This window comes from Serinus canaria, chromosome 13 (assembly GCF_022539315.1).
Source record: "Serinus canaria isolate serCan28SL12 chromosome 13, serCan2020, whole genome shotgun sequence".
NCBI classification, from domain to species: domain Eukaryota; kingdom Metazoa; phylum Chordata; class Aves; order Passeriformes; family Fringillidae; genus Serinus; species Serinus canaria.
In genome coordinates this window covers 16690131-16806461 of record NC_066327.1, presented here as the reverse complement: position 1 = coordinate 16806461, position 116331 = coordinate 16690131, and the positions used below count along the sequence as shown (strand labels likewise).

The 116331-nt window shown below is 54.3% G+C and overlaps 4 protein-coding genes across 9 annotated transcripts; all 4 read right to left on the bottom strand.

Annotated features, from left to right (window-relative positions):
• Positions 1 to 28879: 28879 nt before the first annotated feature.
• Positions 28880 to 37156, bottom strand: LOC103817534 (sulfate transporter-like). 2 transcript variants are annotated; one of them, XM_018915587.3, is made up of 4 exons: positions 34186 to 37156; positions 32846 to 33043; positions 31474 to 32092; positions 28880 to 30744 (listed from the first exon to the last, which is right to left on the bottom strand). In XM_018915587.3, exons 2-4 carry the CDS (start codon positions 32989 to 32991, stop codon positions 29167 to 29169), a joined length of 2343 nt encoding a protein of 780 aa, XP_018771132.3. In that variant the 5' UTR covers positions 32992 to 33043; positions 34186 to 37156; the 3' UTR covers positions 28880 to 29166. The 2 variants fall into 2 exon arrangements, with proteins under 2 accessions (XP_018771132.3, XP_030084953.2); XM_030229093.2 differs by having other exon boundaries at positions 34230 to 37156.
• A 140-nt stretch (positions 37157 to 37296) lies between these two features.
• Positions 37297 to 52960, bottom strand: SLC26A2 (solute carrier family 26 member 2). 2 transcript variants are annotated; one of them, XM_009091704.4, is made up of 3 exons: positions 52793 to 52960; positions 47153 to 47791; positions 37297 to 44943 (listed from the first exon to the last, which is right to left on the bottom strand). In XM_009091704.4, the coding sequence occupies exons 2-3, from the start codon at positions 47777 to 47779 to the stop codon at positions 43447 to 43449; spliced, it is 2124 nt and encodes a 707-aa protein (XP_009089952.2). In that variant the 5' UTR covers positions 47780 to 47791; positions 52793 to 52960; the 3' UTR covers positions 37297 to 43446. The 2 variants fall into 2 exon arrangements, with proteins under 2 accessions (XP_009089952.2, XP_050835776.1); XM_050979819.1 differs by lacking the exon at positions 52793 to 52960 and adding an exon at positions 52496 to 52783.
• A 6855-nt stretch (positions 52961 to 59815) lies between these two features.
• Positions 59816 to 64687, bottom strand: LOC103817379 (E3 ubiquitin/ISG15 ligase TRIM25-like). 4 transcript variants are annotated; one of them, XM_018915595.3, is made up of 6 exons: positions 63973 to 64687; positions 63292 to 63387; positions 62685 to 62918; positions 62568 to 62590; positions 61479 to 61548; positions 59816 to 60902 (listed from the first exon to the last, which is right to left on the bottom strand). In XM_018915595.3, the coding sequence occupies exons 1-6, from the start codon at positions 64579 to 64581 to the stop codon at positions 60702 to 60704; spliced, it is 1233 nt and encodes a 410-aa protein (XP_018771140.3). In that variant the 5' UTR covers positions 64582 to 64687; the 3' UTR covers positions 59816 to 60701. The 4 variants fall into 4 exon arrangements, with proteins under 4 accessions (XP_018771140.3, XP_018771142.3, XP_018771144.3 ...); XM_018915597.3 differs by having other exon boundaries at positions 59816 to 60241; positions 61479 to 61642; positions 63973 to 64685; XM_018915599.3 differs by having other exon boundaries at positions 59816 to 60241; positions 63973 to 64685.
• Positions 64688 to 67400: 2713 nt separating this feature from the next.
• PPARGC1B (PPARG coactivator 1 beta) lies at positions 67401 to 112828 on the bottom strand. The gene is made up of 12 exons (XM_050979818.1): positions 112682 to 112828; positions 83706 to 83879; positions 81222 to 81434; positions 79335 to 79445; positions 77595 to 78654; positions 77062 to 77098; positions 76643 to 76707; positions 75491 to 76241; positions 74898 to 74973; positions 74025 to 74146; positions 73597 to 73751; positions 67401 to 72093 (listed from the first exon to the last, which is right to left on the bottom strand). The coding sequence occupies exons 1-12, from the start codon at positions 112763 to 112765 to the stop codon at positions 71990 to 71992; spliced, it is 2952 nt and encodes a 983-aa protein (XP_050835775.1). The 5' UTR covers positions 112766 to 112828; the 3' UTR covers positions 67401 to 71989.
• Between the last annotated feature and the right edge of the window lie 3503 nt (positions 112829 to 116331).

The following is a 116331-nucleotide window of genomic DNA, read 5'->3' as shown; positions in this document are numbered from 1 at the left end:
ATGTCCGATTCCCCTCCTCAGTTTCCCCCATTGGTTCTTGTACCTATGTTCCACCCCCTTTATATACTGCTGTTACCCTTTGTTCTCTGCCTTTTCCCGCCTGGATCCCCTAGAGATATTAAATCTCTAGACTGCACCAGGCGAGTTAAGACCCTCTTTTCTCTCAAGCTTCTCCGCTTTTGCCGCTCCTCTCGATATTGCTGCCCTGTCGAAGGTGCTGCCTGACGCCCCGGCGCATTAAGGCAGTGCCCCCGCTGCTAGCTGCTGCTGTGCTCCCAGCTAGCCAGGCCGCCTCCTCCCCGCTCTCAGGGGAGTAAAGTGCACTCGACGCAGCAGCGCAGCAATCTGCAGAGGGCCCTGACTGCTGGAACAGCCACTCCTGGCAAAGAGGGCAAGGCAAACATGGGGACAAGTGGAATTTTGCCAGCCTAGTGCTGAGGCTGAGCCCTGGAAATCGAGGGAGGTGTTGTGGAAATCCCCTGGCACTGCAGCTGCCCTGGGCAGAGGCTGGCAATGAGCTCCAGCCCGTTTCAAGCCCTGGAGGCCAGGCTGCCCTGGGATATCCCAGTTTTTAGGATGGTTCTCACATCCTTCCACAGCCTTTTCCAGATCTCCATCACTGCCCCTCTGTGCACAGACACTGATGCTAAAAACGTGATGCCAGACACGAAAAAGTTCATGTTTGTGGGCCAGCTCTTCGTGCAGGGAATTTCCACGTGCACAGGCTGCTCTGATAAAAGCAGAGGAAGCCTCAGAGGTGTGGGGTGGCCTGAGCTCCCCGTGGGGCTTGGCACAAACACCAACAGGAGCTGCCCCTCTGCTCCCCAGCTCTGTTTCCAGAGCCTGTGGGTCTCCCTTGCACAGCTGCCATCAGAGCACACCAGTAATTGCAGGAGCTGGAGCCAGGCTTAAAAACTCCATTAATTAAGTGTTGGCGGAGGTGTTTGGAAAGATGTTCCCATAAATACAGTGCTCTAAAGTGTTTCCCTAGAAACTGAGAAAAGAGTTGAACAATATGAAAAATACCCAGGCTGTGACTCCCCCATGGAGCAGGGCCTGGGCTGGAGGGAGAATTTAGCAAGGAGAACATTTCCCCCCAAGGCTTTTTTTGGCTACTGGAAATGCTTGGCTGGTAGCACAAAATGCAAAACTGAGCCTCTTCACCATTCCCTGCTCCCTGTGCCCTCCTGCCTTGCCCTGGTGCTGTGGGCAGGTGGGGGATGCTCTGGGGCTGCAGGTTCAGGAATGCCCCAGGGTGTTTGAGTGCTCCCCAAGTGTCCCTCCTGTGCCCATCCAGCCCAGCACCTCCAGGCACAGGGAGGATAAACCTGGCAAACCCCACAGCCCCTTTCAGCTGGCTGCTTACAGCATTTCATGGAATCACTGAGGTGGGAAAAGCCCTCCCAGAGCACTGGGTCCCAGCTGTGCCCTGTCCTAACCTTGTCCCCAGCCCAGAGCCCTGAGTGCCACCTCCAGGGATGGGGATCCAACCCTCCCTGGGCAGTTCCAGTACCTGAGCACCCTTTCCATGGGGAAATTCCTGCTGTGCCCACCCTGAGCCTGCCCTGGCCCAGCCTGAGGCCGTTCCCTCTCCTCCTGTCCCTGTCCCTGGGAGCAGATGCCAAATCCCACCTGGCTGTCCCCTCCTGGCAGGAGCTGTGCAGAGCCACAAGGGTCCCCTGAGCCTCCTTTTCTCCAGGCTGAGCCCCTTCCCAGCTCCCTCAGGGATTCTCCAACCCCTTCTCAGCTCCCTCAGCCCCTCCACGTGCTCCAGACCCTTTCCCAGCCCGGGGGACCAGGTGGAGGAGACAGGGTTTGGCAGCAAATCTTCCCCATCAGTTCATTTACCTCTGCAGAAATGCAAGAGCAAATCCCTCCCTGGCTGGGTGCTGCTGATCCCACAGAAGGATTGGAGTTGATCTTCCCTTGGAAAGAGAAGGAGGAAGAGAGCTCCAGGCTGATTGTGGCCTGTTAAATGACATTTTATAGCCTGCTATTTCTCACCTAAACACAAGTGTGATCAAAGGACTTGAGATAAACGAGGATTTAATGACCCCAGGTGTAGGAGCTGGAGAGGTTTTGAAAGGAGCTTGTGTACACAGGAATAAACACTTTATTGCACCCTCAGCTGTTTGCTTTCCATGAATCCCCAGTGCCAGGGCACTCTGAGCACTCCAACACTTCCCTCAGCTCCTTCCATTCCCCACACTTTGGGCCATTCTGGTGCCTCTTTGGTTGCCACCCCTCAGCCCAGCTCTTGTCCCCCTCAGGAGGGGCTGGCACTGTGCTGAGCAGGGAGTGAGGCACCCCCAGCTCCTCCTGGAGCTCCAGGGATGGGACTTTGGGTCCCTGTCTCTCTCTCCACGACTCCTTCTCCTGTTTCTCCCAGGTTTGGATGGGCAGAGGGGATTGGGGACCTTCCCTGCCTCCTCCTGCCCGTGCACAGCACAGGAGCCAAACCCATCCCAGCAGAGCTCCACAGGGAGAAGGAGCCAGCACAGCAAACTCCAGGGTTTGGGGCTCCCCAGACACACAATTCCCTGCCAAGGGCGTGGATGGAGGTCAGCTGGCAGCACCAGTGCTCCCCGTGCTCTGTACCAGGGCTTTGGGTTAAAAAAATGGGATTTTGCCTTTGCTTCCAGACAAACTCAGCCAACCCCAGCGCTGTGATTCCTTGTTCCCTCACCTTGCTGCTCATTCCTCAAAGTCAGGAGAAGATTAATGAGCTGCACACAGAACTGCTGGAGGGCTCTGCACTTTTCCAGCCACAAAAACACCTTCAGCAGCAAAGTGAGAAAACTAAAGCTGATCAAGCCAAGTCTGGAGGCAATTAACATCAATCTAAAATTCAGCGGGTTTGGGGGCTCAGCTTAAAAATAAAAAGCAATTACTGCTGTGGCAAACTGGAATAATCCCTTGTTTTTGCAAAGGGAGTCTGCCTTCACCAGCAGCTGGAATTAAATGGTTTTGTAAAAGCTGTTTACCAGCATTAAAGGTGCTGGTGATTTTTTTCCCACCTGTTTACCCAGGCTGAGACAACCCGAGGAAGGAAGAACCCTTTACTGAGTGTGAGGCACTCAGGACAACATCCCAAAATCTGCCTTGAACACCACTGTGGGATCAACATTCCCCTCGGTGGGAAAAGGCAGCACCCCTAAAGGAGACAGAGGAGCCCTGCAGCTTGATCAGAATAAAAGGAGATATTCCACTGGGGAGCCTCCAAATTCCTTTCATCCCAAACTCCTGGCTGCCTCTCTTCCTTTCCCCACAGGTTCTGCCACAGGTTTTGTGCTGACCCTAAAATTCAGGAGTCAGACTCGGCTGGGGTCTGTCACAGCCTTGCCCTCGAGGCTGCTGGAGACACCAGGAGCCATTTCAAAGGCATGAATTAACAGCCCTGGGATTGTTTGTAAAGACATTAGCACACACCTTAATGTCAGCATTGAGGAGATTTTCCAAGGGAAGCTTCAGCCAGCCCGGGAAAATCAGGTGCCAGCTTTGAGCAAAGCTCAGATTCTCACTTAAATGCCATTTCCCAAATTGTTGCAATGGGTAAAGAGGAAAGAAATGGGAAGAAAGGTGAGGGGGGAAAACAGGGTGGGAAAGAAAACCAAAAAGGCAGGGGGGGAAAGGATGGGGAAGAGGAGGGGGGAAAGTCAGGAAAAAAAGCAGACTAAAGAAAAAAAAGGTGGGGAAAAAGGAAGGAAAAATCAGGCAGGAAAAACCAGGTGGGGGAAAAATGGCAGAAAAAAAGTTGGGAAAAAGGGAGTGGAAAAAAAAGGTGGGTGGGGGTGAAGGGAGGAGAAGGAGCAGAGGGAAAAGGGCAGGGAAAAAAGGTAAAAAATGCAGGGCAAAACTGCCATGCAGAGCTGGTGCAGACAAGGGTCACCTGTGCTCCAAAATACAGGAGAATGAGATTTGGCTCCCTGCTCCACTGCTGGCAGCTGGGAGAGCTGTGCAGGGAGATGATGGAGCCTTACCCAAGGTCTGGGGAGGTTTTCTCACTCCCAGCCATGGCACAGTTGTGGTTTACACTGCTCAGAGCCCAAGCCAGGCAGAGCTTGGCCTCTCTGGATTGCTGTAAGCAAATGGAGGGTTTCATTTCAACCCCCTTGACAGGATCTCATTAACCTACTGCCTGTGATAAATGTGCCCAATAACAATCTCTGAGCCACGTGGGATTAAAAAATCCAATAAAATATAAATAGGAAACACTCGTGGGTCATTTATTTTTCTGCTCTGGAATTAGAGAAAATGAGGTCTGCCACCTCCCTCGAGCTGTGAGGAATGCAAGTTCCAGACTGAACTGTCAAAAATTTCCAGGAATGTCTCTCCAACATCACACTGCAACCTTTTCAAAATTCATAACGTTTTCCACTGAAAAGAAATCCTTGACTTGTCTGGGCCACGTTTGACACCTCCCCAAACAGCAGGGTGATGTCACGTCCTCAGAGGAGCTCCAGGGAACCCCAACCAGGCCCTGCTGCACCAGCAGAGAGCTCTGTCTGCAGGCAGGGAGGAAATGCTCCCTGCAGCCCTGCAGATGCAGCCCAGGGGCTGCAGCAGCTGAGTCCCTGCTCCTACCTCACATTCACATCCAGCTCTTCCATCACAGGCAGCAGGCACAGGTAGCTGGGAGTTCAATGTCCATAGGAGAGACCTCATCCTGCAGGGGAGAGAGGAACACAGGGGTTGGCTCCAGGGTCTCCCATAAATGCAGATTTCCCCCTTGGAGACACCCAGGGCAGGACCCAGGCCAGGTGCCCTCGGTGTTTTGGCCCCCTGGGCACCCCCAGCCCATGTTCAGCTGCCCCAGGCCAGCCCTTGCAGCTCTTTTTCCACCAGGCAGCTCCCCAGCTCTCCCCCAGCCTGCCTCTGCCCATTCCAAATCACCTGCACACCTGCAAGACTTCCCCAGCACCTCCCCAACTTCCAGAGGTACAAAAAGTAGCTTGAACAGAGCCAAGCTGGAGAAAGTTTGCAAAGCCCAGGTGGGAAAACACAAGCAAGAAGGCTTGGTAAATTAGTTTCTGTTTTTACACAAACCTAAAACATTGACTTACCACTAAATTAAACCAGGTTTCCTGTGACACTCTATTGTGCAGCCTTATGAATACTTAATAGCAGTGCTGTAATTACAAAGAGCTAAATGCTCTGCAGCTTGAGTTAAAATAAATGTACTTACTTCCAGCACCACTAAGTGATGTAAATATTAATGGGGTTTTTAACTCTATCAAAATTCCATCCTGACTCCAAAGAAATGAATGCACCATCTTAATAATGTGCTTGTGCACTTGCTGCTGCTAATCCAGTGGAAAAAATAGGCTCAGTTTGGGAGCTCTTGAGGCTGTTGATTAGCCCTTGTGCTGTCTCCAGGGAGCCAGGGATAAAGGCACCACCACAGCCTGCCAGGGCCAGCCCAGATGCAAACGATGCCACTGTGGTTCCTTGGCTTCAAAGGAAAATCAGAAGAAAAGTGCCTCAGCCTTCCCAGACACTGATGGCAGCTCTGCAATGCAAATGAGCCCCCCACCTCTGCAGACCTGGCTCGGGATGGGTGGAATTCAGGCTGTGGGTATCAGACAGCATTCTGCAAGGGAAATTTGCTGCAGTCAAAAGGATATTTTTAGCAAAAAGAAAGGCAGAGTTGGGCTGGCCCCTGTTTGCAGCTTAAAGCTTCACCTGGTGGTTCTGTGGGCACTCTGCTGAGTCCAAAACTGCTGCTGTGTTCTGCAAAGAAAAGGGGAGAGGTCCAGGGATTCACCTCTGTCCCTAAGGCCTGACCTCCAACCTGCATTTGGAGGAAAAAGCCAAAATCCACTCTCCTGTGCTCCTGCTCTGGAGCTCTTCCCGAGGACAAAATACCTGGTATGGTTTCACTCTTTGGATATCAGCATAAAATTAATTCTGATTTCTCCTGCAGAATGGATTAAAAACTTTTCTGTGATTTTGCATGTCAAAATTCCAGTTAAGGGGCATCTTCCTTCCTTTGTTCTTCCGGGAAAATTGCAATTTTAGTGTGCACTGGTGTTACACAATATCTGTACCATCCTGCCATCATGGAGACTTCTACAAGAACTGAAACTTTCTATATAAGAGTGAAATAAAAACCCCAAACTAACCCCCCAAAAATTTCTAAAATGGAAAAATAAATCTTCACAAACAGAAAAAAAACCCAAAAAACAAAGGCACTCCAGGAGCCAGCATGGGAAGGCTGCACTGGTGGCACTGGGGAATGCAGGGGTGCTCCAGGGGTGCCTCAGCTCAGTGCCTCAGCTGGCACACCACTGTCCCCTTGGCCTGCCTCTGCCCCTCCTCCTCCTCCTCTTCTCAGGGAAGTGGGAAAACCCAGTAAATGGATAAAAGCATAAAAGGATAAACACTAAATAATAAAAAACTAAAAATACTAAAAGTAAATTACATTTAGTTTCTGCACGTCTCATGCTCTCAGTGTAGAACTGGACTTATCACTGAGTGGCTTTGTTCTTCTCTTTGTAACTGTAAGGTTAAAAATCCTCTTTTTCATAGTGCTTTGCCAGCTTTCTGGAGCACAGTGTGGTGTGCAGGGATGGCTGAGCCCAGGGCAGTTCTCTGGCAGACACAGGATTTTTATGGGGTAACACAGAGCAGAAGATGTTTAGAGACTCCTCAGCCTCCCCCTGGAAATTGCTGTCCCCCAGAGCTCACACAGGAGTTCTTGGAAGTGCAGGGAGTGATTTAGCTCCCATCCAGTGTGGGATTCCTGAGTGAGGCCAGCAGAGCCGCCCTAACATAAATAAAAACTGCATTTACCATTAAATCCAGGATTTCAAGAGGCTCCTCACTTTCTGTGGTGAGCAGCTGCTGAATTGGACTGGGATGGAATAAAAACAGAGCTGTTGCTCGATTCCCTACATTTCACTTTTGGGGCAGTGATTTTCCTCATAGCTCCATCATTACCAGAGAAAAAGGAGCTGTTAGCAGAGGTGAACTGGACCAGATCTCCCCAGCCCACACTAAATGCTATTTTTGAAGTGAGAGTCACCTCAATCCAAAGACAATTTCTTGCTCATCACTGCAGAGAAGTCCAAAACCCTCCAAGTGCTGTAAGAGAATATCCTGCTCATGACAACACTTGAGGAGCAGGAAATATCAAAGTGATTCACCTTGCTCTCTCCCAGATAAAAATGGCTTTACTTGCCCCCCATTTCTGCCAAAAGAGGGGTCACTGCCCCCTCCCACTGCACCTCTTGCCTCCCTGGCTCTGGTGTCTCTTCCCTCTCTCCCCAGGAAGGACAGAGCTGATAAGGAGAGACAGATTGCTGGGCAAGTTGAACCCAGCCTGACTCAGCAGGGCAGAATGGAGAATTGAACCCAGCCTGACTCCAGCAGGGCAGAATGGAGAATTGAACCCAGCCTGACTCAGCAGGGCAGAATGGAGAATTGAGCCCAGCCTGACTCCAGCAGGGCAGAATGGAGAATTGAGCCCATCCTCACTCCAGAAGGGCAGAATGGAGAATTGAACCCAGCCTGACTCAGCAGGGCAGAATGGAGAATTGAACCCAGCCTGACTCCAGTGGGGCAGAATGGAGAATTGAGCCCAGCCTGACTCCAGTGGGGCAGAATGGAGAATTGAGCCCATCCTCACTCCAGCAGGGCAGAATGGAGAATTGAACCCAGCCTGACTCAGCAGGGCAGAATGGAGAATTGAGCCCAGCCTGACTCCAGTGGGGCAGAATGGAGAATTGAGCCCATCCTCACTCCAGCAGGGCAGAATGGAGCCCTTTGCTCAAAGACAGAAATCACCAGAGAGATGTGACACATCCCCAAAAAGGAGATGGACTCCAGCTTGACATTCAGAGCACAGAAGAAATGTCTTTATATATTTCAGAAGCTCTTTAAGGAAAGTCTCTGGCTTGCCCACCCAAACCTGGCTGAGTTAGGGGCTCCCAAGGGATGCCAGTCCCAGGTGGCACTGGGGTGACAGTGGCAGACACACCTGGTGTGCAAGCAGCATTTCTGGGTGCCCCCTGAACCTCCTCAGCCTCACCTCAGATGACTCTGTCAATGGCAAAGTTTAAATTTCATCCCTGAGTACCAAAATAGCCCCAGCAGGCAGCAGAGCCCAAGGGCTGCTCCCCAGGGAAGGGCACAGCCAGGCAGTTGTGTCAAACACTGCCAGCAGTAAACTTCTCAGGGGTGACTTTGTTCCAAAGCAGAGACACCTGCAGCAGCTCCCTGCCTCTGCCAGGCTCTGTGTGTGTGAGGGGAGAGGAGCAGCAGTAAAACCTGCAGGTTATTGCCTGTGACAGGGGCATGATGAGCTCTGCCAGCTCGCTGCTCTCACCTCAGCAATTACTGTCAGCTCTGCTATCCACACCCAGCCTTCAGCTGCACTCCAACTCAGCCCAGAGACATCCCACGGGACAGCCTGGCTCTCTCAGAAGACCAACACCACAGTAAGAGATGTCAGTGAGGAGCTGAGGGCAGGAGGGAGGGGTGGATCCCTTCTCACCACCCGACTCTGATCCCTGCAGGGCTGCCACGCTCCCTCTTTGCTCACAAATCACCAAACTCCCTCAGAACCTTCATTTTCTCTCCTAAAATCTCTTTCCAGCTTTTCTCCTCCTCACACCAGCACCAGGGGGTGGGAACTGCTGCCCCAGAAAGGCTCCAGCTGTGCTTTCTGTGTCAAATACCTGCTTTGTTTCCTGGGAGTGCAGGTAAATGTGGGCATCCCTCAGCTCTGCCATGGGGCTGCTCCTGCTGCTCCCTCCCAGCCTGGGCAGGAGATGATGCCTCCAGTTGGAGCTTTGCTATTTCCCAGACTCTGCCTTGGTGAATAACTCTGAACTCCCTAGAAAGTGTCAGCAAGGTCTCCTCCCAGCTCAGTCCCACAGAACAATCCTTGTCCAGCCCCAGCACCAAGGACACCGCTGCAGCTTCAGCCCAAAGAGTGCAAACAGCAGGGAATGGAGGAGAGCAACCTGGGAGGGTGGGACTGCATCCCCTGGAGCTTGGACTGGACACTGAACCCCAGCATGGAAATGGAGCCAAACCTATCCAAGGGGGAGAACTCATGGCCAGGAGTCCATCTGGGGTGGAGCCAGGGCCGGGCTCTGGCACTGCCCAAGGTGTGCCCTGTGAAGGGATTTCCATAAAAACCTATTTCTTGCTGTAACTCTGCCCAGCCTCTGCTCCAGGCAGCCTCTGAAGGCACCAGCAGAGCACAGTTTGTCCTTCCCATGCCCCAGCTCCTGCTCCTGCCCCTCTCCTGCCCCGGGTGCTGGGCTGGTGTCGCTCCCCATCTGGGGCTCAGGCACAAGCACGGCTTTGTTGGGTCAGAGTTAAAAGGCTCTGGTTGGTTTTTATTGCTGCCATAAGCTGGGTTTGTAGGCTGTGAAACACCAGCAGGAAATCAGCTTTGAGGCCAGTGCCAAGGCCCCGTTTGTGGATCTGCAGCTGGAGCAGGAGCCTCTCCTGGCCTGGGTGTCCTTCCCTGCCCCAATTCTCCTCTGGAGCTCCAAAAAATCCCCTGGGCTGTGCTGAATTACAGCACCTGAGATTTCAGCTCCACACAGGGGCTTGGTGGGCAAACCCCCCTGGTTTTACAGAGCTGGAAACAGGAGTTAAGCACAAGGATGGAAGGGAAGAGGGTGAGAAGCACCAGGTCACAAACCTGCAGCACATCAAAGCCCATGGGCAGGCTCGGGGCAGAGCTCCTAGCTGTGCAGAAATAGAGAAGAAAAATGCTTCCAAACATACAGAAAAAGGGGAAGCTGGCAGGTGTGGAATCGTGGTAAAAGTTTAGGGATTGTCAGAAAGCAGTAAGAGTTGCAGGCAAATCTGCAGGCTGCAGAAGAGCTTGGTTTTGAGCATATTGGTTAAAAAAAATAAATTAAAATGAGCCTTAGCAGGTGGAAAAGATTTAAATTGATGATGATGAAGTTGATTTAAGAAAAGGCACTCAGCCAATAAATACTTCAAAAGTTGGGCTCAGTGATCTTGAAGGTCTTTTCCAACCTGAAGGACTCTGTGATTTTATTTTGGGGACCCTGTTAAGTGGTGACGTTTTCCATCCCCACAGATTAAACAGCAGTTACTAATGCTGGTCACTTAGCAAGCCCACTCCACTCCCTTCTGAAATGATCAAAAAGAATCTTCTAAAACTCCTCTGGAAGCATCCTGCAGTTCCCATGCTGCTCGTGAGAAGAATTTTCTACTTTTTATTCCCATGCACAAAGAGTCTCTGACTTTCTGCCACTGACAGCCACCAGGAACATTCCAGCAAACCAATTGATCAGAAATCCCCTGGGAACAGCAGGTTTTTAACTGAATATTGGGCATTGGTGATTAAATAGTTCTGAATTTACAGTGGCAAGGATCAGCAATGAAAACCTGAGCTGGTGCCTAAGATAATTCAACAGGACAAAGGAACCAACAGCCTGGGACTTTTATGTGCCTTGGAACTGAACAAAAACAGCTGCAGCATCAGCAACCAAAGAATTGCAATGAAAGCCCCACAAAGTGGCAGAGAGAAGAACCTGAATGTTGGCAGAGTTTGTGATTTGTAGCTCTTCATGCAGAATTCATCCACCCCTGAGATCTCCAGTGTGAAGGTCAGCACTGAGCCACCTGCAGAGCTCTCAGGAGTGAGATTTTCCTTCTCCTGGAGCTCCCCTGGACTCAGGGTGGGTTCCTCCTGTGCTGGATTACTCTGGGGGCTGCAGCACGCTCAGACTGCAGGGATTTATGGATGGGCTGGGTGCAGAGGGCACAGGCAGCATCCCTGAGGGTCTCTAGTTTGAAATTCTGTGCTTTTCAACAAGAAAAAGCTTTGGTCACAACCAGGGAAAGCAGCTTAAGAAAGACCTGAAATCTCTGTGAAAAATACAACATCCAAGGTTGTCCTTGGTGGATTCATTTGGGGCAGGGCAGGAGCTTCTGCTGGCCAGGAAGGTTGGAAATCCTCTTAATTCAAGGTGCTTTGGGGCATTTTCCAGCAGAATTCCTTGGCTTTCACCTGCTGAAGCTCCTTTCTGTCCTGGTCTCAGTGCTTGTGCCAAACCCTGACTGTGAACCAGCCCCAAACAACTGCAGGGACCCCAAACTGGGCCACAGAAAACCCAAACCTGGCAAGTTTTCCACACAGGAGCTGCAGAAGGGAATTGCCACCTGACCTCTGGAATTCCCTCCTGGTTTCCAGGCTCCCACCTGGCAGCACAGGGAGGCCTGGGGACAGCCCAGCACCACTGCAAATTTTAACAAAAACCCCAAAAAGTGGTGAATTCCAATTTTGCACAGGGACACACAGGGCTGGAGGAGGAGCTGCAGCCTACAGATGCAGTTTGAGGCTGCTTTTAAAAACTTCCATGTGGGTGTTTGCCAAAGGAGCTTTTTTTTTTTTTTTAAATTCTATTTTATTTTCTTCCCTGCTCGTGAAACAGCTGACTTTTATTCATGTTTACACAGCCCCTCAGAAAGCAAACGAAAAACTCTTCCTGAGGAGTTGCAAAGTATTAAATTAGCCAAAAGTAAATGTTATTTTTGGAAAACAAGTTCCAGGTGTGGCTGCCAGACTCCTTCCACCCAAAGCTGCAGCACTGAAGGGAACAAAAGAGCCTGGCTATGACAAAAGGAATGTCACTGCTACTGAAATAAAAACAGATTCTGCTCTCAAGCAAAAGCTGTTTGAGAGCCATTTCTTTTACCTGGATGCTTTTCCCAGGGCTGGCAAGGAATTCAGGGGGCTCTCAATCCCCAGAATGGTCTGGCAGCCTCCCAAGCCACTTCCCAGTCACTCACCAGGAATAATTTGTCATTTTGGATTTTTTCTAATTTCTATTTTTCATTCTTGCTCTCCCTGGTCCTTTAAGAACCCCCCACACACATTTATCACCACACATTTTCCTGCTTTGAGATTGTTTTTCCCTGAAATCCCCTGACTCCAGCAGTGCTGCACTTTTTACTGGGTCCTAACTTGCCCTTTAATGAAATTATTCCTTGGAGGAATAAAACACCCACCCCAACTAGAGAGCTGATTCTCCCACTGCATTAATTAATTCTCTCAATTAATTCTATTTCCTTCAATTAAATATAATTTCTACCAGCACAAGAGACCCAGCCCAGTGTGGCCAGACCCTCTCTGTCAACCCCTTAGGAGTTAACAGCAGCTCAGATTTTGGGGTGCTGGTACCAATTTATTGATTTTTATCCCAAGAGGAGGAGCTGCCTGCCTTGAAAAAACCCCACCAGCCCCAGCTGCCTCTGGAAGCTCCTCCAGACAGAATACAATCTGAAGGAGCAGTGGTGAAGGGTAAATAATCATTTTTAAAGGCTGCTGAGCACAAGGTTTGCAGCAGAGGCTGGAAGGGCACAGTGGCTGTTGAAGTTAAATGTGGATTTATCAGGGTTGGATCCCCTGGAACAAACCTGCCTGCACCCCTGGCCTCCCTGAGGTCTTTCCTAACATCCCAGAGGATGCACAGAAGCGTTTTTGCAGGATTTGGCACAGCCCAGGGCTCCTCCAGGTCACTGCACAGCCTGCTGTGGGTGACACTTCTCCCTGGGATCAAGGATGAGGGTGGAGAATTCCGAGTTCCTTGAGCTGTGCCCGTGTCCCACTGGGATTTTGGAGCTTGCTCTGCATCCCTCCCACCCCTGGCCTTGGAAATCCCAGCTGTGATGGCACCATTTGAGCTGACCTCCCCAAACCTGTCTCATTTCTGCACTACCTGCTGCAGCCCTTCTGCTCCTGCTCCTCTTCTTCCTCTTCCTCCTTTTCCTCCTCCTGCTCCTTCTCTTGTTCCTCCCCCTCCTTCTTCTTCTCCTGCTCCTCTTCTTCTTCTTCCTCCTTCTCCTTTTTCTCCTCCTCCTTTTCCTTTTCCTTCTCCTCATCTTCCTTCTCCTCTTCCTCCTGCCCATCTTCTTCCTCCACCTTCTCCTTTTCCTTCTTCTTTTCTTCTTCCTCTTCCTCCTTCTCTTTCTTCTCCTTTTCCTCCTCCTTCTTCTTCTCTTCCCCCTCCTGAGGGGAAGAGGTCAGGCTGAATTCCTGGGAGAGCCCCCTGAGCCCTTCCCTAGCCCAGAGGTTCCTCCCAGCCCTCCAGCAGCTCTGAGATCTGCCTTTGTTTGGGAGCAGGGCCAGGTGCCCCGGGTGTTCTCAGGCCTGTGAAGGTTTGTTGGGCTGTGGGAGCAGCACAAGGAGAGGTCAGAGGGATCTCAGATGTCAGGGGTCTGTGTGCTCCCAGCAGTGATTTATCCCTGGAGCATTGCCAGGGCTCTGCTTGGGGAGGAAGGCACAGCCTGGACAGTGTTCCCTTCCTGCTCCCCATCTCCCCCTGCACAAACCTCCCTCACTCACAGCTGCACCCTCTGAATTCTCCCTTTGCCTGCCAGGAGATGCCACAGGCCCTGCTCTGGAGGCTGCAGGAGTGGAGTTTGAGCTGCTGGGCACAAATCAGTGTCAGGGCAGGCAGGGACACCCAGCTGTGGTCACACCAATCCCTGGCAGCTGCTCCCTGCAGGAACTGATGGGCAGCACTCAGGGGTTCCCCTGCCCTGCTCTCCATCCCAGCTCAGAGACTGGGATGGGGAGAGGGCAGGGAGGGGCTGGGGTGGGAGGAGGAGCAGACCCAGCCTCAGGAGAGGAACTGACGTTGCAGTTTTTGCCCCGCTCATTTTGCAGTAAATAAAGAATTAGGGAAGATTGCTGGAAATGTGTCCATTCAGGCAGCAGCTGGAGTTCCTGCTCATTGCTTTGGGAGTGAGGGAGGAGGGGAGGTGTGGAGAGATCCCAGTGAGCAGCCAGTGCCTGGTGAGTGCTCAGTGAGTTCCCAGCCCCTGGCTCTGCACTTGTGCTGCTGCTGATGGGAATGGAGATGTGCTCTGACAAACCCCTGCTGAGTGACACAAAAATAAACCACCAAGCCATCCCTCAGGGAGACAGAGTGCAAAGGGATTTATCCTGGCCCTTCTTTTGGAGGAAGGAGTGGCACCAGTGCCTTGAGCAGGGCAGCCCCAGTTCCCCCAGTGGCTCCCACTGGCCTGGACTGGAGCCAGCTGAGCACAGGGTGAGGAGGGGCCTGGCGTGGGAAGGACCAGCTCAAATCACAGAAATGTGGGATGGTTTGGGTTGGGAGGACCTCAGAACTCATCTGTTCCACCCCTTGCCATGGCAGGGACACCTCCCACTGCCCCAGGCTGCTCCAAACCCACCTTGGGCACTGCCAGGGATCCAGGGGCAGCCCCAGCTGCTCTGGACACCCTGTGCCAGGGAGGAATTCCCTCCCTGCATCCCATCTGAACCCACTCTCTGCCAGCTGAAGCCATTCCCTGTGTCCTGGCACTCCGGGCTCCTGTAGAAGTCCCTCCCCACCATTCCTGGCTCCCTCCAGCTGAACCCTGTCCTGTGCCAAGCCTGGCCTTGTCCCTGCACCTCCCTGGGCTCACAGGGATGGAAGCTGCTGGAAAACCTGGGAATCCTGGGGTGTTCATCCTGGTGCCCTCAGGAAGGGGGAGGGAGAGCCTCTGCTAAGGTCACACCTTCCAAAGCCAGCCAGGGCAACCAGCAAGAAGGGGCTGGGAACAGGGAAGCAGGAAGCCCTGAGCTGACACAGCCTCCTGCCCTGTTATCTGCACCTTTGGTTTATTATATTTAGTCAGGCTTTTGATCTGGAGGAAGAACATCCCAAGGGAAAACAGCACCAAATCCTTTTGTCAGCACCAACTCTGCAGATCCAATAGAAGCTCAGAGCAGCATCAAGGCAGCAGATCCAGCAAACAGCTTTCCTTTGTGGTCCTGGCTTTTCCACAGACAATCACACTACACTGCTCTCCCAGGCAGGCTTTTCCAACAGGAAACTCCCCTTTGTCACTTAAAAAACCAGCTCACCACCAAGGAAATCTGTCCTGCAGTTGTTTCAGCTCTGTGTTTGTTTCCAGGCTGTAAAGCAGATTCTGAGGAGAGAGGAATCAGAGGGAGGAGGAGGAGGCCTGGAAGAGACCCTGGGGAGCAGTTTCAGCAGACCCAGCTATACTTTACCCTGACATTGGGAGATGGAGATTCCACATTCTCCCTATGCAGCCTGCCAGGGGAAGCACATGGAGGGATTTTTAAGGCTCTCTCCTAAATCTTCCTCGCTGCATTTTATTGCTGTGGCTTCTTTTCCTGCCCTAGACAGAGTTTGTTTATTCCTCCTGCTGCAGCAGCCCCAGGGACAGCCCTGGCTGTGCTGGCACTGCCCCAGAGCCCCCTGCCCCAGCTCTGCCCATTCCTGAGGGCTCCCAGACCTTTCCCAAGGTGCACACCTGAGCAGGGCAATGGGGGAAGGGATTCCTTCCCTGCCTCCCACATCCCACCCCCCTCTGGATGAGCTCTGCTGCAGGGTTGGCCTTTTCCAGCATTGGCTGAGGGGTTTGGCGTTCCCTGCTCCCTGATGCCACAGCTCCAGCCACAGCCACCTCCTGCAGCTCTCCTGGCTGATGGGGAATCCCAGGGGAATCCCAGGGGAATCCCAGGGGAATCCCAGGGCAGTGAGTCCTGCTCCCCCCACAGCACCTCTCTCCAGGCTGCTCTTCCTGCTGGTGCTCCTTTCAGCTGGGCTTTGTGAAGTGCTCATCGCCTAAAAGTGTTCCCATGAGCCAAGACTGGAGCTTTCAGTCTCTCCTGGGTTGCCTATTTTTGGATCCTTGATCTGGGCTCTCGTTGCCAATTCTTTTTTTGTTTGTGTTTGTTTTTAAATAAACAAAGGCTGGAACAATAAATGTCTGGGCAGCCAGAGAGCAGTGGGGGATCAGATGTTTGCTGCAGGGAGGGATGTGGAGAAGAAAGGAATTGCCTGGGAAGCACTGCAGAGCCAGAAGAGCTCTCAGCTCCTGTGTCAGGGAGGGCAGGGATGCAAACAAACAGGGATGAGATGGGGAGAAACGTAAATCCAGAATTATTCTGCTGCCACCACTGGCACCACTGCCAATAACAAGCAGTGGGGTGTGCTCACAGCCCTTCCTCATTGCCACAATTCCATGCAGCAGGAGTTCCTGGCTACTGGAAACCCTTCCTCTGCTCCAAGCTTTTCTTCTCTGAGCTCACAATTTCCCATCTTCCAGATATTCGTGCTCCCACTGCCCTGACCTCACCCAGACTGTGCCCCACAGGTGACCAACCCAGACTTCTCCTCCCTTTTGGCATTTACATGGTGAATGGCTCTTCCATGGAGCAGGGAAATCCTGAGCTGAATGGGCAGGAGGAAATCCCTTCTTCCTCCAGCTCCCAATTCCCTGGCTGTGTTTTAATCATCCCCCAGCAAGTTCTGCTCGCTGTATTTTATTAAAAGCAAACACAAGTGCAGAAGGGCAGCTTGTTTTCCTCCCTGAGCTGTAATAGAAGGGTTCTGATCAATAAAACAACTCAGCCAAGCAGAGCCCATGGAAAAGCAGGCACTCATAAAAGGCATCTTTGCAATTAGTTTTTATCAGCTCCATGATTTTCTGCTGACCAGGGAGGCTCCTAAACTCAGACCAGCAAGGAGATGCTTGCTCTGCACTTCCCTGCTGCCCCTGGCAGGCTGGGCCATCCAGGCTGGCTCCCACTGGGGCATTTTGGAGGCTGCAGAGCTGAATCTCCTGTGCCGGTGGGTCCATGAGCAGCACAGCCTGGAAGTCAGAGCCAAGGGCAGGGAGGGGATGGAGGAGGGAAAGGGAACTTCATTTTCCACAGCAGGAGGGAGAGGGAACCCATTCCCTTCCTTTTCCACAGCAGGAGGGAGAGGGAACCCATTCCCTTCCTTTTCCACAGCAGCCCAGGCTCCTGTTCCAGTGTCACATTCCCATTTCTGCCCCTGCCTGCCCAGTGCCTCCTCTCTCCTGGAGGTTGGTGACAGCCCAGCAGGTTTTGTTCCTGGTGGAACTCTGTCCTCCCCTGTTTTGGCTCTGCCATTTGAACCCAGCAGAGCAGCTCCTGAACACAACATCCTGGTGGTTCTCACTGCTCTTGGGAGAGGCTTTCCCTTCATCCTTGCCCCCTGCTCATGACTGTTTCACAGATTCCTTTAGCCTGCCTTATCAGACACCTACATGTTCTAATTCCCCATTTATATTCATTGCTGCAACTTTCCCTTATTTTTCTGGGGACGGTGTTGACTGGGTTTGGGTTTCTATTTTATTTCCCTTTTCCCTTCTCTGCTGAATGATAAAAATTCTGCTTGGCAGTTTTTCCTGTTAGGGAAAACATGTTTTTGTCACAATCCCAGGGGGGGCCCATGAAGAAGAAACAGGTTCCACTGCCTTGGCTCATCTGAAATCAGCTGCAGCCTCAAGTTCAGTCAGACAGAGATCAGAGAGGGGCTTTAAAGGGGGCAGCCTTGGCTCCAGGGATGTCACAGCAGCCATGAAGAGCCAGATCACCCCAAACATCCTCCTCAAGCCTTTCTGGTCCATGTGGAACCAGCCTGGCTCTCACCTCCCCAGTCATTGCCCTGCCAGGGCCCAGCCCCTGGTTGAGCTGAGGAGCCCCAGGAGAGCCAGGACACCCCAGAACAGCTTCTGGGAGATGAGCAGGGAGGAGCTCCTCTGCTAGATCCAGAGCTCTGGCTGCATCCCTCGAGTCCTGTCAGGGAGACCTCTGAGAAGGATTTGGTTGTGACCTCCCAGATGGTGCAGCAGCCCTGGTGCACCCAGAATGGGATTCAGGAGGTCAGATTAACCCTCCTGCCCCTGGGGAAGGTGGTGTGGGCTTTCCATGGCTGCTCTGAGAGCCCCTCAGCTGCTGGCAGGGCTAATGTGGAATTTAGAGCTGTTGAGGACTCCCAAGACCAAAGGTGAAGACACTACAGGCACAAAGAGAAGAGGGGAGAGGTGGTTTGGGGGGTGAGAACCTTGGGGGATGAGGGATGAGGGCAGGGGAGAACTGGGGATGAGATTTACTGAAGGCAGGGCTCTGAACTGCTGCCTGAGCTCGGGGAAACAGCCCCAGAACCCAGAGCAGGAGAATGATCTCCCTGCTCAGCTTGGTGCAGGAACAGCTCCAGCCCTGCAGCATCAGCCAAACCCAGGCACTGCTCTGCAAACCCTCCTGGGAGTGACCCAAACCCTCCTGGGAGTGACCCAAACCCTCCTGGGAGTGACCAAACCCCCCTGGGAGTGACCCAAACCCTCCTGGGAGTGACCCAAACCCTCCTGGGAGTGACCCAAACCCCCCCTGGGAGTGACCAAAACCCTCCTGGGAGTGACCCAACCCTCCTGGGAGTGACCAAAACCCCCCTGGGAGTGACCCAAACCCTCCTGGGAGTGACCCAAACCCTCCTGGGAGTGACCCAAACCCTCCTGGCTGCACCAGGGCAGGGCAGAAACACCCCACACCACCCCCAGGGAGGGGCTGAGAGTGGCTTTTCACCCTCATCTCCCCATGCCAGGCTGGGGACAGGACCCTGTGCCCAGGGTGACTCTCCAGAGCAGCTGCCTCCCTCAGGGCCACTGCCCCTCCAGCGATTTTCTCTAATTGTTTCCCTAATCACATCAAACTGCCCAAGCTCCATTCGTGTTCCTGCAGGGTAATTTGCTTCCCCTCAGGCCCTGCAGCCCCACACTGCAGCTACTCCTCAGGGCTGAGGGGGGCCTGAATCACATCATGGGCTCTCATAAAAATAATTCTAATGGAATTACACAACAAGACCAGATTAAAGCAGCTGCTTTGCAAATCCTGGGGTTGGATTGGTGTTAGCTGAGGCAACAAGCACATGGATCATCCCTCTCCCACCCTCTGCCCCAGCTGAGGCAAAGGTAACATCTCCCTGACAAATCAGAATGGAATAAAGGTAGTGCCACCAAAAGTGCACCAGGGAAGGGCAGCAAACAGAGGTGCAAGGGGTTAGATGCAAAAGCCATGAAGCACTTTCCCCCTTTCCCATAAACTGCACCGCGAGGAGGTTCTTCCCACTCTGCTTCCTCAGGGATCCACCAGGTTTGAGCATTTAATTGGGTGTGTTGGTCTTTTTAGAAAGAGGTTTTTTGAGAGACTCCCTAAGGATTGAGGGACAGGAATGACAAGGTCAGAACAGGGGACAGTCTCTAACCTGACACTCATCAGTGTCTTGCTCTGCAAATGGCAGGGAAGCCACAAGTGGATGTTAATTAGTAGTGTTCCCATGAGAGATTTCCTTTAGCCCCCAGAACTTGGCATTGTCACCCCAGATTTTAGCCACGGGGTTCCCGGGGTTTACACAACATTCACTGCAGTCACAACATCCCAGAATCGTTTGGAAAAGCCTTCCAAGCCCATCCAGCCCAGGCTCTGCCCCATCCCCACCTTGTCCCCAGGCCTGAGTGCCATTACAGGTGACACCTCCAGGGATGGGCTCTCCAACCCTCCCTGGGCAGCTCCAGTGCCTGACACCCTTTCCATGGGGAATTCCTGCTGATCCACCCTGATCCAGCCTGAGTCCTTTGGATCCCCAGGCTGCTGAAGCCAGAGGGGCTCCCCAGTGGAATGACAGATTATTTCCATTTTGCCTCTGTGAACAAACCCACCCAGGGGCAATCCTGCAGCAGGAGGGGGGGGATGGCTCCCTCCTGCTTTTCCCTCAAACAGCAGCTCTGCTTTCAAACACACTCAGGGAGTATCTGCAGTGTGCAGTGGGATGGGCAGGGCAGGCTGCTGCCTCCTCACACCCTCCTGGCACTCCTTCCACCCCTCCTGTGCTCCTGCAGCCAGCACAGCCAGTCCCCACAGAGGACACTGGGGTCCTCACCTTGTCCCCCCCTGCTGCTGTCTGCAGGAGCAGAGGAGAGTGGAAAGCAGGACAGAGCTGGGCAATCCCCAGCTCCTCCTCAGCCCCACTCCAACACAGGCTCCTGCATCCTCCATCCCACAGCCAGCTGCATCTCCCCTGAATTCACCTGGGAACTCCTTCCACAGGTTCCAGGTGTTTCCACCCAAAGGGCTCAGCCTGTTCTGTCCCTTGCTCTTTGTCCTGCCTTGGACTTCCTGGAATACCTGGAAAAGGTGGGAAACTCGAGGCATGCCAGCTGGCTCCAGAGGATGGGGATCAGGGGGAGAGGGGGAAGCACTGCTGGCACTTGCAGGAGCACAGTTGGCACAGAGGAGCTGAATGTACAATTTGGAGACTTCCTAGAAGGAGCCAACAGGCTCAGGCAGAGCACTCTTACTTTTAAATCAGTGTTTACAAAGTCCTGGGCAAACTCAACCATTTCTGTCTGTCAGGTCAGAGCTGGCTTGAGGAAATGAGACAAACACACCTCGGTGCAGAAGGAGTTATTATTTAAGCAAACTCAGCCTGACTCATGTTTGTTTTTTAACGGTGTTATTGGACAGCACAGGCAGAGCCAAGGTCAGGCTGCAGGGGAAGAGGCAGAGGGAAGATCTCAGAGGAGAGAAGGTGCTGCTGCTCCCTGCCCATCACAGCAGTCCCCGTTCCTGCTGGGAATGCCCCCATCCCTGGCTCCCTGTTTCCTGGGCACACCTGTGGCTCTTCCCCCAGGGAGTGGCACTGCACACCTGCTGCACATCCCTGGAGAGTGACCTCAGCCAGGCCATCCACCGCCCTCTGCTACACTGACAAAATCCAAACAATCTCCTAAAAAGCTCCACCCCACCTTTGCCAAGCAAAGCCAGCCAACTGCAGTAACAGGGGACAGAGAAAAGTCATCCTCCTTCAAGAAACACTGGGCAATATTCCCACTCAAAGGAAAGTATTTTGGGTTTAAGAAGAAATAAAGTCATAATGACACCACACATCTCAAAGCACACTCCAGGCTCTGAAGATGGCACACCAGGACTTGGCTCCTTCCTCACACCCTCGAGCAGCACAAACTTGCAGCAGGGGAATGTTTTAATTACCCTTCTATCAAGTTTCGAGGGTGAAGTTTGTTTTGGAGCAAGGGGAGATGCCCCAGGGCTGGAGGGAGTGACACTGCTCTGTCACTTGCAGGCACAGCTCTGTCTGTCCCCGAGCGGGAGCCACAAACTGGCTGCACTCCCAGCACCCGAACCAAAGCACGGGGGCTTGGGCAGGACTCCTCACCCTGGAGTCATTCTGAGCAAGCTTCAGCAGCCCTGAAATGCTTCAACCTCAGTGACACGAGCTTGGAACAGACCCAGGGCTTGGGGAGCCCCAGTGTGAGCAGAGCCTTTGCACTCTGGACCCTGGCACACAACTGGCACAGCACAGAGATACCCAGTCCTAGAAAACACCTTCTTCATCACAGAACCGCACAATATTTAAGGCTGGAAAACCCCTCTGAGCTCCTCGAGTGCAGCCGTTCCCCCAGCACCGCCAAGGCCACCACCGAGCCGGGTCCCCAAGCGCCACAACCTGCCCGTCCTCTGAACTCCTGCAGGGACAGCCGTTCATCCTCACTTCAGCCAAGTTTCCCACTAGTGCAGAGCCCGCCGAGCCTCTCCTCCCGGTGGCTTCCCCCGTGCCAGGGGCTCCTGCTCTCTGCCAGCCTCGTCCCGCTGCTCCTGCGGCTCAGCGCTGCCCATCCCAGCTCTCTGCTGGCCACGGGAGCCGCTCACCCCAGCGGAGCCGGCGGCTGCCGCTCGCTGCCACCTTCACCTGTGCGAGCGGGCACGGAGCAGCCTGCCTGCCTTCCCTCCGCTCCCTCCGAGCGCCCGGGGCTCTGCCGCCAACCCGCGGGACACCGGGCACCGCACCCGGTGGGGGACACCGGGCACCGCACCCGGTGGGGGACACCGGGCACCGCACCCGGTGGGGGACACCGGGCACCGCACCCGGTGGAATACCGGGCACCGCACCCGCATCCCCACCCGCATCACCCCCGCCGCTGCCGAGGGGCGCTCCCCGGGCGATGCCGGCCAGCAGCCGCCTCCGGAGCGGGTTTGCCCCCATTCCCAGCGGAGCCCCGTCCGCCCGCTCCCTCCGCCGGCCCCTGCTCACCGTGGCCGGGGCAGAGCCCCGCGGCGCCCGGCGCGGCTCCCCCGGCGCGGCCGCTCATGCTGGCGGGATGGGGCTGGGCGGCTGCCGACGCTGCCCAGGTGCGGATGCAGTCTGTCCGTCCTGCCCGCCCAGGTGCGGATGCGGTCTGTCCGTCCTGCCCGCCCAGGTGCGGATGCGGGGCTGCGCTCCCGCCGAGGCTCCGCGGGCAGCGCCCGCCCCCGGCCCGCCCCGCACGGAGAGCGGGGGTGCCCGGACCTGTCCCCGCCCCGCCCGGGGAAAGCTGGGGCCGCCCCCCCGGGAGACCAGCCCCGAGCACCCCCGGGTGCCCCGGGAGCCGTGCGGGCGCTGTGGGAAGGGCAGTTCTCCCTTTACCCAGTGAATTCTCGCCGATGCTTCTCCCTCCGATGCTTTCGGAGCGAGTTCAGGGATCGGTGGTTTGGTTTGGTTGCTCTTGTGCAGAAGGGAAGTGGAGCAGACCCATCTTACTATAACTTGCTGGATCGGAACCGCTTTTTAAAGATCTGAGGGGTTTTGGCAAAGATCTTTCAATGGATTTCTCAAAACAAACAAAAAGTTGGCGGTATTTCCAAGCACGCTGCAAAGGCTTTTTCAGTTGCAGCATCAGTCCAGCTTTTTGACATTCCTGGAGCTTTGGCAGCTGAAATCTGGCCCTGACACCCTTAACAAAGCTCAGTCTTGGCAGAGCAGGACACCACAACCAGCTCATCAGCTGAGCTTTTGAAATATCCCTTGAAACAAGCCCTGCATAAAGCCAGGACCCGAGCAGCTCCTTCTCCAGGTGTGGTCACCTTCACCTTTCATTCTGGAGCTGCAGTTTGGGGTTTGGGGCTTTCAAGCTGCAGTGCCTTTGTACAGTCCCTGCAGGGCTGGGATCTCTCAGAGATCACTGGATGCCCAGGGAGATCCAGAGCACACTCAGGGTCAGAGGTCTAATTTGGTTTGGAGCATTTCCGTGCCCTTTAACCATAGCTGAAGTCCTTGCCCTCGAAAAGGGACAGCTCCAGTTGTGTGTGGATCCAGGAGAAACCAGAGCACCCACAGAAGTGCAATCCCTGCTGCTAGCTGACAAAATACATCCAAAAAGTAAATGTACATTAAACACATTATCAACTTGTTTGATAGGACTCGGTTTTTTAAGATCTGGGGGGTTTTGGCAAAGATTTTTCACAGTATTTCTCGAAAATTTGGTGGTGTTTTCAGGCAGTGCAGGCAAACAGCACCCAGGCATGTGTGCTGCATGTGTTTGTCCATCACTATAGAAACTGAAAGGCAGAGAAAGAATAACATTAACAAAAGTAAATCCCATCCAATCCATGAAGAAACACTCTGTCACAGTGTGGATTTTCTCAGACTCAAAGGACCCAAACCAAAGTGAATGGAGCTGGTCTGGGTGGAGCTTTATGTTCAAGAGCTCCTGAAACAATTTTGGTTTGCCTGCATTTTCCTCTCCATGGTACTGATGTGAGTATTCTGGACATTATTGGTATTTACTAAGAGAAGACACTAGTGGTAGCTACTCACTAGTGTAGCCTCTAGCTCTAATGCTGAATTTATGAATAAATTCTTCATGGAGCAAACAATTGGAGTTCTTCCTGGCAAGACCTGAGTGCTCAGAGCAGCTCCTCACCTGCCTTCCAAGGTGTCCCAGCCAGGATCTCCAGCAGCACCTCCTAAAGGGAAAAAATGGCACAAAAGGGAAAAAATGGCACTAAAGGGAAAAATCAGACTGTGGAGCCCTGAGAAAAGCCCATCCTGAGCCTGCAGGAGGGCGAGAATGAGCTTGAGTGGGTTTCTGTGCTCTCCTCTCAATGCAGTGCTCTGGGCAGGGTTAAAGCTGCTCAGGGGGAGGGTTTGGTGCCTGGAGAAGGCAGAGCCCCAGCCCCTTCCAGCCCTGGCCTCTCTGAACCTGTCCCCAGCTGTGGCCAGGGTCCATCCCAGCTCCTCTCAGTGCAGCTTTCTCTCCAGGACTGGCAAAAGTTTATTCCAGCTGAATGGGTTGCCTGAAAAAAATGGATTTAAAAATTTAAACAGGAAAATTAAAAATTATTTGAGAGGGAGATAAAGCACTGGAGTTTGGGGTATTTTTTTCCTGTTTTTCCTCTCCTCCTCCTTTTCCTCCTGCTCTAACAGTGATGAATCCCAAGATCTGGTTGGGAAGGAGAGTGGCTGGGTGATTCATCGGGACTGAATCACAGTCACTCTGCAGAGGAATTCGCTGCTGCCGCTGCAGGTGCGGCTCCATCCCTGCCCTGGGTCCCTCCCTGCTGCCCCTCCAGGAACCCAGCAGAGCCCAGAGAGCAGCGCTGGGCGAGCTCCCTCTGAGCAGCCCTGCTGTGCTTTGCCCACGTGGGAGGGATTTCATCCGAAGGGAGCCGGAATACGCTGATTTTCTGAGGGTTTTACCCGCGGCTGGATCACGCAGCCTCCCACTCCCCCGGAGGAGAACTTTCCTTCTGTTCCTTTTGGAATGCAAGCTTTCCCCCTCCCTCTCAGAGAACCCCCCACTAATGCTGGGATGCAGCAGCAGTTGGTACCCAGAGCTGGGCTGGAAATTCGGGATGCAGCAGCTGAATCCCTGGGATTTCCCAGGCTTGGATTTTCTGAGGGACATCAGAGGAGAGGCAGGAGAAAAAATCTGCTCTGCAGCTGATTTACAGCATCAGCTGGGCTGATGCTTGTCCTTACACAGAATTTTGTCTCTCTGTTGTCACCACCTCCTCTCCTCACATCATTCACTCCCAGAACTCCGGGGATTGCCAGGAATCCACATTCCCAGGCTCCTGCTGAAAGGGCTCAGCCAAGCCCAGGTGGGGACCAGCTCAAAAAGGAAAGGTCAGGAAGAAGAAGGTCACCCTGGTGGTTCCCAAACTGTCAGGACTTTAAATAATGCAACTCTGCCATCTGTGGCAGGAGCTCTCCCTGCCTGCAGAGCACTCTGCTCCACTCCCCACGGGTCATTTACAGCTCTGCCTGCAGACACAAACCTCAATCCCAGCTTAAGGCAGGTCTGACCTGACTTGGAGCTTTAAAGCACAACTTCTGGGTCATTTTTACCAGTGTAACTCCCACTGTTCATGGCACAGACATTGTTGGCTCAGCTCTCGTTGGAGGGGCACAGAATTATTTGGCAGGCACTGAGAGCCCCTCTCAGAGTGACCCCTGGAGAAATTTGTTACCTCAGGGCCAAAGGTGGAACCCAAGCAAGGTTGGTGCTTCATGTCAGCATCATCTGGAGAATCAGAGCTGGAGCAAATCACATTTACAATCTGTGGGCTGGAAACCACTGAGCCATCCCTCAGAAGTGCAAGGCTGAGACTCCTCCTGGCAGAGCCCTCTGAGTCCTGGCCCATCTCAGTCTCTCTCTCTAGGCCACACAGGTGGGACAGAACTTTCCATAACCTCAACTGGTTTTTCCTAAAATCCTACTTGGAATGAACAATTTGCACTTGGTCCTCTGCTCCAGCCAGGAAGTTTTGGAGGAAAAAGAAGAGGGAAGCAGAAATCCATCTCCTGCCTCCTGCCATCCCCCCAGGGCTGAGGGGTGCTCAGGTGTTTGTCCTTCTGCCCCAGAGCTCCTTCCCTTCCCTGCCAAGCACGGGGATGAGTTCTGGGACGTGGAGCCCTCCCGGGCTGCTCATTTCCATGCAGATGAGGCTGTGTGTAATTCCATGTGAGTGTAATTCCCTGTGAATGCAGATAACTGATGGGGCTGTGAATAAGAGAGCTGAGTGAATCATTCATCATGGATTATTGATAGGATTAATTTTACTTCTTTTTCTGCTCTCAGGATGCCCACGAGCTCCCCCCCCAAGATTTATTTTCCCCCTCTTTTATGGAGTATTTCTGGACACACAGTAGATTAGAGCCGAGTCATTTTCCTGCTCTTTGCTGGGCTGGATGAGATGTTTGCTGTCAGTTAACCCTTGCAGACTCCCCCAGAGTGTCTTCCCAGCTGGCACCACACCCTGGGGCTCTCACTGGGGTTTCCAACACCAGCTCTGCTCCGGACAGTCCCCAGCTCCGTGTGTGACATTGCTGTGTCCCCTCACTGCTGTGACAGTCCTGCCCTGTCTGAGCGTGGCTCCCCCGGCCCCAGGGGATGGTTTGGGGGGATTTTCCCCAGGGATTGCTCCCTGGAGATGGCTGCAAACCCTGCTGGAGCCCTGCTGCTGTTTCCATGGCAGCATGAGCCAATTCCACTGGGATTGAGCACAAACCAAAATAAACCTGCAGAGAGATTTCCCCCTGGCCCTGGGGACCCTCTGCCCCCCTGGCAGCCTCAGGCTGCTGCTGTGGCTCTGTCCTCTGAGCTCCCTGGGCTGCTGTGAGCAGTGCCTGGGCTGTCTGGGGCTTCTGTGAGATGCAAAACCAATTTCCCAAGTCCTTTACCTGCTTGGTGGGGCAGCATCATTTCTGATTATTAATTCCCTACCAAAAACAAAAGGAAAAAGAAGGAGAATTCTTTATTCAGAGCGGTTCAAAGAGATGAGAAGAGCCTGCAGGGGGTTTGCAAACCCTTCCTGCCAGCCCCCAGAGGAGCAGGGGAGCTTGATCTGCCTCCTCTCCCTGGCTGAAGGGCAGCAAAGTGACACAAAGTGGGAGAAATTGGCTCCATGCAGGAGGAAAGAGGGGCAAGGGGCAGAGCCAGCTCAGGGGCAGAGCAGCAGCCACAGGAAGATTTCCCAGCCCCTGTGGGAGATCACAGGCACCTCAGCCACTGCTGCCACTCCTGTGAGGATCCTGGCCACTGCCAGAATTCCACCTGGAGTCATTCTCCTCCTCAGATCACCTCATCCTGTCCTTGCCCTTCTTCTGTCCCTCTGCTAGAGCTGACAGCTCTCCCAGGCCCCTCTCTGTGGCTCCTGTGTCACCAGGGGTGCACTGACTGTCCCCAGGCTTGGCTCTTACCCCAAAAACCCAGAGCCATCCTCACCTGCAGCTCCCTGCTCGCCCTCTCCAGCTCGGTTTTCTCTGCTGGGGAAGTGCACAGGGCAGGTAAGCACAGGCTGGCAGCACATTAATTGCTTCAGAGCAGTTAGAGAGCTGCAGAAGCAGCTCCTGGCCATTCCAGGGGCTGTTTTTCCAGGAACAGGCTCTGGGAGAGAAGAGAGCAGCCCTTGGTGCAGCCATCAGCCTCTCCAGAGGGGAAGCAATCAGCACCAGCCAAACCTTTACTCCTCAAAGCTGCCCAGAGGGAGCATTTCAAAGCATCAGAAGGATTTGAACCTGTCCAGCTGCTGCTGAGCCATAATTACCAGTGGCACAGTCAGCTCCCACTGTGGCTGACAAAGGCTCAGCAGCAAATCCTCTCCCCGAGCCACTGCTGGAGTATTTATAGAGCCCAGGCAGGCAGGGGGCAGAGGCAGCAGCAGCAGGAGAAGGGAGCTGCCTGCCAGGGGGGAAACGTTTGCTCTCAGCTGCCTGGCCTTTCCTCAGCCCCTGGGAAGCTCCAGCAGGGACCCTTGGCTCTGGGACACAGTGGCAGGTCCTGGGGCCAGTCCCCTGTGGGACATTGGGGACTTGGGCTGGTGGCCTCAAGCAGGAGCCCCTCCACCCCCAGGAGCTGCCCCTCCCTGCCCTCACCCAAGGGATGGATGGAGGATGAGCCAAGCACTGAGCTCCCACAGCTCTGCCCACAAACTGACCTTGGGCTGTGCCACCTGTCCCTCCTGTGTCACAGCTCCCTGGGCCTCCCACAGAAATTGAGAAGTGATAGAAAAGCAGCAATTCCTGAGTGCCTGGGCACTGTGGGGACAGCAGGGCTGGAGCTGGGCAAGCAGGCAGGGCAGGGGCTGCCAGCAAGGTGCCAGGGCTGGAGAGGACAGGGGGGAGAGGTCATCACCCCTGAGAAGTGCTGGGTGTCCCTGGGGCACTGTCCCAGCTGCCATCTGTGTCCCACTGCAGGATCTCTGCTCTGGATTGCACCAGGCTGTGCCAGCACTGCCTTCATTTCCTGCTGGGCCTTTCTGACCCCGCTGAGACCATGAATGCCTCTGAGGCCTGACTAAAACAGGGTCATTTTCTCCATAAACAGCTTGCAAAGGAGATGATGGCAATGCTGCTCAAAAGGGGAAGGGGGGCAGGTAACAGGAGGTTTTTACTGCCTTGCTGGTTTTACTCCCCCCCTGAAGTGCCCCATTCCTCTGTTCTGGGGCTGAGGTAACTCCCTGGGGAGTTTCCTCACACTGGGATAGCCTGAGAGGATCCTTGGACAGAGCTGCTGGGAGCTGCACCCCACCCACACCTGGAGCACAAACATCCATCCCTCCCTGCAAGGAGATCTTTGGTCACTTCAGTCCCCCTGGCACAGCCCTGCCCCCAGGACTGCAAGCAGCTGGGCACACCATTTAAAACAATTTTAAAATCCATTTAAAATTAATTTTTAAGCACAAAAAGGCATTTTCCTGAGCACAGCCTCAGGATTTCTTTTCCACACACTTTATTTTCAGCAGTCTCCCATCCCTGGGCTGCCAAGCCACAGATCCCTCCAGCAAGATTTCTTTTGGGGGTGGGAATGGGATGATGCTCATGGTCCCTGGCATAGCAAGGATGGATCAGGATGAGTTTTTGGGGTCCCTGTCACAGCAGGGGTGGGCTGGGATCAGGGGATGAATTTTTGGGGTCCCTGCCATGGTGGGAGATGGATTGGGATGAGTTTTTGGGGTCCCTGCCATGGTGGGGGATGGATTGGGATCAGGGGATGAGTTTTTGGGGTCCCTGCCATGGTGGGGGATGGATTGGGATGAGTTTTTGTGGTCCCTTCCCGAATTCCCGGCAGGTCCCGGCCACGCTCGCGGCTCACCCGCGCCCTCCAGCGGCCACGCGGGGCAGGCGCAGCTCCGGCCCCCCCATCCCGAGCTCAGCCCTCCCCAAACCCTTCCCACCTCTGCCCCATCCTGAGCATCCTCCGGGCTCAGGCCTCCCCAAACCCTTCCCACCTCTGCCCCATCCTGAGCATCCTCCGGGCTCAGGCCTCCCCAAACCCTTCCCACCTCTGCCCCATCCTGAGCATCCTCCGGGCTCAGCCCTCCCCAAACCCTTCCCACCTCTGCCCCATCCTGAGCATCCTCCGGGCTCAGCCCTCCCCAAACCCTTCCCACCTCTGCCCCATCCTGAGCATCCTCCGGGCTCAGCCCTCCCCAAACCCTTCCCACCCTTCTGTCCCTCTGGCAGAGCATCCCAGCCCCTCCTGCTCGCTCTGACAGCCCAAACACCGAACCTGCTCCCTTAAAGAAACCTCTCCTCGCCCCCAGGGCTACAGAGACACCTGGAAGTTCTGTTCCTCGGGCTCCGGGAGAGCAGCCTGCTTGTCCTTGCTATCCCCCCGGTGCCAGCGCTCAGCGAACTGCACGGCATCGTGGATGCTGTGGAAGGCCAGCTGGCCCCCAGCGCCGCCAGCCTGGCCGGCCCAGCCTCCCTCCCGCAGCCGCTGGCGGATGGAGGGGTTGCAGTTGGCCAGGAGCACCTGGACCCCGACCTCCTTGTAGTCGTGGTGCGTCTCCTTGAGCGCAGAGAGCCCCACGGTGTCTATGAACTGCATGGCCCCGCAGTCCAGGATCAGGGTGTGCATGTCTGTGGAGGGGGGACAGGCATCTCCTGGAGGGCTCTCTGCCCTGCTCCTGCCTTGCTTCAGGCAGCCACACCCGGGGCTCCAGCAGCCCCTGCCTGGCTCTGGCCGTGCCCGGGCCGCCAGGCTGGCAGCCAGCAGCACGGGGTTGAGCCCGGTTTTCTGGTAGAGCACAGCCTTGAAGTAATCCTTGTTGGCGTAGTAGAGGGAGCACTCGAAGCGGAAGATTTTGACGTGGGCGATGCTGCTGAGCCGTTTGTAGGCAGCCTGGTCCTCGTAGACCTCCCTGTCGCCGACCTTGCCCAGCAGCGTGGCCCGCGGCCGCTGCGTGCGGAAGATGATGCAGAGCAGGGCGAAGCAAACGCCCACCAGGAGCCCGATCTCCGTGGTGACCAGCGTGGAGCACAGCATGGTGGTCCACCACACCACTGTGTCCAGCTTGCTGAGCTGCCACATGCTGGGGGTGTCACGGAACCTCCTGAGGCCGCCCCGCAGGTTGACGATGGTGACCACGCCAAGGATGGAGATCTGCAGCGAGTAGAAGAGCGGGGAGATCCACAGCAGCACCAGCAGCAGCACCAGGGAGGTGACCAGCCCGGACACCTGGGTCTGGCTACCCGTGGACTCCTTCAGCAGAGTCTTGGTGAGGGCGGCAGAGCTGGCAAAGCAGTAGAAGAAGGAGGGGATGAGGTTGCACATGCCGATGGCGATCATCTCCTGGTTGGCGCTGACAGCATAGCCGTGCTTTTTGCCAAAGATTTCCGCCAGGGACACGGTCATGGCAAAGCCGATGACAGCGATGGGCAGGGCATCCAGTGCCAGGCTGGGAAACAGGCTGATGTCGGGGACAGTGGGCTTCCTGAAGCCCGTGGGGATGTCCCCACACACGGCAGCCTTGTAGCGCCGCTCGAAGTCGAAGTAGTGAGAGATGAGGGTGGCAGCGATGACCACCAGCAGCTCGATGGGGAACGGGGCCTTCAGCCTCTCCTTGTAGCGCTCGTTGAGCTCCTTGACGGGCACTATGATGGCCAAGGCCGCCAGGCTGGTCAGCAGGTCACAGATGTTGGTGTTGTGGATGTGCCTGAAAAGGTCCACCCAGGTGAGGACGAAGGAGCCCACCCCCTCGTGCCGGGGGATCTTCAGGCCCAGCAGGTATTTCATCTGGGAGGTGATGATGGTGAGGCTGGAGCCTGTCACGAAGCCACCCAGCAGAGGCTCTGACAGGTAGACAGCCACAAAGCCCATCTGTAAAACCCCCAGCAGGATCTGGAAAGCAAAGCAGCCACAGCTTCAGCAGAGTGAGAAGGGCTGGAAGGGGTGGCTGGTAATTTATGTCACTTTGCCCCTTTAGCAGCTCTGGCTACTCTGTCTGGGGATGTGCTGAGCATTCCATGTTTGAAGATAAATTCCATGAATTTGTCTTCAGGAGTTAATCTGGGGGATGGAAAACTAGAGTGACCTACCTTGAACACTTCTCTGTGGCTGGGGATGCCACACAGAAAATCCTGGGAGGTCCCTGCTGCTGCCTCCTCACAAGGAGCCCCATCAGAGCAGCTCTGGGTAGCACTCACTTGGGATGCCCTGAATTTTAGCTGTTGCAGTGGAAAAGCCTGGAATTGCTCAGTGACAGCTCAGCCTAGGCAGTGGGGACAGTGCCAGGGAGCTTGGCAGGGTCCTTGAGGGTGGTCCTTGCCAGCCCCAAACCTGCTCTGAGCTGCCCAGCTGCAGGATTGGGGTGGTGGTAAGGTGCTTCACAGATCCTTCTCTTCTCTTGCTGAGGATGTTTCAGACACATCCAAGGACCTGGCTGTCCCATGGAGGAAAACAGCCCCCATTCAGCTGTGTTTGCACTTTAAAAATCACTGCATTCACAAATATTCAGGGGTGTCAGGGTCTAGAAATGTTTCTCAGGACTCTTAAGTCTGACCCAACACTTGGAGATCTCAAACTCAGCGACATTCCTAGGAGGAAACAGCACCAGGGTGAACGTTTTACCTGGTAAAGGCCCACCAGGAAGCTCAAGGAAAGGGCCACGGTGATGGCGTAGCAGCTGCGGTCACAGAGCTCTGTCCCGTTCCTGGGGGAGCTGGAGTTGCCCCCGAGGGTGGCACTGCTGTCCCCATAGCCTGCCAGCTGCAGGTGGCGCGTCACCGACTGTCCCACCATGAGGCACAGCACCCCGAAGGAGCCCACGCTGGCGTGGCGCGACGTGGCCATGGCCGCGTAGATGATGTTGCAGAAGAAGTTGGTGTAGATGCCGTAGATGGGATCCTGGTTGGCCAGCAGGGAGTAGGAGATGGACTGAGGGATGGCCACCACGCCCACCAGGAGCCCCGAGACCACGTCCCCGAGCAGCTGGGTGCGGGGGCTGTACCGGGGCAGCCACTCCAGCACCGGCAGCAGCCGGAGCAGGGACCTGCCCAGGCCCCCGGGGCTGCACCTGCAGGCAGCTCTGGCCTTCTCCAGGATCAGCTCCCTGCTGCTGGGAGCTGGGGGCTCCTGCTCCTCCAGGCTGATGAAGGTGGTGGGAGCCTCGTGCGGCCCGAGGGAGCCCAGGGTGGCTTTGCTGGGTGCTGGCTCCTGGCTGGACGTGTCCTCCATGGGCACAGGGGAGCTAAGTGGGAGAGCAGAGAGCAGGCAGGTGTGAGGGGCTGCAGGCATGAGCACGGGGGCTTTGCTTAGCTCCAGGGCTCGGGGCATGGGCAGATAAACAAACAAACAAACAAAGAAACAAAGGGAAATTATCTCAGACAAATCTATCAAAAGCGTTTTCCCAAGGTTGATTCATCCGTTGTCACTTCTGGAGCTGATTAACCACAACCCCCAAATCTGGGGCACAGCTACAGAGCCCCCTGTGCTCCTTCCCCATCCCTCTTGTTTTGAAACAGGAACTTCACTGAATTTCACTGAAATTTCACTGAATTGCATTCAAACTGAAACTCCTTCTGCCATCAAGACACTGGGACTTAGGCAAAACCTTCTTTTGGAAATGTTAAGATATTCCAAGGGATACTTTAGAAACCAAGATGTGGGTAAGGGAGATAATTTGCAAATTAATTTTTCCTTCCAGATTACATAGTTTTACATTGCATTAGTGGCTTCCATCTAACAGGGGCTCCCATCTGCAGAATGAAACCAGCCTGCTTTTTCAGGCTGGTTAAGTTACAGAGACACCTTCAGAGCTACTCCAAGTTTTTTCAGTCAAAATGCAGCTGCACCAAAACTCCTTTTTGTGACAACTGAACAACAGACAGAGAGAAAAACACTCCTGAAGGGAGACCCAGAGTGGCTGTGGTTTGGAACTGAACTGGGATGAGGAAAAATCCCATCCAAATCTTCCCACATCCCACACATCACCAAATCTTACCTCTGGCTGCAAACTTGGTGTTTCCTCGGCACCTGGAGCTTCTCCCCTGGGCACGGAGCTGTCTCCACCTGGCAGCACCTCTGGGCAGAGGAGAAGCTGGCCCAGGTGCCACTTCCCTTGGGGTCTGAGCTCCTGAGCCAAGCCATGTCTCTTTTATCTCTGTGCGGGAGCTGGAAACGCTGCAGCCACCAAGCAGAGCTGTGTTTGGAAAACAAACACCATTCTCAGAGAGTATTTTGGCTGACAACTTGTTCTGGACACCAAGAATGATTGAGGGGGCTTAGAGAAGTGCTCCTGCCAGATAAGAGGATTGCTTGGATCTGGAGAAGTGTTTGCTAAACAAGGGCAACAATGGAAAGAAACCTCCCTGCTCTGCCCCTCTCTGAACTGAGCGAGTTCAGGTCCCACTGGGCTCCTCTGCTCAGGTTTTCAGCTATTCTGGACAAGCCTTTGTGCCAAAAACCAAGCAGCAAAGCTCATTCCAGAATGACTTTCCTTCCCTGGTAGTTTTTCCTCCACAGAGGCTGTGCAAAGCAGAGGGCAAAGCTGTGGTGACTCAGGTTACTTCAGGGAGACGGCAGAACTTTGGATGTGTTCAATCTGCACAATTCACATTTTGCAGAGCCTTTTGGCACACCTAACAAGGGGCTTTGCTGGGCAGAAACACGACTGGGAAAAGAGCAGGGTTGTATTATTGGGTAGGTAAAGGTGAGCAATTGCAGCAGCAGCCAGGAAAAGAGGATTGTTCATCACCCTGAATGGAAAGAGCAGCCTCATAAATGCCAGCTGGAACTGCTCTGCCCTTGTCAGCTGTGCCAACAACCTCCAGCAGCCCTCTGAGCACACATTCCCCCGTTCTGCCCCCTTCTTTTCCATCTCTTTCCCACTGACCCAGTCCAGATTTTGCTGGGTGTGCCGTGCCCTGTGCAGCTGGATGAATTCCTGCCTGAGAGGCACCTTGGAGAGGGGGCTGGGAGCTGGGCTGGGGATGGAGAGGTGGAATTCCACAGGGTTTGGATGCAGGTGCTGGGGAGAGAAGGGGAAAACCAGCATCCTGAGCTGCATTTATCTCATCAGGGGAAGTCTGGATCTCAGTAATTAGGAGTAAATAAATAAGGAACATCCGTGTTCTCTGGCAGCAGGAGAAAATGAGAGCACATGGGAGGGAGGCAGCTGCTCAATCTTTTTATCTATTTATATCAATTCTTTTTTTTCTCTGCCATTCCTCCACAGCTCATGTATTTTCAGGTGCAACACTGAGAGTTCCCCCTTCCCTTCCCCTGCTCTCAGTAACAAACTCTATCTTTCCTTTCAGGCACTTTGTAATTGTTCCTACTTACAGCTCACTTTCTGCCTTGGCCTGGGTGATGTGGTCTCTACTCACTCATTTTCTTTTTCCATCCTCTTCCCCAGAAAATGACCCAAATTTCTATTTTCTCCACAAATCCTTCATCTTGAAATTCACTGAAGAAGTGATGAGTCAGCCATTGAAGAGCTGGCCAGGCCGGACTTTAAAGTCTGATTGTTCCTTGGGATGAAACACAGCTGAGCACAATCCATCTTTGGGTTTGATCTCATTTAGGAAGTTCCAGCTCTGGATCTCTGCCCTGAGCACCACAAAAATGGGGTGAAGCACTTTTTCAAAGTGTGACAGGATTTAGGTCACCTTCAGTCTGCTGCCTGCTGCTGCTTTTCCTTCCCAATTCCATCTTCATTTCTATACTCTGGAGCTCTTTTATCTGTTGAGATTTCCTTTATGCCCTGATAAATCTTGGGAAGCCCTGACAGAGCCCTGCTCTTCCCCCTCCCCAAGATTTCTGCCTCTCAGCCTTCCCTGCCATCCTCCCCTAGAACTTTTTTCTCTCCCCTTTCTTGTGTTCAAATTCCCAGTTGCTTTTGCACACTCCAATAATAAATATCTATTTAAATACAACCCACACTTTACTTTAAGATATTCCACACTTTTTGCAGTTCTCAAGCTCCTCATCCCTGCTGGTTCTCTGTGCTGGAAATTCCAGCTGTGGGCACTGAGGAGAGGCCACTCCATGCCATCCATCCCAGCAGAGGGGCTGTGAGGACACCCTTGGTGACACCATGCACATCTCTGGAATTCCTTTCTCTGCATGATGTGAGGCAAGGGCAGAAAATACAGAAGTTTCACGTTTACTGTGGGAAAAGCATCACAAAAAAAAAAGGAAACCCACCAGGGAACTCCAGGTGACCTTGAGGCACCCAAGGCTGTGCTGCCCTCACCGTGCAAGGCCAGCACAGCTGAAACAGTTTGTTTCCAAAAGCATCTTCAGGGCTTGCTCTCTATTGCCACTATAAACTGAGCCCATGCTCAGCTCCATCCTGGGCATGGCTGGGGTGCACGGATGGTTTTGGGCAATGCAGGTGGGGACAGGACCCTGCCTGCACTGACACAGCCCCCTCTGCTTCCCAGAGCATGAAATCCAAAGTTTTTATTGCTGGCATGGTGTGTGAGCAATTAAACATCCATCTATAGCACACTGCAGGCAGGTGAGAAACAGAGCAGTGCCAACAAGCTCCAGGCACAGGAAATGCAGGAGGGGCAGTTGCTGTTTTCTAGACTCAAGTGAGCAAAACCCATGGAATTTCCTGTGTCTGTGATGGTTATCCAGGCATCTTCAACAGGCAAATGCAGCAAATTGAGGTTTGTGCTGCTGTGTCAATGCATCCCTTCTGTTTTACATCTCCAGTTTTCCTGGGAACAGATTTAACTGCACTGCACAAAGGGGCTTGGTTTGCTTCAAGGTTTGTAAAGATATTTGTAATTATTTGGCTTCTGGAAGCCTCTCAGGTCATGGCCAGCCTGGCTTAGCCATGGCTGCACTCACTGCTCCCCACAACTCAGATCACAATTTTTATTTCAGAAAAGGGAAGTGAGGCAGGTAAAGGTGCCAGGTGAAGAGAGATGCTTTTCCTTACCTTCACGTGGGGGGTCTGGCAGCATTTTTGGATGGCTGCTGGTTCAGCTTCACTTGAAATGTATTTACTGCAAAACATCATCTTTTTTAAGGGGAAAACAAGGAAAAGGAGACAAGCCCAGAAGTGGTGCCACTGCTGAGAAGGCAAAACACAACAGAAGCACCCAAGGACACAAAAGCTGAAGAGAGCCTCTGCAGTTGTTTCTTGGAAAGGGATTATTTACATTTCTGCAGGAGATAACTCATGCCAGGAAACAGCCTCTGCTCCCTGGCAGGGCAGTTTAATGTTCAGGGGCCCCAGCAGGACAAGGATTACACAAATACTGAGAGGCCAAAAGTGTCCCTGCTGTCACAGGGTGTGGTGGCAGCTTTGGGACAAGGGGTGACGGAGCCTCTCCATGAGGAGGTGCTGCAGAGGCTGTACCAAAGCTCTCACAGGTTTGTGTGGGAGGGCTCAGAGCAGGCTGGAGCCCTGGGACACCCTTCCCAAGCAGCCCCAGAGGCAGGAGATGGGGCTGGGGGTCCCACAGGAGAGTGGATGGCAGGGATGAGTTAATCCCAGGTAAGGCAGAGCCTAAAGCTGCCCAGGTAAATAAATAAATAACTAAATAAATAAATAAATGTGCTGCGGGCTGAGCCTGGTTCCCTCAGCTGGGAACCAGACTGGTTTGGCTGGAGGCAAGGGCTGTTCTCTGCTTTTCAGGAGGAAGCTGCTGCAGGCCTTGCCATACCCCAGTGCTCCTTCTACTCTGCTGGCACCAGCACAGGAGCTGCAGCCTGTGCACAGAGGTCCCCTGAGGTAAAAGGCATCCTCAGGTAAAAGCTGAGCCACGAGAGCCTTTTCCATAACTCAAGGACACCTCTGCAGACACAATGTCACAGGAACTGCCCAGAACTGCCCTCACAGCTGCTCACAGGTTTTTCTGGCTTGTTCTGGCCATGACCTGAGCAAGGAACAGAACCTGGGACAGAATCACAGAATCAAAGGGAAGGGACCCACAGGGACCATCACACCCCAGCCCCTGGCTCTGCACAGCCCCAAAATCCCACCCTGGGCATCCCTGGGAGGGTTTTCCAACCCTCCTGGAGCTCTGGCAGCCTCAGGGCTGTGCCCATCCCTGGGGAGCCCTGAGCAGTGCCCAGCACCCTCTGGGGGAAGAACCTTTCCCAAAATCCACCCTAAAGCTCCCTGGCACAGCTTGGTTTATCTCAAGGAGCACTGAAATCCAGAGCAGCAGTTTTGCAAGGCTGAGTGTGCAGCGCCAGCTGCTGTAACTGCCCCTGGTGTAAAGTGCAAGCAGCACCAAATACCAAACAAAATGTGGCCACTTCCACAGCTCAGGAATTCAGCCCTGGCTCAGGAGGTGCTGCTCCCTGGCACAGGGCACACCACTGTCCCCACAGGCTGATTTTGGTTATTAATGCCACCACAAACCCATCCTGGCTGCACAGAGCAGCTGGGGCAGAGCAAGGTGAAGGTGCCATCAGTCAGTGACAAGAAAAAACCCCACAAACGTCATTTTTTAATTGTGCAGAAGAAATCCCAGTGATTTTCCCAGATTTGACAGAAAATTCTCATGCTGACAAATTAACAATGAAGAATAACAATGGGTACAGCCCAGACAGGACAGGGCAAGGAGAGAGAGCCACCACCAGGCAGGGCATGGGCACAGAACTGGTGGCAGGACATGGACAAAATCCAGTTTTCTCCACAAACCTGTGGCTGGTGGCAGCAGCTCTGTCCCCACCCTGGGCACAGGGTGACACAGCTCCCCCAGCACCCTGAGCTCCACCACCCACCTGGGGCCTTTTACACCTTCTTTTTACAGACACATCACAGCAAAAATAAAGTGATCTTTTCCACACACTCCATAATTTCCCCACCTTTTACTCCAGGAACACATAAATTATTTTGTAAACAAGTCAGATCTGCTGACCAGTGGGATCTAGTCCAGGCCTAAGGTCCTGTTTGCTTAAACTGGGTCTCCAACCAGCTCAAGGCACAGTTTGCCATTTTCTGTGTTCTGCAGAACAGTATTCTCAGTTATCTAAAATTATTCTAAATTTTCAATTATTAAAAAAAATCACACCCCAGACCATACCAAGGACATACTAGAGATATTCAGAAACACAAAACTAAAGACTCAAAGAATCATGTGCTTGTCATAAAAAATGAGATTTTTACCTCTCCTTAACCTTGTTTCAATTGAATTTCATATATGCATAAAATTTACTTCTTTAAGTTAAAAAAAATCAGATATAAAAAATTGGACCCAAGTTCAACAAATGTTTCCCACCTACATCTTTAGATCATTTGGGAGCTGGACTAAGTGCTGACAGAGCTGGGATTCAAATGTTGAAGCAGTAATTTTACCTCAATGGAAATTTGGTTCTCCATCCAATGCTGAAATATTTGGAGAATTTGCACATCAAAGAATACCATTATGCCTTAGCTTATAGAATCTCTAGAGAATAAAATAGACAGGTACTAATTATGCTATGAACTAAATCTAAATATTAAATATTTGCCATTTTACCTACCCAGAGGCCTTGCTTTTAGCACTGCAATGATCTCCAAGGAAAAAGCAAGGCTCAGAATGATTTCCACTTCAGAAAGAATCTGACTGAAATTATAAAAATCAGGTTAATTTTCACACGAGCAGCTGACCCTCCAAAGGCTCATTAGGATGATGACCCAGTGTAATTAATTCTTGGGATTTAACGAGGTCATTCCCAGTGCCAAGGCTGCACTAAAGCCAGGATTGCTCTTGTCTGTGCCAGCAGAGAAGGGCAAACCTTGTGGTGTGGAGAAACACACCAAGGCTGGAGTCCCAGAGCATCATCCTACACCCAGCAGAACAAAGCCAGTGGCACAGACACAGAGCCCAGCATGGCCAGAGCAGCACAGGAATATTTGCATCTCAGCTTCACAATGTCCACTAAAAAAAAATTTAAATGTCAGTTAACTGTAGTGTTTAATCCCTTCTCCAAAGCAGGTGGAAGAAACCCAAGCCACAAGAGAAGATAATGCCCTGAAGCAGATTTCTGCCTGAAGAGTTTCACCCTCAGCTGGACCTGGGACAGAGCCCAGGCAGAGCTCACCAACCTGAGCCCAAGGCTCTGGGCACGGCTCAAAGCCCGGATTTAACTGTTTCCTGCAGTTCTCACCTCTGCTCCTCAGCCCCACCAGCAGTGGATTCCAACCCCTCGGCAAAAGGCAGGAGAGATAAAAGGGTGGCTGAGATTCCTCCCAGGAGGGAGCACCTTCCATGGCTGCAGCTCTGCTGGCCTGGCTGGTGTGGACTGAGATTACAGTGAGACAAAAATAAATAACCACAAACCCTGAAATCTCTGGTTTCTACTCGTGCCACACTCACTGTGGACAAAGGGACAACAAACCACAGTGATCCCAGAATAAAAACACCTCCAGGTTCAGCTGGGCACCACAAACAGCCCCACCATCCCTCTGCCAGCCCCACAAACACCCTGGCAGCCCCCACCAGCCACAAACCAGGCTGAGGCTCCAGTCTGGGACCCCTCAGCCAGCAGAGCCCCCAGCCCTGGTTCTCCCAGAGGACTGGGGGGCTTTGGGGCTGTTTTACACTCACTTTACTGCTCAGGAGCTTGGGCTTTATCAGAAGATCATGAGAAGGGAGCAGCAGGTCACATGGCAGTGATCACACACAGCTCCTTGTGTTTACAGTCAATATTTGAGTGACTGGCAGCACAGCACAGGAGGAAGCAGCAGCAGCAGGAGGGGCTGGTCCTGCAGTGCTGGGAGCAGCTGGAGCTGCAGAGCCTCACAGGACATCGGCATCACTCAATCCCAGCTTGGCAGGGGCAGAAGGAAACCCAGAACGAGCTCCCCGTGCCCACCGCAGTGCCTGAAGTTTGTAAAGTGGACTGAAAATGGGTTTTGTGTCAGAACACTCAGACAAGTGAAATCGAAAAAAACAGAGCCTGGCATTCAGCAGGAGAGTGCTAAAGAGATTTCCAGTACAGCTGAGACTGAGAGCTCATTTCCATAATGCTCTGTTGTTGTCATTAATGAACGTGCTAATGATCTCTTAATTCTTCATTTAGACTGATAATTGCTGATTGGGACATTTGGGAATAGAGCTGAGCTGATTTACACCAGCCTCTAGTCTGGTCTGGGGTTCTGGAGGTTGCACCTGGGAGGAAGATCCCTGCTCCAGACTGATGGATAAGCCAAACCCAATCGTTCTGAGGGGCCCTCTTCCCAAATTCAGGGGATGGGGGAGGCACAGGAAGCAGTGAGTATGGCAGATTTCCCCTTAAAAACCTGGCACATGCCCAGCACTGTCCATCTCAAACAGCAGAAGGCAGGAGAGCCCTTTCCAGGACAGGAGTATCACAAAAGCATAAATGGAGATATCCAGCTGCTGCATCCATCACAGAGCAGCAAAACACAAATATATAAATACATGGATTCCTTTATAAAACAAATGCTTTGGAGGAAAAGTTTCCAATCAGTGATCCCCAATTCCTAAAGATAAAACTAGATTGCTTTAAAGGGTTCATACACAAAAAATGTGCTGCTTGCCAGCAGGCTCAAATCAGATCCATGTCATTGCTAAAAAACAATTCCAGGCCTAAGAGGGACAGGGCTGGAACCCACTGTTCTAAGAAATTCCAGCCATAACAAGCTTTAATCTCCAGTTAATTCCCAAGAACGCCCTATTGCACTGAACTCTGGCAAATGGCATTTATTTCAGTTCCCATTTAGCCAGGGCAGCATGCATTAATAGATACTTATGAATTTTAAATAACATTAAAAGTATTTATTTTGGCTGCTTTTATTGTTGCATTTTAATAGTTTGTGTTTTGCTGGAAATGAAAATTGGAGGCTGCACAAACAGCACTGAGGCCAAATGCAACGTGCTCCAGGTAATGTTCAGCACATCTTTTAGATATAATCTAATTTAATTACCTGAAAAATTATTTTATGGCTGTTTTATTGTGCTTTTATGTAAATAAATACCTAGAAGCCACAAATACACATCCCACTAGTTGCAGGAAGTGGGTCCTTTTTAAAGTTAACACTGATATTCCTCTCTTCCTGGCACAGGTAGGAATGGATTTGCAAAACCATCTTTTAATAAATAAAGGTTTGGAACTTGGTTACACAAACCTGTGCACGGTCACAGGTGAAAAAATCTCCACCTGGGCAGCATGGAAAGAACGTGGGAGAGAGGGGAAGAGGGAAGAATCACCCAGAGCAGCTGTTATTTGACTTTTGTCCCATCCCGGCTGCCCTGCAGTGTCCTGGGCAGCAGCTCCTTCCTCCCGTGCCTCAGGGCAGAGGGGTGAGAACAAGCAGCTGCAGGAAGGCAGGAACATTTGCAGCAACATTTGAAACATTTGCAACCACCTGTGCTGTCCTTTATCATCAGCACTTTCAGTGCTGCTCTGCCCTCTGGCAAAACAGGAGTTAAAACTCAGCATTTCAAAGCTGCATCGAGGCTTTAGTTCAGAGTTCCAGAGATTCTTTCTGACCAGGTGAACAAACTGAGCTGCAAAGGGACTCCCCCAGGCCATGGCACTGTCACCCCTGTGGGGACAAACCTGCCCTCCCAGGGGCTCTGCACACAAACCAGGTTTGGTTAAAAACCGAAATACAGCCTAAAAATGTAACCCTGCTCACTGCTGCTCCACAGCTCAGCCCAATCCTCCCTGGCAATGCCAGTTCAGTGAGCACAACTCCCCAGGCTGCACAAAGCATCCTCAGCCCAGCAGGAAAACCTTCCTGCAGGAGGTTATGGCAGCAAAGGAAAAATTCAGCAGAATTTGGGATTCATCTCCTTCACAAAGAAGCCTCAGGGCTGAGGCAGAACAGCGTTTGTGGGGTTTGAACACTGCAGACTTTTCCCAGTGACACACAGAGGCTTTCTCCTCAGCAGGGCCAGCTCTAGGACATGCCATGGGTGGGTATCAGTGAGGTTCTCCCTTTGCAAGCTGTGCTGCAGCCACCCCTCACCTCCCCAGCACTTCTGTGCTGCTCTGTGCCCTCAAAAATGCACTAAGTTCAGTTAACACAAAAAGGACTCATCTTCCTGCTGCCTCATTCTTCTCTGAGGCCCCCAGAGTGAAGTGATCCATGACATTCAGCTTTCACAGAAAGAAGAGAATAGTTACTGGTCCTTGCTCAGAAAAAAACCCAAACAACAAAACAGTTTAAACTCAAAATCTCTTTCTATTAAGTAAACATTTCACAACTCACACTGCATTTTACTTTACCTTTTTTTACTTCTGACTCATTATTTTTGAATTATTAAGGATGAGAATATTGCCTGTTCACAGCACCATTCCCTTTTAAAAGCTGTGAAGCACCTGAAATCCAGACTGTAAACTCCTATGGGAGGAAAGCACCCTCTTCCAGGGATGTGTGCTGTGTATAGCTGGTATTCAGGAAAAACTGTGAATCTCTCAATCCTGTCTTCACCATTTTATTCTACTGCTGGGAGGAAAAGCAGTCAAAAATCCTATCCTTGTATTTTAGCATGAAGAACAGGCACTCTTCCACAGAATTTAAAAATCAAAGTAAAAAGCTCTATTTATACAGACTTGGTAAAAAAAAAGGTCCAGGAAAGAATTTTCCTGGCTCTTTTTCCAATGGTCTGTGCACTCCCAGGACAGAGCAAAGGGTTTAGAGCCAATAAGTGCTGCATCCATGTACAGTCTGTGTGACATGGACACATTTGGGCACATGCTGGTTAATTTATTTGTCCCTTTTCACTTTGGTGCCTGTGATTCTCTCTACCTGGCATAAAAAACTGCCTAGAAGGGACTTTTTTTGGTTAAAATTAAAGAGCTAGATATTTTCCATATCTAATGCTCATAATTCTAAAGAGCTCCTAAATATTAGGAAAACAATTGACTGACCATAAGAATTAATCAGACTTCTAAAGAGTCATCTGTGGAAAAAAAAAAAATTAAATCAAGCTGGAAGGGCAGCATTTCCATGGGCACAGGCAGGTAAAGGCCTGTGCAGAAATGAGATAACCATGTCCTTGTGGCCTGGCTGAATTAGGAGGCAGTGCCAAAACCTCGGGAGGTGAGAGGTGCTTGCTTAGAAGATATTCATCAAGATATTTTCCTGCATGTTTAGATTTGATTTCTCTATCTGAAATTCAGGGAGATTGCAAATTCAAGCACTGCCCAGTAAAGACCAGAGCAAACAGTCCCTAGCAGCCCTTCCTGGGCAAACACAAGGGTGTGGTGATGGAAAGCAAGGCCAGAATGAGGGATGAGAAATGAGTTGCCTCATTCTTCAGCTGCACAGGATGTCCAGACTACTCCAAAATCTCACCCCATCCACAAGGACAGGGTGGCAAAAAAGACTTGATCACAACTTCAGGGTGGAACTGAGACACACAAAGCTCTGGAGAGAGGACATGAGCTGAACAACCCTGTGCAAACTTAAGATCTGCAGGTTTGCCACAAACAAGTTAAAAACTGCCTTCATTCAGCACCTCCCATGGAATCACCACCTCAGGCAGGTAAATCCAGAGAGATTGCAGAGTACCAGAGTGCTGGCACCACGCTGCCTTGCTCCCTGAGCACACACACATCGATTGCACAGACACACAGACACGTTTGCCCAGCCCTTGTTCCAATCCCTCTCTTCCCAATCTAGTTCTTGGGAGCACCATGCCCCTGCGTGCCCAGGGCAAAGTCCACGGCCTGGTGCACGCTGTGGAAGAGCAGCTGGTCCTCCCCCTGCTTGAAGAACTCCCCCCGGAGCAGGGAGCTCCTGACAGAAGGGTTGCACTGGGCCAGCAGCACGTGGATGTCGATGTCCTTGTAGTCCTTGCAGACCTCCTTGAGCGTGCGGATGCCGGCCGTGTCCAGGAACTGCACGGCGCAGCAGTCGATCACGATGGTGTGGAACCCCACGGGCTCCGACCCCAAATCCACGGGGATGCTGCTCCGCTTGTCCCCAGACCCCTCCTCCTTCTCCTTGAGCTTTCTTTTCTCTGCTTTCTTCTTGGCTGCCTTCACCCACACGGGGTTGACCCCAGTTTGCTTGTAGAGGGTGGATTTGAAGCACTCCTTGTTGATGTAGTAGATGGGGGCCTCGAAGCGGAACACCACCACGCCAGGCTTGGTTTGCAGGTTCTTGTAGGCAGAGAGGGACTCGTAGGTCTCCGACTCGGCCACCCAGCCCAGCAGCGGCGCCTCGGGCCGCTGGGTGCGGAAGATGACGCAGAGCATGGAGAAGCAAACCCCCACCAGGAGCCCGATCTCGGTGCTGATGAGCGCCGTGGCCGCCATGGTGACCACCCAGATCACCGTGTCCACCCTGCTCAGGTGCCACAACTTGGGCAGGTCCCTGAACTTGCGCAGGGCCCCGCGGAGGTTGACGATGGTTATGACGGCGAGGACGCATTTCTGCAGGGAGTAGAACAAAGGGGCGATCACGAGGAGGACCAGGAGGATCACCAGGCTGGTCACCATGCCAGACATTTGGGTCCTGCAGCCCGTGGACTCCTTGACCAGGGTCTTGGCCAAAGCAGCGCTGGTGGTGAAGCAGTGGAAGAAGGAGGGGATGATGTTGCAGAAGCCGATGGCGTACATCTCCTGGTTGGCCCTCACGGAGTAGCCGTGCTTCTTGGCAAACATCTCCGAGAGGGACACGGTGATGGCAAAGCCAATGATGGCAATGGGGATGGCATCCAACGCCACGTTGGGAATCAGGGTCCAGACTGGAGGGCGCGGAGGCAGAAACCCCGTGGGGATGTGCCCAGAAATGCTGGAGCCGTAAGTCTCCCTCAGCTGCCCAAAGTGAGATGCCAGAGTGGCTGCCACAACCACGAAGAGCTCCACCGGAACCGGAGCCTTGAGCTTGGATTTGAAGCGCTCGTTAAGCTCTTTGGCTGGGATGAGCACCAGGAAGCACAAGAAGCTGGTGATGAGGTCACAGATGTTGGTGCTGTGGATGTTCCTGAAGATGTTTATCCAGGTGGTGAAGAGGGAGCCCACGCCCCCGCTCCGAGGAATGTCCAGGCCCAGAAGGTACTTGACTTGTGAGGTCAGGACAGTGATGGAGGCCCCTGTGACAAACCCACTCAGCAGCGAATCCGACAGGTACACGGAGACAAAGCCCACCTGGAAGAAACCCATGGCCACCTGAAAGGAACCAATCACACACAACATGTCAGGACACAAATCCCACAGATTTTGTCAGCTGGGATAAAAACACCCAACATCGTGCACGGCGCTGGAGGATGAGGCATGGTCTGAGCAGGGAGAAAAGTCTCCAGTATTCAAACCAGGCTTTCTGGGGGATCTTCATCCCCTGAACAAATATTTATTGTCTGCTCTGCTAACTACCCTGGTGGAGAAAAAAGAAAAGAAACCCTAGGGGAAAAATCCAAACCCCACATTTGAAATACTGCCTGTTCTTGCCATTTCTCTTTACGTTCCTCTAAACTCTGTGAACTTTGCAAGGATCTAAAACTTTCCTGGTGGCCTTTGTCAGCCTTGCACTGGAGTTCAGAGCCTGCAATAAAACCACAGCTTGTGGGATGACATGTCCTTTGCACAGCAGAAAGTTTGGTGCCTCTGACTCAGAAAGTCTATGAGCTGCAAACTCCTCTGCTGCAGATCATAAAAATAGAGATAACTGGGAACTCCATAAGAATTTCAAATAATTACTGAAGATAAGGCAGGTTTGGAACCTGGACTGGCTGAAATCAGCTCACAGCTCTCAAAGGCTCCCTTATAGCCTGGTGAATTAATTCAATATTGTTCTAAGTGTAAAACATCAATAATAATTAGCTGACCTAGTTAGTATTCGTATTAACTGGTGTGAGAAGATTTTCTTTTTATGATTTGATTGTAAAGTTTCTGATACAAAGAATGTGTGGTTTTGGTTGGAAAAAAATAAATTTGAGAGTGTTGGCCTGTAGAGAATATGCCTAATATTCAGAGGGAATGAAGATAAACTGATCTGATTTCTCCAGATAAAGAAACTTAATTGTATTTGTACTTGCAAATTGCAATTCACAAACTGCACCCATCCCACAGGGATGAAAGATGAAACCCAAAATCCAGTGTACCCTGAGAGAACCAGAATATTTCTGAAATAACAGGAACTTGCAGTACAAAAAGTTCCAGGTTGTGTCCAAAACCCATGTTTTAAAGTGTCACAAACATGTTTTGCTCACCTCCTATATACTTTGATTGGCTGTCACCCTGGACAGATGGGAACAAATGAATGTGAACTCACAAACTCAAATACCACAGCTCTTCAGTACTGCTAAAAATAATCCCATTCTGGTTAATGTGTAAGACTCTAAAAACAAGGATACCTGCTTTAATTTAGGCAAGCAGTGAGTTCTAGGAAATAAATAGAGATATGTAAATATAAAATATATTGTATCCTCTCAGTGGAATCCTTTCCATGCAGTAGCATTGTTTTGGCTTCAAATGGGCAAACAGCAAATTTTTAAAAGCTCATTTACAAATAAAAGGAAACTGGAGATACTTTTACTGTCCAAATTTTTCTTTGTTAAAGGCTGGAATGATTAAAGACTGGAGTTAGGAGCTGATGCAGCACATTTTGGCCCAATGAAATGGGGTCTAATGCCAAAAAAATAAACAGAGCTTCAGGCCACAGCGAGGAAGGTGGTGAGCAGACCCTGAGAGCTGAAGGTGCAGGTAAAACTTTACAAAAGAAAGGCCTTGTAAAATCAGGACTTATTACTATTTTAACTAAATTAACAGTTAGTCTGTTGAGTTTCTAGGAGAAACAAATTCTAAGAGTGAAAATCAATTTGCATAACAATCTATTCTTATGAAAAAAATGAGATGCACTTCCAAAAACAAGAATTGTCTCACTAGAATATTAATATAGAAGAAAATATGTAAACTATCTAAAACTAGAAAAGTTTGATAGACATGTACAATCACCCTTACCAACCAATGAACTGAGTTTCACTAGATTACTAACCAATTACATTCAAACACAGTACCTTCTAATGCCATATAAAAATGAACTCTCCATAATAAAAAACATAATATTCTGCACAAAAAAATCAGATGTCCAGTCTTGTTCCTATGTCTAACACAAGGCCAACAACAGCTCCAGCAGAAGTGTACTACCTACCTATCATTAATATGTTTTCCACTTCTGTACATTATTTTGATCAGGTGCAATGTCCTTGTAAAACCAGTTTTGCCAAAGGGTGAAGTGTTTTTTTTGCACGTGTCATTGGCTGTGAAAAGCCACTTCTTAGGTAACAAACCTTTGTTTGCCAGGTGAAATCCCTGCATTAAAAAAAGAAAACCCCAAAAGAACCCACAGGAGGTGTGGAGCAGCTCCAGCCCCCCTTACCTGGTACACCCCAGAGATGAAGGTGAGGGTGGCAGCCACGGCTATGGCATAGCAGCCACTGTCACAGAGTGGCTCTGTCCCGTTCCCAGTGCCATTCCCGTGCCCTCCTGGGCCTGGCAGGGCATTGGGCACAGCTGGCTCCAGCTGGTAGCCAGCCCTCCCCACCTCCCTGTCCACCACCTGGCCCAGCATCAGGCACACCACGCCGAAGATGCTGACGGAGATGTGGCGGGAGGTGCCGAAGATGCAGTAAATGATGCAGGAGAAAAAGGAGGTGTAAAGGCCATAAATGGGCTCCAGCCCTGCCAAGAGGGAGTAGGCAATGGACTGAGGGACCAGCAGGACCCCCACGATCACACCAGACATGACATCCCCCAGGAGGTACTCCCTGAGGTTGTATTTAGGGAGCCACTGCAAGATGGGGAAAAACCCCAAAACGCAATCTTTAATTTTGGCTGGGGTACAGCTGCAAGTTTCCTTTGCTTGCTTAACCAGCAGAGCCCTCATGTTCCTCTTCTTCTCTTGGGGTTCCAGGAACATCGTGTGATGGAAACTGCACTTGGCATCATCTCCTTCTGGCCCTTCCATCACTTCATGGATATGGTTGGTCTCTGTCATCGCTGCCATCACCAGGACTCACTGAAAATACAAAGAAAGACAATTAAACCAAAAATAAATGTACAATGTGAGACTTGAACACAGCATTTACAAAAATCAAGGGCTGAAACCCTCAGTTCAGCAGAGAGAAAGCAATTTCCAAGCAAAATGGGAACCTCTCAGCTTGCCTGGAAATCGAGAAAATGAGATTTTCTCAAGGGAGCCTCCCCACTGTATCCCTGTGAAGCAAGGAATGACCTTTCCCAGGAGGGAAGCTGACATCCTGTGGGATACACCTGCTGCTGGCAGGGCTGGGAAATGGACAGGAATGCAGCAGCACTGCCTTTCTGGCAGGCTTCCTTGAAAAAACCTCTGCCTGCAGCCTGTTCCACCTTGCAAAGCCAGACAGAGGGTTTATTGTAGTGCCACAGCCACTCCAGCTCAGCTGCTAAAAATTAACTGCAAGTGGGACATTTACAGCACAGCACAGCTCAGTCTACCTCTCTTGTGGGTTGTTTGTTTCCTTTTTTTGATGCAGGGATTTAATCTGCCAAATACTGTAAAGGTTTGTTACCTAAGAAGTGGCTTTTTACAGCCAATGACCCGCTGCAAAAAAAAGCACGTCACACTTTTGCAAAACTGGTTTTACAAGGAAATTGCACCTGATCAAAATAATGTACAGAAGTAGAAAACATATTAATGGGCACAATGGTAGGTGGGACACTTCTGCTGGAACTAGTGCTCTAGACCAAGCTGCCCACAGACAGTAAAACAGGGCAATTATATCAGTAATTTAATCCTGGGAACATATTGCCTGACTGGGAAAGAGCAAGGTCTTGATGAGACAAACCCTAATGGAACTTGAGCATACCAAGTGACTGCCAGCACTTAGGCAGCTCTCCCACCTGCAGAAAACACCCAGAATTCTCCAGAAAACTCCTTAAGCCCCAATACCTGGTAGCACCAGTACAGTAAGGCCATGTCAGCCAGAAACTCAGTGGTCTGGGGTGAGACCCAGCAAGAGAACCCTGAGAAGTGTAACTGCCAGGCTTCCCTTTCTGGAACTGCATTCCCAGAGTGCCAATGACAACATGGATTTGATGTGCTGCTCACGTCCTCTCCCTGCAGTGCAAACATCAGCCAGACTCCTGCCCATGGAACTCTCACTGCTAAATTAATTGCCCAATTAATTGTCCAATTGTCCTGAATTAATTGTACCAATTAATAAATTGCTATTGGAACTGGCAGTGCTAAGGATGCCACTTGAGTCTGCCCCAGAATGTGCTGTTAATCACCATTTCTCAAGCAGCTAGAGCATCACAGAACTGTGGAGTCATTCAGGTTGGAAAATCCCTCTGAGATCTCCGAGTCCAACCACTCCCAGCAGAGCCAAGGCCTCCACTAACCCATGTGCCCACGTGCCACATCACCAAGTCTTAAATCCCAGCAGGGATGGGGACTCCAGCACTTGCCTGGGCAGCTGTGCCAGGGCTGGACAGCCCTATTGGTACAGAAATATTTCCTAATGAAAACATTCCCTGCTACCATCCCTGCAGTGTGAGTTTCCCAAAGGTTTGGAGGGAGAAGTGTTTGGAGGAGTGACTTTGTGTGGTGCCTTCTGCCTTAGGACAGCCTGAGCAGAAGGAACCCACAGGAGCAGAACCAGCTACAGAATTTATTACTTACAATGGCTTCTTCAGAGACTTCTAGAACCAATTAGAAAGTAATTCCACCCAACTAATCCAACTGTCCCTGTCCCTGGAGCTGCAGACACGTCTCAAGCCAACACACAGAAAACACCAGGGAGGAGTTTCTGTTTCATCTGCTGCTCCATGCTGGGACTCCTTTCCAAAGGAGTTTCCATTCAGCACAGACCCAGATAGGGAGCATCTCTTCAGTGGGTGAGCTCCTGTACCCTCCCAAATAACCCAACTCTGCCACTCTTTGCTGGCTGTGCCTGAACTGGTACTGAAAGGAGGGTTTCAAACACAGACCCCAAAGCATGGCACCAGCAGGGATGGATTTTCTGTGTCACAGGGGCTGTCTCCCTCCCTGCTGTAATACCCCAGGATCACTGAGGTGGGAAAAGCCCTCCCAGCCCCAGCTATGCCCAATGCCCACCTTCTCCCCAGCCCAGGGCACTCAGTGCCACGTGAAGAGTCAGGATCTTCAAATGAACAACCTGCACTGCCAGAAGGGACATGCTCACAGTGATCACACCTGGAGGAGACCCCCAGCCCTACCTTGCAGGTTTCCAATCCCACCCACCTGTACAGGACTGCAAATTGTGCTCAGGGATGATTTACAGCCCTCACAACCCCCCTTAAATACACAGCGAGAATCAAGGGAGTATTACAAAAGCCTGTGTCAGCTCTACTTTGCAAAAGTACATTTTGGAGCTGTATTTGCCTAAGAAGTTTTATTTGTTTTACCATCACAGAGTTACAAATCAAAGGGCTTCTCATGCACCCAAAGCTCAGCAAATCAACACTGTAAAAGCTGAAGGGGAAAAAAAATCAAGCCAGGCTACTTTTTATGTGTAGCAATGAGTTTGTTTTCTGAGATTTTAGTAAAGATTTCAGAAGTGAAAATTCTTTTGAGTCCTGTCCCTCCTCCAGGACTTACAGGCAGCTCAGTCAAACCTGGGAACTTTCTGAAATGTGCCAAGACAAACCCCAGACAGCTCAGTTTGGTGCTGCTGTAAAACATCTGCATGGGAGGGGGTGCCTGGGTTTCAGTGGTGTCCAGACAGTAGGGAAATGTTCTAAGTAAAACCTTTCTGGCTCCAGAGATCTGTGCACATACTGGCTCTTTGTGCTGACTTGCATGACAGCTTTCTCTCCGTGGCATGAAAAGGACCTTTCAGGACCCAGTCCCTGCCCCTTGCCATGTCAGGACAGTAGGAAATGACACAATTTCCAACACTCATTTCACCCTTTTCTGCCTCAAAGTACTGCCCTGTATCAATTTTGTAACCGTTAGCCCAGGCTTGTCTAATAAAACTGGATTTTATTCTTACACATTAAAAACCAATCCTGAGAAAACACCTTTGGTTCATGGTTTGGACACTGAAGGACATTCTGTACACAGAACTTGAAAAAGGAGCTGCTGTAGTTTTTATTCTGAAAGCTGCTATTATACACAACCCTGCATTCACTTTTATCACTCCTTTTGGCCTTTCAGGGAGTGTCTCGTTGTGACAAACTTCGCTTAAGATAAAAAAAAACAAGACAGAACTGAGGAAATTTCCAGTGTCTGTTATCAACTGACTGCCATAAAATGAAGATACAGGGAGGTCCTGCAGTCTCTAGAAGTCATCAGACCTCCAGACTACCTCTGGAGCCCATCTGGGCCCTCCTTTCTGATCCCACAATGTGGCAGCATCTGCCTGGCTTCTGTTTTTGGGGGAGCACTACCTGCAGCCCAGGGCTGGCTTGGACTTCATTCATCTGTGGCACATCAGAGTCTCCTTGAGAGTAAGAGAAAACTGGATTGTGAAGCTCACTCACCTGCTGAAATAACTACTACGAGGTGGAACTTCAGATGTGAGCATTTTAGAGTAGAAACTGAATCAAAAGTATTCCTGCTGCAACATTCATCTCAGCTTTCCTTATTTTTCTACATTTAAATTATCACTTTATGTGATCACTCCCCAACCTCATGTAACCCTTGCTAGACAGCAGAATTCATGCACTGAAAAGTCATGCTTAAATCCATTATCTAAAAAGACATGAACAACTTCTGGAGAACTGCAAAGGTGAATCAGAAATCCAAGCTCCACACAAACTGACCAGAGCTGGGCCCTTAGAAAATGTACCTCCTCCTAAGAATACAACAGGAAAGTATATCACATCATTTTGACAACTAAATCTTTGACCTTCCTCTTGTTGGACAACAACCTTTTTCAAATAATGTCTTTACTGTTGTGGAGCAACAAGGAAATTCAATATTACCATGATAACACCCAGATAAGCACGGGAACAACAGTGCCTGCACCTTGGAATTTGACAGAATTCTTCATATCCTCCAGCAAAACATTCAAGCCACAAACATTTACTTCCACAAAGGACTGAAAATAACTTGAATAATGAGAACCACGTTTAAGGAACACATGTGGAAACAGAGCTGCCTCGCTTTTGGCACAATAACCAGCAGCCATCCACTCATGTGAGAAAACCTGCAAAGCCGGACAATAAAACCTCGCTTTTGTGAAATGTGGAACCTGCTCCCACTCCAAATACGGGATCTCCTCACTTTTCCCGAGCAGCAGCAGCCTCCTGCATTTTTGGGGAAGATCCCACGGAATCCCTGCAGGCAGCCAGCAATTCCAGAGAAGTTGTGTCACCTCCCAGGGCAGCTGAGCGTGCTGGCTGCCCTGCCCTGTGGCTGAAGCAGATCCCTCCAGCAGCTTCCATCCCACCCGGATTCCTCAGGGAGAGTTTGCCAAGGCTTTCAGCAAGTTATTCCTGCCTTAGGACCCTTCTCCCACCCTTTCTGTGAGCAGGGGAAGGTGGCACACTGAGCAGCCTGGCAGCACGGAGGATGGGCTGGGGAAGAGCTGCCCAAAGGGATTTCCTCAGGCAGCAGCTGCCAGCTCAGCCCAGGGCATCCCACACCGCCCATCCCAGCCCGGGCTGCATCCACAGGGCTGGGACTGTCCCATGCCAATGGAAACACACCGGGACTGCGCTGCATAATGCAATTGTTGTGTTTTAATTAACAAAAATTAATAAAATTAATAAAAACCTGCAAGAAGAAGCCCGCACGCTGCGTGCCCCTGACACTGCGCGTTTGCTGAGCGTTGTGGAAGCCAAGCCAGCACTGAGGGTCCGGGCAGGGCGGAAGGGAAGTGAGAGAACAGCTCAGCTCTTAACGCCACATGCACTCTCAGCTTCTCGGGGTTCCGCTGCTTTCCTACCCAGCTTCCTCATGGCTTCCATGGGCATTCTCCTCTCCTCCTGCTCGTTCCACGGCTGCGGGCAGAAGGTGAGGAGGGTCCGAGCCGGACCCCGCTGTCCCCCGGCCCCTTCCCTCGGTACTCACCACCCGCGGCTCCCCGGGGACCTGGGGCGCCTGGGACCGACGGACGGACAGAGTTACAGACAGACGGACGGCCGGACAGACGGAGTCACAGACAGACGGAGGGCCCGCCCGCCGGCCCGCGGCGAGCCCCGGCAGCACCGCCCCGCTCCGGGCAGGCAGGGCCGGGCAGGGCCGCGCCCCTTCCACCACCCGGCCCGGGGCACCGCCGAGGGGATTCCGGTGTGCCGAGCCACAGGAAAGGCTGGTCATGGCCCTTTGCTTTGCACGCAGCCCTTTTAAATTGAAAGGATAGGGGTGATAATGTGAGGTGAAGTGAGATTAAACTTTGTGCAGCTGGGGAGCCGTGGCGCTCTCTGGGCCCTTTCTGCTCTGAGGTACCGCTGGGAAGATTCAATGAAACCTGGATTCATTGAAATGAATGGGATTCACTGAAACCTGGATTCATTGAAATGAATGGGATTCATTGAAACCTGGGAAGGATGAAGGATCCTTGGCTATGTGGGTATTAGAAATCCCAGGTTTCTGTTAAGTGCTTGGCTCTTGTCTCTGGGCTGGAGGTTCAAGGTCGGAGGGGCCGTGCCCAGCCCTGTCTGCCTTCCCTTCCCTTTGCACAGAAAAGCAGATGTTTCATCTGAAGTCAAACATTGCCCAATATTTGCATTCCAGATGGAACCTTGATTGCAACCTGTCAAAAAGCCCCATCAATACACAGTTGGAGCAAAGGAGGCCAACTTCAAGCCTGCAGAATTCATGCTCTTGTCTTTCAGTGTTTAGCAAATGCTGTAAATCTTCCTGTAGAAATACTGAATATTTCCACAGAAAACATTTCCTTTCTCCACCAGGGTTTATTAGATGTCATGGTAACCAGAACAGGCAATTGCAATGGAAATAGAAGAGCTCCCTCCCTCTCCCCTGACTGTCCATCGTCAAAACCATCAGTGACTGCCTTCCCAATCCCTTTAGGGACTTCCACAGGAGTTTTAATTGAGTTTGAAGTATATGGTGACTTCAAGACAACCAGAGCAAATCCTTGGCAGGAGTGACATCTATGACAAAAGCCTTCAAAGCCTATTGTGCAGGGACTCTGCAGAATCCTAATAAGAAGTCACAAACCCGAGCTGCGGGTGTTCCAGCATTTTCATTCTTGTTCTAGAAGCACAGGCTGTGGAAAACTTGGATCATCCAATACATCATGTCTTTATGGAAGAAACAGGGAAATAATAACTTCTTGGAACATGATAGTAAAAGAAAAAGATCCCAAGCATTATTATTTTTCTGGACCTAAAAAAAAGTAGGTCTTTTTCCTTCTTTCTTTTAGACTGATTTTCTTAAAAATGGGTGGAAAAAATCCAAGCAACTATTTAAGGTAATTAAATAATTTCACTTCCAAGTGCTTTCCTCTTCTCGAGGTATATTAAGCTTTATGGTTAATATATTTCTGCGCTGAGGGAACCTTTGGCCTCGGAGAGATGTGTCTCTGGGCTCCTCACGCTCCAGAATCTCCTGCCAAGAGACAGCACGTGCCATCTGCCCATCCCACTCAGCCTGCCTGGCAAACCTGCTGCTTCTCCAGATCACCACATCATCTTTGCAATATCAAATCTCCACACACCGGTTGGTCAGACTGCAAAGTAATCCTGAAAATTGCTCTTTTTCCACAGAGCAGGTACTCCTGGGCAGCCCTGGCAGCCCTCCCTCCTTGCCTTTTGCCCACCAGCTCCTGTCCAGCCTTGCCATGCCCTGGTGCCACCTGGCACATTGCTCTGCCTGTGATGGTGTTATCAGCCCTCTGTCCATACACCCAGCAGGCAGTGGCTCTCCCTGGCTCTTCCCAGCTTTTCCCAGGCTCCCAGCTCAGCGTTATCACCCAGCAGATAAAGGCAGCTCTCAGCTGCTTTGTGCCACCTGGCTCCCAGCCTTGAGTAAGGAGCCTCCTGCCTTCCTTCAGTCCTGTCCTCCTGGCACCTGCCTGCCCAGTGCCCTGGTCCTGCTGCTACAGCTCCATGGGAGGATGGCTGGGTTCTGCTGACAGTGGTTAAAAATCAGTTATTAACTCTCCTTGCCCTTCCCTCCCTCTACAGCTCGCAGTGCACTGAGATTGGGGCCTGAATTTGCACATTCTTGCCTTAAGTTTGGAGACAGAGAAGATGGAACTGCCTGGTTGCCATCTGTGAGTTCTGTCAGAGCTGGGACAAACCTTCCTCCCCACCCTGACCTGCTGGGCTTGGGAGGCCCTAATTAATGTCACACACACAGGTCTACGTTTGGCAGGTCTGACTTCCTTAGAAAACCCATCAGACTAAGTAACAGGAAGAGGCCCATCCTAATGCTTGAAATGCATTTAATTTAATTCAGTCACATCATTCAGTGCTTGGCAAAATCAAAAAAGAAGAGCTAAAATGAGCTGCTTTTAAAGGCTTCCATCAAGGATGAGACAAATGCCAAGTAAAAATTGAGTAGTTGGAGGTGAGAGGGCGTAATACAAAAGGAAAGATGCAATGAATCAGAGTTCTTAGGCAATCAAGATACTTAAGCCATAAAGATATCAAAAAGAAATAGGTTCTGTCCTTACCTCAGGACCATGCATGTCACAATTATACTGCAATCAAGAAAAAGTGTTCTGCACAAACTTCTGTGCAGAACTGCTGCACTTTCAGTGTGTGCCACGGTCCAATGTTGTCACCTAGAGTCAAGAAGTAATTAGGTGATAAAATTTTCAGTGTTAATGTGTTAGAAGGCTTAGTTAAATAATTGCTGGATCCTGTGTGTTTTCTTACCCTGCTTTCATCCAGTCTTTTAGCCCTTTGCTTCCTCAAGGCTAAAGCACGGAACATGAAAAAAAGTCACAAATTCCACTGAGTCCCTTTGCAAACAAGCAAATGTATGGGGGAATTAAACTGCACCATCAACTTAGCATCTAACTCAGGAACTCCACCTTCCCAGATTCTCATTTCCAACCAAAAGCTTTGTGAGCCTGCAGCAGGATTACAAATCCCAGGTTTGAGGGAGGGTTGCTGTCTCAGGGGTTTGCAGCACTGCAGGAACTCTGTCTGCAGCAGCAGCGCTGACCTGCCCTGGCTGCTCCCAGCTCCTTCAGCTGGCAGCCAGGGAGAAGTCAGGAAAGTGCTGAAGGACAGGCTCAATTCTTTTGCCTCATCCAAGTGGCTGGGAGCAGCTGCCCTTTGTGCCTTGCTGCCTTAGAGCAGGAAGGAATATTTGCAAAGTCACCTTGAGCAACTGCTGAGCTCCCAAAATTTGGCCACACACTTTCTGTTATGCTGACAATTGATGGGTGCAGCAGAGGCAGGGCTGAGCACACAGCACAGCCTGGAGAGTCCATTTAAAGCAGGAACAGAGGTGTTACCCTAAATCTGAGGTGGACTGCTGTGCTCATTTTTAATCCCTGAAATCAGGTATGTGTTGATTATCACAAGTGACAGAACAGAGTTGTAGCCACAAGTCCTGTAAAAGCACAGAGAACTCCAGCCTTGATTTCTTGGGAGTCTACCCACAAAAAAATCCTCTCAACATCTAATTCCTGGTGATGGTATGAAACCCTCCAGCCTTGCTTACATGTGTCTAGAGCCATTTATTTGGTTATTCAGCCACACAGTGACAACAGAGTCACCACAAATCATGGTACAAAAGTATAATTAGACCTATGAGATAATACAGTCCACAGTTTCCAATGCAGCAGCAGTTGGAAATTTTATTATGTTCATGTTAATTCTTTGTACTTATTAAAAAAAAAATTCATGTGTTACAGAATTGAGGAGGGGAGGAGAATTTAGGTAGGAGGGGAGATCAAAACATGTGGCAGGTTCTCATTACTAGAGGTAATTTTGGATAATATTCAAGTTTTTCTTTCCATCTCAGTTCTGACATCTGTTTTTCACATCTCCCTTACATTTGGGCCTAAGAGAATCAAAATTCTCAAACAAGTATTTATGTTGTTCCTTCTCAATGCTTCCCTGAAGTAGGAATGAACAAGATGAACAAGTTTCACCTACTGTAAAATAAAGTAGTATTTTATAACATATTTGACAAGTTGCTTCCAAGTAGAGCATTGTCTTGTCTCCGAAAAAAATATTTCTTTTTCCCCGGCCTGTTTTGAGTAACTGTCTCATTCTCACAGCCACTGACTGAGCTCACAAGAGAAATAAATGGACATATTCACTGATTAAAAAATATACCTCTAGATTTGCTCCAAAAGTTGAAAAGTGATGAAGAAAGTAAGATTTATTTTTTGAATTTACGAATTAAGAAGATAATCATTTGCAAACTGAAATTCAGTTGCAGCAATTAAAAGAATAATTTAAAAAATATTTTGTATAACTTCTAAATAACATTTATTTTAAAAAGCTTGGAGAAAAGATGCTTTGAGACTCTGCTTGGGTCTCCTTAAAACTGAAGCAGGAAAGTGCAGGGCATACAGTCCTTAAATTAACAACTGGAGAAATCTGCAGGGAACATTTTATAAGTAAAGAAAAGGCTTTACCTCCTCCTCTTAATTTACCTGACAATTTTGATGTAAAAGAAAAAAATAGAGAAGAATGGTTAACAAAGCTGGCAATGAACTCAAGTGTAGGTCTGGGTATTGTCCCCCTGGATCTCATGGTCAGAGATGAACCAGGAGGGAATGGGGCTGGGCAAACACAGAGGATGGGGCAGGGCAAAACACCATTTCTTGACGGTGGGACTGAACACCCAGAACTTGGGAAGTTGATGGGAGCAGGAAACCACATCAGAGAGAGGAGAAATTGGTCTTGCACTACTCAGGAGCAGACCTTTTCCTTGTTATCCACAGAAACCTGCCCCCTGCCCCCTCTGCACAGCTCTCAGCAGCCCACACCAGCCCCTCACACCCCGGTGGAAGGAGCTGCCAAGGATTGGGGTCCCTGTTTGCCATGGTGTCAGCAGGGCTGGGTCGGGGCACTCACCATGCACGTCATCCCACAGATAGTCCAGCTGCAACAAAAACTTCTCTTTCTGGGTTTCATCCTGGGTCATCAGTGTGTCATTCAGCTGCACTGCCTCCACCTTCACATCCTCCACCTTCACACCCTCAGTGCCCAGATCCAGACTTGCAATCCTCGGGCACACAGAGTCATTGCACCAAGAAAACCATCCAGCATCCAAAGGTAACAGAATTCTTCACTAGGACAGAGTCTGCAGAGAGGAGAGGGCTTTGGCAACATGAATTACTGGGTTAACAGCCCTTTGTGAAGGTTGAATTCCCATTGTTACATACTGTTATTTATGTGGCAATGCCTTCTGTTGACCGACCTGCACTGGAACTTTCAGATGCTGATAATGAGAGAGGAGGAGGTGTTTTGATAATCCCCATGTGTGAACAGGGCCTTGACTTGCTGCAGGCAGGCTCTTACTGTTGTAGCAGAGCCAGAACAAGAATGCCAAACGTATTAAATGGTGTCCAGGTTTCTGGAAAATTACCTTGATCCCACAGGCTTGGATGTGACTTGCAGCACAGCTGTGAGTAACAGACTGAACTGCAGCCCTGAGGTACATGGTGATTCCAAGCTCTCCTTACAACCCGAGTTTGCACTCGGCTTTTATCTGTGCAAGTTCCCGAGGTGACATCTCAAACTCCAGGTGGATGTTTGAGCCAGCCCTTCGTGCAGCTGGGGCCTGCAGTGCTGCTGCAAAGCCTCTCGTGCATCTGGAACTGTTGGTGTGCTGTTGCACCACTGAATTACAGCTGACACCCAGGCATCGCACAGGAAGTGGGAAATAATAAATTAAATAATAAATTAAAGATAATAATAAAGCCTTCTAGCTACCAAGCTTGTCCACAACTCAAAAACTGGCTGGGAAATGAGCTGGTTATCTCTGCTGCCAAAGGCTGTTCCCTGGGAACTCAGCTGTGGGAGGGTCACCAATGTGCATCCAGGACAGCGTTAATGTAAACTGAACCCTAGGGGCTTCATCCCTGACAAAAAGTTTTCTGGCAATACAAGCCAGTGGTTTCTATGAGAATCCAGCCAGAAAACTGAAATTTAAAGGGACAAGTGTAACAGCAGGCAGGGATCTCTCCATCCCTGTTACTTGTGTGGATGTGGTGCCCTCTGGCTCAGCTGGAACACGGAGCAGCTTTGCAGCACAGGGTGGTGGGGTTTGATCCCAGATATCAACACCATATTTTTTCAAATAAGAAAACAAATGTTATGAAGTGGAACATACCTGTCTGTGACTACTTTCAGATCCTACCAAGAGGATTGTAAAAAAAATAAAAAAGGAAAAAAAAGGGGAAAAAAAGGAAAAAAATCATTAGTGTGATTTTCAGAAAGGTCACCTGGCTGAGAAATAGGCAGATCCTTGAAGAAAAGCAGAATACCACTGCTTACTCTGAAGAAGAGGAAAATATCTGGTTGCTCTTTTAACATCTGCAAAGCCTGAAGATTCTGCTCAGCCTGGTCTCTCTTCTGTTCCATTTCCTTCCTTGCCTTGGTGACAACTGCCAGGTCTTCTTCCTTGTGAGACCAAATGTCAGTCAGGAGAAACTGCTGGAGGCTTTCTCTTGGAGCTTTGGAAGGGGTGTCCTTGAACGCCTCCACGATGTTGTGCAGCTTGAAGCTGTTGTGCAGCTCCAAGGTGAAACCCAGGTCGGCCAGAGGGCCTGGGAATACGGCACCTCCTCAGTGCCCAGCTGGCAGAGGCCGTGCCCGCAGCTCCTGGGACAGCTCCAGGCAGATGGGGCAGATAAAGGGCCTCCAGCCCCTCCACATCCCTTTTGCCATGGCTGCATCAGGAGCACAGAACAGAAACTAAAACCAGAGGCAGGCAGCCAGCCCCGGGTCTTGCCAGCCCTCCCCCTCCAGCCCCTTCCTCTGCCCCAGGACAGGCAGAGAAATGTTCCCTCCATCCCACTGGATGTGCAGGATGGAAAGAGGCGGCAGAGGCAAAAGCTGCTGCCTCAGAGCAAAGATCAGCATCACTGCTGTCTAGTTCTGTAGCAGTTAATGTTGTGCTGTCAACTTTTAGATAAAATAAACTGCCATTGCGTTTAACAAACTAATAACATGACTTTATTAACATGAACCTTAACACAGTACTTAAAACAGCAGAGCAAAAATGCCCAACTTAATGGTATTTCCATTGTGATTAACAGAACAAATAAAACAGGAGCTCTTGCAGGAAGAGGCAGGGGGCTGTGAAACACCCCCTCACAGCAGCCCACAATCCAGCTTCTGATGTGCCAGCTTAGCACAGCCTCCAAGCAAGGCTCACAACTTCTAGGCCTGAAAAAACGAAACAACACCTTGTAACCACATTACTAACAGGAGCTTCATCACACTGATGGCAGCATGGATGGAAGACTTGAAAGGGATGGTTCCAGTCTCTCTAAGTCTGAAGTTCTTAGCAGGATGTCCAGCCTTGACAGACGCGTCATGAAAAGACAGTGTTTCTTCTACCATTATTATCTTTGACCTAAGGAACACACAGAGGCAGCATTCAAACCAGGCACAAACAATTCCAAGCTTCCAGCAGCTCTCATTGCTGGCATCCTCCTCCCAGCAGCTCTGGGATGGCACTGTGTGCATTGGAGTCCTGTCCTGGTTTGGACTGGGAGTCATTCTAATCATGAGAACTCCATTCCTTAAAATTCATTCTCTTCTCAGCAGCTGGTACAGTTTTGGGTTCAGTAGGGAATAATGTTGGTAACACAACGACGGTTTGGCTGTGGCTGAGCAGCTGAGCCAAGGAGCTTTCTGTGCCTCGTGCTCTGCCAGCGAGGAGGTCACAAAAAGCTGGGAAGGAGCATGGCTGGGGCTGGTGACCCAAAGTGGCCAAAGGCACATTCCACACCACAGAACACCACGCCCAGTGTATGAACTGGGGGCAGATGGCCACAAGGAGCCAATTGCTGCTCGGGAACAGTGGCTGGACATCAGAGAGCAGGTGATGGGGGAGCAATCATGCTGCGCATTGATAATTTTGGTTGGGTTTTCTCTCTTCCCTCCTTTCTATGAGTGTTATCATTATGATTCCCACTGAATTTGTATTTCGTTAGGCTAGTTGTAAGGAAAATGAAAGGTAGATCCATATGTGGATCCATGGTATGTTGTACCACCACTAAATGGCACAAGACCTAAAGAGAAAAAATGCATTGATTACCAGATAATTGTGGACATTTGGAGTCTGCCTCTGTCCTGACCCGAGGCCCGCTGCTAGCAAGGGCTGAAGCAACATCCAGAGAGCAGTACCTAGGGAACCCTAATTTCACCAATTCAGTCAGACAAGTGTCCACTGTGCACAGCTCTGGGACTGCAGACTAAGCTTGCAAAGCATTGCAAAGGAGTAGAAGGATTTACACAGGAAGAGATGTCCGACCCTGCTGCTGCTGGGATGAGTTCTCAACTTTCCCCTTGAATCAAAGGGAGGCCACAGAGGTATTGCTATTATCTTCTCTTAATCCTCCCACAAAACTCCTGGGACTTCCCAACCTCTTCATCCATAGCCTGGTTTAGCAAGGTGCATTCAAGGCATGCCCCAAAACCCTGAATGCCAGGACCAGCTCTCTTTGCTGCAGACACATGTGCAAATAAGCACACATGTAAGGAATCAGCACTTCTAGAGGTACTCAGTGTACTCGGTGCCTCATCTTTCTTAAAGATGTTTTATTGACTTCCCCATTTGCTTTTGACATGGTGAAATGAGCACTTACCAGTCTGTGCTGCTTCGTATGCCCAGGATGATGGCTGCTTAAAGAGCATTTCCATGTTTGAGATGAATTTCTGGAAAAGTTTCATAATATCATTTTGTGTTGCTTTATCCACAAGAATGGGTGGCTTTGACAAACTTTCCCTTTTAGGAAGTGGCTGGCATTTCCTAAAACACGCAGAAGGAATCACAGAACCACAGAATCACAGAGGTAGGAAAAGACCTCTAAGGCCATCGAGTCCCAGCTGTGCCCAACATCCACCCTGTCTCCAGCCCAGAGCCCCGAGTGCCACCTCCAGCCCTTACTTGGGCACTCCAGGGAAGGGGATCCAACCCTCCCTGGGCAGTTCCAGTGCCTGAGCACCCTTTGCATGGGGAAATTCCTGCTGTGCCCACCCTGAACTCCCCTGACCCAGCCTGGGGCCGTTCCCTCTCCTCCTGTTCCCTGGAGCAGAACACGACCCCTCGGCTGTCCCCTCCTGGCAGGAGCTGTGCAGAGCCACAAGGGCCCTTCTGAGCCTCCTTTTCTCCAGGCTGAGCCCCTTCCCAGCTCCCTCAGCTGCTCCTGGGGCTCCAGACCCTTTCCAGCTCCGTTCCCTTCCCTGGGCACGCTCCAGCCCCTCAATGTCTCTCTCACCATGAGGGGCCCAGAATTGGACACAGCACTCACGGTGTCACCTCAGCAGTGCCAGCACAGGGGACAGTCCCTGCCCTGCTCCTGCTGGCCACACTAGTGCTGAGACAGCCCAGGTGCCATTGGCCTCTGGCACAGCTGGGCACACCTGGGCTCATGTTCAGCCAACACTGAACAGCATTCCCAGTTTCTTTCCTGCCAGGCACCTTTCCAGTCACTGTTCCCCAGCCTGGAACTTCAGGAGATTGTTGTGACCACAGTGCAGGACTGGCCCTTTGCCTCACTGAGCTCCCACTGCTGCCCCTGGCCCATGGATCCAGCCTGTCCTGATCCCTCTGCAGAGCTCCCTGCCCTCCAGCACAGCCCCAGCCCTGCCTTAGGCTGTCTGGAACTCACCGAGAGAGCTCCGTCCCTCATTCACATTGGCAGTAAAGATATTGAACCTCAGGAAGAGCTTACCTGCCTTTGATCGCTGAAAAAGCCTGTAAAGACATTTTGAAAGCAGAATCAGCACAGTGCAGGCACAGGCCAGCCCTGGAGCTGTGTGTCCCTGGGAAGGGGGATGCTGATAGGTACCTTGGTGAAAAGAAGTGTGTCCTTCTGACTCCTCAGAGCCTCCAGCTCCCGAACATCCTGGCTGGCCAAATCCTTCATCCTCTTGTGATTATTCAACTCTGTCTGAATCTTAAAAAACTGTTCCTCCATATAGTCACTGAGACTTTTCAGGACCTCCCCTCTTTTATTCTCTAGCTCCTTATAGATCTCCTTGAACAGGCTCTCCAGCCGCTCCCTCCGCTGGTTCTCATCAATCTATTAAGAAAACAATTTCAAATTTGTAAGGAACATTTTCCACGTTAGCTCTTACTCAGAAAAAAAATTTATCTTTTTTCTGGGATTAAAAAAGTAACTTAACGTTGAAGGTTGGAAACATAAAAAAGCCACACAACAGCCACTCATCAGGAGGCACAGACTTTCAAGCTTAACTAAGAATGGACCTCCCAGACTGTTAAGAAAATTCTGCATTATCCTTCCTCAAAGAAGAAATCTCAAAAATACATGAGAAACCACCCAGGAACTAAAAAAGCTTCAGAATCCATGATCTGGGGAAGGGCCAAAGAAAACTTTATCTCATTATTTACCAGTAAGCAAGGACCCCAAGGTGATATGGGACCTTGAGACAAACCTTTAGTCTCTCCATTTGTTTCATCAGTTTTGTTATGGCTTTATCCACGGCAGCTTCATGGTTTTTCAGTGTTTTCAGAATTCCATCAAAAGATACCTACAAATAACACAGGAAGGAGATATCAGGAGAGGACTGGCATAACGCATGAGATCACCAGTTTCAGACTTGCAAAAGGTCTGCTCACTGCATGCTCTCAGGACGAATCAGTAGATAAAGGTTCACTGGAATGTTTTATCCCTGGACAATGCCACAATTACAAGGACAATCAGGACAATTTGAAGCTGAAAGCTGTTCATGTGCACTAGCCGCATATAAAGCTATTTCCCCTGTTGGCACCTTTCTTTCTGTTACTCTGTCATTAATTATCTTTGCATAAGTGCAGCTCAGGCTCATCTTTGCCTTGGAGGTGCACCAAGGACTAAAACCTTGCAGGAGCACTCAGTCCCACCAGTCTGGCCAAACTCTTCCTTCAGAAGGGGAAAAAAGCGTTTATAACATCTTGTTTGATATCTCAAGGGCCAAAGCCAGAGAGAATCCGGGACAAAACTCAGAATTAAAGCCCAGGACTGCAATTTAGCCCCATGCTCTCAAACTCAGGCGCTGCCCCTGTGCCTTGGGCGTCTCTCTGGGGTTTTCCTGGCGCAATCCGGGCCAGTGCCACCGTCCCCAGCAGCCTCTTACCTGGGCTTCGCTGAAAGCCTCCTCCAAGCTGATGATCTTGTGGCTCTTGTGCGAGATGAGGGAGCACAGGACGCAGATGCACTCCGAGTCGTTCTCGCAGAAGCACTCCAGCAGTTTGCCGTGCTGGGAGCATCTCCTCTCCGCCAGAAGATGCCCATCGCAGGGCTCCACCAGCACGTGGCTCCTCTGCCCGCTCCTGCTGTTGTGCCTGCTCAGGTGCGCCTGGCACAGCGAGGCTTCGCAGCTCAGGCACGTCTTCACCGCGGGCTGCGGCTCCTGGAGGCAGGAATCACACAGCAGCACCTCCCCCGCCTGCTCCGAGCTTTCCGCCGTCTCCTTGCCTTGCCCGTCCTGCTTTTCCTCCTCCTGGTGCTCGGGAGCATTCACGAACCTCTGCACGATGTTGCGGAGGTGGAAGTTGGGCCGCAGCTCCCCGACGGGCGAGTGGCAGAGCGGGCAGCGGGCCGGGCTCTGCTGGCCCCGCAGCGCCTGCTTGATGCAGTCCTTGCAGAAGCTGTGGCTGCAGCCGCAGCTCGTGGGATCCTTGTAGATGTCCAGGCAGATGGGACAGGTCAGCTCTTCCTCCAGCCCGGCCATGGCCTGGGCCATGCCTCCAGCTCCGGGCAGGGCTGACAGGGAATCTCTGCTGGGAAACGAAAGTGAAGGCGGGCAGGGCAGAGGAGCGCGCTTCACCCCGGGCTAAAGGTGCTGCCTCCTCCCCCTTCCAAGGGAGGCTCTTCCCTCCTCTCTCCAGCTTCCTGCCTCTCGGGCCCACGTGGGCAGGGGCTGAGACTGTCCCGGTGTTGACAATAAAAAGTTATGACAATAAATATTTAATTAACTCTTGGAAATTCCTTTCGGTTTACCGGACAGGGCTTTGTCCCGTGTGCAAGCGGTTATCCCAGCCGGAAAGGCTGTGAGCCTGAGCAAGGCTGGTAAGAACCAATAACCTGGTCTGACCACAGCAATGGGGTGCATTCAAAGAGAAGAAACGTTTTTGGAGTGCTCTGACCAAAAAAGAATCGTTGGAGAAATGGGATGTTCACCAAACGACTAGCCAAGACCCTGAAAAGAACCCTGCTCCAATGAAAATAAACTCTGAGAAGTGATTTAAGCATGCAGAAAATTCAGGGAGTGTTTAGCATATAGGTATGATTTTGGGGAAATGTATTGGATCTGTAAAAGCTGCATTAGATTTCAGCTGGTCGGTCAGCCAGGTGTGGTGTGTGTAATAGGGAGTTATGCCCCGCATGCCTGGGGCTGAAATAAAGAAATGCCAGTTTCAAATATTGAAATTACAGTGTTAGAGAGTTTAATTCCCCAGCGACAGCAAGTCAATCTCCTCGCAGCAGCTCGAGGCTGGGAGCTTGGACACTTCAAGAGCAGCATGGCAGAAGGTCCAGCCTTGCTGTGATGGGTCAGGAAATGAGGCAGGAAGGAAATCTGGGAAGAATCCTTGTGGGCAGGGAGGCTGGGACAGCTGGAGCAGCAGCCAGAGAGCAAAGGAACCAAAGCTGCTCCCTTCTGCAAAGCCTCCTGGATGAAGCTGGACAAGAGGCTGGGACTGATAAACCCTGAGTGGGCAATTGTGTGGCTTACCTGACGTGCAGCCTGCAGAACCCCTGGGCACAGCTTGTGTGGCCCAAAGCTGAGGTCCCTGCCAGGCAGCTCCTGTGCCAGCAGAGCCCAGGCAGGATTTGGTGTCAGCTGCCACTGCTGAGGGCACAGGAGGGAGCTGAGACTCCAGAAAGCAGCCCAGGACAGCTCAGCAGGCAGTGAAATGATGTCCACAGTGGGCATTCCACACTGGTCAGGAACAGCAGCCTGGGGTGTGCTGCCCACACTGCCCGGTGCCAGCCAGCCCAGGGCACGACCAAAGCTGTCCCTGTTCACAATCACTCCCGAGTGACTGATTTTCCCCTCCACGAGGCACACTGTGCATGGAGTTAGATAACACTGACCCCTCCCCTCCAGCAGCCACATGAGCTACTCCAAAACAGCGCCTGTCTGTGTGAAAAGGAGCTGTTTTATCACAAAGTTCTGCCAAAATAAAAACAGGCCGGCTGGGATTTATCCCAAATGGTTGGAAGTAATTGCTGGGACCAAGGGAACTGCTGAACTGATGTCAACATTCACCATCCCTTCAGACAGATTGTAGGTCTGCTTGCAGGAATTATCCTCAAGAAACAATCATAGTCAATAAACAGAGCAGTGCTTTATTTTCAGGAAGCTGCCTGGGAATGCAGGGTTGGAGGCACAGGTCAGGTTGGGAGGACAAACATCAGCCCTGGCTCTGTCCCTCCCTGCAGGCCCTTCCCTTGTGTGCCCCTCTCCCTCCTGGGAAACCATTCCTGTGTCTCTGCTCCACATGTGCCCACCCTGGGCACCCCATCACTGGCTGTCCCTGCTGCATTCCCACATTTCCCCCCTCCAAATTCATGTTTTCATCTGTCTGGGCACTATTGGCATGACAGTGCCTGATACATCTCAGAAAAACATTCCTCTTTGGTGGCCTTGAAGCCTGCTGGTTGTGGAAAGCAGCAGGAAATGAGCTTCCCATCAGCTCTGCACCCTGGCTGCAGCAGTGGCAGGGATGAGGGGCTGGCTTTGGGCTGGGAGGCAGGTTCCAGCTCTGTGCCCAGCCTGGGGGACCACCCCGGGCTCCCAGGGATGTGCTGGAGACAGACAGGTGCAGAGCTGCTGCCTGAATTGGTGCCAGTCAGCAAAACCAGCAGCTGGCCCAGCTCAGCACCTCGCAGAGCTGCTCCTTGGGGGCTGCTGGGATCCCCCAGCCCGGCAGCTTCACTGATCCATGGTCTGGATCAAACCAGTGCCACCCCTCCAGCCTGGTGAGCCCTCACTGGGCATGGCTGGCACAGGGCTCCTGTGTGCCCTGGGGCGCTGGGCCCGTGCTGGGCCTGCCCCTGCCTTCCAAACATCCCTCCCACAGCCTGGACTGCCCCAGGGACCAGGACACCAGGACACCAGGACACCCGGACACCGCCGTGCCCCTGGGAGAGCGCTTTGGCTCTGCTCTCCTGGGGCTCTCCAGCTGCCAGCCTCAGCTGCACAGCTGCTGCATCACCACCTGCAGTCTTTTCCTTTTTTCCTGCTCTCTTTACTCCACTCCAGAAATTTTGAGGAGCATGCCCAGCTTCATTTTTCACCCTCTCCATCTGAGGAGTTTCTTCAGGAGGGGTCCCGTGGCAGTGGCACTACTCGAAGGGCAGAGCCCAGGTTTTTCCTGCATGACTTAAACTAGAAGGCACACTTAAAATAGCATCAGACTGATATTCCCAGGCAGGAGCTGCATCCCTGGCAGCTGGCAGGCTCTGCCACCCCCTTGGCCCTGGCACAGCCCCACTGCCAGCCAGGCAGAGCAGAACACCTCACCCCGAGCAGACTTGCACTAAAAACTAAAGTACAGCAGCACAAACTGGTTCCTTTTTTTGTTCTTTCCACTTTATAGTATATATGTTATCGTTTATTTATAGGCAGATCACTTCACTATTTACAGTACATGAGCGTAGAGATTCTACAGTCTTTTTGATGTAAACAAGAAACTCCACGGCAGGGGAGTCTGGAAAAAGAAGCCAGTTCTGAAGTATTTACACAATTTAAAATAGAACTTTTATACCCACTGGATAGATATAGAGAATACATTGAGCGATTTGGTTAAATTATCTATGAAACTATAGAATCTGACAATGTAAAAATACAAGAAAACGTTCTCTCATTTTAGAAGGTAGACAGTTAAATCACACTAGAAATAAATCTCTTTTCTTTTTTAAAAATAATAACAATAATAATAAAGGAAAGGCATAAGAATCCATGCCATCTCTTAAGGTTAAAGTATATTACATAAATAAGGACACAACAGAACGGAACTGGGGGAAAAATTAAGTGAAATATAAAAAAAACACTACCAATTAAAAAAAAATACTAAAATCTCGATTCTTAATCATAGAGGGATCAATTCTGCTGCTTTTACTTACTCTGCAAGTAGAAAATTGCAGAGTTAAGTAGTGCTTACTCAGCATGAGCAACAGAGGCAGAATTGGCCCCTAATAATTATGAGCAGTGTCCTTTTACATAAAAAAAAAAAAAAAAGAAGAAAACCACAGAATTTAGCTTTTTTATATAAATAACAAAGCAGATGTGCCCCTTTTTAGGTGAAATTCTTACACCTTTCTGAAGAAATGCATCAGTTGAACTGTTCTCTCTCTTTTTCACATGCACTCACACACTCCCTCCCCAGCTCCTGCTGCTGCCCCTGGCCCCAGGGAGGGCGAGGGAAGAGGAATGAAACCCCAAAATGAAACCCCAAGGCTGCATTTGGCTCTGTATTGCTTGAGATTGTCAGGGATGGACTTGGAACAGAACAGGCGTCGGGTTCAGCTCCAACACTGGCACCTCAGGACTCAGCAGACCTCCAGAAAGAAAAAAAAAATCCCCCAAAAAAGGAGAAAACCGTGTAGATCTGCGATTACAAAACTCATTTGCACGGTGCAGAGCTGAGACCAGACCCAAGACTGCAACCAGGTGACTGAGCTGCTGCTTCCTGAAAGATGTGCAGCCCTCAGTCGTGCTGAGGAAATGAGAGAAACCTTTGCTTTGGGGCAGCATCCAACCTAAAACCTGGGATTGTCCTCTGCATTCAGCCCACACACTCAGAAACGTTTGCTCCTCCCTGCGGAGCCTCAGGGACACGCTGGATTCCAGCCAGAAACCTGCTGCCCCCCCTGAACCACGAGTTTTTCTGGGGCAAACCTGTGCAAAACAAGCAAAGGGGCATTTTATCAGAAACTCTTCACACATTCAGCATTTGCCCACAGCACCTGCAGGAAACGGCTGGGGCACGTTCTGTACTCACACAGTTTTAAAAAAATAAATCTCCTCCTGACTTATTGCCTACCAGAATAAACCCTTTTGCTCCCAGTTTCTCCTGCCCATCCCCTTGCAGGGGGCTGGGGTGTGAGGGGTTCCACAGGATGGCTGGGATGGAAAGGCAATCCTTGGGAAAGGGGGGATCCCCAGTCCCTGGCAGCTCCTGCAAAGCTCTGGGCACCTCTGGCTTCCCTGGCAGCAGGGCCTGGGCATTGCTTTGCTCCTGCCCCATGTCCCTGTCAGTATCCAGACCTCAGGCAGATCAGGAGGGAGCTCTCACCTGCCCCTGTGCCCGACCCACCTTCCTGCAGACTCGAGCACTGTGAGCTAAAGACACCTTTAGAGTAAAAAAAAAAACCCACAAAATTAAAAAAAAAAAAAAATCAAGTGGAAATTTATTTTTCACCCAGTCCTAAAAGGTGGGGGAAGCCCCAGGGCAGGCAGCACACAGCCCAAGGGGCTCTAATCTTAGTGCATAATTCTGGAACAGAAAGATTTTTTTGGGGAGGAGGGAAAACAAACCATCCCAAGTGAATGGGAAAAAAGTAAAAACCCAAATAAAATAAAAAAAAAAGAAAACCCAACCCCACTTATAGGCTTCAGGCACCACAAAGACCACTTATTGCATCTCCTCCTACCCTAGGGCTGCAGTACTGATGAGCTCTGTGCAGGACCAGCGCTCCCCTTCCCCAGCACTGGCCTCGGGACCCAGCAGCTGGGCTGGGGCCGACCCAGAGCACCCAGCCACAGGAAAACACTGGGAAATTCTGGGTTTGGGTCCACCAAAACCAGTGCTTGGGAAGTGACTGAGTGATCCCCTGGGTTGGGCTGGAGCCCCCCCAGCTCTGCACTAACTCTTCCCCTCCACCACCCTTGATGCATCCCCAGCGGGGCCCAGCCATGGGTGCCCCCAGCTGAGTGGGAGATGGAAGAATTCCACTTATTTGCTTTTCTTTTTTTTTTCTTTTCTTTTTCTTTTTTTTTTTTTTTTGTGTTGGTTTTTTTTCATTTGGATTGATCGTTTTCTGAAAAACATCAGCACAGCACAGGACAGTACTACCCACCCTAAATGTGTCGCTATATACATTCTACATAAGCTCTATAGCAATCACATGTAAACATCATCATCGTGAGGAAATACTAGGACAGAAAAAGGCAAAGCTACAATGAGGCAATTGCCAATAGCAGATGCTCAGTCTCGGCCAGAGCTGCTCGTGGTCGCTAAGGTGGGATGAGAACCGGGGGATTTCGGGCCGGGAGAGGTGCCAGATTTCACTGCTGAGGCTGGAATGGCACAAGGACTGTTCCCTGGCAGCGATGGTCACCGGCGGCGGGGCGGGGACCCCGCGGTGGCCTCCGGGCCCCGGCGCTGCCGGGCTGGGTGTTGTCAGAACCACGGCTCTCCCGAGGGAACAGCCAGGGAACTGTGCTGGTGTCGGCGCTGCCGGCGCTCCTGCTCCTGCCAGAGCCCAGCTGCACTCCAGGGGCGACCCTGGCGGGGCTCCGGCTCCTGGCCTCGCGTCTTGTGCCATTTCCGAGGCTTTGGTCACTCTCCCTGCGGGACGGAACATACCCAGGGAACCGGGGATAAAACCCCCAGGTCGTGGGGAGGGGAGACCCCAGGAGACTCTAATCTATCTATTGGCAGAGTTAAGGCTATAATATTCTATCTACAGAGGATGGCTGAATCCCTAGTGGTCTCTGGGGCTCAAAAATAAAAGAAGGTGGCAATGGCTTGAGGAGCGGCAAGGTTCCCTCTCCCTTGGGAAAACAGTGCCTCTGGCCGGCTGGTGGTGGGCTTTGCTCTGGCTGGTGGGGGGCTGTGTCCCCTTCCCACCACACCCACACATGGAGGGCAAGTCCACAAGTTCATTTTACACTTAAATCCAGCGCCGAGGGCCCTCGGCCAGAGGCAGAGCTGTGTCCTGGGGCGCTGGACGGATCCGGGGTGCGGGTGGGTGCTGGGACGTGTATGGCTTATCAGCTACGGGGCAGGGTGCTGGGTGGGTGCTCGGTGTGAGTGCCGTGCCTGCCCCGCCTCTCTGCACTTGGGGCTGGACTTACTTTGGGCTAGGCTTTGGGCTGGATTTGGGGCTGGCTGCCTGGTGGGAAGCACAGACAGGTCTTCTCGCCCCGCTTGCTTTGCAGGGTGTGGAAGCGAGTGTGGCTCAAGCCACAGAGCCTGGCCAGTCTCCCAGCCATCCAAGGAGCTGGAGAGGAGCCAGCTCCTCCACGTGGACTGGAGACATCCATCCCCCAGGCTGTGCCAGCAGGACCCACGTGCCCAGCTGGCTGCAGCCCCCAGCCCCTCTCTCCTGACTCCAAAGGCAGTGGAGGCCGGAGCAGCACTGGCTGCAGGCAGTGCATCCCTCTCCCACCCTCTGCAGCCTGCAGAGCTGCATCCATCACCCACCAGGACCCAGCTCAGCGTGGGGGTGATGCTGGGGGCTCGGGCCACGCCAGCACGAAGAATGGCTTTGACAGCAAAGTGGGTGACCCCGGGGCAAGCACCAAGCACCCCGGTTTGCCAGCAGGGGAGGCAGGGGAATGTCAGCTCTGTGACTGCTCTGACCCCCCATTTGCTGAGTGGCAAGTGCCTCATTACAGTGCATAGTTAAAAATCAAGGAAGCGGTACAATAAATCTGAATTACAGTACATCTGAGCCATAAATACATTTTTTTAAGTATATACTTTTTTTTTTCTTCTCTTCTATTAAAAATTAGTTTATAATCCTGATTCTATTCACAATGAACAATTTCATCATCACACACTACGGACAAAAAAATGTTATGGTGAACACAGCTGCAACTCCACAGCGGGAGCATGGGGAGGGCTGGGATAGGGAAGAGGGGCTGGGGGGCTCCTAGGCTCACCCTAAAACAACCAGTCAGAAGCAGAGGGGGGACTAACGTGTGGCAGTGAGACATCAACACCATGGGGACTCACAGACAGAAGCAGCTTTGTTCAATGTAAACATCGATCAGGGGACAGCAGTCTCTCTCTCGCGGGCGTGCTCTCGCTCTCTCTCGCTCTCTCGCTTGCCATAGACTGAATAATTTCTTTGAAAACGTAAACATATTGGAAGTGCCTTGACTGAGGTATTGAGGTATTCCTCCAAGGTTAAGGCTGTTACCGATGCAGGCTGAGCTGGGCCTCCTGCAGCAAGCTGTCGAAATCCATGGTCTCGTACTTGCTTTTCACCGGAGCTGGGGAGGACTCGTCCGTGCCGCAATCTGGGGATGGCAGGGACAGAAGGGTCAGGGAGGGGGATCAGCGTCCTGTCTGCCTCATGGGAGGGAAACTGAGGCACAGCAGGGCACTGCTCACTGCCCTGCTACTGCACAGCCAGGCTGGACACAGCTGTGATGGTGCCACTGAAAAGAGCTGGGGCAGAGGAGCTGCAGCCAGGCTCAGCTGGGCAGAGCACACACCACTGGCATTCACTGCCAGGGGTGAAAAAATCTGCTGGGTGCAGCTGAATTTGGAGGGGCTGACACAGGGCCATCCCACGGGAGCTGTGCTGGTGGCACTGCCAGCCTGCTGCACTGCCAGCCCTGTGCCAGGAGCTGAACATAGAATGCCCCTGGAAAGCCCAGGGAATTCAGCACGTGGCAGAACTAAGGCTGCCTGATTTCACAGCAGCTTAACATTTTGGGTGTATATTTTTGAATGGTGTGGTTGCATTTCCCCTCTGCCTGGGGGCTGTACCAGGATGAGCAGGGTTTTAGTAATGAGCTGGGTTGTGCAGGAAGGGAGTGACTGGTGGCTCTGCAGAAATCAGGTGAGGAGCACTCAGGGGGCAGCTCTGGCTCCCCTCCCCACAGCACTGCACAGTCACTATCTTCCTCATGGGGTGTTATCTGGTTCCTAATTTCTCTGTGCCCAAAATGGGAGGCTCTGGGATTTTTTAGATGAACAATGGACATTTGTGCCCACAATCAAAGTCAAGGGATGGCTGCTCTAAGCAGAGCAGATACTACAAGGTGATAAAAAAACCAGAGAGTACTTGTATCAGATGGGGCATCTGGAGGTAAGTCAAGACTTGGGGCATTATTTTCCGCCTTTCAGTCTTTCACTCATCAAGTACTATCCTCTGCAGAGGGTACAGAAATAAACATGCAGTGTTGGTGAAACACCTGAAGCAAGGAGGGCTGGGCAAAGCCTGGGACACATTTCTCTTGCAGGACTAGCACAGGGTTTGGCTCCTGGCCCTCAGCTCAGGCTGCAGCCCTGGTGAAACAGTCACTGAGACCTTGCTGAAGCACTGAAAGGATTAATGCCACCACAGCACATTTCAGTGCTGTCACTTTGGCTCCAGAGTGCATGTGCAGCCTGGTGAATCTGTCCTGCAGAGCAGCAAACCACCCACATCACCTTTTGGGCTAATGAAATGTTGCTGACTGCCTTCTCTAATGCCTGGGAAGGGAGTTTTCTGCTGGAAAGCCTCCAGCACTGTGCAGAAACTCAGCAGACACAGGATGGGCTGCGCTCAGCCGAGACCCAGCAACCCGGGCTGTGATGCTACATTTTGCAGCCAGCACACCCTGAGGCCTGACACCAGTTTCTTTCCTTCTCCCCAGTTGCCCAATCCACCTGTCTGAGCCACGAGCAGTCCCATGAGCCATAGGAAAGGCAGTGGGCTTCTCCTGCAGGCTCCGCAGGCATTGGGGATCCCTGCGTGACCAGGGCTCAGCTCTGTGCTGATAAAAGAGACAAAGCAGCTGCTGCTTCCTCACCCAGGTCAGCGTATCTGGTCCAGAAGAAGCGCCCCAGGCCACCAGAGCTGAGCTGGAAGGAGGGCTCGTTCCTCTTCCTCAGCGAGGGGCCGTTCTTCAGCGATAAGGCGGCGTGCTCGGAGTACCGGTACGTGATGAAGCCGTACTTCTCCCCCCTGAGCAACCAGAGAGAGAATTCAAGATGTGATGAGCCCAACAGCCCTTGGGAAGCAGCACCACACCCCTGGCCCATCATTCTTTCACTCCTCCAACCCACAGATGCCCTTGGAGCCCTGGACATGCTGAATCTCCTTGACAAAAGCACCAAGACTGAGGGCTCGGCTGACCCAGGGGATTGATGTGGCACTGCCTGGCAGTGCTGTGGCGTTTGAGGAGAGGAGCTGCCTGTAGCTGCTGGAGCCCTGGGCCACAGCTCACTGCCCACCCACCTGTTAGTCCTGGTCAGGACCTGACACTCCACAATTTCACCAAACACCTCGAAGCGTTTCTTCAGCTCGCTGGAGCTCATGCTGCTGGAGAGGTTTCTGATGTACACCACCCGGCCTTCCCCCTGCCAAAGCAACCAAAAGCTTTCAGGCTTGGACCCTGCACCTCTGTGCTGCTGATGGGCTGTGGAGGAGCCCCTGCAGCCAGCACTGGGAAACACTGCCATGGACACAGCCTGACATCTCCAGGATCTGGAGCCAGGTCACAGTGTCACCCCCAGGACAGCCATAACCAGGCTGGAGCACCACTGCCCCCTTTTCTCTTTTAAAATTCTCCTGCATTCTTGCAGCTTCTCCTGGCAAATGTGGGAGATATTCCCAAGAATTGCCAGGGGCAAAATCTAATTGCATTGCAGGAAGAAGTGCCAAAGCAGCATGTGTGAGTGTGTGAGTGTGTGTGTGTGTGTGTGCACAGCAGTAGGGAGCACCAATTTACTCTCCCACGTGCCCACTCCTCTCCCAGCTCCCACCATGTGCCCACAGGCTCCTGGTGCACGAGGATGCAGCAGGGCCGTATCTGTGACATCAGGGATTCCCCAGTTCACCCCACAAACTGCCAGTGCCAAGTGCACTGAGGCACCAGCGTAGGAGGCTCTGGGCATCCCTGTGCCAAGGACTCCGTGTGTTGCCAATCGCTGGCGGCTTCCGCTGCACGTTGGGTTTTCCTCCCCCCACCACCCCCTGTCCTTGTTTAACACTGGCCTCGCACCAAGGGATGCTGAAGCCAGGGCTAATGGGCTCCACTGCTGCTTTTGGGAGCAGGGATGAGCCGAGGGCTGGGCTTGCTGTGTCCCCGTGGGGCCCCCCCTCACTTACGATGGCCTTTTCCCGTCTCTTCTTCAGCTGGCCCCGCTGCCCGCTCCCGCCCTGACACTGCTCACCGTTCTCACACCTGCAAGGAGGGAGGGACAGGAGGTCAGCCCGGGGCTGGGGGAGCTGCTGGGAAAGCTTCAACCATCAGTGAGAAGCTGAGACACCCCCAGGAGTGGGTGGGCACTCAGGGGCACTGGGAGCCAAGGAGAGGCTTGGGGGGGTCTGGAAAGGACACTGCAAAGCTTTTTCTCACAGATGCCAGGGTGTCCCCAGCCAGCACTTGCCCCTTCCCAGGCCTGGGTCCTGCCCATGCCCTGCCACCCATGGAACCCCCTGGCTGCTTCACTCTGCCACTGCTTCCTCAGGCCACGGCTCACTTGCAGCAGTGGCTGATGCAGCACCAATTATTTTCATCGTTTTTCTTTCATTAATTAGCATTTTTACTACTTGCAGCACCAATTATTTTCACAGTTTTTCTTTCATTAATTAGCATCTTTACTACTTGTGCCAGCTGAGCAGAGAGCACTGGGGGTGCCCTGCACCACGCTGAAAATTCAGGGGACAAAACCAGTGCCAACGTCCCCATGTCCCCCTACCTGAAGGTGCGTCTGCTGGCAGGTGACCGCGACCGGCAGCACGAGGAGCCCGAGCTGGACCTGCTCCGGGAGCAGTACTGCAAACTGCTCCTGGAAAGGGCGCTTCTCCTCAGGCACAGCTTGGTGTCGCCGTGCTCCTCCTCTTCCTCCTCCTCTTCCTCCTCCTCCTCCTCCTCCACGGGGGAGCCGCTCTCACTGCAGCTGTCCTCAAAGACGGTGTCATACTCGGGGGTCTTGCAGAAGACCATGTCCTCATCGTCGAGGGCACTGTCCAGAAAGCCAAAGTGCTTTGTTAAGCTGGCTCTGATCTCCTGGTCTCTCAGCTGCTTGACGCCGTCCTTCCAGAGCATCTCAGTGCCCGTGTCCTTGCCGAGCTCCAGCCCCTGGTAGTGGGCAGCCGGGACCCTCCTCTTGTGCTCCGTCTCCACCTGGCTCGGGGGCTCCCAGGACTTGAGCACCTTCCTCTGCAGGGCAGGCTCGGGTTTCAGCACCTGGCAGTAGTCGTGGTCCCCGAAGGAGCGGGAGAAGGGCCGCTTGAGCAAGCCCTGCTGCTCGGGGAGCGGGCGCGCCCGGCTCAGGTGGGCGAACAGCTCCGTCCTCTCCGGGTGCTTCCTGGGGGCTTTCCGTGAGGCTGCCACGTCCCCGGGGCTGGGGGCCATCCCCTCCTCCTTCCCTGCCTCCTGGGGGATGTCTGGCTTGTACAGGTCCTCCTCGGCGGGTTTGTATGGCGGAGTGGTGGGCGGTGTGAGACCTGGACCCCCCAAACAAAGGGCAGGAGTCAGCTCTGCCCCCTCCGGCCTGCCCTGCCCCACCCCAGTCCTGGGCTGCCCCCACAGCCTCATCCGGTGGCACCTGGGGGAACAAGAAGGATGCCTTGATCCCAGTAGGGACCAGAGGACACTCCCTTCCCTCCTGGCTCATGCAGGGCCCCCCTGAACATCTCCTCCCAGCCCAAACACATTCCCCTGAGCTGCTCCTGCTGCTCGGATGTGGCAGCGCATAGCAGGCTCCTGTGTCTGCAGTGTGAAGGGGATGAAGGTGCCCCCTTGGCTGGGTAGGCTGGAACTGATGCCTCCAGGCTGAATTTAGGGTGAATGAGCCGCGTCCTAGAGTACATTTTTGCAAAACTAAAGAATTCAAAGCATGTCCTACCTGCTGTCCCACACAGCTCCACGGTCAGCATTGGCTCAAAGTTTCTCTTCCCAAAGGTTGGGTCACTGGAGAAAAGCAGAAAACCAGGGAAATGTTTAGGTGAACCACAGCCCCAAAACCCAAAAGCAAGCTGAGAAAAGACTTCCCACAAGTGAACCCTCCCACTTTGGCTGGTGCCTGACAGAGTAACCCAACAAGGACAGTGGGGTGAGCAGCTCCAGGGCACGCACAAAATGCCCTGCCCTGGGCATGGGACTCTCCCAGCTCCTCACACCCTGTGGCTCCCCACAGCACCCAGTGCAGCTCCCTGTGCTCTGCAAACTCAGCTCCCTGTGCTGGCTGGAGGGGCCCTGCCCAGCCACACAGCCCCAGGCAGTTTCTAGCCCCAGAATGGTTCATTCAGCCCCACCTGCACTTACGTTTGTGCCAAGGACAGCATGAGACACCTGGGTGTTTCTGAAAGGCAGGAGAGAAGCAGGTTACCAGGGGAGCTGTACCCCTGCAGTGCCCACTGAGGGCTTTGCCCACCCGAGAGGGACGGCTCACACTGCTAGGACTGAGCCACTCCTGCACTTGCAACTTGCTGGGGTTTTTGGGCACCACTGCAGCTGAACCCCAGAGCCCAGACCCAGGGAGAACCCACAGGGAAAAACCTGGAGGGATGGGGCAACCTGGTCCATTGCTGGGTTGTGGCCACACCAACTCCTCCACCTCATTATAAGGATGGGCAAACTGAGGCAGAAGATGCCCATGGATTGAAAAAGCATCTCAAAAGAGAACAGACCCCCAGTTGCCCATGCATGGGACCCCCCAGCCAGGCAGCACAGGGGGCTGCTCACAGCTCTCCAGCCAGCTGAGTGCCCAGCACCCAGCCAGCATCACTCAGCCACGGCAGGGATGGCACAGGCACGCTGGGGATGGCGAGCAGAGTGACAGTGCCCAGGCCCCTCACCTGTTTGCTCCAGGAGGGCACAGCGCCGGCCCTCCGTGGCCACCTCTCCATCCCCCAGGGAGCCCAGGCAGAGGGGCTGAGGCTCCGCCGACGGGGCTGTGCCCCCCACCTCCACTTCGGCCGCCGGCTCTTCGGCAGAGAAGCCCTCCAGCACCGGGCAGGGCGCGGCCTCCCTGCAGCCCAGGGGCACGGAGGGCTCGGGATGGGGCTCCTCAAGGAAGGAGAGCCAGTGCCCAAGCTCGGGGTTGAGTCTCTTGGAGCGGCGCACGGCGTAAACAGCGCTGTCCTGCTTGCGGGTCACCTTCCCCTCCTGCCTCCCAGCATCGTCCTCAAGGGCCCCCGGCTCCCGCGGCGCCTCCGCCTCGGGGCTCTGCCGGGGCTCGCCCCTCTCTGCTGCCGCTGCTCTTGCTCTGGATGTGCAAGTCCCGCTGGCATCCTCCCCGTCTGGCGGCACGGGGGAGCAGGAGCCGGGCGGCCGCGCCAGGGCGGCGTACACAGGCTTGCCCAGGCGGTATGGCTTGCTCACATCGCACAGCAGGTCCCGCGCCAGCAGCTCCTTCAGGATGGAGAAGGATGCTCCCGGCTTCTTGCAGCTGCCGGCTGCCTGCCAGGCGCAGCCCGGCCGGCTCTGTCCGGGGGCACAGTCCGGTTTGGCTCTCTTGAAGGGGCTGCCGCAGGGCTGGGGCCTGCCCTCGGCGGGGTCGCGGGCGGGCAGCTTGCGAGGGGGCAGGCAGTAGGTGTGCATGTAGCGGATCAGCTCCAGCACCGAGTGCAGCTCCCCCTCGCAGGAGAACTGGCTGCTCGGGCCATCCTCCGCCGAGGACAGGGCGGCCGCCGAGTCGCCGGAGCTCAACGAGTCCTCGCTGGAGTCGCTGTCGTCCTCGTGGTGGGTGCAGTCGCCTGGGGACAGGTGGTGGCCACTGCCAGGGCACTCCTCGGGTGCCTGGGGAGTTTTGGTCTGGGAGCAGGAGGTGCTGGAGGTGAGGTGCCGGTGCAGCTCCGTGCAGCTGCGGCTCTGTGCCTGCGGGACGCTCGCCCTCCTGTCCCGGGGACCCTCCACCTTCGGAGAGGAGAGAGGAGAAAGTCAGCCCTGAGCCCCACAGCCCTGGGGGGAGGCTGACAGAGCCACCCCACACCTTCACACCTCCCACTGTGTCTCACCAGCACCCTGACCTCCCTGGGGTCAGCCCCGTGCCCCGAGTGCTGCCCCTCCTGCAGGCAGGGCCACTCCTTCTCCCCAGGAGGGATCTGCTGCTCTTCCCACACAATCTAATTGGCCAGGCCTAATGCACTGCACAATTATCATTAGCAAAGCAGGAAAATCTCTAGTGGCACCTTCTGCCGGGTTTCAGATCAGCTCAAGTGTTGGGGTGGGCTCTGCACTACGACAGGCAGTGACTCCTCGCCAAAGGCCTTGGCTTGGGCTGAGAGTCAGCAGGGAGGGGGCCAAGGGGGTGACCAGGGATGGAGCACATGGGGCTTTCACAAATGGGTGCTCAGGGAAGTTGGGAGAGGCCAAACCATCCTGGGTTCAAGTGAGATCGAGGTGCTTCTTAGCACAGCACAAAGTCTAAAGTTTTGCAGAGCCCAGACTGCATCAGACAGGGATGGGAGCACTGCGGGTGACAGTCCCTGCCTGTTCCCAACGCCTTGCCCAGCCCAGAGCCTGCTCACACTCCCCAACACCATCCTTTGGGCCAGCTCCCAGGAGCTGGGTGCTGCAGGGGCTCCAGGGAGTACCTTAGTGCAGGGCCGTGGGGGCCGGGACTTTGGGGTCCCCGGGCGCCGGGCGCTCCCGTCCCGCTGGGCCTCGCAGCTCGGAGGTGATGGAGACAGGAGCAGCTTCTTCAGCTGCAAAGAGAAGGGGCAGAAAAGGAGTCGGCATCGCAGCGAGGGCAGGAGAAAACGCCCCTTGGCTCACGTGTGAGCACATCCATCCCCAAGCATCCCACCCAAAAATGGGGCAAAAAAGTATCAGGCAGGGAGGGTCAGGGTTAGCAGTTCCCACCCCACGTGGCTGTGGGGCAGGTGTCTGCTGTGTGCAGCCCTCTGGGGGTCAGGGTGTCCCCACAGCTTTCAGCCCACGGACCCCCAGGCAGGTTGGGGCAGTATGCAGGAGGGAATTTACTTCCCAGGGACACCCCCACTCGGGTCAGACACACAGGAGCTGCCATAGCATCCCAGCTCCTCACTCCATCAGTTCTGCCCTGAGGTGACAGAGGCTTTACACTGGTGTGAGTGACGGGTTTGGACAGCTCGCCGAGTCCCCGTGTGAGGCTCATTTAGCCAAAACATCCAGAGAAGGCCTCCACTCATTAACGAGCTTTCAAGGCTCTTTGGAGATGCAAATCCCTGTGGGATCTGTCAGGATCTCCCCCAGCACTGTGTCACACCCACGGGTGCTGGAGCGGGCTTTTCCCCAGCTCACCCGCAGTGCCACCCCTTCTGATGGCAGGGTCAGCACGTTATCCTTCTACTCAACCCCAATTTTGGTCAGGGGGAGGGAAAAAAAAACCCAGACCCCACACCCAGCAACGACATTTGAGATTGTGCCCATGTGGCGCTAACAACCGGAGGCGACAACAGCTCAACAGCAAGACGACTGCGTAGGCACCGGGGACTGCAGGAGAGACAGATCTGGGGGGTCAGGGACTGATAGAAAAGGGGTGCCCGGGTCAGGGTCAGCCAGGAAATGCCAGCCGGGGCACCCGCAGCTTTAGGAGAGAGGCTCCTGCGGGTGGAAGCGCCCAGCTCCCGTTCCCCCCCGCCCCTGCAACGTATACATCCTATATATACACATACAGGTCATGTGTGATATATACCCCTGCGCGGGGCGTGGGCGGTGGAAATGCACGCTGTCACCACTGGATGTCACTCCTCCCCTTTGCTGGGATTTTGGGGACACCCCGGGACCGGGCTGGGGGCTCTGGGGGGGACTGTGAGCGGCAGGAGGGAGCAGGCTGGGTGTCCTGTGCCAGGGAACCTCCCGGGCACGGCAGGAAACGCTCCCGGTTCATCCTGGCCAGGAAGGGGAGCGGGGCTGGAGCCCCAGTATTGCAGGGAACCCAGAGGGACGCTCCAGACACCAAATCTGGAGGGACTGGAGGCCACACAGCCCCTGCAGGGCTTTGGTGGAAGGCACAGGGAGGGTCAAACCCTCCCACTGAAAGCCGAGGGCAGGGGCTGACACTCAGGCAAGCCCCTCTTGTGACAGCAGGGAGCTCAGCCCAGGGCAGAGCCAGGGGAAAAAGCCACCACTGCCCATGGGCATGGGGCTGGGATGGGCCAGGGAGAGCCCCGGGCAGCCCCACACCTGCAGGTGGGGTTAAAAGCAGGTGTGGGTGTGCCAAAGCAGCCCCCAGCCCTCTGCCACCCGCCCCCACCCCGTCCAGAGGTAGGTTTGTATACACACAGCTGGTTCCCGTGAGGATGGTGATGGAGGTGACAGCAATGATGCAGAACATGTATACGTATACAATACAAGTATATGCTTTGGTATTGACGGTTAAAGAGAGTTTTAAGCCTAGAATGAAAAAATTCAGACCTTGGCTTCCTATCATACCCATGCAGCCGGCTTATCTGGGGCTCATCCAAATCCACCTTAAACAGTAGGAAGTGGGTTCTTACTAGAGACAGCTCATCACCCTCGGGGGCCGGGGGCGGCCCCCCCGTGACCGGGGCGGTGGGTTTGGGGGAGGGGGCAGGTGAGGTGGTGGCAGGGTTGAGCGTGTCCCCCTCTTCCATAGTTCGGAAGACAGCCAGGCCCATGTCATCTCCCTGTATATCATCCAAAGTCTCGGTGAGGGCTGCCAGCAGCGCTTCGTTCTCGCTGTCTATTATCTGAAAGGAGCAGGCAGAGAAGAAAGGGGGAGTTAGGCTGGGCAGAGGGTCCCCAGGATGCTGGAGAGGGGACAGAGCCACACCAGCTCCCACGCTTCCCAGTGACCCCACTGTGAAACCTGGGAGAGGAGTGTCAGTCTGTCCACCTGCACCCCAGCAGGAAAAGAATGAACCAGAGCATCTTCTCTCCCCACAGTCCCTCCACCCCACCACGAGGCAAACAGCAGCAGATAAAGGATCTGTCAGAAAAAGCTCCTGGCCCAAATCCTCCTGACTCTGCAAGTGCAAGAGCTGTGAGCTCAGCCAGGGCTGCCCAGTGGACAAGAGGGCACAGCCTCCCAGGAGGGCACAGGGGAAGCTCTGCCCGGGCTGCACCACTGGCCAGATGCCAGAGCTTGTGACAACAACCACTCTGAGTTTTGTGTTCACTGAGAGCCCCCAAACACAGGCACCTCCAGCTGCTCAGGGGCTCTCAGCTGTCCCACATTGGTCACTGGTCCTCAGCCCCAGTCACTCCCAAATCTCCCATCAGCACCCCCAGATCATGCTGTTCACCCACAAACTGGGTCAGAGGAGCTGTAGTGCAAGGCCCATCTCACCCTGGGCCAGGCAGGGCCAGGGGCTGCTCCTGCCTCCTCCCTGCCCACTGCTCCAGCTTGGCTTGAGTCCCTCCTTTCACCTGGGCTTTGGCTCTGCTGATGCACCTCCAGCCTTCCCAGTGCCCTCCCAGTCCCACCCAGCCCCATGAGTTCCCTTCCAGTCTGGCAAGACAGTGCTGAAGCCCAGAAGAGGATGCAGAAGCTGAGGAATGGCTGAGCGAGCCAGGAGCTCCTTCTTTTTGGTCCTCCTCCATCACAATCTGAATGTAAACCATGTCCAAGGAGAAGCAGGCTATCATCAGTGATAAAATTAGCACGGGGGTAAAGTCAGGCTCACAGGCAGGACTGCTCCCTGCACACAGCCTCCTGTGTTTCTCTCCTCTTGTTTGAAAATTAAACATCTTTTGTTCCATGCCCTAACCTCGCTCACAGTTACTAGAGCAGGCTCCAGGGAAAGGCAGCAGGATGCTCCATTTTTGGCTCCGTTTCTTTTCCTCCTGTTATTGGCACGAGATTGCTGTGCATACAAGTTCAGTGGGATACATTTCATCATACTCCACTGCTCCTCATCGGCCTGGCTTTTGCATTTCTTTTCTGTTTATCTTTTCCCCAGGAAGTTCACGGAAAATATGCATCTCGTGATGAAGGTCCCTCAGCTGGACTGGACTATTTTCAAGCACAGCATCAGCCCAGCAGAAAAGCCAGAGGGTTGTTATTATGGGCAGGTTAGAAAATATTGAGGCTTTTTTTTCATCTCCTTGTTTAAATAGAAATCTTTCTCCTCCCAAAATGTACACCAGGGTTGGTGATTAGCTGGTACCAGTGGGTCACAACCTCCTTGTGCAAGGGGGTAAAGGCCTGGGAGCTGCTCAGGAGGGCACAGAGACCCCAGCCCCAAGGACAGGGACATCCAGGGCATGGCAGGAGCTTTGGGCAGGCTGCCCAGCCTGCTCTGTGCCCAGTCCCCTCTGCATCATCTCCCTGCTTCCAACCTGTCTGTGCTGTGCCCACAGCCCTGCCCTGTCCTCACAGCTCCAGGAGATGAGACAGGAGCAGAGGGACACGGAGCAGTCCTGCCTGTACCCAGGAGCATCCCCTGCCCCAGCTGTGCACCCAGAGCCAAGGAGAGGAACCAGCCCCTCTGCCACAGGGACCCCAGGGACAGAGGGGCTGCCAGAGCTGGGTAAACAGAGGAAGAGGCTGATTCCTGTGAAGGATCAGGGTGAAGGGGCTGATTCCTGTGAAGGATCAGGGTGAAGGGGCTGATTCCTGTGAAGGATCATGGTAAGGGGCTGCTTCCAGCTCCTGGGATGGGAACTTTCCAGTGCTGAGACCCCCGCACTGCCGCCCTGGCATTCCAGGAATGGAACAGGACACGCTGCACCCCAGCTGCAATTCCAGTGAATAATCCAGCACAGGAGGGCTGCCTCAGCAGCCTCCTCCTCCTCCTCCTCATTAGCCCTACTCTGCTTGCCCCATTTAGAGCTGGTGCACAAATTAATGGAGCACTAATCAGCTGGGGAGGAGATATTAATAGTCGTGTGTGTTCCCTCCTGCCAGCCTCCCTCTCCCCCTGCCTGCACCCTGGGGGGATGGGGTACCTGGAAGAGCTCCGTGTTCCCTCCTGCCAGCCTCCCTCTCCCCCTGCCTGCACCCTGGGGGGATGGGGTACCTGGAAGAGCTCGGAGTCGTCGGTGCTGTACTGGCTGGAGTCGGTCTCCGAGTGCTCCCCGCCCCACTGCAGCTCGCTGAAGCAGCCGGCTGAGTCCAGGTCGCCGGCGTCCAGCTGGGACAGATCGATCTCGGGGAAGTCAGAGTAGAGGTGCTCCTCTCCAGACACCTCATACTGCACACAGGAGAGGAGAGAAATGCTTGAGCCCAGAGGAGCAGGCACTGAGGACAGCAGCACCCCCCTGTCACCCCGTGATCCACCCCCAATGCTCCCAGCCCTGCTCCAGCCTCTCTTCCCACGCTACCCCAGGCACTGGCAGGGTGTGGTGGGCACCTTTTCACCCACCTGGCCTGCAGTCTGGCACAGCCCCACAGCTCCACCACACCCCCGCTGGTGTCCCAGCTGTGGCACAGCTGGGAACAGCAGGAGCTGCTTGGGAAGAGCCTCGTCCCTCCTAGTGAGCAGATGGTCAGGGCACAGCACGGGCACAGCACAGTCATCAGAGGGGCAATTCCTGCCCTTGGTGCCCTAAAAGTGACATCCAGCGGTGGCCTGGGGATCAGCACATGAGACCTGGGACAGCAGCACACCGGGCCAGCCTCACACCTGCTGCTCACCCTGTCCCACCAGATGGCCCTGGAGCACTCAGGACACCCCTCTGGGGAAGCTGCAGATCCCAAAGCCCCACCAAGGCAGCCCAGAGCCTGCTCCCTGCTCCCTGCAGGGTGAGGGGACAGCGTGGAAATGAATGGATGTCTGAGAGCACTCAGGGTGATGTGAGCTAAAACATCTCCATTTAACCACAGAAAGGAGCTGGCACCTGCCCCACTTGGGCCTGGCTTCCACCCATGAAACCCCAGAGCTGCACCCAGAGCCCGAGGGAGCCGGGGCTGGCACCAGCACCCGCTGCCTGCCCTGGCATCTGGACCGTGCCTGGCTCTGCCTCGGTGTCCAGGGGAAAACACAGGGGAAAGGTCTGGTGAGACTCCTCCCAGCACCGCCTGCCCAGGGGGAGTCTTCTGGCGGTGAGGGAAGCAAGTTTATTTACAGAGCAAATGGATTTTGGAGCAGGCAAACATCTGAGCATGTGAGAGAGGCTGCAGGGGAGCGTGGGGGCCCCTCCTCCTGAAGCACCCTGGAAGGGTCTCCTCCATCACTCTGGGAAGGAAAAGGGATTTCAAACCCAGCTGCAGGAATGGAAAAGACAGCTTTTCTCTCTCTCTCTTCTCATTTTTTGTTTTTCAAATTGGGATAATCTGGGATTACTGGCTGTGTTCCCCCAGGCTGAGGAGCCTGTCTGCCACGCTCCCCACTGCATTCAGGACACTCCAAAGGACACTCCCGTGCATGCACTCATTCCCTTTTTGCATTTTTCACCTGCTGCCCACCCTGCCCTTTCCCAGGGGAGATGGAAAACAGGGAGATCACCTTGGAGGGCACAGCAAGGGCAGGGAGAGTGATTTGATGGCCTGATGGTGAGCCAGTGCCATGGCCCAGCCATGCCCAGGATCTGCAGTGGGGCTGCTGGTGCTGCCCCAGACAAAGCTCTGGGAGCTGCCCCCGCTCTGGGGGATGCTTTCCCAGAACCCTCCCTTCACCTTTTTGCTGGAGGGATGTGTATCAGGTAGATCCCACAGGTGTGGTGCCACAAATGGAACAGGCAGCCCTGAGTGGCTCTGGGAGCTGACACTCCTCACTGGGCCCCCAGGGCTGGGCATTTTCTAGCCTGCCCTGCAAAAACCTTTGTTCCCAGGTGTCAGAGCACCTGGTCAGGAGTCCCCACTGCCAGCTCTGGGGGACACAAATGCTGCCTTTCCCCTTGTTCTGTCCCCTCTGCCCAGACTGCTCTGGGCTCAGATGTCCTTTGGCCTTTCAGATGTGTCCCTTACCTGCTGTGGCTTGTCCCTGCCTTCCTGTCCCTGCTCTAGTGCCTGCTCCAAAAAAAGTCTTGTGACAACTTTGTCTCCCCCTTCTCCCCAAATCTTCCCATGGGAACACAGGCACAGGTTTTTATTTTTAGCCAAGCCATACATACACAGCTATACGTGTGTCTGTGTGTGCGTGTGTGCGTGCAATTAAAAATAGCAGAGCAGCCAAATTCTCCTGCTCCTTTTGATATGCCACAAGGGAAAAGATCCTGGTGCTGAGATCACAAGGAGCAGCTGACACCAGAGCTCGGGATGTCTTTTGATCAACTCCACAGATGTGACATGTCCCCATTGGCAACAGGGCTGGGTAAAAATAAACTCCTGCAATCCAAGGCTGCTGAGCTGCCCTCTCTGGGCACTTGGGGCAGGACTGCCCTGCCACTGCCACTGCCACTGCCACTGCCACTGCCACTGCCACTGCCACTGCCACTGCCACGCTGGGGATGCTCCCAGCTTCCTGCCTCCCACGGGTCAGGAATGCCCAAACCTCAGCTCTGTGTGGAGCCTCCTCCTCTCCTCACTGAAAGGCATGGGGACAGCCTTTGCTTGGTGGGGTCACCCATACTGCCACCTGGATGGGCACCCCAGCCCACCCCTCTGCTGGGCAGTGTCACTTACCCAGCCCAGCCACCAAGGACCTGGGCTCCAGAGGGAACCCACCACTCCCAGCCCATGGCTGAGGCCCTCTGGGCTGGTGCCAGGGCTGGGGAAGGGGCAGCCCCCTGCCCAGCTCGGGGGTGGCAGCAGTACTGGGGACACTGCCTGTGGGCACGGGACCTCATCTGCTCTGACTGTCCCTTTTCCCACCCTCTGCACTTCCTGCTGCCTTGGGAGAGGAGTGAACTTTTGTTCTAATTTTACTCGGGACTTTGTAGGAAGATCAGCCATGGGTTCTTGGTGTGCAGCCAGCAAACACCCATGGAGACATGCTCAGAGACTGGGAGGCATCCTCCAGCCCAGACACCTGGGCCGGCTGTGCTGCAGCAGGGCTGCCACCAGAGAGCTGCTGCCAGCGCCTGAGCAGTCCCTGCTCCAGGGAGGAGAGCTCCTGCTGACTCCTTGGTCAGCATCCCTCTGGCTCCTGGGTGCCCTGGGGCTGCCATGTGCTCCCACTGCCTGTCCCTTTGCCATGTCCCCAGTCTGTCCTTCCCAGAGCAGTGGCAGCACAGGAGGAGGAGCTGGCACAGGGTTAGAAACAACTCCCTGCCCAACTGGGAGGGTGTTCAATGCAGGCCACTGTCTCTGGTGGCCCCAGAAGCTCTGGGAACATGTCCTGCACCTGCAGCCACTTGCTGGAGTCACATCCAAGGATGTCCCAGCTCAGTGCTGGCTCTGGCACCCAGGGGACAGCAGGTGGGACATGTCCCTTTCAGTTCTTCTGTTTTGGAGCAGTGTGAACTCTGGCACGTGAGGTCTTATCTCTGAGGAGACACCAGACTCCTCCCCAAGCCCAACTCTAATTCAAACACTGGATTAACGAGACAGGAAATGTTTTCCTCTTTTTCAGTGTCAACCTGGGCTCCCCAAACAAAACCCCTGCAGTCAGCAGGACTGGAGAGGCTGCCTGGGGTCAGCTGCACCCAAGAGCCCAGGGAGAGCAGGAGCAGCCCTGCTGCCAGGGAACAGTAACCTGGGCAGGGCAAGCAGGGGCTCAGCTCATTGTCTGCTCTGCTGAGCTGCCTCAGGAGCTGGGGACAGCGCAGTGACCGTGACACGGAGACCTGCAGGTGCTCTCCCTGTCTCACTCCAGCACTGCCAGAAATTACCCTTATCTGCAGAACCCCTGGGTCCAACCCCTTGAAGTCATGGCCAAGAATTCTGGCGGGGGCTGTGGGCACAGGGGGGATGGCACACGGGGCTGGTGCTCACTCAGCCTGCACAGGGGCAGCCTCTGAAGTGCCGCTGGCCACGGGCAGCACCTTCCAGGAGCCTCATCCTGCCCTGCCTGCAGGGGTGCCCTGCAGTGGCCCTGTCACTCACGTGCCATGGAAAAGGGGAAGGAAAGAGGCAGCACCTCGGAGGGGCCAAGGGAAGCAGCCAGGGACAGCAGCCCACCCCTCACTGGGGAGCAAACGGTGACTCAGCTCCTCCCTGCACAGCCAGGAGCCTGCCCAAGGCATTAAGGGATAAATATCCATCCCCACGTGCTGCAGGCACTGCCCCAGAGCAGCCAGCAGAGTCAGGCTGGCACCCACAGCAGCAGCAGGTGAGAAGTGCTGAGAACACCAAGTGCTGCTCCCACCAGCCCTGCCTCTGCTCCAGGGCAGCTTCTCCATCCTCATCCTCACCAGGACTCGAAAAAGGAAAGAAAATCCTTGGGCAGGGGTTTTGCAGAGTTGTCTGGGCTTATCAGGGAAATCCATAATCACAGACTGCTTCAAACGGGGATTACAGCCCTGCAGGGAGACTGCAGGGTGTTCCTGGGATGGGCTCTCACCAGGGTGGTGGCACTGGGCTGGCTGCTGTGACACTGGGCTGGCTGCTATGACACTGGGCTGCTGTGGCACTGGGCACAGCCATTCCCCCCTTTCAGACAGATTCCCAGCACCCTCCTGAGCTGCCCCAGAAGCAGAGTGAGGAGGCTTTGGGGGCATGACCCACACTGGGACCAAACCCAAGGGTGCACCCTGCTGTCCCCACAGCTCTCAGCCAGGGGACATGGTCCCCATGGGGTCACCCATCAGCACCTGGGCCAGGTGCTGCCAGCCCCTCATCATGCCCAAGGATGTGCCAGCTCCATGCCAGCCCAGAGGGATGACGGATGTTGGGGGAGGGGGCAGCCTGGCTCCAGCACCAGGGAGGAGGGCAGAGGTGGGAATGGAGGAGACAGCTATAAATAAGTGTAAATACAGCAAGGAGGCACCTGGCCAGAGCTGTGAAGGTCACCAGAGTGTGTGCCAGCAGATAAGCAACCCCCCTCCCCAGTGGCATTTGACAAAATGTCACCGTGAATGAGGGAGAGGTGGTGTCGGGTTGTGCCTTGGCCCTGTCACCCCTTGACACCCCTGATATTTATAGCTGAGAGCCCCACAGTGAAGGGCGAGGGGTCCCTGGAGGTGAGGGGACCCTGCCTGCACCCACAGTGAGCACAGGCACAGGCAGGTCCCTCGTCCCCTCCCCAGGTTTGGGGAGAAGGCCCACAGGAACCTCCCAGGCTGCACAGAGCAGGAGACACCTCTCTGTCCTGCCAGGCATTTTGCCCTCTACCCCCTGTTAATTTTTAATTACTTTTTTTAACTTTCTACTAATCCGTTTTAACAATTTGGCCCGGCCAGCAAAAGGCAAAACCTCATTTAAAACCCAGACTGAGCAAACTGCAGCTCCTTCTTCCTCCTGAGCCACTCCAAACCAAGTCCTGCTGGTCCCGCTGGGTGCAGCACGTGGGAGCTGCCCACGCTGGGCATGCTGTGCCAACACAGCCTGGACTCAGAGCTTGGACTCAAAGGTTGGACCTGATGACCACAGAAGTCTTTTCCAACCGAAATAATTCTGGGATTCAGTGGCACACGTGGAGCAGCTGCTCTCCCAACACAGCCTGAGGTGTGCTGGGTGGGAAAAGGGGGTGCTGGGTGGGAAGAAGAGGGTGCTGAGCAGGAAAAGGGGTGCCCAGTGCCAGGCTCTGAGCCCCAGCCCCAGGCTGAGCACAGTCTCGCTCCCTGACTTTTGTCTTACATTAGAAGGTGTAATTAAGATCAAGCAGGAGATGCCAGGAATGGGAAATATTAAACATTAACCGCAAACAATAAACATGAACTTGCCAGGATAACTTTGATATGCAGGAAAGATGGAAGAAATTGTACTAAACTGTCCTTGAGTCACAGGACAGAAAAAAAGGAGCCTGAGATACTGGTAATAATGCCCTGGATAAACAACTTTCTGCTGGAATACTTCAAACAAAGGTGTGTCGGGTTTAGGAAGAAGGGCACAGCAAAGTGTATCACAGGTTACAGAGCTGCCTGTTCACACCACACTCAGCTCATTTCTTCAGGCTCCAGATTACAGAGTCCACTTTGGTTCTGCCTGAGCTCCAGGGCCAGCCCAGGGCTGCAGCACCCACCAGGGAGCCCCTGCAGCCCCCACAGCCCCTAAAGCAGCCCCCACTGATCCTAAAGCAGCCCCCACTGATCCTAAAGCAGCCCCCACTGATCCTAAAGCAGCTCCCACAGACCCTAAAGCAGCCCCCACAGACCCTAAAGCAGCTCCCACAGACCCCAAAGCAGCTCCCACAGACCCTAAAGCACCCCCCAGTGCTGCCAGGCACAAAGCAAGGGCAGGTGGTGGCCGTGCCCCGTGCAAGGAGCAGACAGAGCAGGAACAGGCTGTTCTCAAGGAACACCTCTTCTCTCAACACCACCTAATGGAAACAGCCCTGTCTGTGTCCCTGTGGGCTGCCAGGGCTGGCCAGGCAGTGCCAGCACACCTGGGCACCCTCAGCGTGCTCATAACTGTGCCTGCCCAAGCGTGACAGCTTCACCCTGCACCCCCAGGGCTAAGCTGCAGCACCCCGTGGCAACCCACCCTGCCAGCAGCCAGCCTGGCAAACACCATCCACCACCCAAACACACCTGTGCCAGTGGCTGCTGCCAGCCCTGTCCCTGTCACCAGCTCCCTGCCACCACTCGACAGCATGAGGCAGGCAGGGCACAGACCCCGAGCTGAACACTGCTGGGGTTTTCTAGGAAATTCCTTTTTATCTCCCCAAAGCAAAGGCAGGACCAACGGACAGCAGTTGGCATGAGCTGGGCTGGGCACAGAGCACAGTGGGGACTGAAATGTGCCATCAGCTCTCCAGCCCTGCCATGGGACCCCCTGGCCGTGGGACAGGCAGGGAAGGGGCAGAGCAGGAGCAGGGCAGGAGCAGGAGCAGGAGCAGACAGGGCTCCCCCAGCACCCCTCACCTCCTTCTGTGAGGTGTCCTCCAGCCTGTGTGGGACAAGGACAGGGCAAGAGGTGGCACAAGCCCTGCAGCCCTGAGGGGATGCCCAGTGGGACTGGGAGCAGTGGGGACTGTGGCTGAGGCCAGCAGAGCACTGAGACACTGAAATTCTTGGGATGGCTCCCACTCACACACCACTGCAGGGGCAGGAAAGGCTGTGGAGCCCTGGGAGCCAGGCTGGCAGCACAGGGGACACGGCTGTGACATGACAGGGGACAGTCCTGACTCACTGAGGAGCTGACTGTTAGCCAGCTCTGCTGGTCACAAGAATTCCCCAGGATGGCAACTCCCTCCTTCTGCAAGGAAAACATGAGGGGGTGATTATTTTCAGAGCTTCCTCTTCTGATGTCCTTGCAGGCAGCAGCCACATGACTGATGTGGGCACAGGGACCCCAGTGAGGAGGAGCAGCCCTGCCCCTGCCCTGGGGAGCTTTGGTGCCCAGCTCAGAGGCTGACAGGGCTCCACGAGGCCCTTTCTGCCCAGAGGACATTGCAATAATCCTGCCATGGCACAGCCTGGCACACCTAACCCCAGCTCAGCTCCACGGGCACTGCTCACCCTGGCACTGGCAGCTCTTCACCCCTCCCAGCCAGCTCCAAGAGCAAATCCCAGATGGAAGCACCAACTGTCCCTCCACTGCCACACCATGAAGTCACAGCTGTGGGGGCACTCAGGAGCAGGCAGAGCACCTGCCCATGGGGACATCACTGCCTCGTGCCACCAAGGCCAGCCACAGCCGTGCTCCCTACCCACAGCCCCAGCCTTGGCATCTTCCAGGCTCCCAGAGCTGCCCTTGGCTTTCCAGGAGCCACAGCCTGGGAATCCCTGCACTGCCTCAGCCTGCCCTGTCCAGCTGGGCAAGGGCTGGGATTCCCAGCACATTCTGGTGTCACCCTGTGTGACAGAGCTGAGGTCACTCCGGGCCCAGTCCTGCCCCTTCCACACCTGACAAGCAGGTGGAGAGAACCTGATGCCTGCCAGCTGCCCCAGCCCGCTGCCACCCCCTGCCAGCTCTGTCCCCATCACCTGCAGCACATCCTTCACCTCCCCAGGGCACAGCAGCCCTTCCACAGCTCACTGATGCTCTGCTGAGGAACAGGGACTGCCTGGACCAGGTGCCCCTGCTGGGAGCCCTCCTGGCACGGAGGTGGCAGCAGGGCAGGGGGAAAGCCCAGCTCCTGCCCACCCTGCTGCTTCTGAGGGGGTTCAGGTGTCCCCTGCCATGGAAGGCACCGTGGGCTGGCACTGCTGGTGCCACCAGCAGCCTCTTAGTGCTAATCAGGCCGAGGCAGGAGACGGGGAAGGTTCAAGCTGGGGTTAAGAAGGCACAAGGAGGATCTTCCTGCATTAGCCTGACCTCGCAGCCAGCCCAGCCCCAGCACTCTGCAGGGACAGCCCTGCCCTGCTGGGGCTCAGGCCACCAGCACCAACCCTCAGTCGGACCCTCCAGGAGCCCCCACCGTGCCCAGATCCCACGTGAAAATGAAGTTTTCAGCTGGATGCATGAGGATGCAAACCTCTGTGCAAGGGGAAAAAACACTCACATCTGTCTTTACCCTCCAAACCACTCACATCTGTCCTTAGCCCCTGCCCAGCCTGCCCAGTGCAGCTGGAAGCCCCAGCTGTGCCAGGTGGGTGAGTGGGCACTGCTGGCCACCCCTCACTGCTGCACTGCCCATGCCAGCTCCTGCTTCTGCCCTGCACAAACCTGGCACCCTACAAGAGGTGAGTGCCCCCATCTTCTCCTCCTGAATCAGGGGCTCCCTTTCCTCCCCCATCTCGCTACACCCAAATAAATTATTGCCCATTTTCTGCAGGTGTCCTGGCCAGAGGGGACTGTCACCACCCAGTGTGGTCACCACGTGGTCACCTCGTGCCTCTGCTCTGACGCCTCTGTGCCCACTAAGCTGCTGGGGAGGGGCAGTGCTGCCAGCTGGGCATTTTCCAGGTGGGCATCGGGAGTCCCTGGGATAAAGTGATAATCAGTATTGACACCAGTCCAGTTCTGTGGGAAAGGTGGGAGGAGAGCAGGTCCCAGCAGGCCTGGGAATGCAGGGACACGCTCCCAGGTGGATGCTGGAGGTGAGAACCCTGAGCAGCAGCTCTGGGCAGGCTGGGCACACAGCAGCACAACCTGTTTGCTCTGGGGATTTCCTGGGGCTGCACAAGGCTTTGCTGTGTCCGGGTCTGCACCCAGGCACTGTCAGCTGTCCCAGCCAGGCCACCTGCCCCAGGGCTGGGCTCTGCCCCTGCTTTTTGGCTCTGCAGGAAGCATTTCTGCGAGCCACAGACTGGAGCTGGTGCTGCTTTCCTCGGGCTTCCTACTCTGCAAACAACTGACTCACCCTGGAAAGAAACAGCTCCAAGATCTCCAGATAGAAGAACCCTATGAGGGCAAGAAGCTCCTTCAGGAGCACATGCAAACCCACATCCACAAAGCTTTGTTCTATTCCAAATTCTCTCCTGTGAGGGACCACACCTTTCCCCTCCCCAAAACCCCAGGCAGGCTCCAACAGGGCACGAGAGGAGGGGTCTGGCCGCTCCCTGCAGCAGCAGCTGGGGCCCCTCTGCTCTTCCCAAACCAGCTGGGGGCCCCTCTCCTCCTCCCAAACCAGTTGGGGTGAAGCCCACAAGCTCAAGTTCTTACACTAAATCAGATCCTTTAACTGCTCCACGTGCTGTGCCACCTTGCCCTGAGCTTGCCTGCCCCCAGGCCTTGTTCCCCTCTATTTCTGACCCCAGCTAATCCAGGGATCAACAGAAAGCCAGAGACCCCAGGGCAGGCTGGCCTGAAAGCCAGCCCTGAGCTCTGGGTCTGACAGGAACTGCTCTGACCCAGCAGCCACCCCTGGGTTGGGACCATCAGAGTCAGGGGTCCCTTCTGGGGTGGGGGAAGCCACCTCTAGCCTGGCAGTGCCACATGCCAGGTGGTCTGAAAGCCCATGCAGGGCTGGCAGGGGTTAAGGGTGCTCAGGCCTGCCTTGCTGTGCCACCTCCATGCACTTTGCATGGCCCCAGAGCCTGGCAGCAGCTCCCCAGTCATGTGAGATGTGAGCAGCTCCAGCTCCCAGCCCTGCCTCGCTCTTATCCACCCGCTCTTATCCATCCCTCTGCCTCTGCTGCCCCCGTGGCAGGGGCTGCCATGTGGGAGCCTGGCCAGGAGCCCTCGTCATAGCCTGCAGTGTCACCTTGGAGGGTCCTGCAGGGAGGCAGGGCAGCAGGACAGGGCTGTGCTCGGTGTGGCACTGAGGGGACACTGCTGGGCCACAGCCCCACAGCTGGGGCTGCACTGGAGGAGAACAGCCAGCCCTGCCCCTCCAGGCCTGACAGCAAGGCACAGAGGGCATGGTGGGCACCAGAGAGGCAGCCCTTCAGCCTGCCCACCCAGCCCCACCGCCAGCCTGGTGGCCAGGTGACACCATGTGTACCCAGAGCTGGCTGAGCCAGGCTGCGTTATGCAAACCACAACGGGAGCTGTTTCAACTAGTTGGACTCCGGCCTGGCAGTCAGGTGCCTTCCTCCTCCTCCTCCTCCTCCCAAACGGCTGCCAGTGCCCTGGGCAGCTGCCCAAGCTCTGTGGGTGCCTCTGTCCCCACGCTGAACACGCCACGCCTGCTTTGGCCGAGGGGCTGGCCCTCCCTGGGGTGCCCCGGGATGCAGAGGGCAGGCAGGGGCTCACTGACCCCCACCACCATGTGCTGCTCTCCCCCAGCACAGCTGGGAGCCAGCTCTGCCCGTGGGGCATCCTTGGGGTGTCCTCAAGTGTCCCTGTAATGCCAAGGCACAGCTGGCACCACGGGCGGGCCCAGGGAAGGTTGTGCACTTTCACAGAATCATGGAAAAGTTTGCACTGGGAGGGAACCTTCAAGATTTTGTTCCACCTTCCATATCCCAGCGTGCTCCAAGCCCCATCCAGCCTGGCCTTGGGCACTGCCAGGGATCCAGGGGCAGCCACAGCTTCCACGGTGCCCCGGTGGGAGCAGAGATGTGGGGTTGTGCAGGCAGTGGGAAGGGCCTGTTGGCCCCACTGCTGGTGAGTTTTACCCAGCACTGTGCTCACCTTGGCATTTCCCATCCCTGGGAGGTGCAGGAACCCCCTGTGGAAGGAAGGGTGCAGGGAAAAAGTCCTGGTGCTGTGAGCCACAAAGGAAGGCCTGGGCAGAGCTGGTCACACTCCTGTCACCAGCTGTCCCTGCCACACTCACACCTCCTGGCAAGGGCTCAGTGTTTGGCTTTGCCTCCTCTTCCCCAGGCCAGGAGGAGCCAGCAGTGGACAGCATCTGTTCCCAACACCCTCTGACATTGCAACACACCGGGAAAATCCCAGAGGCAGCACCAGGAATCTTCATGCAAATCCCCTCATTCCCCAGCCAGTAGCAGCCTGGCACTCTGGGCTGCCAGGAAAGCACAGCCTGGCTCTGCAAGGGCTCTTTGCACAACACTCCAGCCTCTCCTGGAATTTCAACACGGATTCCCTGTCAGCTGGGACAGGAGCAGCCACGGGGCTGGGGTGGCACAAGGGATGGCTCCATCCCTGTTTTCTTTACTACGAAATTCTGTGCAACAAAATAAAGCCTTTGCCAAAGGAAGCGGGCCCCAGGCCAGCTCCTTCCAAGGCTCCCTGGAATGCTCTGCTCTGTCATCCCTCGGTGGGCACAGAGATTTTGTGCAGGTATCAGATTTTCTGTTCAGGATGCTTTTCCAGCTGGATGTCTTTGATGAGCTTTTCTGCAGAGGTGGCATGGAGCTGGAGGAGCAGGGAAACCTGCCTGTGGTGAATGGTAAAACCCTCTGGCAACGCCGTGACGCTGCTCCAGACACAGGGTCTAAATTTAGACTCCTCATTTATTATCCTGCAGCTGCTGGCTTTGGTGTGAGAGGAGCCAGGGGCTGCACTGATGCTCCCCTCACCCATGGCTGGGGCTGCCTGAACACATCCTCAGGATCACATTAGCCCAAACTGGGTGCAAAGCATAAAATAATCCACGAACCTTTTCCGTGGGTGTCTCCTGAGAGATGAGACTGAGTGTAAATCCCCCACCCTGCATCCCACAAGGGTTTACTGTGGGATGTGCTGGCATGAGCAGGTCCTGCCTGGGAGGGAAGGGGGTCCCCCTTTTCCTGGTGAGGGTCCCCAGGTTTCTGGCAAAGGACAGGTGGCTTTCCCATGGCTTCCCTGCTGCCAAAATCAGGGATCTTCCTCAACCAAAGCAGCCAAAGCTGGAGCAGAGAGGCAGGAGGGGCAGGGAGCTATGGGTGCCTCCATCTCCTCTCCTCTGGGATGTGCAGCAGAGAGATAAATCCTGGCGTGACCCCGGTGCTTGGCAGACAATCCCCTGCCTGTAGTGCCAGGGAGACAGCAAGTGCAGCCAGGCTGAGCACTGGCACCGTGGCTGCCTTGGGTGAGGAGCCATCCCAGGCTCTGGCAGCAGGGGAGCCACAGGAAAGCCACCCATCCTTTGGCAGGAGGCCTGCGTGACTCCAGCAGCACATCTGGGACAAAGGGGTGAAAAGGAGGGATGGCCAGGCAGCCAGGCTGGGCTGTGGTCCTGCTGGGACTCTCAGCAGCCATCCCCCACTGCTGGCACCAGCCTGGGACTCACAGCAGCCATCCCCCCACTGCTGGCACTGAGTGCCATTGAGGTGGGGCCAAGCAGGACAGAACTCCAGGCATCCCATCCTGCTGCCATCCCATCCTGCTGCCATCCCATCCTGCTGCATCCCATCCTGCTGCATCCCATCCTGCTGCATCCACCCAAGCAGGAGGCTGGCAATGCCAGGAGAGGGTTAAGCCATTCACCATCCCTGCTGGAGAGCAGCTGGACCCACAGCAGCACCAGTCCTGCCCCCCACACTGCTACTGGGACCTCTCAAGGGCCTCCCAAGCTGGGGCTGAGGTCTGCTGGGGCTGCCTCATCCTCCTTGGGGACAATGGGGTGGAGTGGTGGCAGCAGTAGAGGCAGCCTGGTGCCCACTGTACCACCTGCTAGGGAGGGGACTGAGAACCTGCCTGGCACTCCTGCTGCACACCCACCCTGTCACAGCTGGGCACTGGGAGGGTGGGACACAGCCCCAGGAGCATCACCAGCAGGGACAGAGGTGACAGTCCCTGCCCTGAGCCTGGTGGCTGCAGGGACACCAGGGACACGAGGGATCTCACACCCCAGGCTGCTGTCCCCATACAGGGACAGGCAGGACAGGCACGGGGCTCATGAAAAAGCCACTTGGAATGACAAGTCCTTGGCCCCCCAGAGTGTCCCCACTGTTCCTGCCACTGACCCACGGGAACCTGCAGCACCAAAGACCTCCCTGTGCCTTTTGGGGCTGCTCCCCTTTCTCCCCTCATTGCCTTTTCAGGCACCATCCTATGCACGGACTTTCAGCAACCCAAAAAATGCCCAGATGTGATCCCTGGGTGACCTCCTCCTGCTCCCTGTGCTGACATCTGCTGAAGCAGCACAGAGGGGACACAGGGACACCCTGTTTCTGCCTCCCCCTCGGCCCCAGAGGCCTTTCCCCTGCTTTCCCCCGGCTCAGGAGGGGCACAAACCCTCGGGCAGTGGCTGGTATTTGGGTAAGAGGCCACACTGGGGTACAGAGGCAGGAGCACGTGCTGCTGCTGTCCTGACACACAGAGGGCTGGGGCTGTGCCTGGCCATCAGCACAGGCTCAGCAACTCTCCCACGGCCGCCAGCAACACCCCCAGGACCCCCAGGGACCCCCCGAGCCAGCTGTGAGGGGTGACAGGCAGGGCAGGAGCTCAGTGGGGAGCAGAGCCTGCCTGCCTGAGGCTCTGCCCTCCCTGCTCCCTGCACTGCAGGGCTCCCACTGCCTTTCCCACTGCAGGACTGCTGCTGCCCTGCTGGGAGCAGCCCGTGCCCATTGTGGATGGGATACTCTGCCACAAAGCTCCTTGCCCCCTCTGTCACGCTCCTCACCCTCCTCTGGCTGCCAGCTCGGACCCTCTCCTACCTTTCCCATGGGAGGATTTCCCAGTGCCCGCCAAGGGATTTGCAGGTATAAAGTGCCCACTCAGTGCCCGGGAGCCTCTGGCATCCACCTTGGCAGACACCCAGCGCTGTCCTGGAGAAACGTGGGCAAAAATCTCACCCTGGCACTGCTGAGCCCAGCCATGGCAGCCCCTGGGCCCGGGCATCGCCCCTTGCCAGGGGCACGGGTCCCATGGGGGGAGGCACTGCCTGGGCAGCCGGAGCAGGGCACATCCAAAGAAGGAAAAGAGTTGGATGGATGGAGGAGCCGGCCGGGCTCCCTGGCCAGCCAGCCCATACTGTAAAAGGAGTGGGAGCAGGGAGTGCACAGCCCTGGCTCCAGCAGTTTTTAAGATGGCTGTGAAGCTGAGAGAAGGAGGAGGAGGAGGAGAAGAAGGAGGAGGAGGACATTAACCCTCCCAGCACTGCGCTGCAGCCACCAGCACTGCAGGGAGATGAATGGCAGCTTTCCAAAGGCTCCACTTAACAGGAGATGGATTGGGGACCACTCAACTCCCACCCAATAAAATCCAGCTGATGATGCTTTCAGGCCTGGCAGGGCCGAGCTGGGAGACGCTGACCTCAGACAGACTGTGGGAAGGAGGAGGAGAAAGAGAAGGAGGAGAAGGAGGCACATGACAAATCAAGGACCCACCATGGGACAGGACATTCAGCAGGATCTTAAAGACCCCTGGAATATGGACTCCTTGAAAAAATGCCCTTCCACTCGTGCTGTCTGTGGGAGCTTAGAACAGCAGAGGGGCAGGAAAGGGGCACCCCTGGTGCCACCCTCTGGGTGCCTGTATTGACATCCCTTGCTGGCTGCTCAGCAGGGAGCAGCAGAGCCAAGTGACTGCTCAGCTTCCCTGCTCTTGTCCCTGTGGACACTCACGTGAATATTCACGTTTTTCCTGCTTAATGTTTTCCTTTAAAAACATCGGGCTTGGCCCTCCCGGTGCTTTTCTGCAGGATTCATCAGAGCTGCAGAGACTGGAGGAGCAAAGGTACTGGGCACTTAACAACGACTTCCCTTCTCCAAAGTTTTAATTGGTCATTGACGTCAAGTGATTATTGAGAATTATTAATTAAGAAAGCATTTAAGAGCCTGGCTTTTGTTGAGGTTTCGCCGTTACAATTAGTTTATGGGCCAACAGAAGAAACATCAGCCTTTGCAGTCACTTGGAGTGCAGCAAAGTGCCCATAATTAATTTCCCTTTCCGCAGCAAGTGCTTTGCTCTGACCTGCCTTGGGGACTCGCCTTTCTCCAGGTGTGCCAACCACAACAGCCCTGGAAACACGCAGCCACAGGGACATCAGGATGGGAACACCATGTCCCCTCCAGCCCCTCACTACGCAGGGATTGCGGCTCTTTTCGGGAAAGCATCCTGGCCACATGCCCTGATCCTGGGGAGGAGGCCACCCTGCCTTTGAAAGAGATTTTCTTTTTATCTCCTTCCTGCCCTGGGGAAGCAGCTGCCTCGCAGGTGCTTGGCACTGAGAGGATGTGTTTTGGCAGCCCAGCACTTTCCAGGAGTTCCCTGAAGCCCCTCACACAGCGGCAGCACCCACCACAGACAGCAGCAGGATGCTGGCGGGGTGAGCTGAGGCTGGAGAACCCCATGGGATGGCTCCAGGAACGGGGCTGGAGCACTGCCTGCTCCTGCCTCAGTCTGTGCACAACCTCAGGCTGCTCCCTGCAGCAGCAATTGCTGCCTCTCCACCTCTGCTGGGGCACCATAGCTCCTCCTTCCCTGGGGGATCTGGGGTGCTAGTGGCAGGGTGGGTGCCAGCACAGTCCAGCCCTTCCAGAGCAGACTCAGGGTGCAGGGATGCAGGAATGCAGGGATGCAGGATGCAGCCCAGCCCTTCGCTCCCAGCCGGATGCTGCTGCTGCATTCCCTCACAGCACCCCAAGTGCAGCACCAGGAGGGACCAGCAGCCCCCGCTCAGCAACTGGGTCAGCTAAATATAAATGGAGCAGCCCCAGAACCAGGCACCTTCCTGCCTTGCATCATTGACACCCTAAAAACCACGGCCTGGGGACAGGGGCTGTGGCAGCTGCTGCTTCACCAGAGGCTCTGCTGAAGCTGCTTCTTTGGAGCCACTGCTCCAAGGGCTCCCAGTCTTCCTGCTGGCCCAGGGCAGCCACCACGGAGCTGGGGGAGAGGTGGGACAGATGCCTGCAGGACAAGGGGACCAGGTGGGACAGATGCCTGCAGGATGGATGTTCCTAGGATGCCACGGTTGCAAGCTGTGTGCGCACTCCTCCACACAGAGCAGGGCCCCAGGAGGGAGATTTCCACTTTCATTTATCCAAACCAGCCAGATCAGCTCCCAGGCACCAAGGCAAGCAGCTCAAACCCCCTCATTAGGGCTGGGCAGATGCCTCCCAGCCCAAGGGGTGCAGGCATGCACCCACAGGTTTGGCTCCTAGGGTGATGTCCAAGCCCTGTGCTGCACACTCCTGGGTAAGAACACCTTGTAGGAAGACTCTGCAGCAGGATGGGTTAGTCCCAGTATCCCCTGTTTGCTGCATCCCAAGGGCAGACACCACCCTCACACAGCCTGCCCTGTGGTTTGTGGGTGCAGTAGGTCTGGTGCTGGAGTCCAGGAGAGGCAGATTTGGGGTGCTTTGAGCTGCCCCCTTCACAGCCTTTTTGGCACCGTGTGGGAGAAGAGGGATGGTGCTCATCCTGCACCCCACACACAGCCTGAACAGCCCTTTGCAGCCTGCAGGTCTCCAGTTGTCTGCAGCTGAACATCACCCAGCCCGGAGGGTTGGTTATTAGGGAAAAACACTTTAATGAGGCAGCTCATTAAAGGCAGGAACAGATTAACCCAGGAACCTGAGGAACTCAGTGACTGCCGAGTTCAAGAATAGGAGCAACAGGCCTTTCCCTGGCAACGGTGGGAGATGCTGCCTCAAAGCAGTGGGATGAGCCCTTGAATCCTCAAAGCCCTTTCAAAGCCCTGCACCCTCCCAGGAGCTGTGTGAGCTCTGGAGATGAAAGATGCTGGGAAGGGTGGACCACAGCTTGAAACCTATGAAAACACCCACTGAAATACAAGGGGAAAATACTCCATCCCCAATAGTCGACTTCATGCACTGCCTCCTCCACTGATCAAGCAAAATCCCAGCACCAGCCCTGGACTTCCAGCAGGGATGCTCCAGGGAGAAAGCCTTTGGCAAGACACAATCCTGCTGCACAGGAGCAACGTGGGAGGAGAGGCAAAGCCAAGCAGAGTTCAGAGTTACGGTCACCACAGAAAAATGAACCCTGGAAAAGAAATCCAGCTCCATTTCCTACTACAGGGAAAGGTTTGCAGCACAACCCTCTCCACAGGCAGAGGAAAGGCTGCTGAGTGGTGGAAGCCCAGGCGAGTGGGGCACCTGGGGATGCCGGAGTTACCTCAAAGCCACTCCAGCAGCAGGGGGAAGAGTCAGGCCCGTGCCATGGCTGTTATGAATGAAGGTGGGAGCACTGCAGCTAAAGATAACTTTGTGAGCAGGTACTATTAATAGCAATACTCTCGGGCTTTTGCTTTGTGCTTCCTGCAGGGCTCCGCAGGATGGAGGAGCTCTAATGGATTGGGCCCTGCCATGGCTCCAGGAGAGGGCCCCGTGCGCATCCCCAAGCCCAGCGGCAGGACTGACGCCCTGGAGGAACAGGGACCAGCAGCGGTGGCCGAGGCTGCCACCGGTCAGCCGGCACCGGCGCGGCACCGGCCGGGCGCTGGGAGTGAGGATGCTGGCGAGGCTGCTGCCATGCTGGTTTCCATGGCGACTTCAGCACTTGGCGCGAGATGGAGATGACGGGATCAGCCAGCGGAGTCACTGAGCGGAGCTGGCGTCCTCCATCTGCCGTGGCCGGCGGCACAGCCCTGCCAGCCCTGCAAGAGCGAGCGGCTGGCACAGGCCGCACGCCCGGCAGCCTTGGGGCATCTGGGTCCCCCTCCTTACAGGGCGCGTGTGGCTGCTGGTTGTCCTGGTGATGCAGAGCCCGCACATCCCATCAGCCCCTCCCTGGCACCTCCAGGAAAGCTCTGTCCAGGTCCTGACCCCAGCCCTGCGCTGGCCACCCAGCACACCCGGCACTGGAGCACCCCCCCCATTCAGGTCTCTCCCTCAGCAGTGCATCTCCATTCCCAGTGGTGCTGTCTCCCCAGCATGGGACACACATCCCTTCATATCCCAGTTTGTGGCATCAGGGCCCGCTGGCACAGCCTGGCAGGATGGTACCCAGCTCCTCTCTGCAGCTGAAGGAGATGCTGCAGGCTGGGGCTGAGCTGGCACCGGGACAGCCCTGATCCTCACTGGCCCTTGGCCCCGCAGAGGCTTTCCCTGGCTTACAGGTAATCTAAGATCAAGCGCTCCAGCCAGCCATGCCTGGGCAGACACACACGGACACCATGGAGCAACGGGGAACCGAACACCTGCAGCATGTGACTCCCCAGCTGGCTCGGCCTCCTGGGCCCCAAAAGAGACCTTCCTGGGGATCCCAGCCCTCGGCAAGCTGCCACACCTGGCTGTGGCATTCCCAGACTGCTGGCAGAGAGCAGAGGGCCGGGGCAGCGGGCGGGGGGCTGGGACCCCCAGCACCCGCTCCCGCCCGCGGGCAGGATCCTCACCACGCACCCTTTTATTCCAGCAGTGCAATTAGCCTTGCTGACCCCTGAAATCCTCAGCCTCTCTAAGCAGCCATGCATTAAATCCCGGATCCAAGAGTGGAAATAGACTTTGTAAAAGGCTTATGGCCCTATTTATTACATTTTACGCATGACGGAGCCGGACAGCGCGGCTGCGGCCGCACCGGCGCTACCTCCACGCCGAGGCAGCCGGACACACGGACGGGCAGGGGCTGCAGCAGAGCCTGGACGGGTGTCTGCTCCTGGGCAGGCCTGTGCTGCCAGCTGAGCGCTCCCGCAGATGCAGGCCGGCGGGGATATCGATCCAGATGAAAGCCAACACCGCTGCCGGGCCGGGTAACCGTATCTGCCGCACATTTGTATTCCTTGGAGCAGGGCGGGAGGGCTGCAGCCATCTGCCAGGAGCTCGGGGATCCTGGGGACACTGCGAGCCCTCCACACAGAGCCCACCATGCCACCTCCTCCCCTTCTGCTTCCTCTGCCTTGTCCATTTCACCTGCACCCTGCTAGGGCCAAACAACACCTGAGCAGGGCAGTGCCCAAACAGGACCTGCCTGGTGCCTGCGGTGCACTGGGAGCTGAGGGGACACAGCACCAGGGCTCGCAAGGTTGTCCAAGGGCACTGTGTGGAGCCAGTGTGCAGGTGTTCACTGACACATCCCCGGGGTCCCACGGTCTAGCCAGGTGGCTCCTGCCCCAGGGGGATGGCAGAGGTGTCTGCACACCACAGGCTGCACAGCTCTGAGCTGGGCACAGGGCACAGGGAAGGGCAAGGACGGGCAGCGGGGGGACAAGGTGTGCAGGGAGGCAGAGCCAAAAGCACACCAAAAGCACAGAGGCAGTGCTCAAACAGCTGAGGGACCCTCTGCTTGCTTTTCTGCCGAAAACAAAGCAGCTCCTGTGTGTCTCCCAATCCCAAGGAGCCCCTGCAGCAGCCCCAGGCCAGGGAGCTGCACTGCAAAGCAGGCAGGAGCAGAGGAAAAGACCAGGGTGTCCTCTTCACACTCTTAAAACGAGTCAGCTGCAGAGACTCCTGCAGCATGTGTCACCAAGTCCCTGGAACATCAGCACACAGCACACAGACAGCCACTCCCCACTTCCTTGGAAGTGACATCCTCACTTGCAGGGCAGTTGGAAATGTTACAAGACGCAAGCAAAGATCACCCTGTGCACCTCTGAGAAGCTCAGCTCCCATCAATGCTTGGTGCAAGGTGCAAGGCTGGCTGATGCCAGGGGGTGCATGAGAGTGCCCCCACACCACGTGGTCAGACCCATCTCTTGTGCTCATCCAAAGGCAAAGAGCTCTGGTGTGTGTGAAGAAGCAGAAGTGGTTTGTGCACATGGTTTGTGCACAGTGTCCAGATTCTGCCAACACCTGCATCTCAGAGAAGCGTGCAGGCCCTGGTGCCCAGGAGGGTGGGTGTCCCTGAATGCCCATGAACACCCCTGGCAAAGGGAAATGGCACCTGTGGGGTGTCCCTCAACTTGGCATTTCAAAAGCTTGGTCCCACACCTTTCCCTAAAGGTGCACCTTACCTGGGGTGCACCCATGGGCAGAAGGACCCTTGCACTTCCCTGCCTTTCTCCCCAGCCACGTTGTGGGGGTGATTCATCTCCAACAGCCCTCACTGAACACCCTGAGGTGCTGCAGCCCCACGGGGCCCTTTGGCAGGGCTGGATGTGGAGGTTTCACCCTGTAGCTCAGCTCTGCTTCAGTGCTTTGGAGATCCTTCAAAGAGAGGTGGCAGATCCTCCCTGCAAGGGGAGGTGGTGGCACAATAACAAACAGCATGTTTGGGCATAGAAGGGCCCTGGCCTCAAAAGGCATCGAGACATTTAGAAAAAACCCTGCAGTCCACATCTCCACAGGTTTGTGCTTCCCAACTTGGTCACTGCCGTGAGCTCCCTGCTGACCCAGAACACTGCAAGCCCACCCTGATAATGGCGAGGGCAATAATCCCCCCGGGTCCCACTGAATGAGGTTCAAACTCCTCTTAACACCCGTGCACAAAGGTCCCATACCCACCAGGGCACTCGCAGGCTAATCCTCCCTCCGGAGAGGCTGCTATATTTAGGTATCTAAATGAGACAGAGTGGCTCTTTCCAAAAAAGAGTTCGTTTGGGTTACATAAATACAGAGAGAAACTTGAAAGCTGTATTTCCAGGTCCTTGCACTGCCCTAAGTGAGCGGCAGAGATGAGGACAGTCTCCCCCTGATAATCTGCCTTTCATGTATTTTTGACTCAGCTGGATGTGCAGCTTCCAGCTCCTGGGTTTGCAGCTCCTCTGGGCAGATGGGCAGCAGGCACTGGTGGACACTGAGGTGGACACTGAGAGGAGGCAGCCAGGGCAAGCAGACCCTCAATTCTCCCCAGTGAAACCACTCTGCATCCCAGTTGCCCTGGCAGAGGAAGGGAGAAGGCAGCAGTGCGGGCAGGCCAGGCAGCACCACTCAAAGCATGGACAGGAGGAGTCAACAGGAGTAAAGGAAGTGAGCAGCTCCAGCTCTTCCCATCCATGCTGTCCCAACATTCCCCCCATGACATCGCTCTCCTCTCAGCCACCAACTTCCTTCCTGCTGCATCCATTTCCACATCCCAAAGCGCTCATCCCCAGCTCCAGGGGCTGCCCCCCAATTCTGTTGCTGGGGTGGGCTGGGGGTGGTCACCAGCGAAGCAGTGTCCCCCCCAGAGCTGGGTGGCAACATGTACCGTGAGGGTTTCTGGGGACACAGGCCACGTGCTTTCATTTTCAAAATACATATAAATAGAAATACTTATTCCTTCTTAAAAGGACACAGCAACAAGGGAAAAAAAAAAAAAAGGCAGCTCAAATACCATCCAACCTTTCAGCCTGAGAAAACCACAGTTCTCACAGGCTGGAGTTCTGTTACCTGGGAAATGGGTTCTAGCACTGGAAACCCGCATGCGCCAGCCTCCCTGTGGGGCCCACACAGAAACAGAAACTTCCTTTTTAAGAAAAAAAATTGCCTTTTTTTTTTTCTTTTCATTATCAGCACGGTTTGGTCGTGACTGTGTGCAAGCCTGCTCAAAAGGAGAAACGATGCTGGTGGTTTAAATCTCCAGCTGTGCAGAGCTCTGGGGCTGATGCTGTTGGAGGGGAGGTTTGAAAATCCTCCTGCCATGAAGGTGCAGGAAGGTGGCCCTGAGCCACACACACCTGGCACAGGCAGAGCCCCGGGTCCCCCAGCCCGGGGCAAAGGGAAGCAGCCTGGGTTTGCAGGGAGCCAGCAGGACTGCAAAGTTTAATTAGCTGGAAGCCAAGGGCTGTGGAAGTTGCAAACATTTCCAGCGAGGCAGGGAAAGTGCCAAGAAATCAGGACTGAAGCTGGACAAAGTTCAGCCCTGCCGTGCTGGTGCCCGGTGAGCAGCCTGTGCGTGGCAGGAGCAGGTGCTGGCAGCTCACCGGGCACCAGCCAAGGTGAGCCCCTGGCCAGCTCTGCCACACACGGGCACTGGGATCTGGCCCTGCTCCCAGCCCAGGAGTGTGGGCTCTGCCTGGGCAGCACACATGGAGCGAAGGACCACAGCCACCAGCTCAGTGCCCACCGGTGTCACCACACCACGCTGGCAGAGGGACTGGCCTCTGAAGGGGAAAGAGAGCCAGAGCCTTGCCCTGCTTCATCCTTCCCGGAGAGCTGTGAGTGCCATGTTTGTCACCTCCAGCTCCTCGCTGCCACCCTGGCACGTGCACAGCCATGGCCTCGGGGTGACCAGTGCTGGTCTCAGCTCCAAGCCAGCCTGGCTGCAGCCCAGCGTGCCAGTCCTGCATGCATGCAAGGGGTCATGGCAGTCTCCTGAACACCCTGCAGCTATAGATGCACTTTCTTCATGAAAAAATAATAACATGACTCCCTCCTACCTAGGAACTTGGCTAAAAAAATGCAAGAAAAACTCTCAGCAAAAATGCTGCACCCCCAGGGACAGCTGGGGCTGCTCCAGCCATGGGTCACCTCGTGGCAGGACAGCCAGGTCCCCAGCTGTCACTTGTGAAAGCCACATCCCCCCTTGCAGGGCGCAGGAGGGAGGAGAACAAACATGAAGAGAGGCAGCTGGGCTTCCTTCCATCCCCGGCTGCCCCAGCTCAGGCCCGCAGCCCCGGCCAGGACGCTCGGCCCTCGCCACAGGATTTCCTTGCTCTTGACGTCCATGAAAATTAGGAAATGAGGGTTCCTCGGGGAATAGGTGGGGAAGGCAGCTTTTGGCAGCAGGGGCGAAAGGATGACACTTCCCACACCGTCCCCCCACATGCTGGGGACAAAGCGTGTCCTGCAGCCTCCCCAGACAAAGGGGGGAGCAGAAGTGACAGCAGGGCTGAGCTGCTGCTCTCTGAGCCCAACTGGCAGCAAAATGAAACAGGAACCGAGGAGCCCGGCCATGGCTGGCTCGGCAGAGGGGCTGCGGTGCTGCCCCGGCCACAGGGCGTACAGGAAGAATTCAGAAAATGCATCTCAGTAAAGATATGCTGCTGCCCTGCAACTGGAGTCCCTGCAAGAGCTGGAGGCGCCACCTCAGCACAAAAACATCCATATAAAGCATGTACTGCTCATCCCAGGGGAGGGGAGAAGTGTCACATCAGCCCTCCATGGGCTCTCCAGCCTTTGTTCCCATCTGGGTGGGCAGGGGGCCATGGGGACAGAGGGGACACAGATGTAAAAAGCTCCTGGCACCCTTCAGCATCATCATGCTCCCTCCAGGGAAGCTCCTGGTGCTGGGGTGCCCACCCAGCTCACAGAGCCTGCAGGCTTTGCCTCGGGACACTGGGATGTGAGATAAGGGAAGTATTTTCTCTAAGCCCCACATTGCTGCCCAGAGCCCCAGAGATCAAAGGTGACACTGGCTACTGCATGGGGCCGTGTCCCCAGGGCTGCCACAGCCCCTCCACATCCCCCACCAGCAGATACCATGATTGCCACAAGAAGAACTCCTCCCCCGGCGGGTTTCCAGATCTCCCAGGGCCAAAAGGAGATTTCCAGCTTTTACTTTTCCCTGTGTTAATTCAGAAGTGAACTGGTTTAATGCAGCAGCTCGGCCTTGGCTGTTGCCTCCACGTGGGGAAGTGCAGTGAGACGGGGCTGGATGAGGACAGGGCTGACAAGGTCCTGAGCGCAGCCAGATCTGTGCAAAGTCCTTTGGCGTTTCTTGGAAGCTCCCGTTATTGAAAGAAAAAGGGAAAAAAAAAAAAACCCAACCGCCATAAATAAATAAATAATAATTTGTAAGCCAGAGTTCAGGAAAAGTGCTGAAAAGCAGATTGGGCGAACGATAAGGGAAGGGAAACACATTGGCTGGACCATCACCCAGTGCCTCCGGTGCCCGTGCCCCTGGAAGTAGGTCACTACCTCACCTGACCACCCGCCCCATTAACTTCAACCTTTAGTCCCTGGCTCCTCACTACCAGCACAGACACTTTAAAACACCCTTGTCCAGGCGAGAAGGTGGCTCTGCAAGCAGCAGGAGGCGGGATCCTGCCTACTCCCGGGCTGAGGGCAGGGCTCTGGAGGCCCACACGGCCGGGAGCCCCACACGGCCGGGAGCCCCACACGGCCGGGAGCCCCACACGGCCGGGAGCGTGGCGGTCACCGCGGCACGGCCGCGCTGGCGGCGGCTCCGGCGCGCACCGAGTTCCCCCCTGCTAAATCACTCCAGGCTGCCAAGCAGTCACGAGAAATATAAGCCCGCGCCGGGTTGCCATGGAGCAGGGCTCAGCTGCGGGAGCCCGAAGCCGATTCCTCCGGCAAACGTGTCTGCAGCCGAGGCCCTGCCAGCACCTCGCGTCCCCGGCTCCGCGCTGGCGGCCAAGCGGTGCCACACGCGTGGTCCCGGTGGAGCCACGTCTCTGGGGACAGCACTTCCCTTCCCCGACAGAGCCAGTGCTGCAGAGCCCCACAGGGATGGTGCCCCTTGCCCCGGTGACAGCATCTCCCCAGGGCCATGGGCATGCAGATGTGGTGGCTTCGGTGGTGGCATTTGGCAGCAGCAGCAGCAGCAGCACAGACTGGCCCTGCACAATGGCATGTCTCTGCCCCAGCCCGGGGATGTCCCCAAGCCTCCATGGTGCTGGCACGTGCTGGCCGGGGGGAATTGTGTCCTTCATGGGATCATACAATTGTTTGGGTTGGAAGAGACTTTAAAGCTCATCTATTCCACCCCCTGCCATGGGCAGGGACGCCTTCCAGCCTGGCCTTGGGCACTTCCAGGGATCCAGGGGCAGCCACAGCTTCTCTGGGCACCTGTGCCAAGGCCTCCCCACCTTCACAGGGAAGAATTTTTTCCTAGTGTCTCCTGTAACCCTACTCTCTGTCAGTTTGAATGCATTCTCCCTGTCCCATCACTACGGCACTGCAGCTCCCACATCCTGCCACAGCCCCCAGCCCCAGCAAAGGGGATCTCAGAGCCTGATGGGCTCCTGCCCTTGGCACCAAAACAAACCATCTGCCTGGAGCCAGCCTGTGGCATCCCTGTCCCCAGCCCCGCACCAAAAACATGGGACCTATTCCCAAAAACAGGAGTTTGGGGTTGGAAGGGGCATTCCCAGAGCATTTTTAATTAGACAACCAACTGTGCCAAAGAGCTTGTGTAAGTGGAGTTCCTCCCTACAAAAAGGCTTTTGACATTGGAAAGGTTAATGTGAGAGAGATCCCTCTCCCTCACAAAGCTCTCTTTGCTCCTGGTTGAGCCCTTAATTATTCACCTGTTGGAGAGGTGCCTTTCCATTACAGCATGAGAGTGGGGAAGGGATGTGTAGGCAGGCAGGTGGGGTAAACCCCCGGCATGGGGCATCACTGGGGTGGGGAACACGGGTCAGAATCCTGGGGGGAAGGCAGGCAGGTGTGGGGGCAGGCTCTGAGGGGCAGGTTCCAGCCCAGCCCTCCTCTCCCTCCCCCTGCTCTCTCTCTCCTCGCTCAGCTCAGACTCTGCTGTGGTGGGGACAGCTACCAGCACCCCCAGCTCCAGCACCATGACAGCCACCAGGACACAGCCACCCTGCTTCCCAGAAAACTTCAGCCTCCTCCAGCCCTGCCACTGCAGCAGCCCTTTGACCCACACTGCAGCAATGCAGCTGAAGATGCATTTTGCACAGGCCCTCGGGCTGTCCATCGTCCAAATCCACCCCAAATCTTCGAGAGAAAAGCCACAGAAAAAGCAGGATATCGGTCAGCTCAGAGGACTATCAGAAATCAGAGATGCATCCCCACTTCAGCACTAGAAATGCCAACCCAGCGCGGGCTCGCTGTGCCTCCTGCGCTCATCGATGGATTAAGCTGTTAGCAGGAGGCTGGGAAGTTAAAGAGGGAATATTGTATTTCAGTTCATGTGATCTTTAAACATCCCTCTGAGAAGCAGCCTAGGTTTTTTTTATTATTATTTTTTCCCCCTCCTGCTGCACTTTGTTTGGGGTTTTTAAACGAATTGAAGCCGTTAGAGCCACAGTGCTCCAGCCTCTCACAAGGATGCTGAGAGCTGCTCCGTGGTGCTCTCGGCAGAGCTGCCTGGCTGGCACTTCCCAGTGCCTGGTGCCAGCAGATGAACCAGCTACAACCAGCTTCATACCTCTGAGCAGCAGAGTTGCACAAAATGGATTAAGCAGGCCCAGAAATGACACATTTTGAGGCGCAGAAGAACAAAATCACTTTTTTTTTTGGTTGGGAAAAAAAAAAGAAAAAAAGAAAAAAAAAGGAAAAAGGAGTTGGCAGGAGAAAGGCAGATATCAAGTGAAAACCCCTGATTTTCTTTCTGTAGCAATGCAGGTACCACGTGAATCATCCCTGTCCTCGATATGTAAATAGAGGTTAGCTGGCACCCTCAGCACAAACCCTTATGAATAAGGGACTGATGCAGACACCCCTGTCAAACCTTCCCCATGCCTTACCCCGAGAGCCTTGCTCAGGATTCCTTCCCTGGAGGGGAAGGCATCACCTGGCACCTGCACCAACTGTGCCTTTCTCACAACCCACTGCAAAAGCAGGACGGGGAGAAGCATGGGCAAGAGAGCAGGAGAGTCCCAGTTCCTCAAAATTTCCACGAAGGAAACGGCTGCTATTCATCATCCCGTGGCCTCCTGACAGCGCAGCCTCTCAGGATAACCTGCTCCGAGCTGGGGCACTGGGGTCCTTGGGGCAGCAGCTTTGGGGCTCCCCGGAGGAGTCAGTAACCCAGTTGTAAGCAGAGGCTCGTACAGTAGTAATGGGGAGAGACGTCAGCGCCAGCCCGGCCCGCCTCCCGCTCCCAGTTAGAAGACAGCATGTGACAGAGCCAGGGCTGGAGCCTTCCCCCAGTTTCATCAGAGGTTAAGGTACAAGCACAACACATGCTTACAACTTCAGGCGGTTCTTAAGCAAACGCATGCAAATCATAGCTGGGGGGGGCTGTTTTTTCTTCCTTTTTCCGTCTTCTCTTTTCTTCCCATAGCAGCCCTGAGCCCCTCAGCGCACGTGGGGACAGAAGAGGAAATGGAATTATCGAAAGCAGGCGCCGGATGGGAGAGCACAGAGGGGCTGCACGGGAGCTGCAACGCTGCCCTCGCTGCTCCTCTCCTCCCACACCTGCAGATTTCAGAGCAGCGCTACCTGCACTGCTCCCTCCAGCAGACAGCACACCGGGGTCAGGGAGAGAAAACAGGGGACACAGCCAAATACGTTTCATCAACATTGTCTCATTTCAGCACAGGCCATTTCACAGTTCCAAATTTTCCAGGGAATATTCACAACATGGTGGGCTCGCACCAGAGAAGGATGACAATTCGTAGGATTTTTTTTCCCCCTCCCTTAGCAGTCGCTTTTTGGAATAAGATTCTTAAATTGGCACATGCTGACCAAAAAGCAATGAAAAAGAGAAACAAGGCTCCAGGAACATGCTGCAACCATAAGAGATTTTTATGTCATGGTTAACACGCTGAGAACAGGAGGGTTATTATAGGGAAGTGGAGCCAGGAACTTTCACCTGTTCAGGGAGCAGTGGGGCTGGTGGGAGCTGCAGCCTTTGTGCCACGCTTCCAGGGGATGGCATCCCACACACGCAGCCCGCTCGGGGGACAGTGTCCCACACAGCCAGCCTCCTCTCCTGCAAGCCGTTGGCTCCCTCAGCAATAACAAAATGGAAAAAACCCACAAAGTGCTTACAAAATCTCGGCCCACTTCTCACCTTTCCTGACCCTTCTGCTGTAATCAACCTGTCAGCAGCTCTTGGTTAAGAAGCCAGGCTGCCTCCCCCCTGCTCTGCCCCCAGAAGCCGCCCGGTCCCGTGCCAAGCCGGAGCGTTCTGGCGCTGGTGCAGGCGGGCAGAGGTGCCGGGACTACATCAATCTGGCTGGTGGCAAGCCCTGCCTGGTTCTGTCTGGCACACGCACCGCGGGCAAATCTGATTTAACAGGTCTCGAGCCCGTGTTTGTTTTGAAACCAAACGGCGGCAGGATTAGCCCTGGTCCTGTTCCCCAAAAAACACACAGTGCTGGCTGTTTGCAATAGCGGGGCTAAACTGGTGAGAGAGCAAGGGTTGGGATGAATGCGCTAGCTTCACAATCAGAGCTATTTTGTAATCCGTGGTTATGAAAGTGAAGGGTCGGGGGGGATGATAAATAACTACAGAAAACTCTTCCCACTTGCAGCAGCCTCATCGAGCCGACTGCGAAATGCGCGGCCGTGCTCCGGCTCAGCCCCGGCTCCGGCTCCTGCCCGGTTTATTGTATAGCGCCTCTCTTGCAGCCCCCAAAATGGAAAAGCATGCGAGCCCTATAGCCAGCACGGCTCGCTCTCGTGATCCCGCCGGAGCTGCCAAGGAGCCTTAATCTGATTTTAATACCCAGCTCCGTCCAAAATACAGCCTATCCACATTTTGGACCCGGCGACTCGCAGCACCGAGACCCCTGTCGCTGTCGCACCCCCCCCCTCCCCAAACCTCCATCCCCCAAGATCCCAGCCCGTATGCGTGGAATTGACGCTCGGCATGACTCATCCCGCAGCCCGGCTCTATCAGCCCCCACCGCGCAGCCCCCTGCGGAGCCCCCCCCCACCACTGCGCCGCCCCCTCCCCACCTTCGGGGAGCCCTAACAACCGGGGGGGTGCTTCTGTACCGAAACACATCGACCCACCAACTTGTCCACTGTCCCCCCCAAAGTGCCGGCCGATGGGGGAACGGGGGGGGCGCGGGAGTCCACGTGCGAGTGGTGCTGAAAGCGCCGGCGGGGCTGCGGGGCTGCGGCCGCCCGGGAGCCCCGGGAGGGGCGCGCACAGCCCCGCGGGCGGCCGGCTCCGCAGCCGCAGAGAGAACGGGACCGCCGCGCACCCCCGGGGCACCCGGCGGACGAGGCGGGCCCCGCAGCCCCGCTCCGGCAGCGCCAGCTCTTCCCCGGGGTGCCCCGGCAAGCAGCGGGGGGGTCCGTCCGCTCCCCCCCTCCAGTGCAGCGCGCCGGGGAGCCGCGCAGCAGAGCCCCCCCCCCGCCCTGCGCTGCCTACCTGGCTGTCAGCTAGGTAACTGAAGACGAAGGAGGAGAGATCCTCGTCGAGCAGAGAGCTGCAATACGGCCCCGGCTCCGCCATCTTCCACCTCCGCCTGGGGCTGAGCACCGAGCATGCAGCAGGCGCGGCGGCGGGAGCCGGGCGGCCGGCGGGGCGGGGAGCGCGGAGCGCCGGGGCGGAGCCGCCCGCAGCCCCCGCCCGCAGCCCCCGCCCGCAGCCCCCGCCCGCAGCCCCCGCCCGCAGCCCCCGCCCGCAGCCCCCGCCCGCAGCTGCTGCGGGAGCCGGCCACGGGGGGATCGCTGCGAGGAAGCGCCCCGGGGGCTTTGCAGACAGGCGTGGGACACCACTTTGTGTGCGTCCCTTGGAAGTGCCACCCTGTCAAACGGGGGGTGCCACCGGTCCCTGGGTCGCTCCGAGTTTGGGTGTGTAAGCGGTGGGTCCAGCGGGTCAGACCAGGGGGCACATCCAGGCTCTCTCTGGGGCTTTTAAAGTGCTCCGTAGTTCCTGCTGGAGCGCCTTCCGCAGGGACATGCACACGCAGAGGGAACCCACTTTGAGCAATGCCACTGTGCGCACCTTAAAATTGCTAGCATTTAAAAGTGGGAGCACCCAACAGCGCCAGGCACCTCTCAACAGTCCCCAGATCACCCCATTTGAAGTGATATTTGGAGATACAAAAACCCTGAGAGAGCCACGGCTGGGGCAGGGGACACTTCCAGGCTCCGTGGGTCTGTATGAAGTGGGACCACAGGACTGCAGTAAAGAGTAAAAAGGAGCAAAAGATCTTCTGATTTTCCTTGTTTTCATTTCAGCTGCGGCTGTGAGCATCTTGATGTCACGCACGTCATCTTTCTGTCTGGCGTTTTGAGGCGTATCCTAAAAGCCCTTTCAGAAATAATTAATGATGGGACCAAAAATCTCATGAATGTTCTATTTACTTACCCGTAGCAATTACATGGGAAAGAGCAGGGCTTGGCACTGCAGCCTGAATTAGCTGATACACAACCAACCAAGTGGCAACACCTGCAGCCTAATGGCTCCAAATCCTTGGTTCCCCTCAGAGTGCCCAGACAGGCCTGCAGGGTCACTGTAAAGAGCTGATGGAGCAAAGTGATGTGCAGCTATCAGGGTGGGGAGCTCTGTGCCAGGCTCTGAGGGGTGAACAGAAAGTGCTTCTCCCTCTGGCAGGAAAGGCCCACTGCCTGCCCGTGTTCTCCTTGCTGTTGTTTCAAAGTCAGAGCTGTTTCCAGCCACTCTTTTAATTCCCTCTGGCCTCCCTTTGGCTCAGGACATGTTGTGAACACCACGCAATGGAGCAACACTGGATTTTCCCTGATGATCCCAAGCCTTGCACCAAAGGGAGATGTAAGGACAGCATTTGTTGTGTCACACTGATGGGAGCTGCAGGCTGGCCTGGCTGCTGGGATGGGACAAAGCAACTCTTCCTCGTTGCTGTGCACTCTAGTACTAATTACTGAGTGCCAAAACACTTACCCAAGGTGCTTTTCCGGCTGCCCTGCCAGCAGTGAAACTTCTCTTCCCATGGGTGGGAGGCCTGGGCCCTGGAATGCCCTGCCAGGATTCCCAGCTGTAGCACAGTGGGCACAGCACAGTCAGCAGGGCCAAGGAAGGAAATTGCCTTGCTCTGGGGCATGTGCAGTTCCTTGAAGACTGAGACTCAAATTCCCAGCTGACCCTACTGATCAGTGGGGTGATCAGCAGTAATCCTACGTGCATTCCTTTCCTTGCAGAAGATACAAGTGATGAAGGCTATGGTGTGATGAAGATGGGCTCAGAACAGAAAGGAGGTTTGCCCCATCAGGGCTGGAAGGCCTTACCACACCAGTCCTTTGGGAGGAATTCATTGCACAAAAGGCAACGTTTGCACTTCAGTATCTCATGATTTCCTTTGTACCATCTGCCCTCAAGTAGGAAGTAACACTGGTGGGAATTACTCGTCAATTGTCATTTGAAAATCAAGTTGTGCATAGCTGGGTTTTTCAGAAATACCTTTTCCCTTTTGGTCCTTGTGCAAACACATTTCCTCCTCCCTTTCTCTCTAACCAAGGAGATGAGCCCTTCCCAGACTCCAGCCTGCAGGACACCCCCCTGGCAGCAGCCACCCCCAGGCATGGAGGAGCATGAGGAAAACAAAGCCCAGCCTGCTCTGCCCCATTTCTCCTTTGAACAGACAGGTGAGGGCTTCTTCCAGCCCTGCAGCAAAATTGGATGTGGCAATGGGGTCAGGCCCCCCTTCTGCTGGGAGGGGGACACAGGACAGCAGAGCACAATGGGGGCATCTTGGCCAAGTGGACTTTCTGCTGCTTCTAGGTTTCTGTGGGATCCTGCAGGATGAAGTACAGCTGCTGATGTGGCTGCAAGTTGTTGCTGACCTGCCCAACTGCAGCTCCTGACTGCTCTGGACTTTTGCACAGTCCAAGCATTTTTCTGTGCCTTTTGGTTCTTTTCACCCATGAAATGGAGATCACACCACTTCCCTGTGCCCTGCAGTTTCTGGAGGAATTGGTTGAATAACACTCATAAAAAAGGCTTCGGAAGCACCAGGAGAGAGGCGAAGGAGGACAAGATGTTATAAGTGGTGTTGTCTCCACCTTCTTAGAAGTCAGTCATGTGGCAGCCTCAGAAACACCTGCGGTGGGTAGGGATGGTGTCTGGGATGCCGTGGTGTGAATGGGACATCGCATTGCCCGTGTCACACACCCTGCGCTGTGCGCAGGAGCCGGCCAGCTCTGCCATGTGCTCACAGCTTTCCTCCTCAACCAGACCCTGAGCTTCGAGAGCAGGGCAGCTGCCAGAGCTCCAGCTCCTGCTGCTCTCTGTGTCTATGGACTCCAAGAGGTGTCAGCAGCTCTCGAGCAAAGTTAAGCCCCCTGTGCCCACCCTGGCCTGGCAGCCCTGGCTGTGCTGGAGCGCCCCGTGGCACCGCGCCACCGCTGCAGCAGCAACTCGATGCTCAGCCCGGAGGGGCTGGGGATAACATTACCGAGGTAAAATATAACAGGAAATCTTGCAAACGTCCTTTCTAAACAACAGCGAGCGAGTAATGTCATTGGGCCAGCAGCGGTCAGGAGGGGACAGGGTTTGAAGGTACCCTGAGCCTGCCAAAGGCCAGGCGTGGGACAGGGGCAGGAGCCAATGAGCGCCGGCTGGGCAGGAGCCACCCCGGCCCGGCGACCGCCCGCCCTCGCTCTCACGTTGCAGCTGCCTCTGTTTGTGGATGGCAAAATGTTGTAAGGAGCGGGCAGTGAGAGGCAGCGGCAAATGGGGCTCCTCCGAGGAGTTACAACATCCGCAGCCCCCCGCTGGTGACACTCTCTGCTTGGCACTCCCATGACATGGGGGACTGGCTCGGTGGCCGCTCTGGCTGGGGACGGGGAAAGGCTTTGTGGGCTGGCAGGAGCTCTGTGAGCTGGTGCTGGGTGAGCTGGGGGCACTTGAAGGGGAAGGTGTCCCCAGGCTGCTCGGAGCCCTGCCCTGGAGCGCTTTCCATCCACACAGGCTGCTCAGGCATGCACGGCGGTTGGCAGTGCCATGCCCAGGGTTTCGCTGAGTTTCTCTGCCTGGCTCCTTTCCATGAGCTGTGCTTTCCCTTCCCCACAGCCCTGCTCAGCACTCGGCTCAGCCTT

Excerpts from the sequence above, each read along its gene's own strand:
- PPARGC1B (XM_050979818.1), bottom strand. The coding sequence starts at position 112,765 with ATGGCGGAGCCGGGGCCGTATTGCAGCTCTCTGCTCGACGAGGATCTC. Across the intron at positions 74,974-75,490 it reads GCCAGCAGACGCACCTTCAG|GTGTGAGAACGGTGAGCAGT; the intron begins GTAGGGGGACAT and ends CCCTCCTTGCAG. Across the intron at positions 73,752-74,024 it reads GTCCTGACCAGGACTAACAG|GGGGGAGAAGTACGGCTTCA; the intron begins GTGGGTGGGCAG and ends CTGGTTGCTCAG.
- LOC103817534 (XM_030229093.2), bottom strand. Across the intron at positions 32,093-32,845 it reads CACCAAGTTTGCAGCCAGAG|CTCCCCTGTGCCCATGGAGG; the intron begins GTAAGATTTGGT and ends TCTCCCACTTAG. Across the intron at positions 30,745-31,473 it reads TCCTGGTGGGCCTTTACCAG|ATCCTGCTGGGGGTTTTACA; the intron begins GTAAAACGTTCA and ends TTTGCTTTCCAG.
- LOC103817379 (XM_018915595.3), bottom strand. The coding sequence starts at position 64,581 with ATGGCCCAGGCCATGGCCGGGCTGGAGGAAGAGCTGACCTGTCCCATC. Across the intron at positions 62,919-63,291 it reads AACAAATGGAGAGACTAAAG|ATTGATGAGAACCAGCGGAG; the intron begins GTTTGTCTCAAG and ends TTTTCTTAATAG. Across the intron at positions 62,591-62,684 it reads ACACACTTCTTTTCACCAAG|GCTTTTTCAGCGATCAAAGG; the intron begins GTACCTATCAGC and ends ATGTCTTTACAG.
- SLC26A2 (XM_009091704.4), bottom strand. The coding sequence starts at position 47,779 with ATGGCAGCGATGACAGAGACCAACCATATCCATGAAGTGATGGAAGGG. Across the intron at positions 44,944-47,152 it reads TCATCTCTGGGGTGTACCAG|GTGGCCATGGGTTTCTTCCA; the intron begins GTAAGGGGGGCT and ends GGTTCCTTTCAG.